The 144,179-nt window shown below is 40.3% G+C and overlaps 4 protein-coding genes and 1 long non-coding RNA gene across 5 annotated transcripts; 3 read left to right on the plus strand and 2 right to left on the minus strand.

The window, feature by feature from the left end:
• Positions 1 to 15,256: 15,256 nt before the first annotated feature.
• LOC145448879 (P-selectin-like) lies at positions 15,257 to 25,738 on the plus strand. Its single transcript, XM_080327324.1, has 17 exons — positions 15,257 to 15,527; positions 17,474 to 17,582; positions 20,936 to 21,056; positions 21,853 to 22,033; positions 22,088 to 22,161; positions 22,247 to 22,423; positions 22,491 to 22,617; positions 22,683 to 22,765; positions 22,836 to 23,012; positions 23,071 to 23,256; positions 23,312 to 23,488; positions 23,549 to 23,773; positions 23,832 to 24,032; positions 24,099 to 24,275; positions 24,334 to 24,433; positions 24,502 to 24,587; positions 24,643 to 25,738. The coding sequence occupies exons 1-17, from the start codon at positions 15,265 to 15,267 to the stop codon at positions 24,810 to 24,812; spliced, it is 2,634 nt and encodes an 877-aa protein (XP_080183450.1). The 5' UTR covers positions 15,257 to 15,264; the 3' UTR covers positions 24,813 to 25,738.
• An 11,959-nt stretch (positions 25,739 to 37,697) lies between these two features.
• On the minus strand, positions 37,698 to 79,304 carry LOC145448125 (regulator of G-protein signaling 22-like). Its single transcript, XM_080326450.1, has 38 exons — positions 79,234 to 79,304; positions 78,751 to 78,869; positions 72,222 to 72,250; positions 72,094 to 72,156; positions 71,912 to 72,037; positions 71,205 to 71,276; positions 67,592 to 67,677; positions 66,628 to 66,721; positions 65,397 to 65,513; positions 64,181 to 64,348; positions 63,315 to 63,397; positions 62,240 to 62,328; positions 60,994 to 61,098; positions 59,168 to 59,385; positions 59,038 to 59,114; positions 58,027 to 58,129; positions 57,836 to 57,968; positions 56,981 to 57,101; positions 55,954 to 56,115; positions 54,660 to 54,843; positions 53,542 to 53,767; positions 52,643 to 52,709; positions 51,979 to 52,129; positions 49,259 to 49,324; positions 48,798 to 48,899; positions 48,538 to 48,732; positions 47,355 to 47,438; positions 46,468 to 46,631; positions 45,130 to 45,292; positions 44,123 to 44,263; positions 43,973 to 44,059; positions 43,671 to 43,832; positions 42,873 to 43,052; positions 42,245 to 42,409; positions 42,050 to 42,184; positions 41,192 to 41,309; positions 38,877 to 38,992; positions 37,698 to 37,984 (listed from the first exon to the last, which is right to left on the minus strand). The coding sequence occupies exons 2-38, from the start codon at positions 78,773 to 78,775 to the stop codon at positions 37,940 to 37,942; spliced, it is 4,422 nt and encodes a 1,473-aa protein (XP_080182576.1). The 5' UTR covers positions 78,776 to 78,869; positions 79,234 to 79,304; the 3' UTR covers positions 37,698 to 37,939.
• Positions 79,305 to 87,922: 8,618 nt separating this feature from the next.
• LOC145448656 (uncharacterized) lies at positions 87,923 to 89,873 on the minus strand. Its single transcript, XM_080327104.1, has one exon. The coding sequence runs from the start codon at positions 89,737 to 89,739 to the stop codon at positions 88,114 to 88,116; it is 1,626 nt and encodes a 541-aa protein (XP_080183230.1). The 5' UTR covers positions 89,740 to 89,873; the 3' UTR covers positions 87,923 to 88,113.
• Positions 89,874 to 104,238: 14,365 nt separating this feature from the next.
• Positions 104,239 to 104,818, plus strand: LOC145448867 (uncharacterized). The gene is made up of 2 exons (XR_013918046.1): positions 104,239 to 104,372; positions 104,437 to 104,818. It is a non-coding gene; the product is annotated as an uncharacterized LOC145448867 (long non-coding RNA).
• Positions 104,819 to 127,217: 22,399 nt separating this feature from the next.
• Positions 127,218 to 137,393, plus strand: LOC145448126 (uncharacterized). Its single transcript, XM_080326451.1, has 2 exons — positions 127,218 to 127,349; positions 127,597 to 137,393. Exon 2 carries the CDS (start codon positions 133,365 to 133,367, stop codon positions 137,358 to 137,360), a length of 3,996 nt encoding a protein of 1,331 aa, XP_080182577.1. The 5' UTR covers positions 127,218 to 127,349; positions 127,597 to 133,364; the 3' UTR covers positions 137,361 to 137,393.
• Positions 137,394 to 144,179: the final 6,786 nt, after the last annotated feature.

Here is a 144,179-nt window from a genome sequence, read left to right on the forward strand (position 1 = left end):
ATAGAGTGTATAGAGACAGATACCGGTCAGGGTCTACTATGAATAATTTTTAGTATCCCTCACAAACACAGATGCTGTAAGTTAAACCCTATTGCTCGCCTAGTGAAGCTTTTGTGAGATCAAACTAGAATTGTAAATCATTTTAACATCATACATAGTTTGTTGCTCAGTAGAGCAGTTTGGGATGTGTTAGAACTATGTAATTTTTAGCTGCCATGTGTATCACTAATCACTTTGCAATATATTCAAGAGTAGGCTATTGACGCACGCACACGCAACAACTCTTCAATCAGGCTGTGGCTGACTTAATCATCTCCTAATTTCCTCGCCACAGTGTGGTTCTGCACTATTGTTAACTTCACTTTTCTTACAACAAACTTTACTTACAATACTTTTCAACTCTAAGCAGATTCAATCTTCAATGGATCGATTTGGAACCAAAAATTCAACCATACAATCGAACAAATATCTACCAAGACCAACTGCCTTCATTTTTGTCAGCTTATGAAAATTACAGCTACTCTCCAACATCCCCACCCCACCCTAATGGTTACAATACAAATCGCATCGCCTAAGCAAATAAGCTGATTCTGATTCCAATGTTGATGTGATTTTCAACGAATAGCTGACAAAACTTTCAAGTGGATCCTTGATTGAAAAAACCTCTAATAGCACGAATGAGTTATGTTTTAGTTAGTAAGCCAAAAGTAGGCTACATTGCATCTTCACTGGACAAGTTCTGTATTTCAGAGTAAAAGATTGAAGGTAAGATTAAAGTAATTAATAATTCAAATAACATTTCACTCAAACTTTGGTATCAAATACCTCGTCGTTTTCATGTTACAGGATATCCTCTCCTGTGTCCAACAGGATATCCTCTCCTGTGTCCACTATATAAAAGTAGCTATAAATTCACAAGAAATCTACATTTCTTTGTGCTTGGCACCGGCACATAGTTGTACAAATGTACAAAGCAGGAATAAAACAACGCAAACCATACTATTGTGACTAGAAGTTGATGGCAAAAGAGAAGACATGCGAGCACGTGGACAGCTTGATATACAAGCAGTTTCCTCTAATCAATTTGGAGAATGGTCAGATCTATCAACTCAGTTAAATCTTGACTCAAAGCTATAGTGTAGACACTATGTACTTGTACATAATGTATGCCACTAACCTCATGGTGTTTTGAATGGATGGAAATATTATTAAAGGAGGGAATTAATCCATCAATCCATCATGATAAAGTATCTGCATCAACTCATATCAGGTGGCCATGGTTTACCTAGCAACTTCAGAAGACATTGTGTAGGAATCATCTAAATTTATGCAAGGTCTGGCAAGATACAGACATGGTTGCCATCCAAGATGACTCAAGGCCTGTCACAGACCCATCATTTCACTTAGAAAAATACCGCAGGAATGCTGCAAATACTGCCAATGGGAAATCAACAAGGAATATTCGCTTACAGCCAGTACATGATTGGTTTCTTCATTGTTCCAGCATAACATTTAAACACATTGAACCATGTAGGATAGTAAGGCTACCACTTAAATATACTGAAATCTTCGCAATATTTAAAATACACATGCAAGTTACAAACTTAGTTATCTTGAAGAAAGTTTTTCTTTGAACGGCGGCTTCTGATTATCTTTCTCCCAAATTAGGCCTATAGAAGATCTACAGCTTCAGAACAACATACCCAACATCAAATTTACTGTCACCTGTCACCAACTAACACAAAGAAATTGAGATTAATCATTGGAGATCGAGCATAATGCTATCTTTGAAACAAGGGAATCAGTGGTGCAATTTCTTGCGACAAGGTCTACAATATGACATTTCCATAGATAGAAATACTTCCACCTAAGCATCAAAACCGGAATCATCAACCGTTTTCAATCATTTTGATCTAAAGACTGCCTACCAAGCTAACAAATGCAAGCGTGCTGGATAGAAGTACTGCTGCCACTGCGAGTTGCTTACTGATTGCTAATGATTGTTTTCATACAATCACACAGACTCTGACAAAATAGCTGAATGGGAAGAGTAGTTAGCCCAGAATACAAACACTAGCAATACAATGATACTATAATTGTAATAACTAAAAGTTATTTCCCTATGCTCCTAGACAGAGAAACCCTGATGCCTTTTCGGAAAAGACGCATCCCAGGGCTATTGCACATGCAGCCATTGTTCAAATTTCAATGCAACTTTGTGGTAAGGGAAGTACAGGCATTTCAAAACTTGATAACATCTGTTCAAGATGCCTGATCGGTTCCAAGCTACAAGTTATTTCACAATGATATTGCATGGCATGTTGACTACATAGTAGCAATCGCCTTTGGAAATTATTAGCAGTTCTGAACAATTGTATCAACATAGCTGTAGTGCAAATATCGTCGCAGTGGAATCAAAGTATCTTATGTCCAGTTTTCAAATTTTGAAGCTCCCTTTTTTAAACTTGAAAAAAATCGACTTTTCGAAAATTTTTGTATTTCTTTCGGTCATATCTTAGCCATGGTTATGTCTGTCTCAGTGTATCAAAGTTAATCGGGGCCAATATATGGCTGAAAGAAGCTGAAAACTTCCCTCAAAGTTAATTTTCCCAAAATATGTAAAATGGACATAAGATACTTTGATTCCACTGCGACGATATGACATACATACAGACTCAATCACTGCCATACCAATAAAATATGGTAATGAGTCTAACAGACGTTGCAACTCAAAGTATGAGAAATTTCGACCAAAAACCATTGCTTGCAAACACTGATGTAGCTAAAAATTAGCTAGTTTCGAACTGATTGACATACAATGCTATAAAAATCTTCACAAAATTAGGCCACAAATCATTGAATAGGCTACTCACACTCATTGAGACTTTTGAATATGGCACAATTGATTTGGTACCAGAACGTAATATGTTACTAGTTGAATATCCCGCACCGTCTGACACCTAATTACCAGAGAGGTAATCAACGTAGCATGTAGTTTATATCTCCTGCTCTGTAATGGATATCTGAATCCTTTCAGAGGAATCCATTACTCTTGTACCCAGAACTCCAAATATATAATTTGACACAATTATGTTGATTAGAAGACCTGGTCACAAGATCAACCTAGTATGGGAAAATGCAATTTTACTAAATATATATCTCGCTAACACTATAGGAGGCCTAGTGATTCACTGATTCCCATGCTATTGAAAATCATACTCGAGGCCGTCAGCAATTATTATTATTGCATCCTGCGAGCTAAAGCTAGATGTTATATGTTAGGAATTCTTATGCACTAACTGGTAAATTTCACACGAATTGAATCGATCTGAAGCATCATTCTAGCATGGCAACAGCGAAAAAGAGAAGATTATAACAACGAAAGAACTTCTGACCAATATGAGCAATGATACATCCGAAACATCGTACGACATTGTAAACAACCGCTACCTGAAACAGTTGCTTTTTTATTGCATATTCTAGTGTCAGGGACCTAATCGGTCAACTACTGCCCAGAAATCGATTCCAAACTCTTAATGTTAAATCGACAATTCATATATATATATAGTTGTCACTTGTCATACTCAGATTTGTAAAGAAATGCAACTATATTTCAGGACGATTTCATGAGGAAGGCCTACAAATTACGAGTGAATTTCACAGAATAACTTCAAGGTTCAACATACAAAGGCAGACATATCAAATTACTCATCACTAAGGCGATTCTTTCTGACCTAAAAAACGGGAGATTTTGACCTAAAAAATCAAAATTTTGAATTTCTTCCACCTTAAAAATCTTAATTTTGACCAAATTTGACCTAACCTATGCAAATTAGGTGTTTTCCCACATAATGTTAGAACTGTACTACCGTAAACCGGGGTAACTTTGGACTTTAGGGTAACTTTGGACACTAAGCAGTAAAAGATTTAAATGATTATTAATGGAGAAGAGTTGCCGCTTGATGTCCAATTCTTTTTCATGAGGTAAAAGTATCACAAGTAGTCTCAATAAAAGGTGGATTGATTTCACTACCAGATAAACTTGACCCAGCTCCCAGCATTGGTCAATTATTGGCGGGGGTCAATTTCATCAAAATTGATGGCCATTAAAACTCTTACAACCAAACATAGATAGCATGTGATTCATAGATTCAAAATTTGGCAGCAGATACTTCTAAGTAGTACTCATCTGCATTTCTGGTTTTAACTGTGTGTCCTTACGAAGTAGTTTGGCCTGAAAATAACTTTTTTGGCTCAAAGACTGACAAATTTTTACATAAAAAAAAGAACTTCATTTTAACAAAATCTGGCCATATGACGAATTCCAGTAGTTATGTATGGTAGAAATAATTAAAAAAATTTGTAGTACAACGAAAGATACTTTCCTACATTCTCGGGTAGAAACTGTCTGTCTGTACTAAGTAGCTTGCCAGGAATGGAGAAAGAACGTTCAACAGCAGCAGTTGTTGGCTGACAACACTGAAGTTGTTGGTACGCTGCTGGTGACAAACAGTAATGCTTCATTCTGCCAATGGTGTCTACATCACAATTTTTTATCATAGGCCTATACTTCTTGATATAAGGACCATGCAATGCCCACCCAGTCTTGCTTCAGTTGGGTATTGCGGTACATTGAGCATGACACCATGTCAACCTATTTGTTTCATTTGAATGTTTGATTCACAATGAGCAGACGATGTGCCTTTTACAATGGTAGGCCTATAAAGTAGGCTACACGTTGTAGCATGTCAAATGATGATAAGTTCACCGACAGTGCAGAATCTACGATACAAACGAAATGCAGGCTGCAAAAAAGTTTCCACTTAGTAAACAATTTAGACATTTTTTGACCTAACGCTACAATATCAACTCAATTTTGACTTTTTTTGACAAAAAAAATCGCCCTACTCATCACAGTATTATAATTATACACAGTAGGTGTCGAAAGGTACGGGATTCAGATTGCCATGAAGGCAATTTTTGCTTATAGAGGCGCGTTATTATTATTAAGTTTATTAGTCAAGGGATTTATATATTTTGTGGATGTAAGACAGCCTACACACAAAATTATAATGTGCACCGGAATTACAGTGTCAAGGACAAGTTGTTTGGATGCTGTTGCAAGTTTAGACATTTTACAATGGCAATAGCAGGCCTAGCCATGAGTAGTTATAATCGGCTTCAGTTTTTTTCAAATCTATCGATATAGCCTGTGATTTCAAGTAGCAACGGGCAAGCAGCCAAGAGTAAATACCTTATTTGTGACTGTCAGAACTTCTAAATACGTCACATCAATATGAGAGACGACATGATTGGATTTTCAAGGCATTGAGGTCGTCTTCAAAGGTTGAAGCTGTATTCAAGGGACTGAGCAATTAAGAGTAATGTAAAACAAGTATTTACTTAAAGACATCATTGTTGTTAAAACACCATAAGTACACATTCAAAACTTTTGATATCTGAGATTTTAGGTGTGAAATGTCTATTTCCCTGGCCAAGATTGATAGGGCATGATAGGCCTGCCGGTTTCATAAAATTCCACAATCAAATTGAGCCTTCAGAACTGTATTGGTTTTAACATAAACATACCGTGTTGGCTATAGGCTATCATGACATTATAGTCAAGTCAACTACCGTACAAAGGGATGACTTCAATGCGGCAATGCCGACACGAGATCAGTTTTTAGGGTTTATATGCGAGATATCACTACAGCATTTAAATATCTGGAAGGTCTATATGTAGCCTATATATCACAGCAGTATTTCTTTCAAATTCACTTCTCCAGCAAAGCAAGTAGCAACCATATCACGTTTCACCTTCACGTACTGTACCAGCTTCCATAGCCTACCGTACTTTGAGAACTTAAAATCGATGATATGATATTTCAAGCACAGGCACAACCTCATTCTATGCTTGCAAACCACACAACACAACCTGTCCAGTACCGGGAAATCACTCTAATGACTTCGGAAGAAATACAACTCACAAGTGGATTTTGAAAAAATAAGATGCAGATGTGCTGCAGCTGCGATAACAAAACAAATACACACAGGCGTATTTTCAACTTTATAGACTGCACGGTATCAATTAACAGTAGCAAGATTATATGAGTTAGCCGGTTAGTCCGCCATACAGTTGAGAACTCAAATCCAAATGAACGAATCTACCCCAACATACCCAGCTTAAGACGGCGACGGCAGGAAATTCCAGTCAGGAAATACCAGTGGGCGGCAGTGCAAATTTGGAACTATTTCCAGGTACAGCACAACAATGCACGCACGTATCAAATGAATCATCTCATCCTGATGAAATATTATGATTTTCCCCGGTTCAAAAATCAAAGCCCCACAAGTTTGTGATAGTGTGAAAGGATTGGAAGAAGTGGGAACGACATGGCAATAGCCTTTCAATCAAAAGACGGGGGAATTGGCGTAGTGGGGACGATAAGCCTCGAAATCCCAATTGCTGACCGTAAATCTAAAAAAAGACTAACCGCTGGTCAGCCCATTTCCAACGCGAAAATGCCAAATTTATAGACTCGAACATGACCTGGAAGAATCACATTCAGTCCCTGGACACAAAATTATCACCGGAATGTGAACTATTCTACAGCCTTAGACGCTTCATGCAAGTCTTGGTTCTTTTGATACTCTTTAAATCCAACCGAAGTTACAATATGGCATCCTCTGTTGGGGAGTTGCCAGTAAAACTGCACTCGAGCCACTGCAAAAACTACAACATAAGGTACTCCGCATTATAGCTGGGGCCCCAAAGGGGCCTGGTTGTTCAATGCCCATTCAACAAGTCGCTGCTAAAGAGATTCGGTGTCCTAAACAAAAAAGACATACGTAAATTAGAAATCGCCGAGTTTATGTATCAGTTCCACTGCGCTCATTGCCCCGAATATTTCAATGACTTCTTTACCTTGGAATCAAAAGTGCATGAGTACTAGGGTTACCATATTTTGGAATAGGGATAGGAGGACACTTTGTCGAAATTTTCAAACTTAGAATACCGGAGGAAAATCCTGGCCCGCAAAGAGTTTTTACCATGAAAGTGAAATTCAATAATGAAAGTAGCCTACTGACAAATTTTATGCGTCACAGAATAAATCCAAGTTTGCCAACCTGAGAAAGATGGAAATGAAACTACTTCAAGTACAAGACGAGCTAATAGACAATTTGACTCGGTTCGAGTCGAGTCGAGTCATTATTTACGACCCTGGTGCAACCAATTACGCTGATAGGTATTAATGCGGACTCTTCTCTGGTGTTTATTTTTACGACAGGCCGATAAATATGACCGACGGAGAATTTGGTGAATCTGGTAATCCCAATTTGAACAGGTGATGGAGCTTGAAGCATAGGGTTAATTTAATTATTTATTTTGAACTAGTGTTACAGTTTTTGTTTTTTTCTACTACCATTGTTTTGCGTTTGCGTTTTGTTGATTAATCTTTTTTTGAAGTGTTACTATGACCGACAGTTGCATAATATAAATGTACTATCGTTACGCCTTGACTACAGCTGACTTGAAGACTACTCACATCTTGATGTGGTCGTATCGCTGTGTTTGTCTTTTTTACATATTTGTGTGAATTCTCATCGTACGAATAAAGAATCTGTCTGTCTGTCTGTTCATGCCACACCGATAATATTATTTATCAGCCTATTGCCGGTGATCACTGCACCACTGAGCTATATAAACACCGCACATCCGGTGGTTTCCAACCTTTTATGGCCGTGACTCTATTTCCAATTTGAAAATGTTCCGTGGCCCAGCTCAAAATTTAATAAGCTGATTACTAATTAAAGGTCGGCACATTTTCCCAAACTTACCCACTGCCTATTTTGGAAGCTGATTACGTTCAACATTTTCGCGAACCCCAGAATAAACGCAAACTACCCCCAGGTTTAGAACCACTATCTTTGAACAAAGCATCCAAACGGCCTAAACCGATTGTATAAATGTATCATTATCTTGTAATTGCGATTACAATTAGACTTATTTCTGTAAATGAATGTTTTTTTTATTCATTTTTGATCGCAGATTTTGCGAGGGTGATATTCTCCATATTAAAAGCAATATATGGAATACGAAATCGCACGCAGCGCGAAGAAAAATCTCATGTATCATAAATCTGCCCAAAAAATAATATTGTTTATGTTGATTTCGGAAAAAATTATTAGCTTACTTCAAAACTCCGGACATTTAGACATATTTTAGAAATTCCTCCCGGACGCAGTTTTAACAGTGAAATTCCGAGCATGTCTCGGAAATTCCGGACGTATGGCAACCCTATTGTAGCAGTGTGGGGATGACTCGAGTCAACTTTTTCATAGGACTTGACTTCACTTTGCAAAAAATCACTTAACTTGACTTTTCAGAAGTGTGGCTTGACTCGTGACTCGTCAGAACAAAATCTACGAGTCAATTTCAAGTCATCAAGTAATCGATGTCGACTACATTGCTTGTATATGTTTGAATTGTTCGCGATACGTTGGTGTGAGCTGTGAATGCAACGAGTCATTCAATGATTGTGCATTTAACCAAGTATCCATTGCTATATCACAAATAAATTGACCACGAACGAGCTTATCAAGACTCTTAGGAATGTATCTCTGCTCTATATAGACTGGTCTCAGGCAGGACAGTAACTGCCGAACCCCAAACCCCCAATTGGGGGGGGGGGGAGCTCGAAAGGGGCCCAAAATTATTGCGTGAATTAGCAGAAATTATAGAAACGAAATAACATCGTGTTACGGAGTCATACCAACGGGCCCTACAGTTTTTTGACACCTCACTCAGCTCTACCGGTAAATCTGATTACGTGAGCAGTGAGGACAAGAATTTGATAGCAATAGGCCTATATAAGCAATTCCCGATCTTATTGACTGATTTTATCATGAATTATCGAAAATTTTCGCGCCTCGCGCTGGCTCACTGAACAGTACGAATAATTTCGTTGCAAAAGAAAACAACGGGATTCGGATAGTAGGTTTATCACTCTATGGGAGCCCAAGACCCAATTTATTTTAGGGGGCCTGACGAAGTGCTGTTTTGTTCCTGCCAACGCGTATTCGCCCGAAGATGTCTAATTATTATTGAGGGGTCCTACGTTTTCAAATACACCTCACTCAGCTCTACTGATTTTATCATGAATTATCGAAAATTTTCACGCCTCTCGCTGGCTCACTGAACAGTACGAATAATTTCGTTGCAAAAGAAAACAACGGGATTCGGAGTAGGTTTATCACTCTATGAGAGCCCAAGACCCAATTTATTTTAGGGGGCCTGACGAAGTGCTGTTTTGTTCCTGCCAACGCGTATTCGCCCGAAGATGTCTAATTATTATTGAGGGGTCCTACGTTTTCAAATACACCTCACTCAGCTCTACCTGTAAATCTGATTACGTGAGCAGAGAGAGGATAAAAATTGATAGCAATATATACATGCAATCCCCGATCATATTGACCGATTCAATCATAAATTATATAATTTTTTCGCGCTTCGCGCGTTTAGTCGCGAAAAGCTAACTCAGTTAATGGCCCCAATGTTGATGATCAGTAGCGGTAAATAGCGTATAGCCTGAGGGGGGTCTGGGGGCCAAGCCCCCCAGAAGTTCGGATTATTATCATATGGGGAGGCCCAAGATCAACGTTTGGGGGAGGGGCTGATGAAGTGCTGTTACGGCCCTGGTCACAGGGGCCAGTGTCACTGCGATTTGTAAAATGTGTCCTCTTTTCCTGGTTTCAAAATATGGTAACCCGAAGGTGTATGGGCAATTAGGCATGCAACATATCAATTTGTTTCAACTCTCTGAGGTTTCGTATTCGATCCTCCATTTGTTAATTATAGACCGAGGCTATGTACAGCTGGTTATGTAATTTAGCAGTTTAACGATCGAGATGGTGTAATGGTGATGCGTCCGGCCTCTCGATAGATGGGTCGTGGGTTCGATTCCCGGCTGGGTCAGACCAAGGACTCGAAAACTGTTATCAACAGCCATCTTGCTAGGCGCTCAGCATCCACGGATAGCTTTGAGGACGAAAAAACATCGGTGCATACCTTACGGTCGTATCGCATCATTACGTGCAGGCGAAAAATAATATCATATCTCTATCCCGCATGCGTAAGCGATGCACCACCTTTTTGCATGTAGGCTACCTCCATCGAGAGTATCAAGTATCAGTATTTCGAACTGTTGATTTCCACAGCCCATTGAAAGAAAGATTGTATTTAAAACAAGTGGTGCTTTAAAATACTTTGTTTTGAAACAGTGTTTTGCATGCTTTTTTAAAATTTGTATATTTATACCAGAATTGTCTAAATCAGTGATTCCCAAGTGCGGCCCTGAGGGCCGCATGCGGCCCCCAGATGGCCTTCTTGCGGCCCCAAAAATATATTAGGAAATCGATTAATGACAAAAATAAAATATATATTTAGAAAATACTCTTGCTTGACTTGACCTCTGTGGTTTTTAATAATAGAATTGCAGGAAAGTTATGAGTATAGACTGCTAACGTTATGTCACTGCTGTTTCAATGCAATGTGCCCTAACTTTCCAGTTGAACGAGCAGTAGCTATAGATATAAATAGGTAGTGATAACTTTCAAAACCGGAGGAAAATCTCTTCCTCGTGGTCGCTTGACTAAAAAAGAAAAAGAGGCTCAACTCCCGGAAAATACAGTTTTTCTTTCACATTAACAGGTGGTTGACTGAAAAAAACTTCCCGGTCCAGCTCCGAAATAGCCGCCGTAGCGTTCCTACAGTGCTGACTTAATGTATATCAGTCGAATTTGGCCCTATATGTAACCAAAATCCTCAAAAAAGAAGACAAAATCTCAAGAAAGAAGACATTTGGGCGTCCTCCGAGGACACTTTAAAAACAATCAAAAAAGAGGACAAATCATCTTAAAAGAGGACTTATAGTAACCCTATGATAACTAGATGTGCATCACGTGACTCACGGTTGAATACGCCGAGCTGCATACTGCTTAGTCGGCTAAAAGCAGCATAATTGGTAGTCCCATATTCAGGGCCGTAACTGCCGCACCCCAAACCCCCCCCAATTGAGGGGGCCGAGCTCGAAGGGGGCCCAAAATTATTTCGTGAATTGGCATAAATTATAGTATATTTTTTGAAAATTTATGCAACTTCTTAAAAAATTTTTCGCGCGGGGCGCGATTTCAATTCACCGCATATCTTGATTATTGGGTACTCTCCCCCAGGAGAAAATACGCAATATTTATAGAAATGGGCATATCAGCGTTGGCCATGACCGCACCAGAACGCACCAAGACATATAAAGTTTTAGGCCATGTAACATGTGACTCCAAGAAGTGTGAACGATCGGCAGCAAGAAAGCCTTGGCCGTAAAGGACTGCTTTTATGCTGACCATAAACTTCGAAATACCAAAAACTTCGTTATATATACAAAATACATATAGGTTTATTTTTCCATACAGGCGCCTAAATGACTGGCGCCGAATGTTCTTGTCCTGGCAATCTGAACCTCACAAGACAAATACCATCCTGCAGGAAAGAAAATGATAAGCCAGTGAAGAAATACCAATCTGAAATCGTGTGATCTTCCAGTTTAGTAGGTTTGGGCAATTCTACATTTTTTGATATAGCAGACACCAGGATGTCACGAAATAACATCATGTGAAGAAGTCATACCTAGGGGTCTGCCCGCCCGAAGATGTTTAATTTTACGGGGTCTGCAGTTTCAAGACACTTCTCACTCAGCTCTACCGATAAATCGGATTACGTGGGCAAAGAGGACAACCATACAATTCCCGATCTTATACTCACCGATTTTATCATGAATTATCGAAATATTCGGGCGTCGCGCTGTCTCAATACACAGTACAACTTTAATTTCGTGGCAAAAGCGAACAACGTCATGTGGGGTCAGTTTATCACCCTATGGGAGCCCGGGGTCCTGACGAAGTGCCGTTACGTTCCTGCCAACGGGTATAGCCTACCCCCGGATATGTTTAATTCCTTTTGAGGGGGCCTATACCTTTACAAACACCCCTCACACAGCTCTACCGGTAAATCAGATTACGTGAACAGAGACAAGATGAAAATTGATAGCAATACATGCAATTCCCGATCATATTGACCGATTCAGTCATGAAACTAAAGAAATTTCGCGCGTTTCGCGCGTTTAGACGAGAAAAGCTGATTCACTCAACGGACACCCAATGCAGCAGACAAGTAGCGGTAAACGGTGTACAGTTTTGAAATCCCGTCAGGGCAATAAAGCTACTCTGAAATAGCCATGATGACTGTTTGGGTCCGTTTCATAGCCGTAGTATTCGTGCGGCCCCGACCGTACTCTGAAATTCTAAATCTGGCCCTCACACCGAAAAAGTTTGGGAACCACTGGTCTAAATAGTTTCGAAAAAAACGTGCAGTATATGAGACTACGGACGACTTGCCCAAAATATAGTCGATATGTAATGGCTGAAAATCTCGGAATAGTCGTCGGCTCAACAGTTATAGCCCGTAGTTATATTTCATTGGTATGTAGCGGATGTTCTGATGATAATGAACGCCGGCCGTAAGAATGCTACGTAATGAGGTAGTCCTGGCCGGAAACCAATTTCCCTAAATATTAGCTATATTGTTCGTATGTTGTCAATTATGACTTTCAATTTCAATACAATGTGACGTCACAATTGAAGAGACACAACGTCATGGCTTCAAAAACATTTCAAAACATGTTTTAAACATGCTTGTTTTAAATGCAACCTCACCTCACCAATTCTGCAGTGAAAGAGATCGATTCTTTCATGATGGTGGTTCGCGATACATAAGACGCTGCCGCAGTGTCTATCGTAGTCAACTGAATATAATTGTCTCTTTTGCGGAAATAAAGACCATGTTATCCTGGATTTGTACGGGTTTTAACAGATTACCATTCACCGACTGAATGTCGTTCACGACAATGATGCGTGATAATATTTGGTATACCATCGATGTGGCGAGAGATGTACATAATTTCACAAGGTAGTATTTAAGCTCTCAGCGGACTGCTTGTGTCAAAATGTTACGACCGTAGACGGCTGGAATTATTCCCTTGTTTTCGAATATGCGGATGAACGTCCGACAATTATTGCGACAAAACAAATTAGCGCCTGCAGGTAAAGGTTCAGACTCGACAAGTAATTTGACCTTTAGAACACTAACGAATCTCCCAAAATCGACTTTGAAATGCAGATGTTTAATTTTTTGCAAACACAGGGCGTCGTTGTTGCAGTCTCTGAAAATAGCGATTCAGCCTTCGACCGATGGTTCAACATATGGGAAATTCGAGCGTGTAGAAGTGCTTTGATTCAAACGCATGAACAAACTGAATACGATTTTTCGAAGTCCTGGTCCTGCAATTACGCAACAGGGCGAGAAAATATTATACCGGGTATAGGGGCGAGCCCGAAATGGCTAATATGTGCAGACGATTGAAGGTTGAAATATAGTTTCGGAGGCTTCGGAATGTTTTGACGGCAAAATATTGGAGGCTTCCGAAATTTACTCGTTGAGATTTCAATCGAAGTTGTTTCGTTCTCGTTTACATCACAATGCCATGGATGATGATTTGCTGATTGCCAACTTTCAAATATTTTTGCGGTTCGCGAGAAGCGTGCCTTGGATCCACCGTAAGAAAAAATCGGGAAAAAAACATAGAAACAACTGAAAGATATTTGTGCATGAGGTCGTTTTTCTTGCTCTTTGAATGTGGAGATTTTGAAATATATTCTCGATTCTTCGAACTCGACACAAAATAATAATTGGTACAAACAAGTCTTACATCGACGGTGACAGAGTTATTTCGGCCTACCCTTCATTTACATAGAAAATGTGACGTTGCAACGACGACCAACATGAATGGGAATCTCAACAGCTCGACGGATATGACGCTATTATAATAGTGACATCACGAATTATGATCAAAGTCGAAATGCTTAGTTCCGAGTTTACAGTGCTTCGTGACGCGCCAGCGTCCGGAAAAATCGCCGAAAGATATCTACGGCAACGTTAGGCTACTTGCTGGCTCGGCACGGCCCGAAGCGCAAAGTCATCTATTGGCCGGTGCACACCGAAGTTAGCGACGCTGTTGAGTGTGGATTTGAGATAATCGGTATGTCTTATGCACACCAACATCGTCGATTCTCGGCCGCAGTACGGTTCGAATTGTCGGAGATCAATTAATCTGGGCTACTCCGTCGCTGTTCCGCTGTTCTTACGGCGTCTTTACAATTATACCCGGTGAAGGACGAATACGAAAAAGCGAATGAAAAGACATACGAAAAGCGTCTTAAAATGGCAGCCGAAAGATCAAGATCGATCACTGCTGCATCGGGCATTAGGCCGAGGTGAATTGAGAGGCAGCACGTGATCGTTTCAACACCCTTCTATCTGTTCAAATACATCATCGCAGCATTGTGTTTTGTGTATCGCATTGTATATTTTGCGTCTTTACCGGATAAAAATAATGGAATGCCGATTATGCGATTATATTATATACAATTCCAATCATAAATGTGATGCAAATCTATTTATACACACAGTGAAAATGGTGTGTCTGCAGCGGATTAGAATGAATAGAACCGCTGATTATGATTGTTATCAATTGCGAGCGGGATTCTCTCATTCCGAAAAAAATTGTTTCAGCATCTCGTCGTTAGAAACTTTCGTTCCTTATCAGAAGGTGTTTGACGAGATACTCGAGTTGGAAGTTCGTTGAGCTATAGTTTTCGCCGAAAATAGGATTTATAAACATCACATCACTATGGAGATATATATACACAGCAAAGTTTCTCAACGCGGGGTCCATGAAGCCCCTCGGAGGTCCGCGGACAAGTTTTTAGGGTTCAAGAATGACCAGTGATGAAACTATAACCACAAAACTGCATGAACCTTTTTGACATATGTATGTCCCTATTTTGTGGTATTTACCGATAACAAGCGTAACCGATGGCATTTTTTAGTCAACAGGTAGCTTTTCAGGCAATCAATAGACCAGATGGCAATATGAGGCGCCATGATTACGACCAGGCGGAAGTTAAAACCTTCATTTAGTCATTAGTTTCTCAAATGTCGTGGTTATTGGATTCAGCACGCAACCACTCAAAACGTTTGGGGGTCCGCGCTAGATAGAAGGTTTAGAAGCACCGATCTTGATTCTATAGGGCGAAGCGTAATTCTTTCCTGCACCGAGTGTCGCCTGAATGCCGATACACACGATATTCATAATGTGGTGTTGTTTTGGAAAAAAAATCAAAGGTCGATCTGTTTACATTTCAGCTCTATTTTTGACTTCATTGCTAACAATGGATCCCAGTCGGGTGTTGCGAACTATTTTATTTATTTCTACCTTCTTCGTTTTGAGTGGTATGGCGTGCGCCCAATCAAAAGAACGGCGGTATCGCAGCGGCGGAGGAGTGAATATTTTATTCGTTCGCGCGACTTCGGTCCGGGTTGGCTTCGTCTACGTGCAAGGAGTGACGAAATATTAGTGAGTTGTCCTTAGCGATAGCGACCGGTAGCGATTTTGTCCTCCGCGCGTCGGTAGCGATTTTGTGCTGAAAAACCCGCTAACTGATCCAGATGTGATCAGTGACGAAATCCACCTTATCGGTTCACATCTTTCGCAAGCGGTTATGTTTATAGACTATAGTACCACTTCTATTTAGCAGTAGGACTGTGTAAAAATTGAGTACCCGAGGTAATTTGGTATTTTTCGACAATGTCGATTTCATCGCACTAGGTCACGATGCTGTAGGTTGATGACGATTTTCAAGGTTTCCTCAGTCGAAAAAAGTATTGACACCGTAATTCTCGTCGATACATTTACTCGGTGACACTACGGAGCGAATAAGAGTCGAATACTTACTTATTAGACTTTGAATTTTGTAAAAGAATAAAGCAAGTTTTGATGTTTCTGCACCGTTTTTATGAGCGGAATTGTCATAACAACTGGGCAAAATAGCCCATATGTCCCATAGATTTTCAAATATTGCGTCCGTGTATCGTGTCATTAATTATTTTGCATTAGTCCCGTATTTTGAATGTGTCCACCTGTGATTTACATCTGTTAAAGGTTTGCCCCCCCACACAATTTACTTTGTGAAACTACTTACTAGATTACATTTCGGGCGTTCATTTTCTACTTCCGCTTGTTTTAAAAATCGCACTTGAAGTTGAGCATGACATTTTTTTAGTTCTAAAATTGAGTACTAACGATGACTACATTGATCATCTCTGAAATGATCATACGATTCAACGGGATCAAGATAATTTAGGCCACGAGTGTCAATGTCAACTTGGGTCGCGGGCTGGATTCAAACCTTTTGTTCACTCGCGGGCCTGATCAGTCAAATGATTCCAAAATTCACCTCTAAATTAATACCGGTGTTTTACACATGAATGCTTTATTATAGAATGTAATGTGTTTACATTCTATAGCTTTATTATCAACTTGTATGCCAGATTAATAGTAACCGGGAGACAACGGTTTCGCATAGGCGTTTTTCACCTCTGTGATTAACCACTTTTTGGTCGATTTGTCCTGAAAACTCTGATTGTACGCGTTATTAAAGATCTCAGCAATAGTTAGAAATGTGTTGGATAATACAAGCATTTATCACAATCCATCAATGGTCTGGCGGGCAGGATGCGGACCGCGGGCAGTATGTTTCACACCCCCGATTTAGGCGAAACCCCTTGATTTTATTATAATCCACGTATTCTATTTTGTCCCACACATATGTCGTGGAATATTTATTTGAAATTGCACCAAATGTTGACCCACTGCATTCATCATCAAAGCGTTTTAGTTACATAATAAAAACGGATTTTGCTGTTGATTTTATAAGTTTCAAATGGAGTTCAATGTCGATAGTCTCTTGAAATGTATCAAACCGAAACCACGTGCACTTTCGGTCAATGGCCTCTGTGCGAACTTGGCAGAAAGACACTCAAATTGTTTTCAAGTTACGGCGATAAGTTGCGAAACATTACGCAGGCGTGATAAGAAGTAAAGTATAAAATGACGGTAAATGCAAGGTGTATAGTAAAGATCAACATTCGATTCACTCGAATTCCGCCGCACTTTATGACGACTTTGCATGAACTCACATTCAATTCGTCTGGTGCCTTCTAATCAATGATTATAACGACGCGAGACCACGGCTTCCTTGGGGCTAACTTGGCGGGTTGTGCAAGATTCAGTTTATTTTGGTTTGAAATAATGAACATTTGGTAACGTCGTAATCGAGGTGGTCGTTGCCATCGCGTGACCCGTGTAGTCACGAACAGTGCGAAATTTATAATCGAGTTTATTTATATCCGAGTAGCCCACAGTATGCGACGGAACGACTCTAAACAAGCAGAAACGACGGCATGATCTATGACGTCGTGAACTCAAAGCTTCGAAGTCAGAACTATGCGGTTCCATTTCAGTGTGAACGCAAGAGAATGGGTGGGAGGACGCAAAGTCGGCAATGAAGCTTTCGGGATTTGGCTGAACAGCCGGAAAAGATCTACGACCTTACACAATCTCAACCCAGGAGTGCGTTTGTAAAGCTCTAACTTTTCCGATCACGAGCGTGTGTCTGAACCCTCGTAGACAGTTCCACCTAAAATGATAGTGATACTGTAACTCAGGGGTTCTCAACTTCCCTTGTATGACGCGCCGCATTTTAGCAGCAAAAAACGCTGCGGGCCGCAGAACATTATTACTATGTAGGCCTATTTATGGGATACTAATATTATTTATAGGATATGCTACTACTGTAGCCTATTTACCTGTCGTATACTATACATGCATTTAGTACATTTTTATGAATTCTAAGGCAGCAATGGACAGCGTTCGTAAATTTGCGGTTGCTGTTTATTGTGAGAATGTATGTTTCTTCCAACGGCACAAGTAATGAAGCGTGCAATGCATTCGTTGCCAATTCGGTACATGCACCTCCAAACCAACCCTTCCACCATATAACCGAACTGTATTTTTCAATGCGTGAGCGTGAAAGTTTAAAATTACGGTAACTTTTTCGTGACAGAGGCCCTTATAACTTTGAGCTCTCAATGATATGAGAAGTCAGGCGTTCGGGGTCATTTCTGAGCAAACCAATCAACCATTCCCCTTTCCTTTCATGGCTGGAGCCCTGCACCAATACTTACAGAAGTCAGCTTGGTCAAATTGATGATTTACGCTGGTTCCCTCCCCACGTTTGCCTTGCACGCATTTTCTCTGCAAATATATCCACTGTGATAAAATGCACCCAGATAATTAGCTGTGTAGTGTCTGTGGATTCGTTGGATTTGTCCAATGCTAGGTGGCTAAAGTGAGTCTATACGCAACAACGTGTTTCAGAACATGTGATAAAAGGTCGACTGACATTGTTGTTAATCTTCTGATCACGGTTGAATCAGATAACTGTAGCTTCGAAATTTATCAATTGATGTTGTCCTTGCTGCTAAGATTCGGAAACAGTGAGTTTTATTGAAATAACACCTTCTTTAGCATATTTCTTGGGTTTCGCGATATACCAAGCAATTTTGAACGATGCGTCTGTAACGTCGTCGTTAATTTAAACAACGCCTCTAAATATGGATTTCCGGCTTGACAGCTAGCTGGTAACGTTTTCTAAGATCAGGCGATATGCATAAAGATACAGAAGAAACTGTCGTGGTATCATTTTAAGCTTCTACTCTACGTTACAACAACTGTTCTTCGACAAATAAGACATATCGGTTTTCCATTTATATCTAAGAAAGCAAATTCCTTTTGCCACGCAGAGTTACATAGTTACATTATAAACTCAGTTTTCGCTGTTTATTTTCCCGCTCCTTGTTCTTTCTTCTGTTCAAACCATTCGCGGCGAGTGAAACACTCTTTAAAAGTGTACTACACTATAGGGCAGGCCTGGGCAAAGTGCGGCCCGCCGAGCGATTCTGTGCGGCCCGCGAAAGGTTGCTTAAAATTTATAACATCAAACCTACTTTTTAATGTTGCTGCGTGGACTAAAACCATAGGATGTATAAACTGAACCGGAAATTCGTTTACTATCAAGCCTGTTCATTTACATAACGTGATTACGCAGCCTATACCTATTACCTACCTCACATGCCTAATCCAGATTCAAAGTAAAGTCAATGTAGCAAATTATGCAGTTAGATTTAAAGTCACAAGAAGTCACCAAACCTTCTTTGTTGCCATTGTCACATTACGCATTACACGATCTGTGTGCGTTTCAAATTGTTACGTGTGTGTTTCCAAATCCATAATTCGTGAAACAATTGAATCAGTGCCCATGATTTATATGAATATATCGCCACCCATAAATGATGTCAAAAAAAGAAAGCCAAAAGTTGAAATTCAAAGATGGTTAATAACTGCAACCTTGGCTAAACAACGAGGCCATTTCGGCAAGCTGCACACTTCTCGGAAACGAGCTACCAAGACAATAAGCTATATATTATCCTCAGGACTGCAACTCCCGCACCCCAAACCCCCCAATTGGGTGGCGAGCTCGACGGGGGCCCAAAATTATTTCGTGAATGAAAATAAATTAGAGAGTATTTTTCTGAAAATTTATGCAACTTCATTCAAATTTTTCTCGCGCTCCGCGCGATTTACAGATCGGTGGTTTTTAGAATTGGGCATTTCGGTGTTAGCCATTACCGCGCCACGACGCGCCAAGATAAATGAACTTTATGCCAACACGGGATTGCGAGAAGGCACTGTAATTGCAACTGCTGATCAAATTAACTAAGTAAAGGGAAAAAAGCTTGACAGCGAGAAAACCTTGGCCGAAAAGGACTGCCCTTATGTTGACTGAAAACCACGAAGACCAATTGTCCGTAGGCAATATTTGCCAGTGAAGAAATACCAATCGGGAATCGGGTGCGTCTTTTTAGTTTGGTACGCTTTGCCAATTTCAATATCTTTTCACATAACAGACGGGAGGTCACGAAATAACAAACGAAGTAATTATACCAACGGGTCCTCCCGAATATTTCCAAGACAGTAGGCCTACCTCACCCAGCTCTAGCGGTGAAACTGAGTAGGCCACTAATACGTGGGCAGAGAGAGGTTAAAAAATATAGCAATATATTTGCAATTACCTATATTACTGACCGATTGAATCATGAATAATGAAAAAATTCCGCGCTTCGCGCGATTACGGCATAAACGTTGCCAATTAGTGTATACAAGACATCTCGTGCATCTCGATGGCGGCTAGTCTGGGAGCGAAGCCCCCAGGTGCTTGGTTTAGAACTCTATGGGGGCGCCCAAGACCAACGTTTGGGGGGATGACGACGGGTTGTTTCGGCCATTCCAAATACATTTTAATTTAAAGACAGAAAAACGCGGATAGGGGTTTACTGAAAATAAATAATTTTTGGGGTAATCAACCGTCACTTTGTCATTTCCCAATATCAATACATCCACTGAGCACCAATTCGTGTAATTCACTACTTCCAATTTAGAAATAAAATCAATACGCTGGATATTCTAAAATTTCTTACTCGGCCCGCCAACATATTTCTGCTTCTCATTTGGCCAGCGGGAAAAAATAGTTGCCCACCCCTGCTATAGGGGGATTCTCTTGGAACAAGTGCCCTGCTGAATGCCGATTTAAAACAATAACAATCAACTCGAGCATATATCAAGAACCTAGAACACAACGAAGAATGAGTAGTCAATTACAATAGCAAATTCAATTAATATGTAACAATACAGTGCCAGCAGTAATTGCGTTCATAATGAAAGACGTCCCGGGTCGCATGCTGCCCGCCCGCCGCGAGTTGAGAACCCCTGCTGTAACTGATCGGCGTGTATCCTATTTGCTTGGTTTTCAATTCTAGTTATTGTATTTCGATGCAAAATGGAAATATGTTTTCGTATTTTCAAAGAGAGAATACCTTATACGGGTGCAAGCGCACGCTAAGAATCGTCCGATAGGATCACTTCCTCAAAAAGTGGTCCGCACTTCGCAACAATGCTACACATGCAACGCAATGCCAGACAATGAAAGTAAGTCTGAGATGAGTCGATATGATCTGATTCTATGCCTGTGGCCTGCGTTTCCATTAATTGGGTTGTTTATATTTGACATCGATTGGAAACCAGTCTTTATCCTTACAAAACTGATAGCGTAACCGACTGACAGCTTCGAAATTCTGAAAATAACAACAAATAATTATAGTCAGATTATATTTGCATCTTAACAAGACACACGCTATGTACAATGTGATAGGACACAATGCGATGTAATGAACATACAGCAGGATGCTGAACGATCAGTTGCAGTTGCGGTCTCTTAAACTGGCATCCACTTCGACCTAGTGATGCCAATGTCACAGTTCCTTTTTTTGATGTTAGTCTCTATTCAGCGGCAACAAAGGATCATTTCGCTTGAAGCCAGAATTAGAAAGGCCGTAATGTGTAGGCTTGGAGTCATATTTAATTTCTATTTGCCGGTTGTAATTATACGAATACTGGAAATGGGGTCGGTCGATTACTCGGCATACGGGCAACCTAAACCACTGCTTAGGACATATAACTGATAGTGACTAAAGTTGAATGAATGACTTGGAAAGCTTGACTATGTGACTGCGAGTACATGACTACAAAACGCCAGTTACTTTGCATTGAAGATAAATTGGTAATTTTCGACCATGCGCGATTGCGCGAATAGTTCTAGTAGGCCTATCTGGAAATATACTACTAATTGCCTACAATCTTTACTATTTACACTCGACTCGATTATTGTGCCCAGTGCCAAGTCTCACTAAAATGCAGACGTCTCAATAACGTCGTCGATTTTCAGTGTGTAAAGTACCAGGCAAGGAGTTCGATTGTCCGCATGACAAAGACGCATGTCTGAACGAGGTCAGATACTCAAAAGGCGTTCCGACAATTACTAAACGTTGTGCGCAATGGCGCCCGGAACTAGGCAAACAGATCCAAAACGGGCGTGACGTAACAATGGCTTGTTCTGGACGAGAGAAGTGAGTGACTGTTGCGTTCGTTGTTGTTCCGTTCGAAACAATCATTTCGTTCAGTATCAAAGACGTCACGTGTAAATGTATGTGCAAAAGCAACTTATGCAATAAAGTCGAGGTTCCTTGCTTGGACGGTCAGTGAATGGAAAATGATTACATGATTTCTAATAAAGACAACTCACCAGCTTAAAGAAGCATGTTTCTGTCATTTCTCCACAGAATGCTTCACAGAGCTGCCAACTCCAGACAACAGCTATATCAAATGTACGGAAAGTTTAAGGGTTGGATCAGTATGCACGTGGGTCTGCCTCCCCGGGTATAGAATCAAAGGGACATCAAGATCCGTTTGCAGGAGAGATCGCACTTGGAGTGTGCTAAACCCGCCTGTTTGCGTCGGTGAGAGCCATTGGTTTTACATCGGATACAAAATTTCCTCAACTCTGAAAATCATTTTGTTCCTCAGGGAAGTACTATAAACCCTCAGTTCTGCAGCCTCATCGGTGCCCGGATCTGGAACCTCCTGAAAAGGCTTTCATGGAATGCACGAACGGAAACAATCTCGGCTCTGTTTGCACGTTCAAATGCTTTTCGTGGGTGTCGTGATCTCTGATCACTGTTGTTTGGATTAATATTGAATCATGATTTGCATTTTTAGAAACAACATACTTCGAGGTAGCAGCAATATGGTTAGCGACGGCTACCCCGGCAAATGGACCGGAACCCCCGCTTCGTGCGAAGGTTTGAACTCGGATCATATATGATTTTCCATGCAAATGTAAAAAACGTCGATTTTGAAATTATTTTCTAGAGCTCACTTGCAGTACGATAGAAGAGTGGAATGGATTAACTAAGGAATGCACGAACGGTGAAGCGGTTGGGTCAGTCTGTGAGTTCTCCTGTCCGGAAAACAAAAAGCTCATGGGAAGTCGCAGGTTGATATGTCAACCGACAGGTCATTGGTCGTCTATCATTCCGAAATGTATAGGTCAGGGATCATCCCTACCCATCCCTGAAAACTCTCTTACAGACATTTCTCGTCACAGAACACGACTGCTCTATTTTGCCAATGCTGTTCGACAACGTTCTCATGGAGTGTTATCGCATCCCATATCGCCAGTCTGTCAAGATGTGCTCGTTCTCTTGCAAAGGAGCCTATGAAATCGTTGGGCCGTCACGCTCATTTTGTTACGAAGGAAACAGCTGGACGAATAATCCGCCGACATGCCAACGTGAGTAGCATTGGACTTCGTTAAACACCAAATGCCTTCACCAGTCTGGTTCAAGGCATCAGATGTCAACCGTCAGTGTTGGCACCAAGGAAGGGATTTGTGCGATGCTCCAAACGTGACTTCTACGATTCAGTGTGTACATTCTCATGCGATTACGGGTACAGCATGCGCGGGCCGCAGAAAAGAACCTGCGGAATCAGAGGCTGGTCTGAAGAGTCCCCGATCTGCAAACGTGCGGACAACTGACATAATTAAATTCGTAAACACTCGTGACGATTCACTTTATATCCAGCGATCAGATGTCCAGCAATCCGTCTTATCAACGGCCTTTATTGGTGCCACCAGGGACAAAACCTTGGCAGCATTTGTCGCTTATCATGCTTTCGTGGGTTTGGCTTGGAGGAGGGGTGGGTCAATAATAGGCTGCGATGCGTGGGAAAGTCTGAGGAGGAGATTTCATCCGGGTCGGAATGGGCCATGCTTGGTCGATGGAGTTCACGAGTTCCGCGTTGCGTCGGTGAGTTCCAGATCAAATCGGTCCTGATATCAGATATTTTACAAGTTCCTCCGTTCAGTGATCGTGTGCCCACAACTTGGCGCAGTGCCGGATAATGCCGACAGAAAATGCTCTTCTGATTCAAACACAGTTGACACTGTATGCATATACGAGTGCAACAGCGGGTACACGATGACGGGGTCCTCTCGTACGACTTGTGTGGCGACCTCTTACGGCGGTGCAAAAGGGGAATGGAGTCATCAACAGCCGTTCTGTCAGAGTGAGGAATTGAAAATAGTTTGGCAGAAATCCCAGTTTTGAATGACACCTTGCGATCTTTCTGTAGGCAACACCTGCAAATACGCAGGGGTCATTGTAAACGGTACCGTGAACTGCACGGATGATGATTTTGCCGGCTCTGTGTGCACTGCTGTTTGCAACTATGGATACGAGCTACAAGGACAAAATCCTGTTCGATGCTCATCCGACGGTGTATGGTCCCACCGACTTCCTCGCTGCACAAGTGAGTTTGTGAATTCGAGCGTAACAATGATAAGCATTAGTGATTTCTCGTATGCTAGTTGCAACGTGCACCGGTATCCCTACTTTGATAAACGGTCGGTATGTTTGCGGGAGAGACTTGAAATTCGACTTCGACCACGAGTGTGAAGCAAAATGCGAGTGAGTTCTGCAGAGATTATCATATTCCTCACTTTTTCCATTCGAGATCAATTACGTTTTTATTCCAGCGCTGGATTCGAGCTTTCCATGCCCGGGAAGGCCGTTTGTGATGTAGATGGACGCTGGTTAACGTCGGAAGAAGTTCGATGCCAAGGTAGGTCCGTCTGCGGTTCAGTGTTTCAAAACAAACTGTACTTTGTCTCTGTCAGATGTGAACGAGTGCGAATCGCGGAACCAGAAAGGCACACGAACAAATGGATTCTGTGAACAGATTTGCATCAACACAGTCGGATCCTATTACTGCGATTGCGAAGACGATTATATACTGAATGAGGACGGCAGTAACTGCACGAGTTCTTTTTATCGTGTCAAAGCGTGAACCCTTGGGTCGTTCTTGGCCATTTGGACGGGTCCTGCCCAGGTTTTGTGCAACATTACTTTCACATAAAACAAATTCATCAAAACTTCAAGTTTATCGTTTATCACCCGAACAACTGCGCACACTCTTATCAATGGTGAGCAATCCGATGGCAACGAGAGCCTCAACAACATACATGGCGATCACGCAGGCAAACGCAATTACAACGTCAAAAGCATCGAATATCTTCATCCTGTAGGAGTCAGCACTCAGCCGTGACAGAATGACCAATTGGAAAATGGAGTAGGAATAATGGATTAATCCAGTGGTTCCGATACTTTTTGACTTATCGGAGTTATCGTCCACTTGAAAAGTTCAACATATCTTTATCGCTCCCCTAAAGACTGGACGTCCTCAGTAACCTCATCTTTTTACTTTTCGTAGGATTCTAGTAGGTTGTATCAACTGGCTCAAGTAACTTTTCATTTATTCTACTTCAACAGTTTTGTTTTCGATCCCGCCTCTCGAAACCGCCCACTTTGAGGGGGGCACTGGGTTGATCAGCTGTATATAACTGTTTATATCGTGTTAGCTATAGGTTTATAGTATTTAGATATATCAGTTGTATAGGTCCCATGTTAAAGACGTACTATCTATATCAACCATTACCTGATATTTTACACCGTAGTCATATCCCACTCAACTCTTACTGTTGAAGAAGGATGGTGCGAAGAGATTTAAATATTTTTAGAGAGAGAGAGAGATCGTCGTATGATGAATTTTTATATTTCATTAGATGATTACATTCCAATTCCTATTGGTATTATAATAATGTCATGAATGTCGGTGAGGTAAATCTGTTAGGATATGCTTGGATCGTGTATTCACTGTTCATAGTTGCAACTTTACATGCGATTTACCGTATGCATGACGTTTTCGTCATTACTTATTACAGACTGAATACTGCACGAACTTGGGTACGCTTTGAACACTACTGAAAACGATGAGTACCCTAACGTTATTCATGTCCTATCAAAATTACGCGTTCAAAATGTATGGATGTATAGTATATTACAAGGGTCGGGAACCTTTTTCGCCGGAATAGCCATATTGACCCTATATTTCCATTGTAAGTCCCGAAGTACCGCACATGTCAGACAGCTGTTACATCACAATCGAAAATTCGTGACGTCATGGTAGCAATAAATCGAAAATAAAACGCAAAAGGAGCAGTATCCATTTAGTTAGTTGATGGACAACTACCTAACGATTTTTTGAGTAGTTCTAGTTCTAGTTACGGATTTTTAAAATTGAGTAGATGTAGTTGTAGTTCTGGTTGCGGATTTTGAATATTGAGTAGCCTAGTTCTAGTTCTAGTTGCAGATTTTAAAAATTCAGTAGTTACAGTTCTGGTTGCACATTTAAAAATATTAGTTGCTGAACAAATAAAAAGCACGTTTGCATGCGGTAATGTTGTATAATATTGAATACAACCACGTGCAATGTGCATTGTACATACACCGAGCACATAGTTTGTCGCATCCAGGGATCACTCTAGATATCATTGATGATAGTCATGATATGCTAGTATTATGGATGATTCCGATATGACTCAACATTAGGGCTGATCGAAATTGAATACCTGAGGTATATTCGATTCTGAATCGAGTATTATGCTTCTAGTCAAGTATTCGAGTATCACACTCTAGGGATGGTGGGAACCCCTGGAAGGTTCATGTTCGTGTGAACGCGAACGTTTTTGAAAGGTTCTGTGTGAACGCGAACCTATGACGTCACATGACGTCATATTTCTAATTCCGACCCTACCTTTCATTGCAGTGATATATTAATGTACAATTGCACATGATACCTAGCAACAAACCATGCTACATTATCTCACAATGCTTAAGTAGGGGAAATGTCGGACCAAAAATGCATGAAAAATTCTCTGTGATAATCCCATGATTACAACAAAGTGTACTCAAAGGTGATGTGGACACAGAAAGAATTCTCTCGTTCACGCTTCACTTGGGTAGTCAAGATTGTTATATTCGATCCGTTTTCAGTACTGATTCAGTGCAAAAGTCGGTATTGATATATGTCAATTTTGACGATGTTTCATATTGATATGGGTGACAAGATTTCGCATGGTATATCTGGATGATGTGATCTAATACTGTACCAAGTTTCAAGGCCCTCACTTCATGATTAGGGCAGTAATTGCGTTACCGAAGTCAAGTATGCTATTATCGATACGTCTGAAACAGTGATTTAACGCAAACGTAGGTATCGGTATGTGTTGATTTTGACGATGTTTCATACCGGGATGGGTCACATGATTTGGTATGTTATATCTTAACGATATCATCGAACATTGAACCAAGTTTCAAGTTTGTCACTCAACGATTAATGTAGTAATTGCCTTATATTCAAATCGACTATGTATAGGTGTGCGCGAACTACGCAATACGCATAGCCGATTTTACGCAAAACTCGCTATTGATATGTTTTGATATCAAATTTTAAACTGATGCAGAGCTTCGTGAAGTAAGATTTGGCCCGGAAACGTGTTCGATTTGACTTCAAGTTCATGCTGTCTCCGGTGACAACATGCGACTCGCTGAGCTGACCCGCCAAGTACGAGCTGACTTGCTAAACCACGCAATTAGTACAATCATTCGTTTTCCATTAATTAATTTTGTGGATAGCCTGGCATCGATGCTGTCAGGTGATTGCGTGCGGCGCATTGTAGTCGTAGTAGGCTACGTCCGCAAGTGGTGGGAAATTAGAAAGATAGCTTGACCATAGGTGCTTGGTCTTACTCCAAAACGCTTCATCTTTGGATATTGTCGAAGAAAAGAATATTATTCGAGTTGACGTGGTCGGTTTATCCATGTCATCGGCGCGACATTAGCATATATTTATCTGGGAAAGTTAATTTTACCTCGACTCACACTCAGCAGACACTACCGTAAAATCATAACCATCATAAACATATTTAATTACGAATAAAACCCTCAAAATGTCACTCTCTAGCACAGGGGTTGCCAACCTGCGGCCGTAGAAGGAAATTTTGCGGCCGTGAAGGCGTAATTTAATTGGTATGTGTTGGCAGCCGTCGACATCAAAATTGAATTTACAAATTAACTCCCGAATTTTTAAGATATTTATTTAATCTTGAAATTTTCTTCGTGCTATGTGCGATTTAATACGACTTCATTTTTCTAATTTAATGTAGTCGTAGCGCACTTTGCAATCTGAGCCCCACAGTACAAATGCGAACAGCGGAGGAAAATGATGCACCCGATATTGAAGTACCAACTTGAAATCGTGTGCTCCTCACGAAAGAAATTTGTTTCTGGTACGTTTAGGAGATTTCAATATCTTACGCCACTATATCGACAACCCTGATGGGAGGTCAAGAAACAACAACATACGCCACAAAGTGAGTATTAACAATTGCCCCGCCCGAAGATGCATAATCATTCATAACTTGCCCTAAATTTTTGACCCCCCCATCAACTCTACCGACGAATCTGATCGCTTTGACTGAGAAAGATAAATATTTGATAGTAATATTTGAAACTATGAATATTATTGAAGAAATTTATTCGTGAACCTGAAAAAAATTTCGTGCTTTGCGTGAACATAACCGATCCAAGTAATTATTCATAACATGATCACTACGTAGCGATTTCGATGCGTATAGTAAGACGATATGAAAAGTTAGATTAGTCCGGAGTTATCCAAAAATAGACATGGACACTGGACAGTTTAACATGGCTATTTGGTGTCCAGTTGATTCTTTGCAACTATGTCCTGGAATGCGACCGTAGGCCATATGCGTAAGCGAAATGCGGCCGTCAAGCAAAAAGGTTGGCCACCCCTGCTCTACCTGCAGAAAAACGGCTGCATATATTACATTTTGGGTTGATATCAATTTTGAGGGTCCACCGGTCCGCCAAATATCTTTTGAAATTTTACCGGTCCGCGAGGTTGAGAACCACTGTTCTATCGACCCATCTCGGTATAAAACATCGTCAAAATCAACACATACCGATACCTACGTTTGCGTTAAATCACTTTTTCAGACGGATCGACAATAGCATACTTGACTTTCGGTAACGCAATGACTGTCCTGATCATGAAATGCAAGCTCGGAAATAACATTGCGCGACAATTCAAGAATACGAGTGTATCAAGCAAACAAGAATGAATACACAAAATTGATGATTAGAAATTGGAAAACGTGCTTTCAATCACTAATTGCCCTCTTTATTGAGCACCAGGGCAGGGCTCGGACACCGCATTGACCAGCTCGCATCGCGGCAATAGTAGGCTATGATGACTATAGTAGGGATCTGGGCTGCTTGTATACATTTCTCAAATTGGTGCTGGAGTAAACGATCGTGCGCTTGAATGAATTTCAATTCATAGGCAAAAACGATAACACACTATCCAATTTGGCGCTACGATTAAAAAACGATCAACTAAGAACGTGAATTTGCTCGTACAATCCTGAAAGTAGACAATGTTTCTCGGCGTGCGGCATGCATGCCTCTAAATCAACATGTGCAGCAAGGTCATAGTTATATCCTATGGCGTCGCTTATATATTCGTCTCATTACTAATTAGGTATAGGTTGTTGCTCATCTCACATATAGTCATCAATCCCGTTACGTGACATGCATGGTTTTCATTATTTTTCGAACCACACAATTGCCCATCGGTGTTGTGCTGATTACGAAATTGAGGATATATACCTATAATACAGTAATTACGGAGTAAGCGCGGCAAATCCAGGCTTGGCGCCTACGTATAAACAGGGTTACTGGTTAGTTATAAAAGGTGGTGCCAACGAAGCAACTATTCCTAATTTTTTGAACGATTATTGTAAAATTATGTGAATTCCGCCATCAGTAAAAGCATAGCATCTTATGAAATGCATCAGAGCCGGAGCTACTGTTCATAGAATCGGCTCCAGCTCCTCCTGAATTTTTTGTAGGGCTTTGGATCCGCTGAAAATGCACGGCTCCGGCTCCAAAGCCCTGCGTATATGAAGTACGTAACTCACAACTGTGGTGGCTGAAGTCGGAGTCGTGGTAAAAATACTGATTGGAGTAATTCTCGAAATTAGATTTAACATCAGGTAAAATTGCAAGGCCAACCAAAATTTCATTAGAGCACAACTATAATAAATAAACAAAGAATCGGTCACCGTAAATACTATTTTCTTCAAATCCAAATTTTTTCGATGGCAATAACCCCGCTTCCACTGGTTGGAAATGAACCAAATTTGGTGAGCATCGTGCCTATAGACAGCCTAACACTTTCATGGGGTGAACAGAAAATTTTCAAATTTTTTATTACTTATTTTTATTTAATAAATAGAAACTTTCTTCTCCTGTAGCAAAGCGGTTACGGGCTGGAATTGAACCAAATTTTGTGTGTAGTAGGGATGATGCGAACCTCTGAAAGGTTCAGGTTCGTGTGAACGTGAACCTTTTTGAAAGGTTCTGTGTGAACGAGAACGTGAACCTCATGACGTCACGTGACGTCATATTTTTAATTCCAGCCATATCTTTCAATGAAGTGATAGCCTATATTATTGTGCACGATACCCAGCGCCGACTCGGGCCACATAATGCCACAATGCTGAAGTACATATTGGCGTTTTAGGTCGCTAAATGTATCAACCTATAGGCAATCAGATGATACAATACTCCCATAAAATCACTATCATCCGTCGCTTTGCCAACGATTTCGACGAGAAGTTATCAAGGGAATATAAGCTTACGTCTTAACAGTGTTGGGATCAAGTCACTACCTTCGAGTCACGAGTCATCTCGAGTCATTGCAGATTTTGACTCGAGTCAAGTCAAGTCAATCGATTTTCAAAGGTGACTCGAGTCAAGTCAAGTCACTCGTTTTTTGGAGGTGACTCGAGTCAAGTCGAGTCAAGTCAAGTCAAGTCACGAGTCAAGTCACAATTCAAGTCAAATTGAATTTTCGAAGTATGAGTGATGATTCAAAGTCATTACATTTTGCTAGCTGTGTGAAAGACAGATTAAATAATCATTTATCTTAATCAAATAACGAATATCTCGTTAAATATGCATGCAAAAAGACGGTATATCGCTCACGCACACGTAGAACTGCTAATAATGTACGTGAGTAACTGTACAGCTCCATACTACAGTCAGTTCTTATCAGCCAAAATATAGGACCTAATACGAAGCTTCGAGAAGTTGAAACAAATTGATATGGTACAATAGCCTACACTACTTATCTACACTTCCATGAGAATATAAACGCACCCAATATATTCGTTCGATTAATATCACACAAGAGGATTGGTAAATGTGAGCACTGCATGGGCAACGTAAGCATTGAGCCGTCTAAGAAATAGAGACACATTGATATTTAGATTAATTTTCTACATTGCGGTCAATTTATTTGTGATCGAACAATGGAGGAACCTTGTAACGTACAATTAGTGAATGACTGGTTGTTCTCACAAGTGACACCAGGGTATCTCGAACAATCCGAACATCCACAAGATACAGTGATTTATTCGACACCGCTTACTTAATGACTTGAAATTGACTCGTAAATTTTGCTCCGAGTCACGAGTCAATGCACATTTTTGAAGCTCCGAGTCAAGTCAAGTCAAGTCATTTTTCCAAAGTGACTCGAGTCAAGTCAAGTCATACGAAAAAGTTGACTCGAGTCTGACTCGAGTCAAGTCATGACTCGAGTCATCCCAACACTGCGTCTTAACCGTCTTGGCCGTACCGGACAATGTATTCGGCGTCTGAGTGTTGCTGCATTGATATTGAGCAGAGTGTAAAACAGGGTTCTATACTTGCTACCGATATTAGGCTACCCCACAAGTTATACAACTGTAGCCAATACCTCAATCGCACGGATTTGGTTTTAATGATACAGTTAACATATGAAGTCAAGATTGATACCATAAGGTTTGTTACATCAAAAAACGATATCAATCTCATTGATTACTTGAATAAGCATCATTCGCTGACTACATGTAGTGTATTTTTGTCGTGATGTTGTGTGATTGCGGGTTAAGTTCACAGCAGAGTCACTAAATTTTCACAAACGGAAAGCTGGATATTCTGAGCAAACTTTTGTAACTAAGCAAGTAAAATTTTTAGGATTGTCAAGGTGCATGCTCGTATTGTGTTGATTTTTCTATACATAGAGTGACCCGCGGTTAAAATGCAATAAGTTTGAACCAAAGATGTCATAATGAAGTGAAAATTGTAATATATGAAAAAGGTTCACAGTGCAGAACCTACCAAGGTTCTGTTGTGAACGCGAACCTCCAAATTTCCGAGGTTCACACCATCCCTAGTGTGTAGGCTTAAATTAGGTAACCTAACAATTTTATCAAGTAGCCAGTACGATTTGAGAAAAAAAGTCATTTTTGAAGATCCCTAATGACCATTAAGTAGAATATTCTGTAGCAGAATTATTTGACTTGCAATTTTTCTTCGCACTTCGCATGATTTATTGTCACATTTCCTGCTTTAGTATTGGAAACCATCCTAGAAATTATAAATAAGCGTAATTTACAGAATTGAGTCCAACTATACTCGCAATCTCACAAATAGGGGAGATAACGTGTCGTCCAGCACAGTACTTAACAATATATAATTTTTGTAAATAAAAAATAGGGTGCGAGGTGTGGGCCGGGGGTGATGAGGTATGAGCCGATGCCTGTATTGAATCAATAAATGCTATTCATTATCCTAAAAACCTCAACTCTTGTCACAGTTACCAACAATTTGGATAAACTGATATAAAGTTGGTCTGGAAGGCACTGGCGTAGCAGCATCTGTTGCCGCCCCTGGCTCTCGATTAAAATGCCGCCCCCTAAGTAGACCGCAGCAAATTTCGACATAGATTCCTGTTCAAGCAATCTAGTCAATAAAGATAATTACAAATAATACGCCGCGTTTCAGCGTCACCGTCTCAACGTTAATAAGGCAAAAAATAATAAAGACAAGAAATAACGAACGAATGTATTGTGCACATAGGGAAGGCGACGAGTGACGCAGTGTGTAAATCAACTGCGCTGCGGCACAAATTGTGGTTAGTCCGAACCCATGTTCAAGCTAGTTTCTATGTGTCGGAGGTTCGGAGGCTCTTCATCGCTGATCCGACTGTACTAACAGTGCTGTCTTGAAAAGACACAGAAACACAATAAGCCACGCTGCACAAAGTCGGCATGCGAGACCAGAAGTTGAATGCATGGGGGAGTGAAATGAAGAGTGAATAGTGAAATGAAAGTGAACGATCGCGAAGCGCTTGAAGAAAGACGCAAATATCAACGATACTTAAAAAGACAATGACACTGAACTGTATAATTTCCATGTCGTGATGCGCAAGGCCTAACAAGCGTCATTGAAGTGCCTTGAATTCATACTAATAATAATAATATTGTGCAGATAGAAAATCAATAGCCGCCTCAAAACATAACATTTCGGGCTTTCGCCGAAACAAAATCAGCGATAATATCCTCAAATTCAAGTTTTTGAACGTAGTCTCTTTCAATAGACAGATTGGATAGAGCTGATAGGCGATCATTATTCATGGCAGAACGTAAATACGACCTAATCAGCTTGAGCTTTGAGAAGCTCCTCTCACAGCTCGCAATTGAAACATCAATGGCCAGATAAAGTTACAGACACGAGCATAAATACGGAGTCGAATCAAGTAGCTTTGCATTAACTAACCACTGTAAAACATCAAACGCTGTTGCACTATACGATCAAACGTGGTTTCACTGCTCCGCACCAACGTCTTAAATCTGTCAATTTCCGCAGCTAACTCCAATAAGTCCACCTCGTCGTCATGAGTGCTTTTAAAAGCGCTGGTGAATCAATTGGGACTTTCGCTTTGCAGCAGCGCCTGGGGATAAAAAATCCAAACATATCATTTAAGTGGTGTATGCCGGTAAACCTAGTTTCAGCTTCAAGTTGAAATCTGCTTCTGTATTTCTGCTTGTCTTGCTTTCTTCTTCTTTCTAAAGAAAGCTCCACTCTCTTGACACGTTTTAATTTCGAGTCTTAAACACTTGTATAAATTTAAGCACAATCTGTCAATCTGACATTTATTCCCAACTTAAGCAATTCCTAGGACTGGTTTACCTTCACAGCAATCTCGGTCTGCTGTACCAAATCCTAACTCAGAGTATAGACCACTAACGTACGAATAGATGCGCAACTTAGTTCTCACACTTGAATACGCCAGTGTTGGGATGACTCGAGTCATGACTTGACTCGAGTCAGACTCGAGTCAACTTTTTCGTATGACTTGACTTGACTCGGGTCACTTTGGAAAAATGACTTGATTTGACTTGACTCGGAGCTTCAAAAATGTGCATTGACTCGTGACTCGGAGCAAAATTTACGAGTCAATTTCAAGTCATTAAGTAAGCGGTGTCGAATAAATCCCTGTATCTTGTGTATGTTCGGATTGTTCGAGATACGCCGGTGTCACTTGTGAGAACAGCCAGTCATTCAGTGATTGTACGATACAAGGTTCCTTCATTGTTAGATCACAAATAAATTGACCGCAAAGTAAAAATTTAATGTAAATAGCAATGTGTCTCTGTTTCTTAGACGGCTCAATGCTTACGCCCAGTGCTCACATTTACCAAACCTCTTGTGTGATTTAAATCGAACGAATATATATCGTGCGTTTATATTCTCACGGATGTGTAGATGGGTAGTGTAGGCTATTGTACCATATCAATTTGTTGTAACTTCTCGAAGCTTCATATTAGGTGCTATATTTTGGCTGATAAGAACTGACTGTAGTAGGTATAGCTGTGCAGTTACTCACATACTTTATTAGCAGTTCTACGTGTGCGTGAAGGATACGCCGTCTTTTTGCGTGTATATTTAACTAGATATTCGTTATTTGATCTAGACAAATGATCATTTAATCTGTCTTTCACACAGCTAGCAAAATGTAATGAATCATCACTCATACTTTGAAAATTCAATTTGACTTGAATTGTGACTTGACTCGTGACTTGACTTGACTCGACTCGACTTGACTCGAGTCACCTCCAAAAAACGAGTGACTTGACTTGACTCGAGTCACCTTTGAAAATCTATTGACTTGACTTGACTCGAGTCAAAATCTGCAATGACTCGAGATGACTCGTGAGTCGTGACTCGAAGTTAGTGACTTGATCCCAACACTGGAATACGCAGACAAGCCTACTGCTGAGCCAGCTAAAAGCAGCATAATTGGTCTTAGTCATCCTATAGTTGGCAAGGCCCTCCGAGTGCTCAAATTTAACAATACTGATCTTCATCGAAAGCTATTGGTGGCCTGATTCCGAAAATACAATTTAAATGCTAGTCTGAAAATCGGCGTAGTTCCGAATAATCGCTCGATATAATTTCCATTATCATGGCCAATTGGTCATTGTGTTGCGATTGTTAAGAACAACCGGCCATGACGGCTATTTCGGAGTGGTTCCATTGTCATGTTAACATATTAATTCGTGTTTACGGAATCAGCGCAACACTAGCTTTCGATTGAGACCAGTTTGATTAAATTCAACTCGCGGGACGCCAGCTATAGGACTACCAATAACGCTGCTTTTAGCCGGCATGTGCAGCATCGTTTTGCCGCCCCCTTCGAGCCTGCCGCAGAGCCAGAACCGCCAGGTGGCTGCTACGCCAGTGCTGGAAGGGGAAATTTCATTCATTTCAATTCCTGTTTTGATCATAAGTCATAACGAAAACAGGTAACTGAAAATATGTAACATGAAAATCACTATCAAATTATGCTTCCTTCGCCTAACTACCACATCAAATCCAAATGTCACAGATCTATCGCTTGTTAAAGTGGGAGTGACGAACCATAATCCATCTTGGACCATATGATGACATATGCCTGCCTGCTGTGCTAACAAACTTTTCGCCTCGTCTTCATTAAAGACAGATTGGCAAACGATTTTGAAAACTTTTTCGCGCTAGATTCATCCAATTTTTTCCAGATACATGTTAAATGTAGCTCTACCAATTTTGTTTCTCTCTTTGATACCTCCCATGCTTTAACTTTTCGTGTTGCCAAGCTCAGATCTGATTCTGAAATCTGGCCTTTTTTGTCAGCCTCATGATTTATACTTTCAAGTTATTGTATATTAGGCTTACCATATTTTGGAAATGTAAAAAGAGGACACTTTTTCAAAAATTTCAGACATGCAAAACTGGAGAAGAATTCTCAAAAACCGGTAAATTTTTCCCAATTCGTGATCGGTTGACTAAAAAAAAAAAGGTCATCACTTCCGCTCAGAGCTCAAAATAACGTTTTTCTCTCCACATTGCCAGGGGGATGACTAAAAAAAAGGTATTCTTTTCGCTCAGAGCTAAAATCTCCGCTTTTCCCTCCGAAATACCCGCCGGAGCTTCACTTCTGCGCTAGTTTGCGGCATACCACTCGCAATTTCCTCTAAATCTGACCTAAATTTTCAAAAAAGAGGACAAAATCTCAAAAAAGAGGACAAAAGGGCGTCCTCCGAGGACACTTTCAAAAATGTCAAAAAAGAGGACAAATCCTCTTAAAAGAGGACGTATGGTAAGTCTATTGTATATGGTAGGGTTACCATATTTTGGAAATCTAAAAAGAGGACACTTTTTCAGAAATTGGAGACTTGCAAAACCAGAGAAGAATTCTCAAAAATCGGTGAATTTTTCCCACTTTGTGATCGGTTGATCAGTCGCATTTTGCTATAAATTTGACCTAAATTCTCGACAAAGAGGACAAAAGGGCGTCCTCCGAGGACACTTTCAAAAAAGAGGACGAATCCTCTTAAAAGAGGACGTATGGTAACCCTAGTATATGGGAGGGATAAGACTAACGGCTTCTGTATTGTAGTGTTAAATATATTTAATAGGATCAATCAAATATTGATTTCAGGTGCATGCTATGCTGTCCCCAACCAGCTGAAAGGCCAACACCTTACACACTCTTGGTGATTCTTACCATAATTTAGATTTCCGAGTGATTGACAAAGCATTAAAACTATTCTCAATAGATAGCATAGTTCTATAGCTTTCACACCATAAATAAGTCTAATCCAAACATGCACATACGTAGACTCAAACCTAAATTCCATATTTTCAGAAAAAATTACTATAGACTGCAACAATTATATATCTCTAGCTGAGTCAAAAACTTTGCTGGCCACATGACTGTGAGTAACATGGGTGAGTCTGGAGTGTTTTTCTTAAAATCACAGAACTTTATAAGTATGTATATGTGATGTCACAGTCGCCTGGCAGTGGCCCATACTTACACACTCCCCCCTACTACATTGTGCAGTAACGCAAAATTTAACATTACGACTTTTGTATAAATCAATATTTGGTCAAAGTTAAGATTATTATTGATTGTCAATGAAAGTAAAAATTTACAATTTTACAAATTTACAATTCATTCATTTTAGGTTAAAAATAACCACCTTACTGACTAGCCTACTAAAAAAAGATCAATGCATCTTCACCCGGATTTAGGAATCAGGTTACCATGTATGGAATCGGTGTCCTGTGCTCACACTATGTTTTATTTTTTTATTAAATTACTTCAACTTGGAAAATCGCCACTGCTCACATGTTATATTAAGCAAAACGTACCGAGATTTCAGTAGGGTAGATTACTAAAATTCCTTAGGTTGAAACCCCTGTTTCAGCGTGTCAGGTTGTCCGGTTAAAGGCTTTGCTTTCCAGCATTCCTTTAACTTGAGTAACTATGCTAACTACATAGACAACCTCTGCTAGTAGTTACCTTTATTATAAGAGAAAATGCCTGCATATCAATTGATTTATCGCCTGCAACACATTATTGAGGATATACAAAATGGCATATGAAGAGTCGGCTAGTATATTTGATAATCTCTGTCGCATTAATAGCAAACACATATATATATATATATATATATAAACAATAATACTTACATCCATCGACGAATATTGATGGTAAGTGCGGTTAAGATCAAGAAATACTACGGTAGCAGACACTAATAAATTACGGCATGTTGTATCAAACGATAGAGTATCCGACACATTTATGGACGCAATCGAGTAGTCTGTCATGATATGGGTTCATGTTGATTTCGTATCTCCACTCCCAATGCTGCCAACTTTCCTCTGTAAAAGTTACTTGTTTCTACATTCGATTCGTAGTCTGCCAGCAGACTAAATGTTATCTGCCACAGGGAAACAGCTTATCTACAAAGTGATGCATATCTTTAAACATTTTTTTGATCAAGCAACTACCTTCGAGTCGCTGCAAAATTTGGCTCGAGTCACGTCACGGTAATTTTTAAATTGATTTCAGTCAAGTGAAGTTATATAAAATTTTCCGATTTCGGTTCTTATTCAGTCATTAAATATTTTCGTTTAAATTTAATGTATGGATGCATATCTGCAATTGGGCTTAATCACGACGAACTAGTCAAACTTGGTACTATGTCATTTTTAACCTATTAAAACAATAGAGTCACTGCTTGTATTCATGTACATTGAAAAGAAATGTTGCTGGTATGATCCATCCAAAGATGTAGTATGACGCACGGAGTATAACTACACATTAGTGTGTTTATTTACTGAAGTGTTGGATGAAGACTAAAAGGCAGCACCAGTCTCGTATTTGTGTTGACGAAAAATAACATATGAGCACGTAGGAGAGCTTTGTTACCAAATTTTGATGAAATCTCCAAGAATGAACACTCTATAGTTTTTATACACCTTACTTAATATATCCTTGCACGGTTTTCAAGATCATTATGATGGCGGCTAACGGCATGTCAAGGCTGTTTTGTCTGTGATTTCGCTTATTATGGATTTAATCACACCGAAAATCCAGTATATAAAGGATTAGTAATGATAATGCTATTGCTCTACTTTTGATGTATAGCATTTGATGAATGTAAAATAGACTCGAAATGTGTCTCCAAGTAACGATTCTTCTATATTTTTCGTACGCTGAGTCCGAGTCAATTCAACACAACACAGACAGTAAAATTGAAGCTGACCGCACCTTTTTTTTCTTATTCGTGTTTTTCGCTGTCTGGGACGAAGATGACGCAGCGTATGACGACACAGAACTACCAGTGTCCGATATGTTTGCAACTCCCTCTTCATCAGATGAGACATCTGCAACAGAAGTATTGAGTAACGCAGGGGTGTCCAAACATTTTTGGAATATTTACACTTCAGGTAGAAAGTAGTTTTGCTATAAGTTTGCATTACCGTAATGAATGAAATTGTCATAAGAAACCTGTACCATTGCATATTTTCGAAGATAGTGCGCATTTGTAGCGTAATTAATTAGTCAGTTTTTCCTAGTGGCTAAGATGAATATTGCACCTCCGACAAACTGCAAAAAGTATGTGACTCCTCGATAAATCTGTTTATTCACAGTACCGTACTCACTTGTGTAGTTATCAGATTGTTAATTTTCTACTTCCATATCAAGTAGTTTCGACATATTTTGGACGTTGCTAGTACTCTTTGTCATTGAGTACAAAATCGAGTCATTACTTCCGCTTCAACATGAGTAGCAATGCTGCCTTCTTTGACCTTTGCTGTTACTCTACTTTACATCAACTAACTACTTCACATAAAAGCACTGATCCTTTGACCCCATTTGAAAAACACAGTGGGCACTTTAGCTGGTGCTCTATAGTACGGTAGTTGGAATAAAATTTTAGACCATCATTCCATTTCGTGAATAGCCTAGCACTGTTGCACAGTAGGGTTGTCCAAAATTTGGAAAATCTCAAAATATATGCGTATCCATGTCTCATTCTGTAGATTATTGATAAAAAATGTCAATGAACCTGCAATAAGCTTACAGGAAAGTCGTTAACATTTGTCTAAATGCGTTTGAAAGTAGCTGCCATAGAGTGGGCGGGTTAGCGACCATAGAACGGCGAAAAGACTAGTAATCACGAAATCACGTCTCTTGATTGGTTAATCAGCTATGCTTCAATGATCACGACCACGGCGGCTTGCTGATTATGTGCTTCTACTAGTTCAAGAAGTACGCTAACGGCAATTATGATTCTGTAAGCGCATTGTACGTTGGTGATTAAATACTAAAATGAGACACTTGGTCATTGAATTTTTAGTGTTAAAACTAGATAACGATAGGTTCAGAACAACAATACCCTCTTGCAGGCATGACAGAGGTGAAACAGCGAATGCATGTGAAATTATAGATCCCAGAAATACCTATCTGATGTGATCGAGATTACGCCAAGTTGTCCTGCTTTTCTGGGTGCAGTGCAGGTAAAGTATATTAGTTATCGCCAAACTGGTGCAGCACACCATGCGAGATGGATTCTGGACACAATCCTGTATGCTCAGAAGATATGTGGGCCGACCAGGTAGCTTGCATTGGGACTCTAAAGAAATGTAACTATATACCGTACCGCTTCAATAGGCTACATTCTTTTTTATGTCCATGTCTGGTTTGATTCAAGCATTAGTCGTGATGCAGCCGGTAATGATCTAAGATTCATTATGGACATGCTAAACAATGCAAGCGAACAGTCTTTTTACTGGCCCTACCAGCATAGTCTATGCTTGCCTTTAGACTTTCTTCCGGGGCATCATTGTGGACTTAGACAGCTTTTAAGACTTCAATTATATAGACTCCCACGAGAAAATAAGATCAGACACAGTAGTGTCAATGTCAAGTTTTATATTTCTATTCAATCATGGAACATCCCCTCTGAAACTAGAAGTTCGTTCACCACTTGCATAAGCGCCTTTGCAAAATTTCTTCTCGTGTTTTTGTGCTTTCCCTCGATGAAAACAAGGCATACAGGCTACAACGGTTGCCTTTACAATAAGCCATCAAGTCATGTATGTGAAGTTTTTGTGAAGCAGCTGTTCTTTGTTCATCATGTATTTCGTCACTCGACGTGTTCAGAATTAATCTTGAATCATTATCTGCGGACCAACCTACAATGCGCTTACAGAATCACCGCCGTTAGCCGAATCCTCGACCAGCTGATCAGCAAGCCGCCACCGTCGTGATCATTGAAGCATAGCAGATTAGCCAATCAAGCGCCGTGATTTTGTGATTACTAGTCTGCTTGTCGTTCTATGGTCGCTGACACGCCCACTCTACGGCAGCTACTTTCAAACGCATTTAGACAAATGTTAACGACTTTCCTGTGAGATTATTTCAGGTTCATTGATGTTTTTTATCTATAATCTATAAAATGACACATGGATAGCGGATACGCATAAATTTTGAGATTTTCTAAATTATGGACAACCCTATTGCACAGTGCTATTGTTGTATTGAAATAGACGGTATAAAATGCAAACTGTGTAACATACCTTCGTCAACTTTGGGTAATCTTTCTATCGGAATCCGGCCTCTGAGTTCGTTTTCCATTGATAAAAGATTCTTTTCCCTGTCCAAGGCTTCGACGTACTTCCCATACGACCAATGGATCTACAAAAAAGCGTGCTATTCAATTATTATACAAAAAATGATGATTAAGTCAAACAAAAGCTGACTTATTAGTCGCATTCCATCCAATAACAACATTTACAAGGATATCTACAGAGACTGAATTCCCACTGAATTCCCACATTTGAAAAACTTCATCTGAACTGAATCAGAATCCAATAGCATACCAGACGATATTAGCAGGGCTGAGCAAACTCGAGTAACAGAGTATTTCGATTCCAAGTCGAACGCTAACGTTTGAGTCGAATATTCAAGTAACCCCCAATATGACCCCATAACAATAAAAATAGCATGAAGAGTTTAAAAAGTATCACTTTGTGATCAATCGAGGTGGTCAGTAATGAAGCGCTTCTACTTTTTCACAGTAAACAGAGATTTTTAATTGGCATACGGTTTGACGTTGTCATATTAAATATAGAGGTTGTTGTTATCGGTGAAGTAGTATTCAAGTCAGAACTTTGGCAAAAGTGCAATGAAATAGGTGAAGTTGAAAAAAGACCCAATCTTATATAATTTAATGTGGAACTGGCAATAATTTCTTTGTGGTTACATCATCAACACTCTAATAGTGTAATATCAAGTGATAGCAGAATACTCAAGTCGAAGCCTAGCACTCGATTCAATATCGAATCACTCATGTACTCAATTCACCCAGTCTTAGTTATCAGTTGTAGTTTGACCACCATTTGTTATCCATGTTAGTCACATTCAGATTAACGTACTTGATTGGAAGGTGAAGCTTGCTCTACGATAGCGATGCTGCCGCTATCATCGCTGCCGGCCGTCGAAAGGATATCGGCCAACGGATCTTGATTGGCCTCCTTTTCCATCATTTCCCTCTCGGCGGCAGCTTGCTCCTGACAGAATCATTCACATCGTTGCAATTACGCTTCTAAGAAATCTCAATCTTTCGTTACCTTAGCAAGCTGTTCGTTTTGTTGCCGAATCAATTCCTGCCTCGTCTTTTCCATCCTTCGGTTTCGCTGTCGCTCGAGCGTGGTCGTCAGTTTTTCGTCGGTGAGGTTCTTTCGGAAAGCGCAGAATCCGGACCAGTGGGGGAATAACACTCGTAGTACGGTTAACTGATAAAATGTTAGATATGATTAGAGTTTTGTGTGACAAACTGTATCATAGATCACTGCTTCCCAACCAGTGGGTTGCGTTTCAATTGGCAAGTTTCAAGCTATATCAAGTAGCAAGTGGGTGGTAACAGGAGTTCTTAATAAACTCCTAAGACTGTGTGTAAAATTGCAATACCATACCATATGTTCAAAAGAAATACCTTCTCACTCAACTTGTCAACAATTTGTACAAACCGAAATGTTCGGAAGTCTGCCGCAGTCTCACAGCCCTCTGCATCATGCTATGTTTTTGCCAAAATATGGGCACAAGTATTTCGAATTGAAAGAATGGCACGCCACTAATGGACTCGCACTGCTCAAATTATCGAACTACGTTCTAGGTAGCTGACAACAGGTAAGGAATAATCCCAAAGCAGTGAGCCCATCTACACGGTATCGTAACGAAAGGTGACATAAATCTCACTTGTGCCTCTCTGAAGATGTACGGTCCCAAATCCTTCTTCTTCTGCAAGATTCTTTCTGCGATTTCTGCCGGTATGTCGATTTGTATCGTTGGAGGTATTTGAGAGTCCAGAAAGCAGTGAATGATCGCAGCTATCTTGGCGTCGATCGCCGATTGTTCGTTGTGCGAATGACAAAGGTCCTGCGAGAAAGACACACAGGATGCACTCGGCCGCAGAACCAAGGAGAGAAAGCGGTAGTCCACCATTATTTTTCCCTTGGATATTGTCATGTCACAGTGAATCCACAACATCACATTGATAAAAAAATTATCCGCAGCTGCTACTGAATTTTAATCCTGGCTACACCTATGATTGCAGTCAGTGGTGGCCAGCAACGGAGAACATTTAGATATTCATAGTAGTCCAGTAGGTTTCACCTAATTGAAATATTTGCTTAGTGGTACTGTTTTCAGACTAGTTACACTTTTGCTTGAACAGTTTTTTTAGCAACACTACCTACTTTGTTCAGTAATAACTTTTTCCAATATTTTGCGGCTATCAGCTAAAGTTGTTAGGTTGGCTAGAATAACGTTGCACACCAAATTTGTCTGGAATTTTAAAATTGCATCAAACTATATATCATCATAAACACGATACATCTACCAGTTTATACTATAAAAACGATGCAAATCTATAGCATATTCACCTCATTAATTTAGCCCTAAAAGCACACCCTACAACACTGCTAAATATATGGGCCGGAGAAGAAATTAGCTCCACGAATATTATTACATTCAATCGGTAAAACCGTATTTTACCTTGTACTTTTGCACTTCTAGCCAAAACAGAACATCATTCTCGAGATATTCCCCCTTCAGCGATACGTAGCGTCGGAATTGCGATGCCGTTATCGGGTTTGCTAGCGCGTGTCTGAACTCCACCAAGTCCCTGGTCGAACTCTGCCATTTGGTGTCCATTATCTGTAAAATTCTATGTAATGTCACAAATTCACATAGGGGATTTCCAAAGGTGGTCATTGAGATATTTGCTTAAATTCTTATCTTTTTCTCCTGCCAACTATTTCACCCAACCCCAGTACAAGAATTCTAGAACTCATCACCCTCCAAGGTTCCCCTCGAGTCTTTGACTTTTGCAGGATGATATCTTCCGCCACATCTGACATTTGAGAAGCCGGTCTTTGCCGATCCTGGCAATTTCAGAAACGTAAAGCCAATTCTCTTTATAACAGTCATCAGAATGAAGCACTTACCGCAAATTGAGGGGTGCAGAGAAATCTGGGCAGCCATCGGTTTGATAAGCGGTTGAAGGCATACTTTTGCACTTCGATGATCAGTTCGTTGGGCGGACGATCTTTTAACGTGACGCCCCAACCTCCTGACATTTCCACTATCTGTGAAATTGAAGGTAAGACAGGCTTAAAAATTTGATTTCACAGTATAGCATTGATCGGTTCAACCACTATCGCTAACATTACTGGATCAAGGACAAAAATATACAACGTCCAATCCTATCCTATGGTTGTAGTCTGAAAAACAAACAGTAGGAAGTTTCTGCAGGGTGAAGTCCTGTTACGACCACTAATTTTATTTGTATTGCTGGGCTTCTTTTGAACAAAAATCAAAAGCGCACAAGTACAACACACGCGCGTCCACGTCGTCCAAATATCATATGATCGACCGAAAAGATCATCGCTCTATCAAATATGCCGGACCTGATGTGTGGAACAGTATCCCGCCGGCCATCCGGCAGTCGACGAGCATGTCCACATTCAAGTCGAAATACAAGCAATTACTACTAAGTAGATACAGTCCATCCTCAAGATTACCGGACCACGACTGACCTATCAATCTCGCTTCCCATGACATGCCGCCCTATTTCTTGTCGCTTCCTTTTTCTATACTATCTTCTTTACTTTCATTCAGTGTGCATGCCTCCTCTTAACATCGCCTAGGCCAAGGTGGGTGTCCGATTCCATAGACAACTCCTAGTCGCTTCTACATCTTCCTTTCTTTTCATTGTATCGCATTTTTTGTGATGTATTGAACTGATAAAATTGCTAATAAACCAATGATGATGATGATGATGAACATCTATGATTTCGTTTTTGCTATCCTCTATTATACTGCCAAACATTGCTACATTGCACTGTCGAATGATCTTTAAAACGCCTGCAGTGTTCGTTTATCACTTGCAACAGAGCTCAAAATATCTAGATGAAATCAATCAGTAGCAAACTTGCAATGACGAACTTCATACCTTGCTTTGCTGTTCCCTGGTCGCCGGGCTGCTCGTGCCGAAAAAGTATTTCTTGTGAAGGTACTTTGTTTTGATATCTTTCGCCTTCTCATCTCGTTTTTCAGTCGCTTCGTGAGGGACGCGTTTGAAGCTTTCGATATCCAGCCAACAAAGCAAATCAGTTCTGCAGTGAAAACGAAGAAAAGTTTACGCTTATGTACAGTGTTACTGGGGAACGGAACCCAAGCATAATTAGAGCAGGGTTGTAATGAGTCATTTTTTCAAATGCGTAAAATTACTCGACTCACCTTGAGTCAATTTTTGTATTAACTCGACTTGTACTCGAGTCATTGCGCATGACTCGAACCAATTCATAAGACTCGAACCTAGGACGGCCAAGACAGACATTTCATTGAAACTTCACAGAATAGTAAAGCCAGCACATTATAGGTATTTCGTCTATCAGTTCTGATACTGGGGAAATAGGGCCAGAAAGTGATAACACCGAGGAATATTACTATATTCTGAATGCGTGCCATTATATGTCACTCGAGCACAGTTGAAAAAAGTGAGTTGAGTAGGATTGAACTGAAAACTGAACAGTGAGCATAATGACTCGGACTTGACCCTCTACTAGCTGACTTGGACTCGAACTTGACTCGGAGGTGAATTGAAAATGACTCGACTTGACTCAGGTCAAAACTCTAAAAGTGAGATTGACTTATGACTCGGAACCATGTGGCTTGTTTACAACCAGGAATTGGAGCGCAACAGATTATCGCTTCACCAATAATACAGACTCAATATTAAACTTTGAGAAAATATCGGTTCTGGCCATTGAAGCTAAAAATATCTGCAATTTTCGCGACGTCACAGTACTGTATCGTAGTGAGGAAATACAATCTGTGACAAAAAATACATTATTTCTTATAACCTACACGTGTCCATATGCAGCCTTTCAAGTTTATTTCATGTCCAAGTATAGCAATGTGTGTAAATGAATGCTTTATTAGAAATGCGCCTTAACCAAGATGCAATATCTTTTGAATAGCGGCCAAATATATCGGTGTTATCGGTGAAGGCGGTACTTATAGGTTTTACCAGTAAGGGCTCAAAAATCCAATACCGGTCGTGCTCTAATCATAATCTGTTTGGTGCTGTATACTGAAACAACAGCCACCTTTTCCGCATAGAACCTAATTTATCGTCATTATCTCATGTCGTCATGAATAATCTCTTACCAACAAAATGATAATCATCCCTTCTAATACTTTCATCCGCTCAAAAAAGATGTCAACAGACAACTACAGCACCAGCCAAGCGATGTCTTCAGAAATAACGTAAGTATACGTGGCATACTTGGCATAGTTGTCTTCCAAGAATTTCCGAAAGTGTTCCAGCTCCAATCGGTTTCGGATCAAGTCGTTGAACGAGAAGTCGCGAAACTCTTCCGGGATCTTTTCTCGGAGATTCTCTTCGTACTTTTCATCTCCTTTGGTGGCCACTGCGGAGGCCTTTTGCTTCTTGAAACAAATTCAAAGTCACATGCACGGTATCATGGGGTAGTGCTATCTGCTGTTCGCACAGAAAATTTGTTCGGCCGTCAAAATGTGTTTCTAATATAGTTTGATTTGTCATGCTTCAGGTGAGCCGAAGTGGGATATGAGAAAGGACAAAATATCACTGAAATATGCATATGCAATATACATACTTTGACAAAAATTATTCTCTTGCTACATGCTCGATGCTATATGTCATATCTAGTAAAATCAATAAAATATTGACGAAATCACAAATACATCACAAATTTGACAACAAACTTGCAATAATACTTGTCCCATGAAAATGCGACAAAACTTGATGCTAGCTGTCTACAGAATTATCTATTCATACTGGATATTCGAGGCTGATGAAAATGTAGGTAAATGCTTAGGATTTGAGTTTGTTTCCAATGTTACCATGATGAAAATTTTAAAACAAATGTCATCGGTCTTATGTTGCAAACATTATTCAATTATGGTTCTGAACTGACTTTCATCGAGAGTGACCATCAGTAAATACAAAGATTTCAGTTGTAGATTTAAAAATTAGTTATTCCCTAAAATATTTGGCTTTGGAATCTCTGGGTGGTCCTTTTTACCACATGGTAAGTCGAATTAATAATTTCTCCATAAGACAGATTAAATAACCACCATCATGAAAATATTGAGCCTTCATTAGCATATCTCAATACAAATGTTCATTACTTTGTCTTCCAAATCTCTCATCTGCAGTACTCTTGCATACTTCGTGGCGACACGTACGTTCCTTTCTTGTTCTATCAGTTCAACCTGGAAAACACAATATTCCTCTTACTTACACCTATAACATTTCAATGGACTTGATTGAATATCCAATGATCTGTTACCTATTGCAAAGTGGCTACCATCTGATCACAGACCCATGGCAATTGGTAAACTAAATATCCCGAATGACAAAAAGCAATAAAGCTGATTCTAAAAATAATGGTCAAGACCTTTGAAAAGTTAAATATCGGCACATTAACACTGGCATTAATAATTCAGAGAGGTATCCATATAATTTCAATGAGCTACTTCGATTACTCTGAATATAACAAAAGTGTTGCGGAATTTGTCAGCCAGTCAAAACAATATGTCTCTGTAGTAAAATAGGAGACTGCAGTCAGAATGTCTAGAGGCCCACTATAGTCTACTTTTGATAGTTTACTAAGATGTAATGTAGGCTACTGTATTTGGTGAAGAGAAAAACCTGCCATGCTTAATAAATTCATCTATTAAGATCAAATTATCCGACGCCAATTTTTTAACTATAAAGGGGTCAAAATTAGGCAAATATTTTTGTAAATTAATTTCAATCAATTCTTGTTACACAAGGTAGCCAAGATAAATTTTAGTATACTTGTCCGAGTCACAGTGGAAATAGGCAAAGTATCTACATGTACAGTGTACACTGTGCACAAGGCATGCAGTTCAGGTAAATTTTCATAGCAGCCAGCCCTTATCAAACTGTGCTACCATTGATGTCAATCAAATAATGACATTCTAGCATACCGGTATGCGTTGTTGAAGATTTCAATTGTAAACAGCAACACGTAAATGTCATAGATAATAGTAAATCAATGAGAAGTGAAACAGGAACAAGGTGGTCAATTATTTGTTGATTATGGAATCAGTATCAGTTTATTAAAATACATATGCTGATTATTATTATAGAATATAAATGATTCCATTAGCTCCTTCTGATGAACTACAACAGAATGATGTGTACTTATTCCTCTGCATGACAGTAAGATAGCAAGCAGTTATGCGAATGCCATGATATTGCGACTTTGCACTAACTACCAGGTCTAAATCAAGGTAAAGGGTCATCTACGTAAGTGTCTTGCTATTATATTAGTGTTTGACATACCTTTTTGTATTTATCTTTATCGGCTGCTAGCATCTGATTCCACGGAACGATGAGCAGTCTCAGTATCAACTCTTCGGCGGTATCAAATAATTCATCAAACGCCGGCTCCAGCGATTTGGATATCTTATTGCGTTGTTGATTGGTCAGACCTATCTGCTCGGGAGCTTCCGCTACGATGTAGTTTGAATATATTGCCTGAATCGAAGATTTTCATAAGGAAAAATATAGCACCACCCTTTGATTATGCAGTGTGATTCTACCTGTGCCTTGCGTTGCACAACATATATGTTGACGGCATTTTTGTAGAAGAGAGAATGAAATTCTTGCGCATCAAACCAAAAATGAATAGCGCTGCTCCATTCCTGCAAATACAAACGACCGTATATACACAGTTGGTCAAAGCATGAGTGGACAGGACAAAGTCAAAATAAATACACTTGACTAGATTGCGTAACCAGGCCAACCTATCAGGGTGCTCTGATATATTAAATCTCTGCAGATATATTACAGATTCGGGTCATCGCGTATTCGTGACTGTATAAGTTTTGTATAAATGTTAGAAGTGTATACCATTCCGAAAAAGGTTGACAAGCACTGTATTAGAGGCAGCATGAAGTATTTATGAAAATGTGACACTAACACTGTGCAAAGTTGTAAACAAAGTTATATTCCGATTTACGGAAAATGTACGATGGAGTTATCTGTAAAAATCCAATCTCACCTTATTTCCCGATTGCTCACAGAATCTTGTGAAGAACAGGCCAGCTCTCGTGTCATGGTATAAAGCCTGAAATTGAACATATATTCAAAAGATAGGTTGGAAAACCGAATTATAAAATCATGCAGACTGCATCTATCACTGAATTGTGTGACAAACTCTGCAAACGTCTATAACAACTATAAACTATAAACTATGACTATAGCTATAAACTATAAACTATTAAAACAAAAACGGGGACGCAGGCTAGATGACCTCATGGCCGTATCACAACTCCATCGTCAAAGCATCTCGATGGTGCAGGCGAAAAAGAATATCATCTCTCTCTATATATATATATATATATATGTATGCTTGTTTGTTAGCAACCAATTGGAAAACTTTCTTAAAGAATTTGTTTTTATGACACAGACTGCTGAATCGCAACCATCATCATCATCACTATACCGGATACATGATTGGTATTGCCTAGTGCAGTGGTTGTCAACGTTTTTGTCTTCACGGACCCCTTTCAGACTGTCACGGACCCCAGCGGACCCCACGAAGTATTAGTTCAAATTTAGCTCAATGTCGTGCAATCGTCATCTGTCTTGTGCAAATGATAACTGTAGGCTTAGTGAAAAACAGCAACAAATGACTTTTCTTGAAAATAAGATCATACTAATCATGCGTAGAAATTGGGTTGATTTCTAATATTTCAAAGCGAATTCTGCAACTGCATTTCTTGAAATACGTGGTCGTGTCTTGAAGATCCACGCCTTCGATTTGATCTGAACGAGTGCCGGAAATCCATTTTCACAAATATAGGTGGTGGCGAATGTAATGATCATGCGTAACGCTTCCGACGATACATTTGGCTATGATTGGAGCAACTATGACACCAAAATTGACAAAAAATTTTTTTAATGAACATATATAACGTCAAGCATGGTCATTTCTATCTATAGCAGCTTATCTTGAAGTTATGCTGGTAAAATAGTTGTGCAAATGGATTTTTGTAAACATTTCGAAGTCACCGTGATTGACCTTCCTCATCCAACTTTTTCCACAATCCCAACAAAACATCTTTAAACCAGTGTTGGGATGAATCGAGTCATGACTTCACTCGAGTCAGCTTCTTCGTATGACTTGACTTGACTCGGCGCTTCACAAATGTGGACCGACTCGTGACGTTTAGCAAAATTGACGAGTCAATTTCAAGTCATCAAGTAAACAGTGTCGATTAAATCACCGTATCTTGTGTATGTTCGAATTGTTCGCGATACGCCGGTGTCACTTGTGAGAGCAACCAGTCATACACATATTGTACGTGTCACTGGTGTTCCATTGATACATCACATCGACCGCAAACGAAATGATAACAGCTTACGTTTTGTCGTATTAGTAGTAGATCAATCCAATAGCAACGGATCTCAGTTTCTTGGACGACTCAGTGCTTATGCATTGGTCTCCTTTACCAACTCTCTTGTATAATGTAAATCGAACGAATATAGTTTTTGAGATCACATTCTTATGGATGTGTAGATGAGTCGTGGATTGTACCATATCAATTTGTATCAACTTCTTGAGGCTTCGTATTCGATCCTCTATGATAACAGACTGTAGCATGTAGCTACACTCATGCATTTTTAACAGTTCTATGTGTGCACTTTATATTCATTATTTGGTTCAAGATAAATGGCCAATTAAAGTGTCTTTCCCATAGTTAGCAAAATATAATGACTTTGAATCATCACTCATACTTTGAAAACTTGATGTGACTTGAACTAACTTGACTCGAGTCACCTTCGGAAATCGATTGACTTGACTTGACTCGAGTCAAAATGTGCGATGACTCGAGATGACTCGTGACTCGAAGGTAGTGACTTGATCCCAACACTGCTCTAAACAACAAACTGTTTCATCTCAGATGGTCATTCTGTTGATGTGAGCTCTGGAGTTTTGCCAGCAATGAAGCGAAATTGCCTCGTGATTTTCCGAATTTAAAAAATACAAATTAGTTATCAACTATTTTGGGGCTTCGCGGACCCCCTGAGAATGCTTCGCGGACCTCCGGTTGAGAACCACTGGCCTAGTGCCTACTAAATATCCATGTTCAAGTTTGAATGCAATAAATTATGCGGTCCGTAACAAAGTGTTTTACTTTTTCGGATCACTCAAGTAGGTTTTATCTACCGCCATGACCCAAGTGGTTATGTTTTAGACAACTTCCACTTCTACTCTACAGTTTTTCAGGCAAAACTACTTAGTAAATTTAACTGCTTTGTGTTTTGTCAAGTGGAAAGAGTTTTGGAATAAGTCTACATCGCTTTGACAAATAAAATTGTAGTAGTAACAAGGCAAAATAGCTTATGTATCACGGTAGCCGAATGCTGTTGATAAAATTGCACATATTTGAAGTGTGGTGAGATATTACGTGTTGGTCCATTCGATGCAATATTGAAAGCAGTCACCTCCGAATGTGATGCCAAAAGAATGTGACGTCTTGACCAAATCTACATTTTGAAACACCTTACTTGAGATAGATTTCATACCTCTCATATTTCAGTAGTATCGGAATGTTTTGTATATCCTCATACCTACTTGTCGTGAATAATAATCATCTCAATCAGCAAATTTAGCCATGAATTACCAGGTATTGCCAAGGACTATCTGGTCAAAATTTATCAAATAACACAATGAATTCGCTTTGCATTAAAATGCACTGTAGTGAGAACTCTCACCTGTAACATGCTTTCCATTGGTTCACTTCCCAAGATAGTTGAGACAGATGAGCCTGATTGGAGACTACTTTGCGAAGAAATTGATGACTTTCTTTGCTTCGGTGGTGAGATTTTCATAGCAGTATGATGTCCCATAGGGAAAGATGTCGATCTGAACAAATACATTGCATCAATGAGTCAGTTGTTGAGCAATGAGGGCAGTAGCGTGCAATGAGTATTTCAGAGGCAGGTTTCAGATTGGATTACACAATTTGATCAAAGTGATACCAAAGCAAGAATGATAGATGAATCCTTGATAAATTGAGTGAATGTTCAAGAAAAATATAAATATCAGTCAAATCCGATACATATCTCATTTCGATTAGTCACTTGATAATCTTATTTTCTCAGAAAGACTTTTCGCAAAATCATTTCGAACTATGAGTGAGACCAATCTCATGTTTTAATGCTACGTTATGCTACGGGGCCAGTAGATATGCAGTTAACAGAACTGAATGGTTAAACTGTGGTAATATGTGATGGTTCTGTGACTTTGGCATAACTTAGTACTTTGATGTATTGTGATGCAACCTATCCTGTTCAATAATCACAAAAGATCCCTTGGAGCAAGCAAGAACCCTGGAGCAAGCACGATTATATTTGCTTTAAATATTCCATTCCTCACCCGATCCTTGCAGATTTCGACCTGGCTTTTCGTTCGGTGATTGCCAGAGTTCCCATTGTTGGCGGTTCTAAAGACAGACAGTACTAAAATACATAGATTTTCATCATTTACTGCTAATCAGGTGGAACACATTCTAAAGTACTAGTGCTGGCAAAAGGAAACTTCACAAGTAAAATCTGCAAAATTTCTTGGCTCCCGAGAAAAGCATTGTCACAAAAACGCTTGTAGTTACATAATAAGCTACTGTCGGGCGAAACATCACGCAAAGTCATTTTGGCGGCAAAATATTTTTGTGATTTTCTCAAAGTTTCGAGGTCTTACAAAATTTATGGGTCAAAAGGAGATGCAAACGGATGAAATATACTTTACTGGTACCGTTTACTTTGTTCGATAAGGAACATTCTGTGATCGATGTAGCCAGATATATTGGGGTACCGATTTATCAATGTGTAGATTATTTGGCATGCACTATTTGGGACTTGGTACAGTTGGATAATTAACATTACTCGAATCGCAATGGACTATCTTGAATGATTTGACTCCAAATTGATTATTAGATTTAGAATAGACTACTATTATTATATTACCACTCAGTGTGATGTCAGAACAGTATGGATGACAAGTATATAACTTTTATGCGACCAAAATAAAATAATGACAGACACGCTGCATTGCAGATAATTTGGCATTTCTGAGCATATCTCTTTGAAGCAATACCTCTTGTTGCTGAAATAACTCGCAGTGACAAGGTGTGTGGGGGGGGGTAATTTCAGTACACGAAACAATTGTCTCTTGCTACTAGACTTTAATACTTACAATAAATACATGATTCGAATGTGAGTACGCAAATCCTGGTGCCCACTACTACTTGTTATATTTCTTATAAACATGCACTCTACCTGCTGATAAAGGTCTAAACTGGGTCTTGCGTTGGGCTACCAGATTCCTTGGTGAATTCTCCATGCTAGGTGGAAATAGAGTCTTTGGCTCTCTGGTTTCAAATTTGTACGGTTTGAATTTTAGCGCGTGGTACATCGGTTGCTGGTACTTTGGATGGTAACCCAACTTGTGATACATTCCCATTTCGTGATATTGCTTTTCTTTGGGTGAAACTTGCTTCTTCTCCTGTTCAAGTTCATTGGATTTGAATTAAGCTTGTACTGTTGAAATTGTGATATGCATACTTAGTATTGGAATGCGGTAGTTGGTGAAATTTTATATATAACAGTATAAATAACAAACAGCCCACAATCCCAAACACCACCTACATCAGAGAGAGTGACCTTTCTAGTAACAACCAAGATTGAAGACATGACTGTAACAGTCATTACAGCAGGGTTGTAATGACTCCATTACGGTGGCTTCCCGAAAAAAATGGCTGCGACCAGAAATTTTTTTCGATCTGCACTTCAATTTGAGACCATATCATTTTTAGAGCGTAGTGCCCCTTTAAAGAAATGGTTCTCAATGCTCAGCAGTTCATGGCATGTCTGTTGCTCGGAAATTAATTGCTAAAAACAATGTCGACACATCTTTCGAAAATTCAATTAATGCTGAAAATTGCACTGATCGTCATTGCCAGAAATTTGTTATTTGGACATGGCTATCAACGTCGATACATAATAATTACAAAAAGGGTCCTAACTGCGTAGGATTTACCCTATCAGTCTCTGAGCGAGCGACAGACCACATCTGAGAATATTAGAAAACACATGAGAGATGAGCGTACCGTAGATTTAGATTTGGATATGAAAAAAACAACGAGGAGTAGATTTCAACAGTATTCGAATCGCATTTTGATTCACAATATTTGAACTTAGACTTTCTAATAACTTCTATACTATCGGGTGTGGAATTGGATTTGGACATGATATGAAATAAAATCTGACTTTGAATATCAAATCAGGAATAGGTTTTGTATCTGGAAATATTAAAACACCCTCATCGCTGATATACTTGGACAATTGGAAATATTTCGATAAAACGTCGCAAACCAATCAGCCGTTCATTTTCGCACCTTCAACTTTGGCAAACAAGACTTTGGACGGAGTGGTTTTATGATAGCAGTTTTCTTGGACGGGTAGCTTTGAGTTGACAATGGACGCTGTTCACGGTGCAGAAGCCTCTGTTGGCTTGAGAAGGCTGGCGCTTTGATTGAAATCGCGGGCAACGTTGTGAGATGAATCATAAATCTGGGCGTCCTGCGTATAAATACAAATTTCATTGCTTCAAGATTTATTTTTTAATCCCAATCCAAATCTAAGAAGTATAAGATGGTTCACCATTGTTGTGGTAAATATGGTGACATCAATTAATCTGGTGACTATGTGTCAATTCCCTTTTATTGATCACAAATCTGACCAACTTGACTCAACTTCCCAAGCGATGTCTTGTGGTTGCAGTATTGGAATGGAAGGATGGGATTTCTCTCAATCGAAATTGGCAACACATTATTCATTACAGTGAGGTGATCAGAAACGAATTACTACTACTATTCCAGAGTACCCAGGTAGATCTTGCCTACATCCACTTCAGTTTTCCAAGTTATCAGTTTTTTAGGCAAAACCATGTTTAGAATACTTCCCTTTGACAAAATTGGAAGCTGCTACTGCCACTTGTACTTGAGAAAAAATTTGTGATGTTACTTCCATTTAATAGAATATTCTTATTGAAATGAAGCCGGATATTTTTAAATGATACTCGTCAAGGGTAATCGTCAGCAACTAGTAAATAATTGGAAAGACCATTGTAGGCCTATATTAACAATCTTATCACAAATATGATGTCACCAGCATGGAATTTTGAATAATCAGAGTGCTGGTGACAGCATATTTTGTAAATTTCGCTTTCAATTCTCCAGTGTATTCGCCTATATAGAAAATACCAACCATAGACCGCTAAATAACAAGATGTATCTTTGTGACTAACAAAAAATGAATGTTGACACCATAAATAGGTACAACATTAAAAGATATATTCAGGTACAATGGCTGTTTCACATGGTTCTTATGAAAATTTCAGTCATGAAAGCGGCGCAAAGTCATCACAAAACTACTTTATACTTCTCGAAATCCAAAGTGTAAAAAGTTGCTACTTCTATGGAATTAAATAGTATATTCATATTGAAATGAACCCGAATATTTTCGGCTGACACTCGTCAGGGGTGGTTCATTTCAATATGAATATACTATTTAATTGTATATTGAAGTTCTGTACCTCCAAGAAGCTCTTCTATGGAATTACTTCTACTTCTACTCGGGTAGCAATTCTGACCCCCTTCGCTTAAAAGTCAAGTGATTCCAATTACTAACCAGTACAGAAGCAATGATTCAACGATTCTGCGTTGGCTATTTTTCAATTTCGCTCCATTCCAAAACGATGCGTGTTCCAAACTCCAATTTTTCAGAAGTTCTTTCGAAATATGGTGCGAACTGGTCACGGAGAGGTATTTTTGCCTCGCTTTTGTTAGAAATCTGAAAAGGATCAACAGCTCAAAATATTTATGTGACCGATTTTTTTCACAATGTAGGTAGGCCTGCACAACCGTATTCTTTGCTGCCATATGTTTAAAAGAAGATCAGGTAAATCAGGGATGTCAAGCATACAGTCACCAGAAGATTTCATCCAGACTGATGCAATGCTCAGTAAATGATAAAATGCCTGTTTTATTCAGCATATTACAATCAAAACTTTTCAATGGGCAAAACATTCAAGTTACTAATCAATTAATATGGCAAATTCGAACATGTTGAAACGCCACACTCTGTCATTCAATGATGTTGCATATTGACTCTAGTCGCCTTTAGCAACCAGAGTGAACCAGTATGTTACATAGACACCGAATTCCGAGAAGAGCAAACGCCAAGGCTAAACCGTTTAGGCACGGTACGAAGCTCAAAGCATCTACTACAAATATCTATGGTCATGCTGCCATATAACTTCTGACATAATAGTCCCAGCGTTACAAAGTCTTTTGGTCTAATTCTATTAATTAAATAAGAACATAAAAAGTATTTCAGCTGCGGCGAAAAGATGTTTTCACATCTGTGATCAGCTGGTTCAGGTCGGGGTTCCTTAACATTTTTTTACCCTGGCCCATATGAGGGGACGATTACTGGATTCGGACTTGTCTCGAGACGAAATAGATTCAGTCAGATCTTGTCTTAATCCGCGGGTTAGATTTTTTTTAATCGATTGATCAATTCAAGAAATTGCAACCACCATTATATTTGGAATTCCACTGGATTTTTTTACGGCATAACTTTTCCTATCTCTATGAGACACTGAGTAACATTTGGAAGACTTGAAATTCCATTCAAATTACAACAGCTTCCATACTGCGGATAGTCTTCGGCCTTCAGTGAGAATCGCAACTTGTCAATATCCATCCACAGAAGCATAATGTTCTCTCCCATTGTCCCTTTTATGAACTGCTTGAACTTGGCAAACCCGTTGTAGTCTGGAAAGAGACGGAACAGTTTGGAAAAAATCATGCCAAGAATGTTTACTTAACATGGACATGAGAATTTCCAGAAAAACAAAACAAAATTTTAGCAGCAACATTGACAATCAAAAGATTTGCTAGCATCTGGTAACTACTAAGGCTGGGAAATCGACTATCTGAATTATTTGATTTCGAATTGAGTATTAGGCTTTGAGTCGTGTATTCGAGTACGTCTAATTTGACTGACATAATGAAAGCATAGAGCGGGCTTTCTTTTAAATATTAACAGTGATCTTACCACTATGCAAAAGTATACAAACTTTTCACAGAGCAGTATCGCACTCCTCGCGGACCGGCACTGGCATAGATGACTCGAGAAAGGTCAAATATGTACCTTTTACCTGACTACAAAAGATATTGCCAGGTACACCAAGGCAAAGAGAATGTTGTCTCAAATTAAAGTTGATAGTGTGGAAATATTTTTGGCAACAGCCATTTTCCTCAGAAACTCACCATATTCCAACTGCAGTTAAAAGATTTTCATGAGTGCTGCTATTACACCTGATCAATCTCTATGGTGTCAAGATATCTTATCATGAAAACTTGACCCACTCCACAAAAATAGTTTCTCACTACTCATTTCGGATCATTAGAATTAATACTTGATTAGGATTCGGGTTTTCGAATTCTTGTGCAATACACGTCCAATTTGTGCCTAAACAATCTGTGTTTCGTAGTGTAATACCAACCCATTATTTCAAATCTTGGAGATTTTTTTCTTGATATCTGATCCACATCGTCTGACTGCTCTGAGAATATCGAGTCGTATCCGTCCGAGTCGGAAGACTGCGACAAAGTGGTGTTGCTTTCAAAGTCGCCAGTCTGCAAAATTGAAAATGCTATTTTGTGGCTAACCTCGCAACTTATCACACGTCCGTACCTCTTCGTTGAATTGAATCTTTTTCCTCGGAAGTTGCAGCAAATCCAGAATGTCGTCAGACTTCCCGATGCTTGACGTGTCAGTTTTTGTTGATTTCCCAAAGCTTTAATGCGGTAACGTTGATTAAAACACGCACCTATCACTTTCCAATTCTCCATGTAAAGTGTGCAAGTTGCATGTCAGAGCTAAGGGCACTACGAGTGGTATATAACAGGAGATTTACTATACTTTTTCAGGATATTTACGAGAATAATAAAAATTTTATGTAAACTCATCGGTCATGTGGATATATTTTTCTAAGAGCTGGACACAACGATTAGAGTAGTACGATAATATCCGCCTTCACGCCAAACTGTAATAATTTGACTACTTGAATTTCAACACTTTATTTCCACTTTGGTTTGCCGTATCTCAACATAGAAAAACATGTAGCACAAGGCTGCGGATATTCATGGAACTATGTTTCCACAGTAGTGGTCTACCCTCCAATGGCCACAAAGTGCAACAAAATATTTATGGTCTAGTTAGATTCCGGTATTTCGCATTATGTGTAGCTGCGATCATTTTCCTGGTGGGCCCCAAAAAGATACATATTTGAACTTTTTAAATCATCATCATTCAATTTTGCACATCCCCAGTATTTGTACAAAAGTAGGATTTGTTGTTTTCATATATAATAGGATATTAACAATTAGTAGTAAAAGCTAGTAGCAAAATGCGGGAAAGTAAACATATTCGATTACATTTATTAACAGCAGTCTCTCAGTTTCAATTGCACATTGTATTCCACGCCACATATTCACGAACGCTAGAACACGTGAGTATTTCCATTCCATCTCACTCACCAACAAAAGGTCAATTTTTTGTAATCAGTTTATATAAAAATTCTCACCTAGCTAATATCAAGATGGAGCATAGTAATTTACGGCGATCAAGATAGATAAAGATAATATGTCATGTTTGTAACATTTGCAGTGTAATATAAATTCAACAATGAAGTTATAGACCAACCTTCGGGAAGCTCTCGATAAGCTACCTGTCTCTTTAAGAACTCGGTTATCTTGAGACACAATAGCCGCAGCAAATACCTGTAAAGATCGTTATTACAGACACAATCCCGGTGAAAATAGGACAGCGTTACTTTTTCATCCAGTCTACTGATTGGCAGAGGCTTCTTTGAAAAACGCAATCCCAACATGAAGTCTTTGGGCTTTGGAATCAATTGTTCGAACACACTCATATTGTCAAGCTCATCATCCATGATGGCAGGTCTCAACGCGACCACTGCCCTTTTCATGCAGAGTGCGACCAAGGTGGAGGAATAATCGTCAATGTCGTGCAGCTCCAGCTCTGAGTCATCTGAGAAATATTCACATTCCTTTTCTTACATATTCAAAGTTAGTCTGTAACAAAGTAGCCGTCCACTACTTTGGAAAAACTAAAGAAGGTCTTGCCAACTTCCACTATTTTCGTACTCAAATTGCTATGCTTCGACTGTTTTTGATTTCTAAGAGCAGAAAGAAATTTTGTGATAAGTTTGCATAACTAGTCTCTATTCATTGTCATTAGAACTCTGTGAAATGACCTGTGTACCACAAAACTGAATATGATCCTATTTGCAGCCAACTCCGATTAGTTGCTAAAAGCATCGGACTCGTTGAAGAAAGGAAACCCTAGGAAACCTCTCGAGTAGTTTTCAAACTTTTCATTTTCTACTGCCACATGTCTTGGACATTGCTGCTTCTACATCAGGGCCGGCCAACCCGTGGCCCGCGAGACGGTTTTTAGTGGCCCGCGACGTAATTTCTGAAATTAGTAATATTATCAAAAATGGATTGCACAGATTGTGAACTTGCAAGGCCAACCAAAAATTTGATTAGTCTGGCCGCAACACTTGAGATGTGATGACTAAAATATCAGTTCCGACGCATTGGCAGATCCATATGAGCCAGTCACATTTTGGCAGAAACTCGTACACTACAATAAAGCAGAATAATTTGCGATAGATTTATCAAGAGTAATAATTTTCTACACGCTTCGCGCAGCATGTTGTCACTCGATTTCTTGCTTTTAATATTGTTACCCCTTTGTGAAAATGAAAGAACGCCTAATGCATCAGTTTGAGTCCTTCTATATTCGCGATTACGAGACAAGGTGTCGTTCAACATATGCGACCTCGCAGAAAGGCCGTCGACTATGAAACCTAGGCACAAAATGATTGACACATGTTGGTCGTAGCTTTCGATATCGATATGTCCAGGCGCCGAATAGTTCATTCCTTGCAAACTGAGCCCAGCGATATACAACAGGCCGGTAATATAGTCAAGTGACAATATTATTGACCTATGAACTTCGAAAAATTTTCGCGCCTGGCGCGGCTAGTGGCCCACGCAATAGTTTGTCAATCAAATGTGGCCCTTTGGCTAAAAAGGTTGGCCACCCCTGTTCTACATGATTGAGTAATTGAGTAGAAATTCACAGCGTTACTTCTAATTCTACATCAGCAGTAACACTGACAACTTGGCTCACCTCTGATATATGTGTTTTGATGGAAACATTACATATATTGGTACGATTGGAACAAAATTCGCCGAAGGCAAGTAATTTTAGTTGCAAACCAACATCTGCTTGGGAGAATTTGGAAGAAGTTGAATAGTGGCAATAGGAGTGCATTTTGGCTACAATCATGGTTTCAGCAGAACTACAAGTTCACATACGAAACCATTGTATTAGTGGATCAAGTATTTGTAAAGGGGGATGTAGTATTGGTTTGCCGATTCTCAAACCAGTTTTGGTTGAGCAGACAGGATTCGAAGCTTGGAAAATCGGCACTCATTGACACTGGAGTGCCGCGTCAAAACATAGGACTAGGTAGTGCAAGTGGACAAAACATACTTTGTTACTTCCTACTTCTGATAAGAAATATCTCGAGTATTGTTAGAAAATCGAATGTACCAGCACCGGTACCTTCATTGCTGTAGTTGGATTCCATGAGATCTTCTTCAATCGAGCTCATACTTCCCATTCCTAGGTCCGAATCGTCATCCGAAAATTCGGGCTCCATCCGTGCTACTGTAAAACAAGATCACAACAAGATACTCTAGGGTAGTAATTCTTAACCTGTGGCTAATTGGCCCATAGGAGTAACTTGACATTTTGTAAACTGACAAGATTCGACCGAATTCATTCAATATCCTGATAAATAATTCATACTCAAGCAAGTGCACACTGGTTCTTCATGAGGGTTACAGTCAAGCTACAGAAAACCAAATAGAATGCTTGATTATTTGAAATACTATTTCACTGAATAGTTTGGTGTCTTCAACAATTGAAATGCCCGAGTTAAATAAATGTGCGGCCCGCAGTGCCACCCAACTAACAATGTTGGTCCGCTTGTGATAAAGATTCCTCACCCTTTAAAACAAAAAAGCTATTCCTAAATTTGGTTAAAGAAGTAAGTTAAAAACCGCTATGTGGTATCTGCTATATAGTACTGACGCAGGAATATATGAAACCGAACGAAAAGAAATCAAAATCGCAAGGGAAGATATTGCAGTAATCTTCATAATATGGCTGTTAAATGTGGGATTATCGACAATTATACTTTAATCAGTTATAGGATTGCTAATTATGATATCATAATTTTGTATATATATTATTTGCTAGTTATCATTTGAAATGGTACTAATTGAAGTCCATATTGATCTTATCAGAGGTAATGGTATGAAAAAGATTAATAAATACTGGTCTAGTGGGCGGGCCAACAACATGCTTATTCTTTAGGCATGTAGGAGTTGGAACTGCATCAAAACTCGATATTTGGAACCATTTCCACAAATTGTTGGTATCAACAATTTTATCGCTAAAAGGCATTACCGTATTTGAAGATTTTGTCAGGGAGAGATTTGTTGCTTTGTGAGCCGGAACATCAACAACAAGCGATTTGAATATGATAAAATAACCAACATTGAACGATGAGACAGTTATATTTCAGAACTATGCCACCGAACCATTGCTCATAATTTGAGCACGATATAGAAAGCACAGTCTCTCGCTCTCTCATACGTGTGGCCAATTCTTTTGATACACAAATTATGCTAAACTGCTTCAATGAATGTTGGTACTGAAATTGAGTGCCAAATTCGAAAGTACATCTGTGCTAAATTAGGACACTAACTAGAAATATATTCCAAAAACAATAAATACTGGGTACCTTGATTGAAAGTTACTTCCGCAATTTCTTCGGCCGCTACATCAGCTTTTTCCGGGTCTTCAAAACTCTTTCTCGCAGCTTTATCATTCCTGAATATGAAAGGCATATTGGTAGTATTGAGAAGTATTTGCCAATTACATGTACGACAGAAGATAGACAGAAAGAAAGATCGAGTGAGCGAGAGAGAGAGAGAGAGAGCAATCTTGAAATTTGGTGACAATGCTTGGTCGTTTGATTTGACAAGTATTAATTAGTGCCTGACCGAAATCACTCGCATATAAATATCAAAATCGACAACTCTGGTTGATATTTATCTGAACGTCAATCATTCCTACCAATGATCTGGACTGTTGGATTGATTTGCATGGACCATAAGGGTTCACTTCTTGGTGGAAACGGTGAAAAGTTGTGTTTCCCAAACTACAATACTCACATGTTGGACCGTGAGTACTAGTTTCTTATTCAGCTGAAGTTTGACCGTAAATAAACTTTCATGTGATCAACGGTTATGTGGGATATAAGTTTCAAATTACTGCCATTAATTAAAGTTCTAATTGAAATATGTCACATCTCGATACCGCAAAACATATCCCTAGTATAACATTGTCGGTAGAGCGGATCCGGGTTAATGAAAATAATTTCCAGCGGCAACACATATTCATACCATCGTGTTTTCAACTCATAGTGCTAACATCAGAACATCCAAGTAAGGAGACATGACCACATTTTCCACGAGTATGAGATCATTTTATCTTTCAGGCTTATAGAATTATGATTTTATGTTATGTATTTGGTCTGAAAGTATCCGATGTTTTTTCCTGTGTATATAGATTTTTTATCAATACCGGTAAGACAAATATAATCAGCTGAAAAAACACCACCAGATTGTGATGCAGTGATAAAGTAGGAGTTGAAACGACTTGGAACATCCTTCGACCAAACATTCACCTTGGCCCAAAGATATCAATAATAGTCATGCATGTTGAGGAAAATACAGGAAGATAAGATGAGTAAGCTGCAAGAGACAATTGTGAAGTGGCATCAATCAAGTAATTCACATATAGTATATCAGTACCAAGTCTTCTTCGGAACATAATCCAACTCGGAATCTTGTTCAAAACGAACCGATCTTTTAGCAGTCTTCTTTTTTCCTGGAAGCTATTAAAATATATACGTAGCAAGTTATCAAGATAGTTCAAATATGATAGGCCATTAAAAAGCAAAGATATTCCTCAAAGACTGTGTTAAGGTAACTCACGAAAGATTCGACGGTATGACTCGGCCTATGTATTCAATATAATTGTTATCCACAATAAATCTGAATTCACAAAAGCCATGGTTTGTTTGTAAGGATTCTCTACTTACAGACTACTTGCGACAATAGAATGGCGCTTTGTTGAGTAAATTCACGTGCCATACAATGCCTGTTTATATAAACATATATGTAATATCCCAATCACTTTGAATGTGTTGTGCGCACGTGTTGAGATAGGGGGTGCTCAATGCTGCTTTAGTAATTGAACACCACTGAACAATTACTAATGCTGGCTAAAGTAACGTGAAAGCAGCCAATACTCATTTTTTGTGACATCTATTTTCTACAGCGTCTTTTGAATAGATATTGAAGCCATCACGCCATTTTTGTGTTGTTATATGCTGTGGAACAAAACAGACCCTATTTTGATTGATTATACACAGATAGGCTACTATATGTAAGATTTAATGATACCACTGCCACTGAAAAGTGCTGCGTTTAGAATTAAAGCATGGCTGCACTAACAACCTCATGCTTTATTGAATCACTTCAAATCATCATCCTATTTAAAAGCTGCTAAATACCAAAAAATACAATGAGGCTGGTTGGTTAAATGTGTTACGGCATCTGGGTAAAATAGCGATTGTTAAAGCACTGTAGCCTACTACTGATTTTATGTGTCACACCTCAACACTTGAGCCAAGAAGGTACATGGACCCGTCCTCCGCCACATCGAGTCGATTGCTGTCAACACTAGTCGGACGGGATGAGCTTTTGGGCCTGGCCCATGGTCCACCTGTCACTGTGACATTACTACGCCTTGACGAAACCAGCTTAGTTGAATCTTCCTGCACCTGGAAACAACATCGATTTAGAAGGGTTTAAGGCAGGGGTGAGCAATTATTTTCAAGGGCCAAATGAGTAGCAGAAAATATTGTGGCAGACTGAGCCAAAAATCAATAGTTTCTAGGCGTAATTGATTCATTTCCGAATTGAAATCAGTGAATGACATTGCTTGCACAGGCTACCAACCAAGTGGTGGTGTTAATATTACGGTATGTAATGCCATCAGAGAATGAGGGTATATACTCACAGTTATTGATATCACTGAAAGAGTAATTCGTAATGTAACAATTTGTCAACAAACAAGGTTTGAGCCATACTATATAAAGTACAGTAATGCTGAAGCGATAAATTCGGAATCAGCTTATAAACAAGTTGACTAATCATAGTTTATGTATAAGAAAAATAATTGCTGTCTTAACTTGCAAATCTCACATTAAAGCTGTGTTTTTATGTTTGTATATGTCGTATTCAACTTCAGCGTTACTGTTTTCATTCATGTCTTGTTTGTTGCCATAGCTACATTACGAATTACATTGTCTGTGATCTTGATTTTCACGACATACTTGGCTAGATTGGTTTATTTTGAGTCTGAATATCCAAAATCCGGTAAGCAGGTAATGTGTACAACACGGTACAGGATACACAAATAAACATGCTTCAAAGCAAATGTATTTCTAGTCTAGTTCATAAACATCCTATAGTTTTAAACCACGCATAAACACTCAAAGGAGGTTTTACTTTCTAAATTGCAAACAACTTTTCGGTGCCCGATCAGATTTGAGTTCTAGGCCATAACATACCCAGCTCAGGTCTAAGCTAATCTGAGCTGAGTTTAGAATAAGGTTTGCTATTTCTTAACACTGATAAAATGTTCAAATATTCGACATCTATTACAAGTTGTGATTGAAAACGTATTAAGCAAAATACATTATGGAAAATATCATTTCGAATTTAGGTATAAAGTTTTGTGTTGTGGATGGTATGATGAATTCTGAGAACAGTATGCATTGTTGTGGGCAAATGACATCACCAGCGTTATAATATTCGGAATCGAACCTGCTTTGCTTCGGTGTACCATTCTTTTGTTTGTGACGTATTAGTGGCTCCCAACGTGACGTACATCTTCTTAATCATTTCTTCTGTCTCGTCAACAACTACTGGAGGCTCAGGAATCTGAAATGATCAATATTACGGAAAAAAGATGATATTACGGGCAAGATTCAAGTAGTCAGTAATCAAGACTAATCTGAACCACCTCCAGTTTAAATTGATCGCCTTAATCACAGTGAATCATGGTTACGGAATATCATTCGTGAGAATAATCTGCATAAGACAGCAATGCATGGTAGGCTATCTATCTGAATTCTGAATTAGTAGTCAATCGTAAATAGCTAAGACTATCCAAATTCAGCATCTAACCAAAAATGATGAGAGATACTGCAGATATGCTGACCATTGACAATATTATATTCAGTTACAGGGTTGTAATGACTCGACTTATGACTCGACTCAAGTCACGATTTTTTGGCGACTCGAGTTGACTCGAGTCATTTTTCAAGATTCTTGAAATGACTCGACTCGAATCATCTTATGTATTGACTCGACTTGTACTCGAGTCATTGTGTATGACTCGAACCAAGTCATATGACTCGAGACTAGGATGGCCAAGAGAGACATTTAATTGTAACTTCGAAGAATTAGTAAAGTCACCACATCATTGTTATTTGGTCTATCAGTCCTGGTACTTGGAAAATAGGGCCATAAACTAGTAAGACTGGGGAGAATTACGATATTATAAATGTGAGCCATTATATATCACTCGAACAATGACACACACAATGACTTGGACTCGGAACACGACCCTCTACTTATCGACTTGGACTCGGACTTGACCAGGCAGTGTCTTGAAAATGACTCGAATTGACTCGAGTCAAAATTATAAAAGAAATATTGACTCGTGACTCGGAACCTTGTGACTTGCTCACAACCCTGTTCCGTTAATGCGCTATCGAGACTATGTTACACGGTGGTTAAGACAATTTTACTCATATAAATGATGCAAACTACTTCGTACTTTTCAAAATCCAGAGGTTTGAAAGGTAAGTAGTTTCACCTCATGCACTGTTAAGTAGAAGTGGAAGTAGCCTAAAAACGTAACCACTGCGTTGCAAGTAAGCAAAACTTACTAGACTAGCCTGCTCCAAAAAAAGTAGTACTTCATCACTGACCACCTCTGATATTCACTAAACACAATATGTTCTTTTTGCAATGCAAATATTCTACCTACCACTTTTGGTTTGTACCATCTTCGATAATCAGGATCAATTGTAAGCTTCATACCGCCTGGGCTTGTTTCCACTTGAGATAGAAGCTTCGCCAACCTGTCATCATAGAATAGTAACATCTTATTTCAAGAAATTTTGGAATCAATATCTTAGACGCAATGGCATCAGTTTAAATTTTGTGCCCACTTTCTGTTAAAAATCTTGTTTCGTGACATGTGAAATTGCCATTACTTCTGAAGGCCATACGAAATGTTGAAAAATATTTTGTTCCCAGAGTGTAAGACTCGGGTTTAGTAGGTAAATGAACACAACAAAACAGAAGCTCGTCTGAGATGAGCGAAATTATGATGCATTTCAACTGATCGATTTTGGCAGTATGGTAGCCTACATAAGCACTGATCACTGAGCAGAGATGTATATTTTCATGAGTAAAATACTCCCGAACACCAGTGCAGTACACACCAAGTTCCTACATTATTACCACCATTTAATATTGGAACTTCACCTCCATTCGGAGCACCATTAGGGGCACTGATTGGATCGGAGGCATTTTGAGATTTAATTTTTTTCAATGGCAACAGTCAAATAAGTGCATTGCAAAGTGAATTTTGCGCCAATCATTAATACTCGATTTTGCCACCTTGGTGTTATGGCATTTCGTGAAGGTAATTCTTGTTTACATAGGTCATTAACAGTGATCAGTAACAGTTAAATTCTATTCTACATGAATACGCAGCTGATTAGCTTTATTTACAGCACTCATTTGAACTTCTACTGGGAATCTTTGCACAAGATATCTAGTTGTCTCAAGAGATGCATCTGGATTTTGATCTACCTGTATTAGTGAGCAAATATGTCTTCACATGCATTGCACATAGTTACTGGTGCAAAGAAAACATATAAAGAGTTTGGCAAGAGAGTTGTTGATAAATTTTGGACCCTTGGACTGAATGAGTCATTAATCACCTGTATTCAGAGTACAATTCGCTGTGTAGAAATGATGGCAGACGCTCTTCCTTGATCCATTGGATACCTTGTTCTTTGTCCAAGCACTAAAAAGGTGGAAGTAATGGTTAGATTTCGTAAATATGCTTCAAATCTTGGCTATACTTCAACATTTAATATCAACTCAGGGTTACATGAAACATGTCTGATCATGATTACTGATATTATTTATCTAATTTCCAGCACTTTTACAAGTCTATAAACACTAAACAGCAATACCCAGCACATTTCACTGATTTTATCAAAATATATTTCGATATTTATCGCCTTTAGTCATGCATGGATGTCTGTCCCTTCTAGCAATCATGCAATCTTGTAATAAAGTTGGATGCATTTCATGTATATATGCAAAGGGGGTTCCAATTATAAATCCAAAGTCTGTGTCTTTTTGCACACAGCATTTTTATATTGTATGATACTGCTTGCAATTCCATAGTTGCTAGTGACTGTTCTCTTACCGACAAGATAGCGTAATGGTTAAGCGTCCTGCTTCTTGATCGGTAGGTCGTGGGTTCGATTCCCGGCCGGGGTCAGACCAAAGACCTGATTAGTAACACTGGTATCCATGGCTTCCCTGCTTGGCGCTCATGCATTACTGGGATAGCATGGAGGGGTGGTGCATGACTTAGAAAGCTGTAAAGGTGGTGGTGCACTTCCTTGTCCAGTAGGGCTCTTCAAAAATGTCTTTTTCTCTCAAATCGTACTGGCTACTTGATAAAATTGTTAGGTTACCTAATTTAAGCCTATGCACAAAATTTGGTTCAATTCCAACCAGTAACCGCTTTGCTACAGGAGAAGAAAGTTTCTATTTATTATATAAAAATAAATAATAAAAAATTTGAAAATTTTCTGTTCACCCCATGAAAGTGTTAGGCTGTCTATAGAAACGATCCTCACCAAATTTGGTTCAATTCCAACCAGTGGAAGCGGAGTTATTGCCGTCGAAAAATTTTGATTCTAATAAAATAGTATTTACGGTGAGCACAACTATAATAAATAAACAAGGAATCGGTCACCGTAAATACTATTTTAATAAAATCCAAATTTTTCGACGGCAATAACTCCGCTTCCACTGGTTGGAATTGAATCAAATTTGGTGAGGATCGTTTCTATAGATAGCCTAACACTTCCATGGGGTGAACAGAAAATTTTCAAATTTTTTATTATTTATTTATATATAAGAAATAGAAATTTTCTTGTCCTGTAGCAACGCGGTTACTGGCTGGAGTTGAACCAAATTTTGTGTGTAGGCTTAAATTAGGAAACCTAACAATTTTATCAAGTAGCCAGTACGATTTGAGAAAAAAAGTCATTTTTGAAGAGCCCTATTGTCCAGCGGCATATGCACATCATGCACTCATGGTATGCATATGCGCAGATCGCGTGTATGTGTATCATGAGTCGGTGTATATGCCGCAAAAACATCAAGGACAAAAATAAACTACGTCCTTACTGGTTGGAAGGTCCTGCAATCTACTATCATAAAGATGCAAAAGCCGATTCCCTGTCTCCAAAAGGAGATTCCCTGTCTTTACACATTTGGAATGTTTCACAAATGTTCTTATTTCACAAATGCACTTATGTTATGTTGTGTAACGTTGTCATCGCATTACACCGTCAACTGGTTGTTTGTTTTCGTTAATATTGCGATGCACAGACAACATAGTTCCTATATTTCGAATTAGATTCCCCTTGTTACTGGCGTTCGCTGATGAGAGTCAGCTAAAATGCTTTCATTGTAGAAATTAATAATATGGAGATCTTATCCCTTATAATTCTAAAGTTCGATATCCCAATTCGCTATTTAAACTTATTTTAGCATCAAAGCAGGTTTGTCAGCTGTGTGTATTCTGGGGTGCGGGCTTCTGATTCATTTGTTCCCCCCTTCACATAGCAATTCGGCAAATTGTGTAGAATAGTAGTCAGTGTGCTTTAAACAAAGAAGCTATTTTCTTTCTTGAAATATTTCACGACCGCGCTGTTTCGCAATCAAAGCTACTACAGACAGCTTGTCTTGCGGATGTGGCGGGCGTGGTAATATGATTTGCAAGTGCCACGTGATACAATGTAGGTGGGAACTACTACGGAACGGAATGTTCGCCATAATTTTATCAGGATGAATATGGTTCTGATGACATTATTCGTGGCGATAAGAAAAATAGCTGCGATTATCTGAACGCTAGCATTGTAGCAGCAAACAATTTCAGCTGTGAATTACATTTCTACAGACGAGATCGGTTGATGGCGAAGTTAAAGGTTCGTGATCGACTGATCGTACGTAGGCCTACGCCTGACGCGACGGCTGCGACGTGCGAATGCAGAAATTTCAATATCTGGTTCTTCGAATCTATTGCTAGGCCACGGATGTGCGACCACTGTGTATGTGAATCTTGATGATTTACTGTGGCACGAAGTGCGCCTGGCGCCTTCAAATACGATCTTGTCGGTATCGTTCTAATTTTAGCGTGTCTGCGTGTGTACCGCCGAAGCAGGTCGGTGCCGTGAAAATGGGATTGTCTCGGGCGGCACAGCAGGTGACAATGACATCCACACGCAATCATGAAAAACACGATTGATCTGCGACTACATAACGAAGTTGTTTTGCGAGAAAACCGCAGAGGTAGTGCGCTTGTCTAACTAATACATCTTAACCGGATTGCGTGCATGCTCACTGCTCAGTTTGCTCACGATCACTAGCTCTGTATAAGTGCGGGAAAACGTGCGAGCTTTCAAAATCAGCCCTGCACGCGTGAATTTGCAATGATTCTTATCCACTGCATCCTCTAGCGTGGCCGTATCATAAAATCTAATACATGTGGTAAAAGGGATGCGCAATTGCGGATATTCACATAACACAATTAATTAGAAGCAGAGGTAAATCCCGGGCGCTGTCGCAATGCTTCGTGTCACGGACTCGCAGAGTATTTACGGTATAGTCACATACGAATTCAATTCTGACCGAATTCAATTGGCATTATCTTATTTGCGGTCATATAAAGGTGCAAATTCCATTCCATTACATATTTTACACTTTTGCTATGTGCAACACGTGATAAGGAAGGATACTCAAATCTGACTCGACTAGGAGCCTAATATTCGACTTGAAATCGAACCACTCGGGTCGTCGATTTTGCCCAGTTCTAGCAGGGATTGCCTTGGGTGCTTCAGGCTCAAAGAATTGTAATCTGCACCGTCACAATCAACATCCAAGAGCGCCAGTACCCGTCCACCAGATGAGTTTCGTACTGTGATAGTAGTGCTACGTTACGCAATACGACCACACGGGGAGTATCTGCGTGCGTGTTTTTGCTGAAAAGGCTATCGGAAGCTTACGGAGCAAACACATTTAACATAGTCAAGACTAAAATTACATTTTTCGCGAAATTTTGATATGTGAACATCCCTAAAACGAGGATATAATATGCGAACTTTGCCATAAGCAGTAAGCACACACGCAGAAGAAAGCTGCGTGCTAACCAGTCGATCATTGCCACACAGGGACTGACTGACCTAAGCCGCGCGAATGGCCTGTTGACGCCATTGTCGTGCTTAATCGCAAATCCACAGAATTTACCTTGACGCTAAAGCTGGTTTTAATTTCTTCCCGCTCTTCTTTATCCATCGAATGATATCGGGCCGCCGCAGTCTGCCGGAATATAAATCTCAGTTAACATACTTTAGCAAGACTATCGATGGCCTCGTGCAGGAGGTGGCAAATAACGGAATACTTCCTCTTTTTTACAGTACTCAAATATATGTGTTGTCTACTGCACTACTTACACAAGGAGCTGTGTTTCATACAATTTCCACATCCGCTTCACAAATTTAGGCAAAAGTACTTACTTTTGATTTTGATTCTGAAAGGCAGTATTAGTTTCGGGATAAGTTTGCAACAATATGCAACAAGTGATATCGTCATAACAACCGCGCAAAATTGCACCTGTGTCACTATAACTGAATACATTTTCCAAATTTCCACCTATATTTGTAGTAGTGTCATTTTGCGTCAGTTGCGAAGTGTGAAAGACACATATCGCAGTTCCCAAAGTAATCACCTGATCACCAGCTAAAAGTATGTGGTCCCTCGAATAAACCTATACTTGAAACTACTGACTAGGGGCACTTTTCAGTCCCAACATTTTTTCCGTCCACTTGAAGTAGTTTTCACATATCTTTGAAATTGTTAGCTCCACTTGTAATTGAGCAGAAATGTACGGCCTTACTTCTACTTCAGTTGCAAAGTCACTCCTTTTACAGCCTCTGACGAACAAAGCCTCGTACCTGAGGACGCGGAGTCGAGCGTGCCTTTACGGCCGCCTTGATTTTATCGGCAATCTCATACTTGGCGCTGGTCAAGACCTCGAATCCGCCGGTTTCCGTGTTAAATCTCAGAGGCTCCGGGAAGCTCTAAAATGCATGCGGAGTGAGAACGTCGCGCGTACGGACATTGGGTCGATACCAACCGGCAGTCCTAAAAACGTGTTGAAGAAGTCCACAAATATCTCGTCGGTGACCAGGTAATCTTCCTGAAAATCAAAGCTTATCGTGAAACACGGGCGATTCTGAAGTGAAAAGGAGATCGGTCACTTACGAAATCGTCCTGGTCGATGAGAGGCGGGTCTGTAAAAGTGCAAATGTTATCGTGATATGTATGTAATATGTCTTTAGTTACGCGATCATTGAGCATGCGACACTTAAGCAATCGGGCACATGATCAATTGATCATGCGACACTTGGGGATGTAGTACGATAACGACGTAAGCTTATGAAACCATTTCCATTTCATTTTTTTTCTGCTTTAATACCCGTTCCAATGGGTGAAAACGAATCAAATACACCGATTAGGCTATTGATGAAATATACCCAAGGGCAGACCTGAGCATTGTACGGCCCACGGGTCAAATGCGGCCAGCGACGCGATTCTGACCGGTTCCGTACTGTTACCGAGAATGCTATTACCGATATGGACAGACAGACAGACAGACAGACAGACGGACAGACATTTATTGCTTCGTCAAACATAAAAAGTTTACTGGAGGTGACGATATGGCCTATAAGGGAATGCTATTACCGAGAATGGACATTGCCAAGAACGGACATTACCGAGAATGGACATTACCGAAAATGGCCAATGCCAAAAATCTAGCTTACTGTAACGGTCTAACGGACGTTGTCGAGAAATTTATACCTGAGAATTGATACCGAATGTGGCAACGACGTGATGCATACACACGACCTGTTCATTAGGGTTCTTCAAAAATGACTTTTTTTTCTCAAATCGTACTGGCTACTTGATAAAATTGTTAGGTTACCTAATTTAAGCCTACACACCAAATTTGGTTCAATTTCAACCAGTAGCCGCATTGCTACAGTAGAAGAAAGTTATTTATTATATAAAAATAAACAAAAAATTTGAAAATTTTCTGTTCACCCCATGAAAGTGTTAGGTTGTCTATTGAAACGATCATCACCAAATTTGGTTTGATTCCAAACAGTGGAAGCGGAGTTATTGCCGTAGAAAAATTTGGATTTGAATAAAATACGGTAGTATTTACGGTGGGCACCACTATAATAAATAATTAAAGAATTGGTCACCGTAAATACTATTTTATTCATAATTCAAATTTTTCCACGGCAATAACTCCGCTTCCGCTGGTTGAAATTGAACCAAATTTGGCGAGCATCGTTTCTATAGACAACCTAACACTTTCATGGGGTGAACAGAGAATTTTCAAATTTTTTGTTATCTATTTTTATATAATAAATAGAAGCCTCCTTCTCCTGTAGCAATGCGGCTACTGGTTGAAATTGAACCAAATTTTGTGTGTAGGCTTAAATTAGGAACCTAACAATTTTATTAAGTAGCCAGTACGATTTGAGAAAAATAAGTCATTTTTGAAGAGCCCTACTGTTCATATGCATAACATGCCTGCATTGCATATATTGTATTCTCGGTAATGTCCATTCTCGGTGGTGTCCATTCTCGGTGGTGTCCATTCTCGATAATGCCCATTTCCGGTATTGTACATTCTCGGTCATGTTCATTCTCGGTATCGTCCTTCTCGGTAATAGCATTCTCGGTATTGACCGGACACCATTCTGACCGGCCCGCGGAAAGTTTTAGACCATCAATTAAATTTATTAATGTTAATGCGTGGACCAAAACTATGGGCTGTATAAACTGAAACGGAAATACATTTACTCTTAATTCTAGTTTATTTATGTGCTGTAATTACGTAGCTTACTTACATTGTATGAGTACGGTAATCCATTTTCAAAATAAAGCGAATATAGCAAAGTGTGCCGCAACAATTAAAGTCACAAGTCGCTCTTTCCATGTTCAAGTTCAAATATTGTTTGTGGCCATTGTTACATTAGGAATTACAAGGTCTGTGCAGTAAAATACTACTTCATACGTTTCCAACCCCTATAATTCGTAAAATAATGCGATCAGTACACGTGATTAGTGGTCATCCTCAGTCATAAACGATAGTAGGCTATGTCAAGCAATGAAAGATGCGGCTGAAGACTGACGTTTCAATAAAGCAGCAAAGCTAATTCACTGCTCTCGTTTTAAAAATGAAACTGAAAGCCGCAGATCTTAGTATAAACCATGGATGTCAAACATACGGCCCAACAGACCGTTTCATCCGCCCGCGAAGCAATTGTGAGTAGATTAGGAAATTCTTAAATTTTCCAGCACATTTGTAACAAATGTTGAGATTTTTTGCAGGAAATACTTCCATGTTCATTGCCCATAGGCCCCATTATAACTACCCAACTACGGCGTTGTGGTTTCACTCTATAGTTACCACTATAGTAACAAGTCGGTGAAAGAGACTGAAAATTTCAAGAAGGCAAAGAGTGCAGACTAAGTTCAGAGCTTTATCGAAATAAATAGACCAAAAAGTAGTTAGTCACAGAAGCGAAAACGCCAATGCGGGACCGTTCAATGTATTTAACATGAAAAATATATAATTGAAATATGTATGGTCGCACTATACTGTGTCACTTTCGACCCAATAGATCACCAGACATAAGAGAAACCCGACTCGCGGTTTAATAATCCCAACGTCCGGGTTGCCAATTCAATATTTTGTATTCCTCACAACGCATATGCAAGGCTATCGCCACAATACTACTAAATCAAAGTGAGCATATAGAATATGCCAACCAGGCGCGTATCCAGAGCGAGAAAAAGGGGGGGGTTCTGCGTTACGAAATTGGCTATTGTGACGTCATCATTACGATCACTCGTCTCCATGCCGTGCGAATATTTATAGTTTATTAGTAAACAGATATTTGCGGTGAGTGGGAGATGTACGAATACGATACAGACATTGCCTGAAAATCGCGTTTCTTTTACGGTATGATTGAAAGAAATTCGTAAATGCTCACATTTAGTCATGAGCCGGCAAACGCCGCCCGTCTTCAAGCGCCTAGTTCCGGCCAGAGATGCGCGATTTTGTTGGGTTTTGACGATATTATGCGCACGGTCGGTAGTATCGCAACGGACGAACAAGCGCGGAATAAGGCGGTAGCATAAACGAGGGCGATCGCGATCGCCACAGAGAGGTGTGGTGTGAACATTGTACGTCGTACACGAATGTGTGCTTTTCGATGGCTTTACTAGCCATACGGCTGAGCGTATAGTACGCGCGAAGATAATTAGACTTTAATTGCAAGCACGCAAGTCAGTCAATTAATACAGAGTACACACTGGGATAATAACTAGATCGACAAAGAAACTTGTCAGCCGATATAATTAGGTTAACTTTACTACTAGGCCTACTCAATTCTCCCGTTCAGCGACAACATAGGCCTGTATTTGGACGACAGCAAGCCACCTAACAATCGAGAACGTGGATTGCCAGGCTTGTATTTTGAAATGTGAATGTCAATCGTAGGCCATTTCTCGCCAATAATCGCGAATACAATGTGGATTTGAGAATAGCATTGTCGTACTGGTGCCGTCGTGTCTGCGTCTCGCTGATCAATCAACACGCCGTGCAATTCTTAATTAGGATTTCAAGGCGAGCAGGTACAGCGAATTCGCGAGCGATGTTGATTGCCGACAACTTCGTCTTTGCAATTATGTATCGTGTCGGCCAATTAGATTAGATTTTCCTAAAATGCATCTCTCGTTTTAGCAAGGCGAGAGAGAAATCGAGGGAAGAAAGTTTAGAACGTCAGCTGAAATGTAGCTGACCAAGCGCAGAATTCGTATGGAATTAGCGAATTATAATGACCTATTTTATCCTTTCGACTAACTCGGCGCATAATTCCAATATTCTGTAGGGGTGTTAGTCCCCTTAAATAACATTAAGACGCCATATTCGCCTTCTCATACGTAAAAACGAATATGTTAAACTGATAAATTAGCAAATATTAGAGGCTATATTTGACATTAATTTTTAGGATTTTGAAAAGGGGGGGTTCCGACCCCCTAAACCCCCCCCCCTGGATACGCCACTGATGCCAACTTATATCGTGGTAAACGCCACTGTTTTAGCGGTTCCTAACTGTATTCAATCGGACAATTGTCGTATTCATGCCAATTCCATTGTTCGCTAATAATGGTGTTGAGACTTGCTACTTTACAAACTCTAGGATCCGTGTATCGTCTATATTTGCTTTTAAGGTTTTCAAGTGAAAAGCAAGAGCACGAGGTAACATTTTGGAATCAGTTGACTGGTCCGGACCTCGAGCGATTTCAAGGTTTGAATGCGGCCCGCCAACGTATTTTCTGTTGGACATTTTGCCCGCCGGGAAAATAATTGCCCAATGTCCACCCTGAGTCCCTGACCGAGGGTGTAGTGGGTTCTCAAAGGAGGCCACGGAGTAAAAAAGGTTGGGTACCCCTGGTATAGCTCGCATAGAGAGTTAGGGAAAGGTCCAGGAGTTCTTGTGCTGCCGAAACTCAATGTTATCACCGAATAGCGCATACACTTTTCACTGAAAATTGTTGCCCTCCCAAACGTCGGTAGCTGTAACGCGTCAATATTGTAAGAATTTAACGTAAATGCGACAACGGAATTAAGAATTTCGCAAGAACTTGGAGCAAATTTTGTAGTAATGTTGAGCATGGGCGAATAATAATTCCAAACTTGTACAATGTACGTACAAGATGTACAACATACAAGTCAAATCTCTTTTGATCAAAATTTTATAGTCCAGATGTAGCATTACGTTGGTTAGTGTAAAGCACGCAGTTGGGGGAGTATTAAATGAGTATTTGTCGGTCTTAGTTTAGAAGTGTCACTGTGTATTTCATAGAAAAACTATAGCAGGGGTGGCCAACCTTTTCAGCTAAAGGGCCACATTCGATTGACGAACTATTGCGCGGGCCACTAGCCGCTCCAAGCGCGAAAATTTTTCTAAGTTCATAGGTCAATAATATTGTCACTTGACTATATTGCGGGCCTGCTGTATATCGCCGGGCTCAGTTAACAAGGTCAAGCTAGACTATTCGGCGCCTGAACATATCGATATCGAAAGCTTCGACCAACATGCGTCAATCATTTTGTGCCTAGGTTTCATAGTCGACGGTCTTTCTACGAGCGCAAACGCAAGTTCGTATATGCTGAACGACACTTTGTCTCCTATTCGCTCAATCTGATACATTAGGACTTAGGAGTATGGCTGGGCAAAATCGAGTACCTGAGTGATTCGATTCTGAATCACGTATTATGCTTCGAGTCGAGTCGAGTATTCGAGTATCACACATTATGACGTCATGACAGAATGTAATATGTCAAAGTTCAAATATGTACCTTTTATGCCACAGCAAAGAATATAATGCCTGTTATCCATCACATTAAAGATCCTTTGATATTTTTTCGACCACACCGATTTCATTGCACTTCGTGACAAGGTTATGGGATGATTATGACTTCGAAAATGTGTTATTTCACGTAAGCGTTGTAGCTTTGTACTATGTTTCGTATGCTTCAATGCAGCCAGTCAGTGTTTTAAGCCTTCCACATTGGAAACTAGCATCAAAACTATAATTGTCGTTAATAAATTAACTTTCAGTAGCGAGGAGCTTGTAATTTCAGTACTCGAAAATATCGTATTTTACTACTCGACTCGAATCATTAAAATTAATACTCGATTCAGATTCTAGTACTCGAATCATTGTATTGTGCCCAGCCCTACTTAGGAGTTCATTCATTTTCACATAGGGGTAACAATATTAAAAGCAAGAAATCAAGTGAAAACATGTTGCGCGAAGCGTGTAGAAAATTTTTACTTTTGATAAATCTATCGCAAATTATTCTGCTTTATTGTAGTGTACGAAGATCTACCAAAATGTGACTGGCTCATGGATCTGCCAATGCGTCGGAACTGATGTTTTAGTCATCACATCTCAAGTGTTGCGGCCAGACTAATCAAATTGCAAGTTCACCATCTGTGCAATCCATTTTTGATAATATTACTAATTTCGGAAATTGCCTCGCGGGCCACTCAAAACCTTCTCGGGCCACGGGTTGGCCGGCCCCGAACTGTAGAGTAAAACCATAATTCAATTGATTGCGTAGTTTATTGAATTATGGTATGACTAATCTTTGCAGTTCTCTGCGATCTGCTTATATCAGGCAACTGAGGTGATTATTATCGACGAAACCTAGACAGGCGCTGGGCAGTAGCTTGGAGTTTGTTTGCTTCAACTTCAAGTAAATATGTTTATTCGCCGACTGACGATTCCATGATCGTTTGATAAATTTTCATCACCGATGACGCGATATAAGATTAAGTATTGACAGTCAATAGAATTGGATTTCCGCAACCACCTTCCAGCTGAGCGATCATCATCAAGCCTGACTATTTGACCAATTTATAGTTTTTGATGAAACATCAATCAAGAAATTGATTGACACCACACGGCGTGGTACAATACGATATTTTACGCAAAGTACGATGGTAAATTACCGTAACTTACTACAACTTATTATTGAGAACCTTGATATCGTCCTGAAAAACAACGCGGGTCTAGCTCACGCAATCGTCACCCGAAATTATCCGATTCATGAGCAGAACAGATCAAATCAAGGTCCATATGAGTCTGGGCCATGTTACAATTCAGACGACGCAATAGCGATCCTACTCAATGAACTCACCAGTAGTTATAGTTTTCTGCGACATGATTTCCCGATATCACATATTCCGGTTTCCAAGGGTTGTAATCCACATTTGAACTTACTCAGACTTGAGAGTTGTAGCCTAACCTAAATATATTCTGTAATATACCAACATTATCGTGCGCCTTGTAAGAACGAGTGCTTCTATAAATCCTTATCGCCTTGACTACATCAGTCACGCGTAAAGTTTGTTCAAACATTATAAAAGCTGTCGATTCCTAACTTACCGAATCACATTGTGCTTAGACGTGAATGTCGTGAATATAACCGAGTATTTAACATAGCAAGATTGTGCGAGAGGCCTGTAAAATACCCTGGACGACCCTCAACATAAGGATTCCTCAAAGCCCTTCACCATCAATGTCGTCTTGCACATGTTACAAGCGATTACTATCAGTCAGCCCAACTAAATAAGCCGCCTTCGTTTAACCTTAGAATAGATGAGTTAAATTTCGTACTTACCCTTCAGCTGACTACGCCTGTTCGACAATATCGCCGTTCCTATTGTCTGCGGTTACCAGCTACTAGTCGAAATGGAAGACAATCATACTCAAAAGGCTCTTGACACAAAAGAAGGCAGAGATACATGACTATTCAGTGAAAACACATTAACTTGTTACATAAAGAAACCGATCTGACATCCATAATAATCATGCTGACACACGGCGATGTCGTTATTGCTGGCTTTCCCTGGCCTGGTTATCTGATCTAGTAAATGAAGATGTTTCTAACTCGATTGATTGTTATCTCGCAACAACATAAACGCACAACTAACTTACGGTGTGGTTTGGCCGAGGGTGCATGTCCTGCCAACTGTAACCCGACCGCTATTTTATCGTGTGCTCAGACAACTTAGCCGCCAAACGAAGCGCTCCTGTATTTAACATTCATGTTCTGCATAAAACTAACGACGACATTGTACGCAGTGAATGGGCACTTTATGCGAATTAGAAATGGTAAGGTCGTGCCATTAACGCAACAATCTGTAGTTACCGAAGTGCCTGTGCCAAGCCGCCAACCGAAGACTGTAGGACAGGGGTCGCCAACTCAAAATGGGTCGCGGGCCACTTTTCAAAATTCTTAGAGGCCGCGGGCCGCATGACTGCAATATTGAGATTAACATAGCCAACGCAGCGTATGGTAACTCTGCGTAAGTACAATGCTGTGCTCTGTTACATGGGCGATGGGCATAGTAACCACAAAAGGAATTATATTTTATTGGAAAAACACAAATACAACAAAAAATATCATGCTCATCAATTTCATTATATTTTGAACTATGAGCTGGGCACGATACCTAACAACACTCAGTAGCAACTAAAACAGGGGTGGCCATGGCCAACCTTTTTGCTATTCACGGCCGCATTTCGATTACTCATGTAGCCCGCGGCCGCATTCCGGTGCATAGTGGTAATTAACAAACCGGTGCCAAATATCTACGTTAAACTCACCATGTCAATTGCTGGTACACTCCGGACAAATCTATTTACTCATATCGGCTTACTATGGGCACTGAGATCGTAAATATAGTCATGTTGTGAAAAGCGACCGGGATTCGTACTGCAGTCGCGCGAAGCACGAAAATTTTTTCAAGTTCATAAGTGAATTTCGTCATTTAATATTAATATAGTTTCACATATTACTATCAAATATTCATCCTTTCTCGGCCCATGTGACAAGATTCGCCGGTAGAGTTTATGCAGGGGGTATCTTCAAAAACTTGGAGAAGTTATTAATGCTGTGGTGCATCTTCGGGTGAGCCAATCCTCATTAGTCCCCTATGTTCTATGAAGTTAGTTCTTGACCTCCCATTACAATTGTCGTTATAGTGGAAATATATTGGATTCGTCCAAACGCAGGCCTACCAGAAAAAAAATAATTCGGAATGAGGAGAACACGATTAAGAATTGGTATTTCTTTATGGGGCGTATCATTTTTATCTGCTGTTCGCATCTGTATTGTGGGACTCAGATTACAAAGGACACTGCTTTATTAAAATCCAAAATCAGCTCGCATTGAAGCGCGCGTAGCGCAAAGAATGTTTCAAGAATAATTCAAACCTTTCATTAATTAGGGAGTCAATTCGTAAATTCAATTTGCATAATATTGACAGCCGCCAACACATCCTAATTGAATTGAGTGTCGACGGCCGCATAATTTTTATTCCTCCATAGAATGATATTACCACGCCGAACCGAAGGAAAAGTGATATTGGATACAGTAGAATGGCTTACTTTGAACAACAACAACAATATGTTTAAACTGAAATCAATTTCGGCATTTCGAAATGGTCTACTGAGCGTTCTTCCAACATTTCTCCAAATCAGGCTGCGGGGCGCGTGTTGGTGACCCCTGCAGTAGGACCTACCCCTACACTCAGGGATATCTAGATATCCCTGCCTACACTCAAGGTATAAGTCAACATCTTTTCGAACTAGATGCATAAGAAACACTTCCTGCAATCAGGAATTCGTATGGTTGGCACGATAAAATTTATCCCAATTCTTACCACGAAACGTAAAGCAAAATTATACGGTAAGGCAACATTATCGTAACGTAATCTCGTAATGTGTACTATTTGCGTTGGCCCGATTGCCCACGAGGAAGTACCAGGGACTGATATCCTGACGGATATTAACGCTTCCGGCGCATCAACCAGACTGTAATAGCCTGATTACGATTTGTAGCTGTAGTTCGCAGTGAGGCCAGCGCCGCTTGAGGAGGTGACGATACATAAGACGGCGCTATAGTAGCCAGTTGAGTGATCATAGTGGCGCTGGGATAGAAGGTGGCGCCGAGAGCAAACGTGGGCGGTATGGACTATGGCAGTGGTCGGGAACCTTTTTTTGTCGGAAGAGCCATATTGGCCTCATTTTATTTTCGTTTCACCTCCCAAACAGCCATACATGTCATTCAGCTGTTACGTCACAATTGAAAATTCCTGACTTCTTGATAGGACTACAGAGTGCTATAATTCGAACTCACTATGCATGGGATTCGTCGTATGCGACACATTTTCACTGTAAAAACTCGAACTAATCATGCTGGCTGCCTTACTTGAGCATGCGAAATTTGAGTTACGAGAACGTAGGTTCGCCATGTTACTCCTTTGAAATACGAGGACCCATGATCAGGATCACTTGCGTAGATGAAGCCAAACATGGTCACTGCAGCGATCTATATAGGCCTATAACCGCTCTAAGCTGTTAACGAACATTTTGAATCCTTCAACTATTATCGGTATTTTCTATTGATGTTCATGAATGACTAGATTTTGAATATTTTTCTCCCGAATTCCCCCAATTTTCATTTTATTGTTCGAAAATAAAGCGTGAAACGATAGGTAGGCACAGACGGACCAAGCCTCACCATTGATAACGCAATTCATTGTAAATAGCTAAGAATTAATTATAACTGGTATTATTCCAATGTAACCGTCGCACTGATTCCGAAAATCTAAATACTAATCGACTTCTCAATTCTCAAAGTATTCGGCGGTAACATATAATAACACGCCTATTTTATCGCAGGTAGAACTACTCGCCAATCAAGAACGTGGATAGCTGTGGCGTTGTTTATAATTCGAATTCGTAATTGTGAATGTTACGTCCCCGACAGTTCATTCCGGGCTGTAGATCAGGAAGAAAATGTGTATTTGAAAACTGCGTTGTCATATTGGTGTCGCGATGTCTGCTCTTCTCTTTGACCAATCAACGTGTCGCGCTATCCAAGATTTCGATTGATGCTATGTGATTGCGGGTGAAGCTCACAGCAGAGAGTTGCCACATATTTATAAACGGAAGGCTGGATATTTCGAGAAAACTTTTGCAACAAAGCAAGTACAATTTTTAGGATGGGCAAGGTGCATGCTCGATTGCTCGTATAGTGTTGGTTTGTTATGCTACCAGCGCCATCATGCAGAGAGTGGCCCGAAGTTGAAATGCAAAGAATTTCAACCAAACATGTTGTAATGACGTGAGAATTGTAATATATGAAAAAAGTTCACAGTGCAGAAGCTGTACCAAGGTTCGTTTGTGAACGTGAACCTCTGAATCTATTTCCTACATTCTCGGGAAGAAAGTGTCTTGCTTATACTAACTATAGCTTGCCAAGAATGGAGAAAAAACGTTCAACAGCTGCAGTTGTTAGCTGGCAACACTAAAGTTGTGCGCTCACTGCTGGTGCTACACCGTGTTGATTCATTCTGACAATGCTGTCCACATCACAATTTTTCATTAAGCGCTTCTTGATATAAGAACCAATGCCCCATAGCTCACGTAGTCTTCCTTCAGTTAGGATATTTCGATACGTTGAGCATAACACCATGTCAACCTATTTGTTTCCTTTGACCGTTTCCGATTCACTATGAACAGACAATGGGCCGTCTACAACAGTAGGCCTATAAAGCAGGTTAGATGCTGTAAACCAGTGGTTCCCAACCTTTTTCGACTCATCGCCCCCTTTCCAAGCTCAAGGCCGATCATCGCCCCCCAGATTTTGTGAACCGAAACAACTGGTATACAATCTGCAGTCATCGGCGGGTTGACTAAAAAAAAAAAAAAAAGGTCAACCTTGCGGATCGTTGTCGAATTCTACACTTTTGCAACCAAATTTCCGTGGGTTGACCAAAAAAAAAAGTCATTTCTCCGAATTGACTCCAAAATAGCCGTTTTAACGCGTCATCGCCCCCCTATCGCCCCCTTCGCTATTTTCGCCCCCTTTGTCCATTTTCGCCCCCCTATCGCCCCCTTCGTCATTTTCGCCCCCCCTAGGCCGCCACATCGCCCCCTGGGGGGCGATATCGCCCACGTTGGGAACCACTGCTGTAAACTGTCAAATTCTTGGTTCACCGACAGTGCATATATCTACGATACAAACGAAATGCAGGTTGCAAAATAATTTGACTTTGTAAACAATTTTGACAAAATTTTTGACCTAACGCTACAATTTTGACAATATTTTAACATATATTGACATGTACAAAAAAAATCGGCCTACTGATTACTAAAAAAGGAAGAAAGGTCAGCAGTTTTCTCCCAGACCTGCTCACGGCCTATTGCGGAAGATGATTACTAAATATGTCAGCATCTTCGCGACCGCAAAGTTTGTAAATCGCTGCTCTATAATATAGATTCGACGAACATTCTTTTGATAAGACACTTTGAAGGAATTATCCTCGTTGTCTGCAAGTATAGAAAATTAAACAATGGCGTAGTCAGTCAAGTACTGTGCGTTTTTGTTTGTTTGTTATTGTCTCTTTCACGATTGATGAGATGTCATGATAAATAAGTTCATTGTGTTGTAAGGGCTCGGCAAAATGATTCAAGTACTCGAATGTGAATCGAGTATTCATTATATTGATTCAAGTCGAGTAGTAAAAGACAATTTTTTCGAGTATTGAAATTATACGCTCCTCGCCACTTGAAGTAAATTTATCAATGGGAATTATGATTTCGATAGTAAGTTCCAGTGTGGAAGCGTTGAAACCATGACTGGCGGTATCGCAGCGTACGAAACATGTAGTACAAAGCTATGAAGTTACTAGAAATAACCAGAGGTGGTCAGTAACGAAGTACTTCTACTTTTTGAAGTACTTGAAGTAGATTTTTCCCACTAACACTACTTTTTAAGTAGTTTTGATTTTAGACTACTTCTACTTGACAGTTTTCAGTTTTGTAGGCAAAAATAAGCGTAGAATACTTACTTACTTACTTGTGAACCACCACTCCTACTTCTACTTGAGTAGAAATTCCGGCGTTACTTCTACTTCTACTTGAGTAGCGACGGAGACTACTTTGACCACCTCTGGAAATAACACATTTCCGCAGATCATCCCGCAAAATAGGCATCCTGCTCTTTGCAGTGGCAGATTTTGCTATGATGTCATAACTAGGGCTGGGCACAATGATTCGAGTACTCGAATCTGAATCGAGTAATAATTTTAATGATTCGAGTCGAGTAGTAAAAGACGATTTTTTCGAGTACTGAACATACGAAACATATACTACAAAGCTACGAAGGTTACCGGACGTAGCACATTTCCGACGTCATGATTATCCACAACATTGTCACCAAGTCGAATGAAATCGGTATGGTTGAAAAAATACCAAATTATCGTTTATGAGATGGATAACAGCCATCATATTCTTTTTGGTGGCATAAACGGTACATATTTGAACTTTGACGTATTACATTCTGTTATGACGTCATAATGAGTGATACTCGATTACTCGACTCGACTCGAAGCATATTGCGTGATTCAGAATCGAATCACTCAAGTACTCGATTTTGCCCAGCCCTAGTCATAACGAGCGATACTCGAATACTCGACTCGAAGCATAATACGCGTTTCAGAATCGAATCACTCAGGTACTCGATTTTGCCCAGCCCTCAACATCCGCTGGTAATAGATTAGCATAAACATTAGTAGTATTCACGAAGCCTACGAAAATGATAAGTATCGGTATTCACAGTATCAATAGTGAAAGCTACACATTCGATGCCATCTTTGGACTCGTGTTACACTGTCAAGATAGTAGCATAACAAGTCGTAACGCAGTAGATGACATTATTGCTAAGGTAATCAACAACTACATAGGACTAGGACAGAGATCTCAAACATGTATGCCGTATGCGGCCCGCGAGATCGTTTTGTGCGACCCGCGCTGTCGTTTTGGATTTTGAAGTATAGGCTTTTCGAAGTACAGAATTCCAATATTGCAGCAAACAATACGTTCATATTGTTAAATTTATTCCACTGGAAGCTTTTCGACTGACTCTCTTCAGCAGTGAACGCCAGTAAATGTTCGAAATATAGGAAGAATTTTGTCGTTGTGACGTAATAATGGCAAGTACACAAGTCGCGAACGGCAGTAAACAGCGCACGGTTACGGTACAGCACACACAAAATCAGCTGTAAAACAGCCGAATGACAAAACAACACTAATGGAAGATTCCCAGCGTGTAGAGATGTTCCTTCTGGCGGCATAGGATCGGCTTTTGCAGCTTTATAATGGTTGATTAAGGACCTTTAAATGAAAAAGAGAACGACCACGAGCAACTATGGAAAACTGACGTAGGTTAGTTATCTATACTAACGTAGGTTAGTTATCTATAGTTTACTGCCGTTCGCGACTTGTGTACTTGTCATTATTACGTCACAACGACCAAAATCTTCCTATATTTCGAACTTGGTTAACCTCATTTACTGGCGTTCACTGCTGAAGAGAGCCAGTCGAAAAGCTTCCAGTGAAATAAATTTAACAGTATGAACGTATTGTTTGCTGCAATTTTGAAGTATTTGACAATATTCAACTGCCACATGTATTTTTTGTAGATTTGAGAACTTGAAATTCGCATTAAAACTACTTTAAAAATATGAAACTACTCTTCAAATTTCACTACCATATCACCATAGCAATTTACAACGTAGCTACGTTGTAAATTGCTATGATATCACTTTCAGAAGTTACCATGCGGGGAAAGATCAGCTATTACGTCGCATTACCTGTTCATGATCGTAAAACATGATCCGTTGATGATTCGTGATTGCAAATTGTGATTTGGACTTGGCCGCGACCTTTTGTAGAATTACCCGAACTCAGACAGAATAGGTGATAAAATATAAATGACTCGAGTTTAGACGGGTCAAACTTTACAATCAGAGAATGACTTGGGATTCAGAACGCCGTGATTCAGTACAACCACGGACTATTATCAGACTGTTATGGAGAATAATATATCAAAAGGTCGTATAGCTTGCGTTGCGTAGCGTGTTTAGTTATCTAAGCAGGTCGGGATGACAATGGTAACCATTTACATTATGTTGCCCCCTTGATCCTGCGTCATATTGGGTCTGTTTATCCATGTTATAATCGCCGATTAAAGGTGGCGAGTGAGGTAGTGGTGCGGTCCACCGCTGTAACAATATTGGATTGCTCGGCTATTGTATCGTTTTGTACTATGGCACATTAATCATTATATTCAAGTTGTTGTTGATCAGTTCCTGCATTCGAAGGTAAATTCAACTTATATGCATGCACGCTATGGTGCATGCGTGATGCATTTGTACCATGGTGTCTACAACTAATTATTTTGACAAACTATGCCAAGTACAACAAAAAAAAATCATCGTGCCAGGCTTGCGAACTCACAATAGTAAATCACATTTTCACGATGCTTATGGAATGCCAGTCTGCAAGGTCCCGTCAAATAAGGCCTACTTGGAAATACATTGAATACCCTTGTATTTGATGCCGCGGCCCGCGGAGCAATAAAAAAAAACAGGATATGGGCCCGCGAGCATATATGAGTTTTAGACCTCTGGACCAGGGCAAAATCGAGAAGCTGGGTGATTCGATTATGAATCGAATAATAGACTTCGTGTCGAGTTTTCGAGTATCACTGATAGAGAAGTCACAACAGTATGGAAGACGCGGAAAGTTGAAATATGTACGCCTACCACAAAAAAAGATAATGCCAGTAGTACATCACATTAAATATAATTTGGTTTTATTTCGACAATGGCTATTCTATTTCATGGACTCGGTGACAATGTTGTGGGTTGATCACGACTACACTTTCATTACCGCGCGTAACTTACAAATCTTTGTACTACATGTTCCGATATGACCAATGGCCACTTGGCCAGTCGAGGTTTCATGGCTTCCACAGTGGAAAATACTATCGAAATCTGAAATATAACTTCCGTTGTTTCAGCTCTTTGTGACGTATAATTTTGTGCGTATAATTTCAGTACACCAAAAATCATCTCTCGCTACTCAACTCAGCTCGAATCGGATACGAAGACTCCAATCATTGTGCCAAGCAGTAATTTTGCTGATCGATATTTCCAAGCCAACCTGGTCAATATTTCCAAGTATACTATGCGAAAACTTATATTTTCGCCCCGTACCGTATGTCGCACCCGGCAAATATATATCGCTATGTATGCCTACGTTTCACCCAAACCCTATCGTACGACACCTTTCCCATTTTTTGCTCCAAATAGAAACAGACGATCACGATATAATTATAGCGCCCGCTTTGAACCTGGATTTCAGGAGGATAGTTATGGTAGGCTACCACGAAACCGCAATTTTTGCGTAACACAGCCATCTCATAACGCCAAAAAGACTCGCATAACATCAAATTATCTGAAATACAAATTTTATATTTAGTAACTGGCACAATGGCAAAAGTAATGAAATAAAATTTCAAGATTATATGGCATTTTTATCGTGCAGATTTCGAAACAAACATTGAAATAAGACATGAAGAACCAAGTCCACTTGGAAAGTAAAGAAACTGCTAATCGATGTTAGATGCTTGGGAGATCTATGCTTACTGTGGTGGTAGTGGTCGAGTTCTTGACGCACTGGTTGCGGTCTCTTTGTCGCTGGGCTGTTCGTACCTGCGATGACTACTAATCCTTTTACTGCGGGCCTCACGGACCAACACCGTTAGAAGAGCGTTGTTCGACGCCCTAATTACGCCCACTGATGGCGTGACTTTCGCAACAGCAGACTCAACAGTCGCCATCTCCAACTGTATTTGGGTCGAGTGAAATTGCGCCACTTGACTCATCACCTCCGAACGCATTTCCAGCGCCATCCTGTGCACATCATGGTCACTGCTGTTGTACATTATAGCGTTCTGAAACATCAGCATCAAATCCCGCTGGAACTCACCCGTAGAGCGCACCATACCGGTTTCAATGTCGCGCTTGATGGTTGTTAAATCCATCGCGCGATACACAGTCGAAGAGTAGTTGGGTGCTATGTCGTCAGTGACGGGATGCATGAATAAGCTTGAATATCGATGACTTGCTATCTGCTTCCACAGAATGATTATAGACTTCCTCCATGCTTTGAAACTAGCAGTCTCGACTTCGATTTCGGCTTTTATTTGCCTACCCGAGGTCGCAATTGATCTCGCATTGCACTCTGCTGTAACTGGGGGAATGGAGCCATCGGTAATTGCAGCTTTGACAGCGTCATGTAATACAGCGACGTGTTCGACATTAGTCTGTTTGGGAATTTCATCGCTTTTACTGCACATAACCCTAGCGGTCAATTGCTTATCAACATAGGCGGCAATGTGTAGTTTCGTCGAACTTTCAGCTTCCCGTATATCTTCGTCAAGTGTTTGAAGATTAACATCTTCAACGGAAGCACTACCGATTTTATCACTGCTCTTCAAAGCTGAATCGCACTGATCAGAGGAGTACGCCGTCTCATCAACGCACTCTGTACCGACAATTTCTGGTTCAATTGGAGTATCAGTTGCATTTTTGGAATTGGACTTCTGCGGTTCTTGCTCACCGTCACACATAGCAACAGCAGTATTCGTTGTTGTGGTTGTTACAGGATCCTTTTCATCGCGGCCAGGGCATGTAGCAGGCTCTACTCTTTGCGTCGTTGCCGATGGGATTTCCGGATAAGAGCTCTCTGTTACGTGGTTTTGAATGCTTGGTGTGATTGCCTCTGGTTCAGCCAACGTATGAAGATTTTCATTCACCGTATGATCGGCTTGAACTGTCGCAGACTTGTCCAGGGTTTCTTTTACCGCTCTAGTAGTTGGACAACCATTTTGTTCCAGTAGCTCATCTAGTTTGTCGTCCGCTGAACCAGATTCGATGGATTGTAGTTCGACAGCCAATTCTTTGTAATGGCTGCTTTCTTTCCATATCAAGTCTTCAAGTTCTTGAATGCGTAGTAACGTCAGACTGCTTATTGCTTCGTCGTGGGCTGATGTAGACTCCTGACTTTCACTGCCAGTTGGATTATCTTTCATTAGTTGTTTGAAGTAATGCGCACACGACGTTGCTGCGAGCCAATTCGCGGGCCGACCTACTTCGCAAAACGGTTCTAAGAACTTCTCGGCATCTATCCATTCATTTTCTCCGACCCTCTTAGCGAATGAAAGAATAGCTAGCTTCTCTCGCGTTGACCATACGATCGATTCCATATCAGCTCATACCATACTCCCAGTCTCCCACAGACACTAGTAAAAGCGCTTTACCGACAGGTCGATTGGACTGCACTGATGAAAGGAGAAGTCAATCAGATCAGCTTTTGCAACTCCCGCCGCCATAATTAATTATCCACACTGCTATTACCTCACGTTGGTCTCGTTCGCACCGATGCGTTGCATGCGTATTTCCCCTTATTTTAAAACGAGCTAACTGTGACACAAACACCATCCACGAATCAGTCAGTGAACATTGGACATACTATTACTGTCTTAGGAATAACCAATCTAAATTAGGGGTTACCATACGTATCCTCCTTTAGGATTTGACCTCCTTTTTCAGGTCTTTGAAGATATCCTACGAGGACGCCTAAATGTCCTCCTTTTTGGGAATTCGTCCTACTCCTTTACAGCTTTTAGAGCTAAGAAATGGGCATAAATGACGCTAAATAGGAAATTCGTGGTTTGAACGGAAGTGAAGACCTTTTTTCTTAGTCAACCAACCACAAAGTCTGGAAAAATTTACCAATTTTTCCAAATTTTGCTCCACAATTCTAAGTCTGAAAATTTTGAAAAAGTATCCTCCTTTCCTGATCCAAAAATATGGTAACCCTATCAAAATAGCCTGACAATTCTTGCACTTAAGTCACCAATCACCATATAGCCCACATACGAAAATTAAAGATTCATCATATTTCTACTTGTAATGTTTGGATTCCTGCCGTTACTCTTATATGTCGGATCATTCGCCAACATTGCTACAGTATAATGCTAGATCCGTTATACAACGACTCAGGGCTGAATATCGCACAGTATAGTTCAATGGATTAATCCGATCAATACACACCACAGGATCGCGATACAATAAAACATAGGACAGTGTCCAAACGACTTGGAGTAGTCTTTGAAATCAGACACCCAGCTGGGTCTAGGCCAGGGGTGGGCAATTATTTTCAGCCGCCGGCCAAATTCACCCTCACTTAGCCTATTGTCTGTCTTCGTGTTTTTTGTCATACTACTATAGCGCGCAGGACCGTAACAGCACATCGTCAGGAACCCCAAAAACGTTGGCCTCGGGCGCCCATAGGGTGATAAACCAGACCCCCTCAGCCTATACGCTGACTCTCTTACTGGAGGCTTACCCGGATGATGTCGGAGTGAGAGTCGGGCCCTGGTGGACACACACGGTAAACGAGCTAGGAGAAGCCAGGTGGCCAAGAGAGAGAGAGAGAGAGAGAGAGAGAGAGAGAGAGTCTTTATTTTCATCGAACCAAAATACATAACAAACGGCAGTGATGGTGGTACAGAAAACATGCGTGCACAGTATTCGGTATTAGATAGGAATGATCGATAAGACCGTGAAGGTCATCTAGTCTGATCACACCAGCATCAAACAGGTACACTTGACTCTGAACAGTCTGGCTGTAAAGAAATGTTTAGTTAAAGGAAAATAGAATAAATAAAACAATGGTGGCAAATGATCAATGAAGCAATGTCTGGGCGAGGTAGGGCAACAGTGTTAGTGTAACGACAAGAGGTGATCAAGTAGGGCTTTTTTGAATCTATTATAAGGCAATTCACGGATATGTCGTGGTAATGCATTCCAGATGATAGGTCCCGAGTAGTCGATAGATCTCTTAGTTAGGTTGCTATTGGGTGGGGGTAAGTAGATGTTTCCTTTAGACGAGGATCTTGTGTAATGGGAATGGACATGTTTAGCAGGTATGAAAAAGTCATCAAACACAGTAGGCAGACTATTGGAAAAATATTTGTGAACAACTTTTGATACTTCGAAGCGACATAGTTCATCAACTCGCAAAATTCGATGCTTACGGTAGTAAGGCGATAAATTGGTACGTAAAGGTACAGATGAGATCAGCCGTATCGCACGGTTTTGCAGGGTTCGAATTCTGCACAAAAATGTTGTGCATGCATTTCCCCATACTACGATTCCATATTGCAGATGAGAGTGGAAAAGAGAGAAGTAGATGGTTCGTAGCACTGATCTGGAAACCAAAGATTGGAGACGGGTCATTATTCCCACACACCGAGCTAGTTTTGATATTGTGCATTCAATATGCTGCTTCCAAGACAATTTGGAATCAATGGTGACGCCGAGATATTTTGCTGAGTCACATATTGAGATTTGTTTATGATTGATGTTCACAGTGAAATTATGACTGGCATTATTTAAAACGAGCATCTCGGTCTTATCTGCATTCAAACTTGGTTTGTTTGCTTGGAGCCATCTCGACACTTTTGGGAGTTCCATATTCACAGATGCATGCAAACCATCGACAGTGTTGGAGGTTAGGAAGAGGTGAGTATCATCAGCAAATAGCGTCGTGCGGAATAAAGATGCATTAACAATGTCGTTAATATAAATGAGGAAAAAAGTCGGTCCAAGGACTGAGCCTTGTGGCACTCTACAAGTTATATCTCTGGTAGTCGTTCTTCATGACCCCAGTTTAACAAATTGTTTGCGGTTTGCCAGGTAGCTTTCAGGTAGAGTTGCTGCAATACCCCTGATTCCATAGTGTTCTAGCTTGTATCTTAAGATTCTGTGGTTAACTGTGTCGAAAGCTTTGCGGAGATCGATAAAAATGCTGCAGCCACTTTCTTTTTGCTTGATGGTTTTGTTAAAGTCCGTTACAATTGATAGTATTGCATGGTTGGTGTTGTGGTTGGATCTGAATCCATGCTGAGTCGGAGACAGTACTGCATTCAATTCAAAAAAGTTCTTTAGTCCAGTCATGGCCCCCTAGGATGTGGGCCGATGCGCTGGGGGAGGGAGGAACCACTAATCTGGGTCCGGTCGAGGAGACCTTAAAAACCCTCGACGCTCGCGTGAGGCTGACACCCTCTTGCTGAGCCAAGACTATTATTGTTACGGATTCTATAAACTTGAATGAGGGAGATGCCGCAGCGTCTCTCCCCAATAGGATCGTTGAGCCGCCCGTGGGCTCTGTCGCTTGTCCAGAATGTGGAGGGTATTTCAAAACCGAGGGTTGCAAGTGCATAGACGGTCTAAACATCCAACCGCATACTATGCGGGCATGGTTCCTACCGCTAGGACCAGAACCCACTGGGATCACGAGCAGCTCGTCCTGCTGGCACGCGATGAGATACGACTCGAGGGTGAGAAGGTCAGGTTTATTAGCCAGGCCCTCGCTGATCTACACCCGGACCGTACGATCGAAAGCGTAAAGTGGCAACGTAATAATAACAAAGCGTAGCGAGACCGGCTATAAGGGCAGAAGCCCTGGACCCGGTGCAAGTATCTCAACCCCTGAGAAACCTTCCGATAGTCGGTCCCATGGAGCACGAGTGGTCTAGCAAACTCTTAGGCGAGATGGGGGATCATGCTTTTGCAGTGGTCCGTCCAGCAGCCATGAACACCGAGGACTGTACGGAAACCCAACGGCTCGTGGACCTGGAGTACCAAGAGGTATTCGGAAGGCCCACAGGAGCCCGTCAAGTGGTACGAAAACATCGTTCACCACCCTCCCGTCCGCGGGAAAGGAAACGGTGGGATTTCTGGCCAGGGAAATCTAGAATTAGAAATCCCTGTTTCTGCCATGGCAAGAAGAAGTACGTCAAGAATCGGAGTGAATGTGCTCGCTGAATTCTGTCTGGTGATAATAGGGCATCATACCCCATGTCGCTCAAACCCGAAAGTGCCAAAAGGTTCTGGAGGGCTATCTTCGAAACAGCCTCTAAGGAAATATCGATCGGCTGAGGTGACAGAATGGATTCGAACGCGCACCCGGGTGGATACCGTGGTTAATGGCGCCATCGTGTTGAATTGAAGAGGGTCATGGGATGTCGCAAGCGCAGAGGACCTTATCAGAACAACAGATTCGGGGATTGGTGACCTCCGCAAAAGTCTCCGCACTCGTGTGCAAAGGCGGATACCATACGTGGACGATGTGGAATCGATCAACGTATAGGATTGGAAGGAGACAGAGATTATGAATCACCTGAAAGACTGGTGACGAAGCGCCATGAGCGACTCGACGGAACTCTCGCATAAGCGTATGCGGCAGGTGCCACCTGCAGATTAAGCGAATGACTTGGTGTACTGTTTATAGTGATGAGTAATTACATATTTCGCCTAAACGCGCTAAGCGCGCAAAATTCATATAAAATGATTGAATCGGTCAATATGAACGGGAATTGCATATATATTGCTATCAATTCTTTATCCTCTCTCTGCTCACAGAATCAGATTTACCGGTATAGCTGAATGAGGTGGGTTGGAAAAGATAGCACCCATAAATAATATTTAAACATCTTCAGGCGGACCCGTTGGTATATTGACTTCGTTACATGATGCTATATCGTGACCTCCTATATCTGTTATGTCAATACGTACTAAACACGATTTCAAATTTGTATTACTTTTTACTGGCGAATAATTTTTCCCTGCGGGATGGCATTTGTACTGTGGGGTCGCCAGGACAGGAACATTCGGCGACAACCATTTAGGTGCCTATGGACATTTAAACATATATCTATAGGCCTACTGTATATATGTACATATGGTAGGCCTACATATGATACATTGTATATATATCGAAGTTTTCGGTCAGCACAAGGGCATTTCATTTCGGCGAAAGTCTTCTCGCTGCTTGTCGTTCTGGTTCTGGCACACCTCTCGGAGTCGCATGTTACATGGCCCATAACTTCATATGTCTTGGTGCGACGTGGCGCTGTAATGGCCGACGCCGAAGTGCCCATTATTTCTATAAATCATGCGTATTTTAGTTGGGGAAAGCTACCCAATAATCAAGAAATTTGGCAACATTAAATCGAGTCTAGCGCGAATTTTTTTTGGAAAAAGTTGCAAACATTTCCAAAATAATACTCTGTAATTCATGTTAATTCACGAAATAATTTTGGGGCCCCTTCGAGCTCGACCCCCATTTGGGGGGTTTGGGGTGCGGCAGTTACGATCCTGATGACGCACTATGGCAAGCTGTCTAAGTCAAAGACTACGTCGCGTTCCCTCTATAGGGTCCTCAACAGTGAGTCGGCGAAGACGTTGACTTGCACTTTATTGAGCAACAGAAAACATCAGGAGCATTTAGATGAAAGCAGCGGATAAAAACGGCATTGATCGCACGGCACCTAGTAGTCAGATAGAAGAAGGCACGTTGATGGGTCGCTAAAACAAAAGCACGTCAGTAGATTTTCCGATAAAATATGGCACGTTGGTTGCTCAGCATCAGGTAAAAGTAAAAGGTAAGGTAAAAGTATATTTAATTCTATATTCGGTCCTCGATATATAATATAGGCCTACGGCGAGTGCAATGACTTATTAATCATACCTCGTATACTCCAAAAAGACAACTTGACTTGAATTGCGACTTGACTCGTGACTTTTGACCTGACTCGACTTAACTCGAGTCACCTTCAAAAATCGATTGACTTGACTTGACTCGAGTCAAAATTTGCAATGACTTGTGAGTGTGACTAGAAGGTATATAGTGACTTGATCCCAGCACTGACTGCAGACAATATATGAATAATGCTGTAACTTTACTATTATTCGAAGTTAAAAGGAAATGCATGTCTTGGCCGTCCGAGTATCGAGTTATATGACTGGTCGAGTTGAGCGCAATGACTCGAGTACAAGCGGAGTCAATGCACAATTTGACCCAAGTCGATTTGAGCCATTTTCCATATTTAAAAAAAGATTCGAGTCAAGTTGAGTCTCCGAAATTTGGGAATCCGAATCCTTACGGCTCCGGCTGGCAATTCGAAATTCACATAAGTCCGAAAAAAGAAGGCTGGTGAATTTCACTTCACAGTCCGAAATAATCCTGCTAAACTAAAGCCGATTAGTCATATTTAAGTGGAAAAATCATAATAAAATTCGACTTTCATCATCAATCAAGCATGCCGGACCCCAATTGTGGAACAGCATCTCGCCGGCTATCCGACAGTCGTCGAGCACGTCAGTAGTTAATATGATCGGTCGCGAGCGGCCATTGGTTCTTATGGGCGGGGTGGCATGCGGCTGGAAAACCGGGGGTGGCATGCGGCTCTTATTTCTTATGGCGGGGGTGGCGAGCGGCTATTACGTCTTATGGCGGGGGTGGCATGCGGCTCTTATTTCTTATGGCGGGGGTCGCAAGCGGCTGAGAAACCCGGGGTGGCATGCGGCTGTTTTGTCTTATGGCGGGGGTGGCATGCGGCTCTTATGTATTATGGGTGGGGTCGCAAGCGGCTGAGAAACCTGGGGTGGCATGCGGCTATTGTGTCTTATGGCGGGGGTGACAAGCGGCTCTTGTGTATTATGGGTGGGGTCGCTCGCACATCGTACTTTCAAGTATAGGCTGCGGCGGTGACTCGTATTGAAAACTCGTGTTGGCATATCGTACTTTCGGGTGTAGGCATCTCTCGCACATCGTACTTTCGCATGTCGTACTTTCGCGTATAGGCTGTGTTGGTGATTCGCTATGTGTTCTTATGGTTGCGTCGGCATATCGTACTTTCGGGTGTAGGCATCTCTCGCACATCGTACTTTCTCATGCCGTACTTTCGCGTATAGATTGTGTTGGTGATTCGCCATGTGTTCTTATGGGTGCGGTCGTGATTCGTACTTTCAGGCATCTCTCGCGCGGTGTTGAATAGTCACCAACAATAACCGCACAAACGGAAACGTGGCTTGCAAGAGGATTAAGCAGTGCGTGCGACCTATATTTCGAATGACCTGCGTGCGGAATTGTTTCACGACCAACCGCGCACTATCGTATCGATTATTACACTAATCCAGTCAGCACTATTACATTCAGGAGTATTCAGTATTCAGCAGTGACACAAAAAGCAACCAGCAAATAACCACACTCGTAAATTAACACTTCAAAAAGTGTAAAATAGATTGCAAATCCCGCGATCGCTAACAAGATAATGTCTCGGGCATAACCATTTTAGTGACTTGGTGTTAAAGACATACCGATCGCTCACAAGGTAATATTTCGGTACTTAGTTTGTCACAGAGCCGTCGCAGACGGTGATTCGAAAACCAACAATTTGACACTTTCTGGTGGTCGCTATATGTTTTTGACACTTCGAACAGTGGCTGACTTTAGTTGCGGTGGCAAGCGGCTGTTATTTCTTATGGCGGCGGTGGCAAGTGGCTGAGAAACCCGGGGTGGCAAGCGGCTATTTTGTCTTATGACGGGGGTGGCAAGCGGCTATTGTGGTCGCACGGTAACCCTTTTCAGCATAGGGATCGGTCGCACGCGGCTTCGTTGTTGGCATGTCGTACTTCGTGTTGAATATGTATCAAGTAAATAGTCATGTGAATGAACCTTTGTTAATGTGTATATCGTCGTGTATTATTACACGGTCTCTACTGATTCACCGTGTGTTCTTATGGGCGCGGTCGTGATTCGCACTTTCGGCCATCTCTCGCGTGGTGTTGAATATGTACGAGTCACCAACAATAACCGCACAAACGGAAACGTGGCTTGTTGTGAGGATTAAGCAGTGCGACCTATATTTCGAACGATCTGCGCGCTGAATTGTTTCACGGCCAACCGCGTGCTACTATCGAATATTACACTATTCCATTCAGTGTGAAATAGTTTGCTAAATCTAGGAATCACTTCCAAGGTAATATTTTGGTAATTAGTTTACCGCAGAGCCGGCGTAGTCGGCGATTCGAATATCAACAATAACCGCGTTCACAAACTAACACTTCAAAAATGTGTGAAATAGTTTGCAAAACCCCGCGATCTCTGACAAGATAATGACTCGGGTGACATGATAACGTTACAGGTATAGGCTGAGGTGGTGATTCGCCATGTGTTCTTATGGGTGCGCTCGCACGTCGTACTTTCAAGTATAGGTATCTCTCGCATGTCGTATTGGAAACTCGTGTTGGCTCGCTCACGCGGTGAAATTTTAGTAATCAGTTTGTCGCAGAACTTGATTTCACTCATAAGATTTAATAAGTAACGAATAACAGACCGCCAGTGTCGGTAACTTGAATAGCGACAAATTGTCACTTATTTCCGCTCTAAGCCTAATCCTTTGTGAAGTGAACGCTTATTCAAAAGGTTGTGATATAATTTTAAAATCCAACGACCACTCACCGGATAATGCTGCAGACATAGCACTCTCTCATGCCCGCTCACAAGGTAATATTTCGGTAATTAGTTTGTCACAGAACCCTCGCAGACGGTGATTCAAAACCAGCAATTTGTCACTTGCCCGCGATCGCTATATGTTTTGACACTTCAGAAGAGTGGTTGACTTTAGTTGCGTGATACAAATCATGAGAATATTCAATCAATGCGTCAATTTGTCAACTCGAAATGAAACTCACTACACAGTTCAAGTTGATTCGTATCTGAATGTGTTAATTCGGTACCATTCTAATTATTTTGAGAAATCTTTTCGTGATCTTTTGATTCGACTGCAACCTGAATATTACTGACACCGACTTTCAGCCACATCGAATTATTCGCACACTCCGCGCCGTCGTTTTCATAGCTATAGAATCAATACCAACTATAACTCTACAACAGTGGTTCTTAACCTTTTTTCTTCCAGCGCCCCTTTCAAAAATTATCGTGCTCCAGCGCCCCCCCCAACTTCATATTGTAAGGAATGTAATAAAGACAATGAGTAAGAGGGAGGGCCGTAACAGCACTTCGTTAACCCCCCTAAAAACGATTGCCTTGCGCACCCATAGCGTGATAAACCGAACTTCTGAGGGCTTCGCCCCCACGAACCCCATATCGTGATTTTGATGGTCAGCAAAGTTTGTGTGGCCTGGTCGCCCTAAGTACCAAAATTTTCCATAATGCATGAATGAATAGGTGGTAATTACATATATAAGTCGCTATATAAACTTTTTATCCTCTCAGCCCACGTAATCAGATTTACCAGTAGCACTGAGTGAGCTGTTGTATAGGAAAATAAAGGGCACGTAATTATTAATTAAACATATTCGGGCGTGCCCGCAAGTACAATTATTCGTTACCAGGGCCGTAACAGCACTTCGTCAGCCCCCCCCAAACTAAAAACGTTGGTCCTGGGCCCCATCGGGTGATAAACCAAACTTCCGGGGGACTTCACTCCCAGACCCCCATTAAGCTGTCCGCTATTTGCTGATAGCCTATTAGGTATCTACATTGGGTGTCCATTTACTGAGGCAGCTATTCTCGTCTATTCGCGCGAAGTGCGAAAAAATTCACTAATTGATGATTGAATTGGTCAATATCACCGGGAATTGCATGTAAATTGAGATCAATTTTTATCCTCTCTCTGCTCACGTAAACGCATTTACCGGTAGAGCTGAGTGAGGTACAATGTTCCCTCTAAGCTGCGCACGTGCGCAGTACTGACACGGTCTCTGCACACAAAAAATCTACGTTGCGCACAACAAATCCGGAGTTATTACCATTTTTAAGTCGTTACGCACTGTTGTCCAAGGGTCAGCGCAGTGAGTCGTTGAGTGTGCGCAGACTAATCAAAACTTAAAGCGAACATTGTGAGGTTTCTTGGAAACTGTAGGGCCCGTAACTAATAATTAAACATATTCGGGCGGGCGAACCCGTTCGTATGACTTCGTTGCATAATGTTATTTCCTGACCCCCTGTCTGCAATATCAAAAAATATAGAATCGCTCAACGGGGATATCGCCCAGCAGGAATATCCCTGTCGCCCAATCGTACTAAACTAAAAGACGCACACGATTTCAGGTTGATATTTCTTTACTGACATATAATTTTTCCCTGCCAGATGGAATTCGTCTTCTGGGGTTCTGATTGCCAAGACAGGAACATTCGGTGTCAGTCATTTAGGCGCCCATGGACAATTAAACCTATATGTATTTTGAAGGCTATATGTAACGACGTTTTCGGTGTTAATTTGCTCTGAATACTCATTAAGGATATGTCCTATCACCACATCATCTACTGCGAAGCCATTTTTCTCCAGCGCCCCCCATACCGCCCCCCTGAGCCCAACGCCCCCCATATCGCCCACTGAGCGTTTCCGCCCCCCTTCAAGATCGCCAGCGCCCCCTGGGGGGCGCTGGTGGCAAGGTTAAGAACCACTGCTCTACAAGAATCAAGAATCACAAGTATGTGCATTATACAGGTATTGTCTTTATCAACACGAAATCAAACTCTTAACAAAAACACGCAACTAATCATTTGGCAACTCTAGCATTACCAAAAAATTCCAGTATTGTTGATTGAAAATCCTTGAGTCATTATTATCAAAAATGTTATAGTACCGCATCGGAATCCATTCGCGGGATGTACTAAAGGTAAATCCAGATAATCGAAAATGAAATATTTGGACTTTGACAAACATGACTACCAACTTTGATCCAGTCACATTTCAAGATCATACTTTGAAACAATCATTGAAACTTACAACTCTATTCACGACTGAGTTTTCCGTTTATCAAATAGAGTTTCAGTAAATACTATCGCGATATTTTAATGTGTTACTACACACAATAGAATCAATCAATGAAATAGTACCTGTTGTAAATATTTCTAACTTGACAACCACTTGTGCATACCGCGATCGACTTGTGACGCGATGAGTTAAATCGTAAATCGGAATATTTCAATCTATTTGTCGAAACCTTGAACAAACTATCAGGTTATTTTTTGTTGTAATCGAGTGAACGGAAATAGTATTACGTCTCAACATTTTACCATCTCCCCATACACAAAAGAGTAAAATACAAAAAACCTTGTCAAGTCAATCCGTTTCTAACTCACCCAACCAAAACAAAAAGTATCCGCATGAAAAGTAGACAAGACTACGCCAGTAATCACTACAATCCAAAATCCGTAACAAGCTCGGTTGTATTCATATCCCTACGACGCGTCTTTTGTTTTTCAACTGTAAAAGTCGTTACTATTTTGCAAGACAATAAAGTAATTACTACTTGATATATTTTATAAACCAAAGTAAATACTACTCGGTGTGTGGTTTGAGATTGACATATTACATTTGAGTATACCAGATTTGAATGCCTGACCAACGTAGTTGAGAATTCATTTCTTACAATCAAACGCTGGTTTTACATTGAAAGGTATCATACTGTAAACATAAGGATTGACACATTGATTTGATATATGAGATTTTGTAATGCTCGACCACGACTTGATTATTAAATTATTCACGATAATTAGACCCGATGTTGTGGTAAAGGTTATTAGAAAATATCACTTTTGGCATCGAGTACCAGTCGAAGTGGGTGAACAATAACACCGAAAATGATAAATGCGTTTCGTGCTACTATTGATACAAGTTCATTTCTATCAGGGGAAATAAACGCCATCACAAAACTCAGAGCATGCAAAGGTCTTGATTGATATGAATTTCGATTTGTGTCTTATGATACCAGCAAGCATTTTAGAAATATTATGATTCGTTACACCAAAGTCGTATGTCCGATTATTAATTGATTGGAAACTTGATCACGTACCTCGATCATTACAGAAGATTATAACGCCATTGTCCGACAATCTTTTACAAAAGGATCGAAACCAAGTAACCCAAAGTCGTTGCCGTCGCATAAACAATTTGTACGACGTTTGATAAATGTACCCTATACTTTGGTGTACTAGAAATATTTGTAAAACACACCCTGGTAAAGAAATCGAAAAGATATCCTACACCTAAATCTGATAAAACCATTTTCCACTTTTTGTTCGTTAGTAGTATCCATTTGAATTTTTCCATTTCCTCTCGTCAAAGTAGATGTAATCATAGTCGCTAAAGAACTTACTTAGATGTGTTTGAATTCTAGACATAGTTATGATTTACTCAACGCAAGACCCATAAGAACAACCGTAGTTAACAACCGTGCACACATATCCAAAATATCGCACACTCCGCTATTCCTAAAGTACAAACACCCGATACAAAATATTACTTGTTGTGTTGTTGCGGCATCATCTTCACAATATCACCATTTTGTTCGTGTCAATTAGTTACTTTGTATGTTACCCCACAACTCTTACAAAAGAACGAAGGATATTAACATCGCACTAAGTAATTAACTTTACTCGATATTCTCGCATTACAAAACGAAAGAATGGTTGGTTAGACTCTACAAACTGTTTCGATATCACAAGACCTTTATTGTCTGAATGGGTGTTCATGTATCTTAATAATCAAATAGTTCAACACAGAACTAGTACTAACAGAAACATCAGAGAGTTGTTTACACAAAAGTTTGTATATGTGCACAGTATGCGAATACCATGTGTAAGTCTAGCACAATTGCGGTATCCATCCGAGTTTAGTTAACACAAATTTATTACAACGGAGTCACGTAAACTTTCGTGAAAGAAAAGCATACTCACTCCTAGAGGGTTATGTCAATACCATAGCAGTTCCCCAACAGCAAAGTACATATGTTTTCTAGTCACGGTCCTTACATCTTTCACATAGATCAATCTACTTTGCTAACGAAAAGTGCTGAGTCATCACATGATCGCTCTCACAACAAAACAGCTAGTAGATATTATCATTCAAAATATTCCTAACCCTTTACACACCAGTCACAAATCATACAACGAATATGTTTTGTGGGTTGAATTGCTGTTCAGTGTCAAGTCTACCTGTTGAAACGTACATTAAAAACAACACAGTCACAATCAAATTAAAACCACGAATCTATTTTCATTTCCTCGCAAACTGTCACATACAGAAAAATAAATTTAATTTCCCAAAACATACTTGTAACCAATCGCTTTCATTAAACATACAACACCATAATAGTATTTACTTTCTACAACATAGACATTCCGGTGTAGTCAAGAAATATTTTTAATAATCAAAATCATCGACTTCTGTTTACGGTGTTAGTGTGTGCATGTCATGCATGTGGGCCCGTATTAAAATGGACACGACACGACTGACTGTAAGGAGATAGAAGTCTATCGCATAGATTTACATGTGGTCTTCGCTACGGTTTCAAAAAACGAATCATCTCTTTTGCATTGATCTAGACCGAGCAAGTTAGTTAATGGCCATGATTGTGTTTGTCATATGCGAATGATAGGGTTACTGTCAAATCTATATACAACAATCTTCTGACGATCACAATAGCAATTTCATTTTCCACCCCTTCATAATTGTACAACTCGGTAACTACGTTTAACAAGACCAATCACACTACCAGCGTTGAACACAAGATACCTACCAAAGTAAAAATATCATTCTGGTTTGGACAACTGACGTTTACCTGTGTAAAATTATCATTTTCACTTGGAGGTCCACCGTTACCTAACTAAAATACCATTGTCTTTTGGGATTTATCGTTTACCCAGTGTAACAATCCCCTTTTCACTTGGAAATATATTTTTGGCCTGAATAACAAACCCCTTTTCACTTGGAAATATATTTTTTCTCTGGGTAACAAACCTTTTTCACTTGGAAATATATTTTTTCTCTGGGTAACAAACCTTTTTCACTTGGAAATATATTTTTTCTCTTGGTAACAAACCTTTTTCACTTGGAAATATATTTTTTCTCTCGGTAATAAACCTTTTTCACTTGGAAATATATTTTTTCTCTTGGTAATAAACCTTTTTCACTTGGAAATATATTTTTTCTCTTGGTAATAAACCTTTTTCACTTGGAAATATATTTTTTCTCCGAGTAACAAACCTTTTTCACTTGGGAATATATTTTTTCCCTGAGCAACAAACCATTTTCACTTGGTGGGTCGTCGTTGACCTTAGTAAAAATATCATTTTCCTTTGGAGATCCGGCGTTTACCAGCGTAACAATACATTTTCTCTTGGTCATCTAACTTTTCCTAGAGTAACAAAAACCATTTTCATTTTGAAATCTGACAAACACACCTGACAATTTGGTATTTGTTGTATTGACGATAGTTTGAAATAGATTACAACGAGCAGTGACGGAAATATACACGGACCACCGGTTTCAGAGTATACCTCCATCAGTCGTATCACATCAATATCATCGGTTAACCACATACAACATCCTCTTGTACACAGAAATGCATGTTTCGGAAAATTGGACAATAGACTTCGATAGTTCTGTGATGTCCAGGTTCACGCTTTGGATTTTCCAGAGTCAAAATGTCTGAATAAAACACCTCCTCGACGATGGTTGGTATGTGGATAACGGTATTCGGAAAACGGTTGGATTTATGTCACCCATCGCGATAACAACTCCAGGTCGAGTTATCCTCCGCGTGTTTACTATATTGTGTCTTTATTGGTCAATGTATGTCTCGACATTCAGTTTGAAATCGGAAACCCTGATAAAGTATGTAACCGGATCCGGATATCAATTCTGAATCGATAAACCAATGAACAATATTCAAAGTAAACATGTTACACCCCGTGTTTCCACGAAAAAATACCATCCAGACATACGTCGCGCTTGTTTGCCCACATCAGTATACGCGTAAATGGAGGTGTGTGACATTGTATGCAATGTGTTGGTATCACTGAGCTATATAAACACTGGAGTGCGCAACTTACCGTGACGGCGGAGAAAATTGAAAAACAGCTCTGGCTACCTACTTGCGCTCTGGTGCTTATGGTGAACTACTGGGATTTTCCGTGTTTTTACGCTTTTCGAGGGGTTTTCGTCTGGAATAAGTATGTTTTATCACAAAACTAACACAGACCATATTAATGAACTATAGTATACCCTTTCTAATAGGTATGTCAGCCTGGAATGACGCCATGGATTGCATTTGCGACTTCCGTATCCATAGATGGATCTAAAACGGCGAAGACTCGTGTGTAACTTCAAGGGATACTGCATTGCGACGACATTCCGACGCGAATATTTCAACGATTAGCTTCTGACTACATCAAACTCAACGTGAAGCAGTCTTGAGTAGCAGTGATGTTAATCGCCTTTGGTGATGTTTGCTTGCGAGTGCAGGAACACATCAAGTTTGCTCTCGATGTCTCAAAGAAGTTATCTAAACCTAAACTGCTTCTGCCCTGTCCATGATTTTGCCATGGTTATTAAACTGTAATTGCACTATGACTATACGGTTCTATGCACCAGAAATATATCAACGAGATCATTGTGATATACGGTATTTTTATTTTAGCGATCCACATAGTATAGAAAGAGTATGGTTCAACTGGGCAATTCATAAATAGTTTTCAACGTTGCCGGAAATATGCCAGTCTTTTGTGACACCGAAATAAAGAAGGATAATTAGTTTCTTGCTGATTGAGATGACCAAATAGGCTTGTCATTGAATACGGTACACTGTAAAACCAAAATATCAGAAACAGAACAACAAAACTAATTCATGTAATTGCTTGAGTGTCAGGAATGCTGAACACTTGCATGTAAAACAGAACTAGCCAAGAAAGAAACATGTTGACATTGATGCCACTGAAATAATTCCTGGTGGAGTTGATATAGTTGCCGATTGTCAACATTGAAATCTTTTGGGTGAAATCTGGCTTTAGGGTTGTATCGGAAGACACACTGGGTATACGAGGTTTTAAGATTTTTATGGTAGAACTGTTAAAATATATGGAACTAGTTCTGTACAATAGTATTTTCTTTTGGCGATTTTTAGCTAGATGTATGTATGTATAATTATTAGGGCTGACCAAATTGAAACTTGACCAAATTTTGACCTAACGTATGCAAATTAGGTGTTTTCCCACATAATGTTAAAATTGTACCACTCAATCTTCATTTCCGGCTGGAACTGACTGTCCTAACGACGCAGTTTGGCCTGAAAAAAACGTTTTTGGCTTAGAAACAGGCAACTTTTTACATGAAAAGAAACAATATTTTAACGAAATCTGGCCCTATGAAGAATTCCTGTGGTTACAATATGTATTGTGGTAGAAATAATTAAAAGATGTTGTAGTACAACGAGAGATACTTCCCTACATTCTTGGGTAGAAAGTGCATGTCCTTACTAAGAAGCTTGCCAAAGACGTTTAACAGCAGCAGTTGTTGGCTGACAACACTCAAGTTGTGCGTACACTGCTGGTGACTCACAGTGTTGCTTTATTCTGACAATGTTGTCTACATCACAATTTTTCATCGTGCGCTTCTTAATGTAAGAATGATGCAATGTCCAAGAAGTCTTTCTTCAGTTAGGATATTGCGGTACGTTGACCATAACACCATGTCTACCTATTTGTTTTATTTGACCGTTTACGATTCACAATGAGCAGACAATTAGACGTTTACAACGGTAGGCCTATAAAATAGGCTACAAGCTGTAAAATATCAAATGATAAGTACACCGACAGTGCAAAATCTACGATACAAACGAAATGCAGACGTCGAAAAAATTTTGACTTGAAAAATTTTGACAAATTTTGACCTAACGCTACAATTTTGACATGTAAAAAAAACGCCCTAATAATTATACATAAATGATTTCCGTAGAAATTCCACCCCCTATTTAAGTGAGGGTCTCGAGACGATTTCATTGGGTCTGTGACAGCTTTTCGACCAAATTGCTACTAAGCACGGAAAAGTCAGGCCGCTGGTGAGAATAAATCAAAAATCGTCAGATTATATTTTCATCTGAACAAGACACACACAGATAGGAGCATGCCGAACGACCAGTTGCGGTTTCTCAAACTGGCATCCACCTTGGCCTAGTGCTCGTCTGCTCGATGTCACAGTTCCTTTCGGTGTTAGTCTCTATTCCACGGCTCTTTCTTGCTCATTCCATTGTTTCAGAGCTCTTTCCATTCTTTGGACTTTGGAGTAGATCCTTTAATATTTTGAGGGCTTCCAATTTTCTCTCTTGATGTCTCTAATCCATTCGTTCTTTAGAGCATCATTGCTTCCAAGGGAAACTGAACACATACCATAGTAATAATCAGGTGTTCTTAAGCATTCCTTCAGCTGCAAACTAATGCATAATACAATCGTCTGTTCATGTATCTGTAAATATAAAATTTTTCAAAGTGTCAAGCTGGCTTCAAGCAAAGTGTTAGATGAAAAATTTTCTCCCTTATAAATGCTAAAATTTCACTGATAAAAAGTAAGTGGATATCGCCGCTTACACTGCATTTCCTCATCCTCGCTATAACTCCTCACAAACTCGATACTGCCTTCAAACGTTTTGTACAGCCATAGGCTTATAACTTATAAGCACAGCACACCTGACCGACTGACCCCCCCCCCCCCCCCCATCGACATTATCTTGGAATCACCTGTACATGGATGTGAAAATGCATATGGATGAAAAATTTAAAAGGATCACCCAGTGATCAGTGATATTAGTTCAGAGTTGTGAATCTTACTTCTATAGCTAACTACTGTTCTGCCATCTGAGTTATCTCCTGTTTCTATCGTACTTCTTATTCTATTCCCAGAATTCCCGATGTTATAATCTGTAAGTTATAGTAATAAATGGTTTAGTATAAACGCAATATCAAAAGATGGACGGCTGATAACTAACAGTACCTGATTATAAGTCCGTTTTATGAAGGTACAATGCGTAAACCCATAAGCGCCCAGGTAAAATTTCCGACGACTAGGTAGCCAAGGAGACAAAATGGCTACGCTTCAATTGTCTCCGCTGGAGACAACATTGGGAATACGAGATGCGCACCGCTTGGTTGGTATACAAACATCGGGGAGTAAGCCTTCGATCCACTGACATTATCATAGCCGGTAGTTTTGATGTAGATCGAATGTCATCACACCCGATAACAATGTCATACCAATAAGCCACATTGCAATGACTCTGAGTCAATCTGAAGCGTGACATACAGACACACAAACATCGAACCGTAACATGGGTTATTCGCACGATGGTGAAAGTGAGCTATACAGCGTATACAAATAGAGCGTTCACAGTCGAATATGCGAACCACGCACAATCACATACCCTGGTTTTTGTTGGATATGTACGAAACCAATAAATCGATACATTTCTATTCCTTCTACGTCAATAATACAAGCGTCATTCCAATGCATCACTCGAATGTAAGGTTCGTCGGGTGTAAAATCCATGTCAAATAACACCAAAGTGTGCTTTCCGTGTTTTATTATTTCCACCGACGCTTCTTGTCTGTGTCGTAACACTATGGTGCGTGGAGTTGAAAAACGGTGGATTGTGAAACGGATTGACATGACCAACAGAATCGACGTCAATAGACTTGTGACGATGTCGTTTCAAAATGATACCGATCTCTTGTGGCGATGACCGTTTCGAAATGTTACCGGATGAACTGGACCCTTACGATGATGTGTTTTATGATTGCGTGTGAAATCACGAGCTAGTGTTCTATTGTGGTGTACGATTGCAGTCTTCATTCCACAGAAACACAACTTATTGGATCACAGTATCAGTCCGAGATTTGCAGAATCACTGTTCACGATATTTATCTGGAGTCGTTATGTGGGAGTACCGGCTATGATAATGTCAGTGGATCGAAGGCTTACTCCCCGATGTTTGTATACCAACACATTGCATACAATGTCACACACCTCCATTTACGCGTATACTGATGTGGGCAAACAAGCGCGACGTATGTCTGGATGGTATTTTTTCGTGGAAACACGGGGTGTAACATGTTTACTTTGAATATTGTTCATTGGTTTATCGATTCAGAATTGATATCCGGATCCGGTTACATACTTTATCAGGGTTTCCGATTTCAAACTGAATGTCGAGACATACATTGACCAATAAAGACACAATATAGTAAACACGCGGAGGAAAACTCGACCTGGAGTTGTTATCGCGATGGGTGACATAAATCCAACCGTTTTCCGAATACCGTTATCCACATACCAACCATCGTCGAGGAGGTGTTTTATTCAGACATTTTGACTCTGGAAAATCCAAAGCGTGAACCTGGACATCACAGAACTATCGAAGTCTATTGTCCAATTTTCCGAAACATGCATTTCTGTGTACAAGAGGATGTTGTATGTGGTTAACCGATGATATTGATGTGATACGACTGATGGAGGTATACTCTGAAACCGGTGGTCCGTGTATATTTCCGTCACTGCTCGTTGTAATCTATTTCAAACTATCGTCAATACAACAAATACCAAGTTGTCAGGTGTGTTTGTCAGATTTCAAAATGAAAATGGTTTTTGTTACTCTAGGAAAAGTTAGATGACCAAGAGAAAATGTATTGTTACACTGGTAAACGCCGGATCTCCAAAGGAAAATGATATTTTTACTAAGGTCAACGACGACCCACCAAGTGAAAATGGTTTGTTGCTCAGGGAAAAAATATATTCCCAAGTGAAAAAGGTTTGTTACCCAGAGAAAAAATATATTCCCAAGTGAAAAAGGTTTGTTACCGAGAGAAAAAATATATTTCCAAGTGAAAAAGGTTTATTACCAAGAGAAAAAATATATTTACAAGTGAAAAAGGTTTATCACCAAGAGAAAAAATATATTTCCAAGTGAAAAAGGTTTATTACCGAGAGAAAAAATATATTTCCAAGTGAAAAAGGTTTGTTATCCAGGGCAAAAATATATTTCCAAGTGAAAAGGGGTTTGTTATTCAGGCCAAAAATATATTTCCAAGTGAAAAGGGGATTGTTACACTGGGTAAACGATAAATCCCCAATGGACAATGGTATTTTAGTTAGGTAACGGTGGACCTCCAAGTGAAAATGATAATTTTACACAGGTAAACGTCAGTTGTCCAAACCAGAATGATATTTTTACTTGGGTAGGTATCTTGTGTTCAACGCTGGCAGTGTGATTGGTCTTGTTAAACGTAGTTACCGAGTTGTACAATTATGAAGGGGTGGAAAATGAAATTGCTATTATGATCGTCAGAAGATTGTTGTATGTAGATTTGACAGTAACCCTATCATTCGCATATGACAAACACAATCATGGCCATTAACTAACTTGCTCGGTCTAGATCAATGCAAAAGAGATGATTCGTTTTTTGAAACCGTAGCGAAGACCACATGTAAATCTATGCGATAGACTTCTATCTCCTTACAGTCAGTCGTGTCGTGTCCATTTTAATACGGGTCCACATGTATGACATGCACACACTAACACCGTAAACAGAAGTCGATGATTTTGATTATTAAAAATATTTCTTGACTACACCGGAATGTCTATGTTGTAGAAAGTAAATACTATTATGGTGTTGTATGTTTAATGAAAGCGATTGGTTACAAGTATGTTTTGGGAAATTAAATTTATTTTTCTGTATGTGACAGTTTGCGAGGAAATGAAAATAGATTCGTGGTTTTAATTTGATTGTGACTGTGTTGTTTGTAATGTACGTTTCAACAGGTAGACTTGACACTGAACAGCAATTCAACCCACAAAACATATTCGTTGTATGATTTGTTACTGGTGTGTAAAGGGTTAGGAATATTTTGAATGATAATATCTACTAGCTGTTTTGTTGTGAGAGCGATCATGTGATGACTCAGCACTTTTCGTTAGCAAAGTAGATTGATCTATGTGAAAGATGTAAGGACCGTGACTAGAAAACATATGTACTTTGCTGTTGGGGAACTGCTATGGTATTGACATAACCCTCTAGGAGTGAGTATGCTTTTCTTTCACGAAAGTTTACGTGACTCCGTTGTAATAAATTTGTGTTAACTAAACTCGGATGGATACCGCAATTGTGCTGGACTTACACATGCTATTCGCATACTGTGCACATATACAAACTTTTGTGTAAACAACTCTCTGATGTTTCTGTTAGTCCTAGTTCTGTGTTGAACTATTTGATTATTAAGATACATGAACACCCATTCAGACAATAAAGGTCTTGTGATATCGAAACAGTTTGTAGAGTCTACCAACCATTCTTTAGTTTTGTAATGCGAGAATATCGAGTAAAGTTAATTACTTAGTGCGATGTTAATATCCTTCGTACTTTTGTAAGAGTTGTGGGGTAACATACAAAGTAACTAATTGACACAAAAAAATGGTGATATTGTGAAGATGATGCCGCAACAACACAACAAGTAATATTTTGTATCGGGTGTTTGTACTTTAGGAATAGCGGAGTGTGCGATATTTTGGATATGTGTGCACGGTTGTTAACTACGGTTGTTCTTGGGTCTTGCGTTGAGTAAATCATAACTATGTCTAGAATTCAAACACATCCAAGTAAGTTCTTTAGCGACTATGATTACATCTACTTTGACGAGAGGAAATGGAAAAATTCAAATGGATACTACTAACGAACAAAAAGTGCAAAATGGTTTTATCAGATTTAGGTGTAGGATATCTTTTCGATTTCTTTACCAGAGTGTGTTTTACAAATATTTCTAGTACACCAAAGTATAGGGTACATTTATCAAACGTCGTACAAATTGTTTAAGCGACGGCAACGACTTTGGGTTACTTGGTTTCGATCCTTTTGTAAAAGATTGTCGGACAATGGCGTTATAATCTTCTGTAATGATCGAGGTACGTGATCAAGTTTCCAATCAATTAATAATCGGACTTACGACTTTGGTTTAACGAATCATAATATTTCTAAAATGTTTGCTGGTATCATAAGACACAAATCGAAATTCATATCAATCAAGACCTTTGCATGCTCTGAGTTTTGTGATGGCGTTTATTTCACCTGATAGAAATGAACTTGTATCAATAGTAGCACGAAACGCATTTATCATTTTCGGTGTTATTGTTCACCCACTTCGACTGGTACTCGATGCCAAAAGTGATATTTTCTAATAACCTTTACCACAACATCGGGTCTAATTATCGTGAATAATTTAATAATCAAGTCGTGGTCGAGCATTACAAAATCTCATATATCAGATCAATGTGTCAATCCTTATGTTTACAGTATGATACCTTTCAATGTAAAACCGGCGTTTGATTGTAAGAAATGAATTCTCAACTACGTTGGTCAGGCATTCAAATCTGGTATACTCAAATGTAATATGTTAATCTCAAACCACACACCGAGTAGTATTTACTTTGGTTTATAAAATATATCAGGTAGTAATTACTTTGTCTTGCAAAATAGTAACGACTTTTACAGTTGAAAAACAAAAGACGCGTCGTAGGGATATGAATACAACCGAGCTTGTTACGGATTTTGGATTGTAGTGATTACTGGCGTAGTCTTGTCTACTTTTCATGCGGATACTTTTTGTTTTGGTTGGGTGAGTTAGAAACGGATTGACTTGACAAGGTTTTTTGTATTTTACTCTTTTGTGTATGGGGATATGGTAAAATGTTGAGACGTTATACTATTTCCGTTCACTCGATTACAACAAAAAATAACCTGATAGTTTGTTCAAGGTTTCGACAAATAGATTGAAATATTCCGATTTACGATTTAACTCATCGCGTCACAAGTCGATCGCGGTATGCACAAGTGGTTGTCAAGTTAGAAATATTTACAACAGGTGCTATTTCATTGATTGATTCAATTGTGTGTAGTAACACATTAAAATATCGCGATAGTATTTACTGAAACTCTATTTGATAAACGGAAAACTCAGTCGTGAATAGAGTTGTAAGTTTCAAGGATTGTTTCAACGTATGATCTTGAAATGTGACTGGATCAAAGTTGGTAGTCATGTTTGTCAAAGTCCAAATATTTCATTTTGGATTATCTGGATTTACCTTTAGTACATCCCGCGAATGGATTCCGATGCGGTACTATAACATTTTTGATAATAATGACTCAAGGATTTTCAATCAACAATACTGGAATTTTTTGGTAATGCTAGAGTTGCCAAATGATTAGTTGCGTGTTTTTGTTAAGTGTTTGATTTCAAGTTAATAAAGACAATAACTGTGTAATGCACATACTTGTGATTCTTGATTCTTGTAGAGTTATAGTTGGTATTGATTCTATAAGTGCGAAAACAGTGGCGCGGAATGTGCGAATAATTCGATGCGGCTGAAAGTCGGCGTCAGTAATATTCGGGTTACGTTCGATTCAACAAAAACGCGTTAAGGGATTTGTCAAAGGATAAGAGTTGTACCGATTTAAAACATTCAGATACGAATCGACTTGATTTGTGTAGTGAGTTTCGTTTCAAGTTGATAAACTAACACATTGATTGAATATTTTCATGGATCTTATCACGCAACTAAAGTCAGCCACTATTCTGGAGGTGTGAATAAACATATAGCGATCGCGGGCGAGTGACAAATTGTCGGTTTTCCAATCACCGCCTGCGACGGTTCTGTGACAAACTAATTACCGAAATATTACCTTGTGGGCGGGTATGAGGAATTGCTATGTCTGAAGTATTATCCGGTGAGTGGTCGTTGGATTTTAAAATTATATCACACCCTTTTGAATAAGCGTTCACTTCACAAAGGATTAGGGTTAGAGCGGAAATAAGTGACAATTTGTCGCTATTCAAGTTACCGCGGTCTGTTATTCGTTACTTGTTAAATCTTACCAGCGATATCAAGTTCTGTGACAAACTGATTACTAAAATTTCACCGCGTGAGCGATCGGTATGGTTATGACACCAAGTCGTGAAAGATGGTTATGACCGAGACATTATCTTGTCAGCGATCGCGGGGTTTTGCAAACTATTTCGCAGCTATTTGAAGTGTTAATTCGTGAGCGTTGTTATTGTTGATATTCGAGTCGCCGTCTACGCCGGCTCTGTGGTAAACTAAATACCAAAATATTACCTTGCAAGTGATTCCTAGACTTGGCAAACTATTTCACACCTTTTTTGCTGAAAGTACGACATGCCACCCGCAGTCTATACCGAAAGTACGAATCACGACCGCACCCATAAGAAATAAGACCCACCGCCGTAAGAAATAAGTGCCGCTCGCCACCCCGGGTTTCGTGTTAGCATCAATAGCCGCTCACCACCCCCGCTATAAGACGCAATAGCCGCATGCGACCGCGCCCATAAGAACACATGGCGAGTCACCGCAGATCCCGTAAGAATACACGACAGGCGAATCACCGTCACCACCTATAGTAAAAAAGGCGAGTCACGACCACCGCGGTTGGCCGTGAAACAATTCAGCGCGCAGGTCATTCGAAATATAGGTCGCACTGCTTAATCCTCACAACAAGCCACGTTTCCGTTTGTGCGGTTATTGTTGGTGACTATTCAACACCGCGCGAGAGATGCCTGAAAGTACGAATCACGACCGCACCCATAAGAACACATGGCGAATCACCAACACAATCTATACGCGAAAGTACGGCATGCGAAAGTACGATGTGTGAGAGATGCCTACACCCGAAAGTACGATATGCCGACGCAACCATAAGAACACATAGCGAATCACCAACACAGCCTATACGCGAAAGTACGACATGCGAAAGTACGATGTGCGAGAGATGCCTACACCCGAAAGTACGATATGCCAACACGAGTTTTCAATACGAGTCACCGCCGCAGCCTATACTTGAAAGTACGATGTGCGAGCGCACCCATAAGAACACATTACGATGTGCGAGCGATAGGGGGTCTGAAAGGGTGTGGTCGCCAACACGAGTTTCGCGGCAAGTCACGAGCGAGCCCTATATCGAAAAGGGTTACCGGTCGAGAGGGGCCATAAGACACAATAGCCGCTCGCCACCCCCGCCATAAGAAATAAGTGCCGCTCACCACCCCCGCCATAAGACACAATTGCAGCACGCCACCTCGGGTTTCTCGGCCGCTTGCGACCCCACCCATAATACATAAGAGCCGCATGCCACCCCCGCCATAAGACGAAATAGCCGCATGCCACCCCGGGTTTCTCAGCCGCTTGCGACCCCACCCATAATACATAAGAGCCGCATGCCACCCCCGCCATAAGACGAAATAGCCGCATGCCACCCCCGCCATAAGAAATAAGAGCCGCATGCCACCCCCGGTTTTCCAGCCGCATGCCACCCCGCCCATAAGAGCCCCATGGCCGCTCGCGACCGATCATACTAACTACTCACGTCCGCATTCAAGTCGAAATACAAGCAATTTCTTCCAAATGAATACTAGCCAGTCTTCAGGATTACCTGACCACGACCTAACATCGACCTCGCCCTCCGCCACATGCCACCTCATTTTGTCGCTTGCGTCTTGTATTCTCTGCATTACTTTTCATTCAGTGTGCATGCCTCTTATTTACTTCGCCTAGGCGAAGGTGGGTGTCTGATCTTAAAGGCTCTAGTCCAAGTTGCTTCGACACCTTCCTGCATTTTCATTGTATCGCAGTCTTGTGATCTTTTGAAACGATGAAAATATTTATAAACCTGATTGATTTCAAAACAAATTCCAAATCCGGATCCAGTCCGGCTACAGTAAAAAGAAAAAATCGACAAAATCCAGCTCCTACTCCGGCTCCTATGGAGCGGATCGTGGCCACTGGCCATCTCTGATCAGCTCAGGATGGAGTGTTAACACTTTCGCCATAGTGTCTTATATGGCGTGGATACAAGCAAATCTCACGGCTCAGTGAAATTGGTCTACACGTCACACTTTCCATTTGGCCAAAGGCAATTTGACGGTAATTTTTGACCGGCTTGCCGAGCGCGAAAGTTGATAAAACGGGTATCAAGCTACCGCGGTACTGATTGCGAAAATAGAAATTATATTCTGCTTGTGGCCCCGCGACCCCCCCAAAATCAGCCTTAAATTTTGCATTGTAACGGAGTTTGGTATTGTGACGCAACCATGCCGTCTCCACATCCACACTATGGAGGACAATGTGGCTATGCTTTCACAATGGGCTTAACCGATATTCCGCGGTAGCAGTTACAAACTGCTACTTTCTGAATCATAACTGTGATTTTTAACTGCTACTTTACCAGTTATTTTTAAAGTAAAAATTTCTAAGCTTTGTTAACCCATTTGATCACGAAAATGCTGCAAAAATTCAAATCTATCATTTTCATGACTTACTGATAACTCAACTTTTAACTCAACAAATGTTAAGAAGATGTGAGAACCAACTATAAATAATAATTTAAAAATACAATCATGCTGATTCGATCAGCCTTCAATCGACTTCTCCGATCAGATACGATCTGACCGCACTTCGAGAAAATTCTTTCGCTCGGAACAGAAGTAGCCATCATACACATTTGCTATTTTGCCATTGGGACAGATGTGGATTCACCAATTCCCGATTTCTCCAAAATAGCAGGGGTCACACGACAAACAATAGTATCATTCTTATATTGCTGCACTTCTACAATGGCTGACGATTGTGGTGTTCCTTTTCTGACGTAATTTGAGGTCCGTCGGTCAAATTCGCCTCAAAGTACATCGTCAAAATCAACAGAATTCTCATTATGTTGCGGAGCATCATTATCGGCAAGTGCAGCCTTACTCCTGCGACGAGTCCCTGATACGCCTGATCGTATGCATTTGTCGAACGAAGTCCATTGCGTTTAAATCGCGGATCCAATAGAGCAGCACGAGACAGAATTGGGTAACTTTCCATGTTTGCGAAACGAGCGTTAAGATTCTCAACCAACGATTGCACCAATTTCTTCGCCAACTCCGACTTCAGCGTTGAAGTTATACGATCACATGCTGATCGAAGTGCGTTCGCAAGCACAATGATCTTGGAGATAGTTACAGATTTCTCGGCAGAAACTTCCTTCGTTACATAGTCAAACGGCTGCAAAATCCTGCATAGTTCGGGTAGTGCTTCCCATCCCAAGGACGAAAGGTTTTTAAGGGATTGCGCAAAATTCCGAGGGTTGCCACAATGGGTTCCTAAAGAACTCTTGCTCTTTCGAGCATTTGGTACGTTGAACTCCATCGAGTAATCACATCATTTTTCAGTTTTAATACCGGTTTACCGTTATTAATTTGAGATTGAAGTGATGCAAATTTCGATGCCGCCACCGTGCTACGATGGAAATGATCAACAATCGTTTTTACCTTCATTGTAATTGATTTTATATTTTGAATAGCTTTCTGGACTACCCAATTCAACGTGTGAGCGAAGCATGGAAGGTGTTTGAAATTCGCACCTTTCACGGTATTTACAATATTTGAAGCATTGTCTGTAACAACTAACAACTAAAACTACTTTGTTCTCAATACCCCATTTTCTTGCGATGCTTAATAATTCATTTTTCAAATTTTCCTGAGTAATTATGGCAGTCAAGAAGACATGATTTCAAGTCGTAGGCCTACTTATCATTTACGAAATGAGCTGTAACAGCGATGTAGCTTTCTGTTGTGATGGAAGTCCAGCAATCGGTCGTTAGGCAAACTGATTCTGCAGACTCCCTCAAATTCTTAACCTTTTCGACAGTTTCATCGTACGCATTTATCAAAAGCTCCCGCGATAGACTCTGTGGGGTCGGCAATTGATATGATTGATCCAGTGCTGCTACGAAATCTCGAAATCCTGAATCTTCTACGATAGAGAATGGCTGCAGATCTTTAACTATCATCTTTAGCAGCATTTTATTGAGGCGCTTATGGCGAGAAAAAGAGACGGGCCGAAATACAAAGGAAGTGAGAGTGCCTTGTCAGGAGGATTATCTAGTGATTTACTTTCATGAGTCTGAGATATAGCGGTGGACGACATCTTCAAACTCTCCAACGGAATCTTACCGATTGTCGGATGTTTAGTTTCAGGATGCTTTCACAAGTTCGTCGTCGAGGTCTTGAAAGACAACTCGTGCGTGCATTGATCACCCGTTGCTTTATTACCGTCGCCCTCGGTGAAATGCATCCATCTGACTGCGCTTTCTTCTTTTTATGGCGGACCTCTTCTTTAACCTTCGTAATATGCAATCTTCTAATATTTTGATTGTACTTAATAGTGCTGATCAAAGAATGTAGAAGGACAAGAAGTGCGAGGTCATTGTGTCGTCACTTCATTGTTACGTAGGGCGTCCGCCATTTTGGTCCTGAAGTTGCAGCGATCTATCGTTGATTTGCCTATAGAGACGCTCTCGTCGGTTCTCCTAAAATTGACTTTTTGAATGATTTCCACCAGTTTATTCGTAAAGTCCCAGTATTAATTTTCAATTTATAACCTTACTAAGTATTTGAAACGAACACTAAGCCGAGAATATACATAATTCAAAAAGTAAGGCTTTTTATATAGGCCTACGCCCTACATGAAGAGGTACTCGGTAGCTAAGCCCTTCCTACTTTTGCGAAGTGCTTGAGTAGTTTTCCTCTAGTTGCAGTAGGCCTACTTAACCAAGTAAATCTCATTATCCTATACCTCGCTCAGCATCATATCATCTACAGGCCTTGAAATACGGAAATACGGGGGCGGGGCCATGTCACAGTTTATGAAAGAAGTCATCACTGGGGTGAAAAAGTATAGCAACACCACAGCAATTTACAGCGTAGCTACGCTGTAAATTGCTATGGCAACACTATTCTATAAAAATACATCGCGAATGGAATTGTCCACGAGTACCAATTTATAACTACTTTGGGCTGCTTCGAAAAGCACTTTATATTTCTACGTGTACTTGAGTCGAATTAGGCGGCGCTACTTTTACTTCTACTTGAGTAGGTTTCTTGATCACATTTGCCTATGAAGCAATTATAAAGATAAAACAGCCGACTATAATGATAGCTATCGCATCAACAGCAACACAGTACGGATGAAGGGACAATAAATATGAGAAACAACCATAGCCTACGCGTGATATTTAGAAATCCATGTATACAAGTAGCATATATTGCTATACTATATCGCGTCTACTTTGATAAGCATGAAGTTCAGTCGGCTGTCTTATTTGACGTAGGCTGCCAAACGAGCGAATTTATTCCGAAGTCGAATTCATCACCTTTGGGACACGTACGTCGTACATCCAAGAACACACTGTAGTTCCTGTCAAGAAATCTAGCTTGTCAGATGCCCACATCTTTGCAATCAAATCCAGGACCAAATGCTGTACCTGATTCCAGCGGCTAATTAACGTAGCCACCAGTTCACACAGCGCTCGATAAAACGGTATTTTCAGGTATTCATATCTAAAGATCGGTTAAAACTATTAAAGCTCGAAGACTAAAAATCTCTATACTGTGGTTCTACAAGGTTTCCAGGTGAAAACCTGGTTTTCGTTGATGGCATAATTGTGTCGATCGTCGCTCTATTTGTACCCACAGGCCAACTGTCTGTCCTTCCCGTTTCCCACCGTGGATCTGATCCTCTATCGTTAAAAAGCTTACTATCACCTATCACCCTGCATTCTTTTCGTCGTATCAGAGTTTACTTTCAACTACCCTGATTGAAAACGATCATAAACTGTATGCATTCGCCTATAATCACAACATTCGGATATATCATCGTCACACTTTATTAAACTTTTTATCGAATCAGTACACCACAAGATTACGATAGAATATAATGAAAAGACGGAAGGGTGCCGAAACGACTTGGAGTAATCTTTTAATCAGAAAACTACCTTGGCCTACATCATGTAAATAAGAGTCATGCACACTGGGTCTAAGAAGGGATAACATAAGAGGAATAAGCGACAAAAATGAATGCAGCATATGTCGGTAGACGAGGTCGATATGACAGGTTATAGGTTAGGTCAGGTAATCACCATGTGTTGTCGTGTATTTATCCCGCTGGCAATTTATCTTCCATATCCGCCTCCTCTTCATCCGCTGGAAATCGTTACAAAGCATTGCGAGATGCGCAATTTGGTGCAGCATAAAGTACTTGCTGTACGGTAGTCCGGGTATATTTGAAATAAGAACAACGTGTAGACAACGAAAGAATAATAACTGACCTTGGTTTCGTCGTGAAATATACAAGCAATTCAGCATAATTCTATATTCACTGTTTAAAGCGCCGAAAACTACAGCCGCACGCATATAGCTTCAGGTTGTTTGTTGTGGTTTTTGAGGACCAAAATGGATGCCGCTGCGCAACAATCGCATGACGCAACAATGACCTCGCACTTCTTGTCCTTCTATATTCTTTGGTGCTGATTAAAGCGTCTCAAGTTTCAGCTACAGTGGTTATGTCGTCATTGAGGGTGTGATTACCTTTTCGCTACTACGCAAGTGCGCAAACCAAAGTGACGTCACAGATAGAGACACGCGAGAGAACTTATGTGAGAAAAAAGCCTAAACTGGTAAGAGTGGTTACTATTCTCATAACTGTTGTTTGGCATAGCAGGTAACTGCTCCTGCTACCAGTCGTGGCCGTGGGTCACTCGGTCTTTCACGTCGTGACTGTCGACGATTATGCGTAGTCGCGTTCGTAGTTTTGCAGTTCTTATGAGTGACCGACCCGTCACTTAGTGAATGATAGGTGTACAGACTGTACACTGTACATATCGACAGGTGATAATCGTATGTAGACAGCAGACGACGATGAGCAGAATGTAGATACAAATACTACCATAGTACGGTATATTATTGGTTACCGATAGGTGTTCAACTATTCATTCAGGCTAAGCGAATAATACAGAATAATTCTATTATAATGATGGGAGTTCCAAACGATCTGGGAGACGCATTTTTGTATACGCGTGGATGACATCTGTTATCATGCTTCTGGTGGACGCATATGGACAAGGGTTGCTACTTTGCTAGTAAATTCAGCCGCTGGTAAATTCGGCCCTCGGTAAATTCGGCCTTTGATCTATTTTGCATTATAAATGCATTTAATACGAATTATTATTCTCAAATAGGGAAGTTTTACGTGCCGTTGGTGGGTAGGGGGTACATTAGGGTTGGAGGTGGGTTAGGGTCCATGTTGGGGTTAATGTATCCTAAGATTAGGGTTGGGGGTGATATCTATTTGGGTTGGAGATTAGGGTTAGGGCTAAGGTATCCCAAAATTAGGGTTGGGGGTGATGGGTGCTAGGGTTGGGGGAGGGGAGATATTAGGGTTAGGGTTAAGGCAGAGGTCTCAAACACGCGGCCCGCCAGAGCATTTTGTGCGGCCCACGACGACATTTTAGATTTTGGTTAATTTGACAATATATAAGTGTCACATATATCTTTTCAGGTTAAAAAGTGAAAATTCCCTCTTAAATCGATCCGAAAGCCTGAAACTATTCAGCAAACTTCACTATCGCATCAATTGCAAACGCTACCATATGCAGTGAAGGATTCACTATTTCGCCACATTTCCAATTCATGATGACAAAACCTGACCATTAGACGATGCGTGACTGAAATTTGTGAATTTGGACTTGGACGCGACCTTTCTTAGAATTACTCAGACTCGGGCTAATTCGGTGGCGAAATGAAAATGACTCGAGTGGATTCGGAGTGAATCATGGACGCAACAAACTAATCGCGTATCAGGGGAATAGTAATAGATTAGAAGGTGGCAGATTGGTATTTCGCTAACAAAGCATGTTATTAAGGTCACTTAAAGGTACCGAGTACCGTAGTGGTAGCCTACGCTCCAACGATGTAACAACAATGGGGTGTTGGGCGTTCCGACATTAAATATATTTATATTATATTTATATTTTTTTCTGCTCCTATATTTGAAGATATTTGGCCATGAGATCAATAGCCCACTTATCAGAAGTATACCCGAATCTTGGATTGAAATTACAGCTCAACCTAAAAATGTTTTGATATCAGATCAGTCTCTATTATATATCAGTTAGCCTATACAAAATATTCAATAGTAGCTGCAAAATTATAACCCGATAGCTTTTATGATGGCATGGCATCATACATTTGTCCGCCCATATGGTGTCTGTATCTTATGATTAATATAGGCCAGAGGTCACCAACCTGGTGCCCGCGGGCACCAGGTAGCCCGCGAGGACTAGATGAGTAGCCCGCGAGCCCATTCTAAAAATAGGTGGAATAGCTGCATTTACCAATATTCGTCAGATTACTACCAGTGAGCTTTTAATTCTATAGATTTATTTATTCAGCTCTTCTTGTTTAAAACACACTAACATGTAACTTACATATATAAACACTTGAAAATATCTTCAATTAGAATTAGTAATATATAGATGTAAACATGTGATAGAATCACCAGAAATTCAAGATACGGCGCATTGCCTATAAAGGCGACATGACGGAATGCCGTCCACAGTCTTCTTGAATTTGATGGGGGTTCCGTTATAATAGCTCGACGATCAGGACAATGCCAAATTAGTAAACAATATTACTATTCGAAGTCAGATAACCGTGAAGTACTAGCAGATTTTCAATATCTGTATACCCAATACGTATTGCATCTTTTGGCACAGCTTGTTTCTGTTACACTCAACGCAGTTTATTATATCATGTTTCTAACTTTCTGTAATCGTTGCTGCTGTCCGGTATAATGATATCTTGTCATTTCTGGATGCTGATCTGTTGGAGATTGAAATTGTAACACTGCAAAATGACCCCCACCTAAGTCTGCAGCAAACGATTGGTGCATTGTTGATACGGAAAAGTAGAGTGGTGTATGCGCAGCAGCTATGAAGGTTGCAAGCGTCTATGGTTCAACTTATCGTTGTGAATCAGCCTTTTCGGACATGAACTTCATCAAAAACAAACACAAAACACGATTAGGCCTAATTAATGCACATCTGGTACACTCACTCAGAATTGCAGTGTCAAGTTAAATACCAGAGTACAGCGCACTAGTTGATATCATACAATGCCAGGCTTCCCACTGACTGCTATAGAAACAGATAACATGATGTCCAGTCCTGCCCAGTGCTATGAATATCAAAGCGGAAATTCAGTGTGTTATGGGTAAACGGCGGGAGTAAATGGTAGCCCGCCGCTTCAATCATTACGCAAAAGTAGCCCTCGGCTGCAAAAAGGTTGGTGACCCCTGATATAGGCTATATCAAGTACAACAACAATTCTATTCAAATAGTTATAAATGTGATGATTCTTTTCGTGCCAGGCCTAAATTAATACAAGAGTAAATCGCATTTTGACGATGTGTGTTTACTGTCAGTCTGCTGGATCAGCTAACTTTCAATAGGACAATTCATTCCCGCCAACGATGGCCTACGTGGAAAGACATAGAATACCCCTAGAAATGCTGCGGCCCAGGGTTGTAACCAAGTCACATGGCTCCGAGTCACGAGTCAATCTTACTTTTGCGGTTTTGACTCGAGTCAAGTCGAGTCATTTTCCATTCATCACCGAGTCGAGTCCGAGTCCAAGTCACCGTTTAAAGCAGTGGTTCCCAACCTTTTTGGGTGTTGGGGCCAAATTTAGAATTTCAGAGTACGGTCGGGGCCGCACGAATACCAGGGCAATGAAGCGGCCTAAAATAGTCATCAAAATATGAAAATTGGCATTGTTCCGATCAATCGCTCGAAGCCATTGGTCATTGTGTTGCTGCGCTCCCATTGTTCAGAACAATCGACCTTTGGTGGCTATTTCGGAACAGTTTTATTGCCCTGGCGAGATTTCAATTCGTATTTTTGGAATCTGTACGACAGTAGCTTTCAAATTATTCGGACACTTGGGTCGTGAGCTGTAGGAACACCAATTATGATGCTTTCGGGGCCGTTTAGTGAGTTCGATTTTATTGCCTAAACGCGCGAAGCGCGAAAATTTTCTGTCATTCATAATTGAATCGGTCAATATGATCGGGAATCGCATATATATTGCTATCAATTTTTATTCTATCTCTGCTCACGTAATCAGTTTTACAGGGAGGGCCGAGGTAGGTGTGTTTGAAAAGCTATAGGACCCCTCAATAATAATTGAACATATCCGGGCGTATATCCGTTGGCAGGAACGAAAGAGCACTTTGTGAGCCCCCCTCCCCCCAAAAAAACTTTGGTCTTGGGCTTCCATAGGGTGAAAAACCTACCCGTATCAACTTGTTCGCTTTTTCTACGAAATTAGCTGTACCGTTAAGTGAGCCAGCGCAAAGCGCGAAATTTTCGATAATTTATGATAAAATCGGTCAATATTATTGGGAATTGAATATATATTGCTATCAATTTCTTGTCCTCGCTGCTCACGCAATCATATTTACCGGTAGAGTTAAGTGAGGTGTCTTGGACACTGTAGAACTCGTTGGTATGACCCTGTGACATAATGTTATTTCGTGACCTCCTGTCTGCTATATCAAAAAATATAGAATAGCCCAAACGTAGGCTACTAAACTAAAAGACGCACACTATTTTAAATTGGTATTTCTTCTCTGGAATATAATTTGTGTCTTGTGTCTGTGTATAATATGTGTCTTGTGAGGTTCAGATTGCCAAGACAGTATTTTGTACATATAACGAAGCTTGGTCAGCATAAGAGCAGACCTTTTCGGCCAAGGTTTTCTCGCTGCCAATCGTTCTGACACACTTCTTGGAGTCGCATGTTAGACGGCGTTAAACTTAATATGTCTTGGTTCGTCGTGGCGCGGTAATGGCAAATGCCGATATGCCCATTTCAATGAATATATATTTTTGGGGGATGAGTACCTAAAAGTCAAGATATTTAGCAGCATGAAATCACGCCTAGAGTAAAAAGATGCACGAATTTTCAAAAAATTCTCTATAATTTATGCTTATTCACGAAATAATTTAGAGCCCCCTTCGAGCTCGCCCCCCCCACCATTTGGTGGGTGTAGCGTGCCGCAGTTATGGTCGTGTCTATACCTATATCTATACCTACTGCTCGTTCAACTGGAAAGTTAGGGCACATTGCATTGCAACAGCAGCGACGTTACGTTAGCAGTCTACTCACGACTTTCCTACAATCCTAATTAGAAACTCCAGACTCCAAGCCATGTACGTGCATTTTATAAATATAAAATTGATTTTTTGTCAATACTCAATTTCCTAATATTTTGTGGGGGCCGCAAGAAGGCTATCTGCGGGCCGCGGTTGGGAATCACTGGTTTAAAGGGTCAAGTCCGAGTCATAGTGTTATGACTCGAGTCCGAGGCCAAGTCACAGTATTGAAGTCATGTTCAACTTATGTTTTCAATCATGCTTGGGTGATATCGAATTCCTTGCTTGCCAAACATGCATATTTTGTCTCTATCAGAGACTTGGCATATGTATATAAAGGCAGATAACCGACTGTTCCTGACCTCATTTACCGATGCTACAGATAGACGTGACAGGCCGCCAATATGATAACTTTGCTAATCTTAGAACTTTAAATCAAATATCTGTCTTGTCAGTCTGATACATCACAAATACAGGCATTCAGTTTTTATTACGAGCACATCGACGATAGCTCACAAATAGTTTATAGTAGGGTTATCATACGTCCTCTTAACCGTTTGGCGCCGGCGTGGGTATTTTTACCCATTGCCGGTACGAGGGAAGCGTACTGTAATAGAACCACTATATATCCCGTTCTAATCGTGCTAGGTCGCTGCTGTTCATTTCTGCGAATGGATATTGTTTGTGCAAGTTCATTGATACCATATTATTTGATATATATTATATCTAAGACGTCGAAATCGGATATCAAATACCTTAGATAAATATGTTGCAAAATACAATGTCTCGGCAACGCGCGTCATTGACCACTCTCACATAACGTACTGTATGTTTTGTTCTAGCCGTCTTAGAGCATAGTTGTTTCTTTCTGTGAAAAGCTAGTGTCCATACAAGTTCACACATATCTTCATATCTGATATTAGTTACATATAAGGTGTTCAAAATCTATGTGATAGGCCGCGTGACAAAGATATCCGCCGACCGCATCATTTCGCGGAAACGCGCGTTCCTGATACCCATCATATACCCTGTCGTACATTTGGTTGTATTCGTCATAGCCAGTTGTTGTAGTTTGTTTCTATGAATAGCGCTTGTCAGCTTCTGATTTTCTTGCTAAAACAACTATACTAGTTATGTCTGCATCGCCCAAGGTTGCATTTGAAAATCGGGAAGAGAATTCTCGCAGCCTACCGTACCAGCTTCAAGCAGATGGATGAATATACTGGTCACATAACGGGATATATATCGAGTTCTAATAGTGATATACCTTCATAGATTGTGTCTGTGAATAGTTGTTGCCTATACGATTCTAAATAATGGCTAATAGTCAAGTATATTTCGGAATAAATACAATATAACTCAGCTCATATACCTACGCAAAAGTGTGCATCAGGATATACAAAGAGCTGTCGTATAACGATATATATCTTACGTTGTAGTAATGAAAGACATTTACGGATTGTCTCTTTCAATAGAACTAGCCAATCTCCACCTTCAAGGTCAAAATAAACAACATTAGTTATGCCTAGGGCTGGGCAAAATCGAGTACCTGAGTGATTCGATTCTGAATCACGTTATATGCTTCGAGTCGAGTCGAGTATTCGAGGATCACTCATTATGACGTCACAGCAGGAATGAGACGTCAATTTTCAAATATGTACCTTTTATGCCACCACAAAGAATACAATGAGTGTTATCCATCGCAATCCCATTAAAGATGTTTGGTGTTTTTTGATCATACCGATTTCCCTGCACTTTGTGACAATGTTGTGGGATCATTGCGACTTCGAAAATGTGCTGCTATTTCCAGTAACGGTCGTAGCTTTGTACTATATGTTTCGTATGCTGCGATACGGCCAATCAAGATTTCAAGGCTTTCAGAGGGGATAATTGCATCGAAACTATAATTCCCGTTGATAATTTAACTTTCAGTAGCGAGGAGTGTAGCATTTCAGTACTCGAAAAAATCGTCTTTTACTACTCGACTCGAATCATTGAAATTACTGCTCGATTCAGATTCGAGTACTCGAATCATTGTGCCCAGCCCTAGTTATGCCTATGTCACCCCAAGGCCGCTTCTGAAAATCGTGAAGAGAATTCCTGCAGACTACCACACTAGTGTCAAACGCAGGGACGAATATCCGTAACATAATGTGTTATATCCAGAATTTTATCGGTAGTTGACATTCTTAGATTGTTTCTGTGGAGAGTACATGCCCATAAGATTATATCTACATCAGACTAACAGCTAATAGTGATGTATATATGGCAACAAGACCAATTCTATACGCAGTGTATTCCGCGCAAACGTGTGTATCATGTTTGTATGATGTGCTACCAACTAACGTCATAAACCTTACGCAGTAGTAAGATATGCGTTTGTAGTTTGTCCTTATGGTTAGGTCTTGACAATCTCCGTTTATCAATACTAAAGTGACCCATTTACGTGCTCTATAAGCTTTGTAAATGCCCTGGAAGGCTACGCTACCTAATAAATACATGCGCGTCACTCGCTCACTCGCCGATGACTCATTCACTCTGCGGCCTGGTGCGTGTTTATTGTGCAAACCGTCAGTACTGTATCTATTGGATAATGGCGATATTAGGGCGTATTATATCGACTGAGCCATCTCCATGATCATGATTTCCTTGCCGATATGATTCACAAGAAGCCCATGTCACCAGATATCCATGTTAAGGTTTATAAAGAGTGCAGTAAATGTAATACGTTTCTCATCAACGAATTCTCGGCTTGCTCTCGATATAAGCGGCCAGACACAGGGCTCGAAATGAAAGCGAGTGGCGCGATCGGATCCGCGTTGACTTTCTGATTCGAACGCTACCTTGGCTGCCGTGTTCCAATCCCATTAGGATACAGTTTTTCGTTTTTGAAAATTGAAGCAAAATTTTTCGAAAATTGCAGCCGGTGCCAATCGGTTGAGAGGATTTGTCCTCTTTTTTGACTTTTTTGAAAGTATTCTCGGAGGACGCCCTTTTGTCCTCTTTTTTGAGATTTTGTCCTCTTTTTTGAAAATTTAGGTCACATTTAGAGCAAAATGCGAGTGATATGCCGTAAATTAGCACAGAAGTGACGCTCCGGCGGGTATTTCGGGAGTGAAAATCGGTGATCTGAGCTCTGAGCGAAAAGTTGACCTTTTTTTTTAGTCAACCACCTAGCAATATGGAGAGGAAATCGGTATTTTGAGCTCTGAGCGGAAACTTGACCTTTTTTTTTAGTCAACCCAACACAGAGTGGGAAAAATTCACCGATTTTTGAGAATTCTTCTCCGGTTTTGCAAGTCTCAAATTTCTGAAGAAGTGTCCTCTTTTTAGATTTCCAAAATATGGTAAGCCTAGCTTATAGAGAACCAACGAATTCACGTTTACATACTATCTGATGGAGAACTACCGAATTCGCGTCTAGATACCAGCTGATGGAGTATCAACAGATGCATTTTTATGTAGAGGTTCAGTTATTCTTTCACATTATCAGGTGGTTGACTAAAAAAAGGTCAACTTTCTTGCTTAGCTCGCGAAATAGCCGCCGGAGCGTTACTTTAGTGCTGATTTACTGTATATATCCTAGTCGAATTTGCCCTACATTTACCGAAAATTCTCAAAAATAGGACAAAATCTCAAAAATGAGGCTACTTCTGGAAATTGTTAGATTGCCTAAAAGTACTTAAATTTGGCTCAATTCCAACTAGTAGAAAGCAATGCTATGAGAGAAGATTTTGGATAAATTACAAATAGAGACTTTCGGATTTTACCAGCTACCTCATGATATTGTTACATCGTGTAAAAATACGATTCGTAGCAAATTTGGTTCAATTCCAACTAGAAGAAGCGAAGGTATTAGAGTGGAATATTTTGGATATGAACAAATAGTCGGCTTACTACTAGTATGAAATTATATAATATGGAAGAATTTCTCACTGAAAATACTCCATTTATTTTCAAATCCAAAATTTTCTCCTCTCATATCATTGATTCTACTTTTTAAAATTAAGCCGGATTCAGTGTTCATTTTATGCAACACACCAATTTTATCAAGTTGCCACCCAGTAGAATAATAAAGAAGTTATTTTTGAACAGCCCTATTGTACAAACATCACACAACATTAGCCATTCATTATTACTCACGTGCACAACGCACATACCTAACAAACAGTCAAATGAATGGAGGGTATTGTATGTTTTCACAGACAGCAGATCAAATCAATGAGTTAGACTTAAAAAATACTAAATTGGAAATGAGATCCTCAGATATGTTAAAGCGGCATGGCATGGTGCACTAGATGCAGGAATTGACAAGCGTTTTTGAACCACACTGAAGAGCATTGGATACTCATTCTTTCTACTCGCCCAAACATGCAAAGAATCATCGCCTTCAAATCTACACATGAGCTTATCAGTCTCTTTCAAGTACTTGACCATATGAGTCATGTCATTGGCTCTAATTGAACTTTGCTTCGATTGTTTGCTTGTATAATTGAAAAGTCTTGAGTACTTTGATTGGGGAGGATCTTTACCTCTTCATCACTGGATGATTTTGTGCAATGCATTGCTACTATGTACCATTGTCTGTTGTTTTTCCGGCGGCATAGCTGATATTAGACGAGTGCAACGAAAGCAGTGGTGACAATAGCGATGTCGGCAGGATTTGTCAGATGCGTTGATCTAACCATTACGATTCGCAAATTTCTTCATCTTCAAGTCATATAGAATAAGCCGAGTCAATGACTTGAGTCGAGTCATGCGTAATGACTCGAGTACAAGTCGAGTCAATCCAAATATTGACTCGAGTCGAGTCAAGTCATTTTCCCATTTCAAGAAAATGACTCGAGTCAAGTCGAGTCGCAAAATAATCGTGACTCGAGTCATTACAACCCTGCTGCGGCCCGCGGCGTCGTCAAAACTGGAAAACTGGCCCGTGAGCACATTTGAGTTTGAGACCTCTGGGTTAAGGTGTTCCAAGAGTAGGGTTGGAGGTGATGGGTATTATGCTTGGGAGGGGGGAGATTAGGGTTAGAGTTACGGTTAAGGTATCTCAAGATTAGTGTTCGTGTTAGGGTCACCCTCCTCCAACCCTAATATTCCTCTACTGAACCCTAATACCCCTCTCCCAACCTACAGTACAATACCAATAACAGTTACAATAATATTACCGGACCCTAACCTTAACCCTAACCCCTAGCATCGTCTCGTCACGTGATCTAATCACGCCGTGACTGCGTGATTTACGCATGCTCTGACCTCCAAATCACTTGATACTAATATAATTATATAATTAATTTACATTAATAGTTGCTAATACATTTTTACACAAAATTCTCCGAGGGCCGAATTTACCGATTGAATTCTGCCCTCGGTAAATTCGGCCCAGTGAATACTCGCGTTATCTCCCGTGACTGCGTGATATACGCATACCCTGACCTCCAAATCACTTGATAATAATATAATTATGTAATTAATTCACATTAATAGTTAGTAATACATTTTTATACAAAATTCTCGGAGGGTCGAATTTACCGGGTAGATTACCAGACGAATTCGGCCCATTGAACTCGGCCCATGACGAAATCGGCCTATGGTGAACTCGAGCTTCGTTGAACTCGGCCTATAGTGAATTTGTTAATAAAAATTATTATAAACATTGGGAATTGTATCAATTATTATTAGTGAATTGGTGGTGGTGAACATGTCGTAAGGATTTTATTCCCACTGGGGGGCGGTATCGTATGTCGGACGTATAAAATGTTATATTAGGCATATGGAGCTGTGTAATGTTGATGAAGAGTGCAGAACCTCAAGGATCAGATTCTAAACGGAAAAACCTCATTGCAGATGGTGGAATCGGTGTATCCCAAGATTAGGGTTGGGGGATATGATCCCAACCTAAACCCTAATCCATATCCGACCCGAATATCCCCCTTTCCTCTCCCAACGCTAATATCCCTCTACCCCAATCCTAACATCTCTCTCCCCCAACCCTAATATCCCCCTCCAATCCTAACCCTCCCACAACCCAAATGTCCCACACCTCCAACCCTAATATATCCCCTAACCCTAATATTGCGATACCCTAACCCAACACTACAAAAAAAATCAGACAAATTTGGTCTCAAATGTAAGACATGAGTATGATTTGGTCTCATTTTCAGCAATTTCAGTCTTGCTGATGAAGTGAGGTCTCAAAATTGAGACCGATTCAGCTTTTTCAGACCATACAAAATTGTAACAATCATTCGGTCTTGAAAATCAGACCAGTAAAGCGCATCTTATAAGACATATTGTGCTTATTGACACAGTGTTTGATTCATCCAATTATTTGGTCTTGTTTTTATGACAGATTTCGCTGATCAAGAAACAACATGTTTTGTGGTCTTGAAAATGAGACCGGAAAGTTGACAGGGGCGAAGAGCATAAAATTAGACAAATTTGCTCTCAAATCGATTTTTTAGTAAAAGAAGTCTCAAAACGATTTTTTAGAAAAAGAAGTCTCAAAACCAATTAGTCTTACCAAGTACATTCTGTCTCAAATCGTTTATTTAGCAAAAAAATTCTTCAAGACCAATTGGTGTTACCAAGTACTTTACGTCTCGAAAGTAAGACCCAACTTGATCGATAATTGAAGCACTGCTTTGGGGGCATCCTTTTCAATGTTAGGTTCTGAGTGAAGGGGGAGAGTGAAAGAGACCATGGGACAATACTTTGCTAAGGACTTTACAGACACAGCTAGCTTATTGAGATAATTTTTGATGCTTCAGTTTTTTTGGTCTTGTTTTTGAGACGAATTGTGCAGTATTTTTGGTCTCATTTTACCCACTAACCTTAAATGCTATTTTCGACTCAGACAACCGTATAAATATTGATCTGAATAGTACATGTGAGTAGTAAGTGGCATGTACCTTGATAACTATATCTAGTGAATTTCTTGTAAACTCCTTAGTACAGCATTATCCTAACGCTGCAAATTCTGATCCCTCTCATGCTTCCCATTGGCTTAGACTAGTGGTTCTTAACCTTTTTTCCTCCAGCGCCCCCTTTCAAAAATTATCGTGCTCCAGCGCCCCCCAACCTCATTGTAAGGAATGTAATAAAGACAATGACTTAATGAAGATAATTAAAGCTATTCATATAAATCATATTGCCTATCAATAAAATTCAATATCACATGCCGACTCTCGTCTACCGAGACATTTGCACTTTCCCTGAAATTTCACACTGATTGAGAATGTGCCTGGTGTTTGTCACAAATACTGCCGCTTGAAGGTATTATGAACCTCGGATGACCAAGCAATCTGGCCGTACTATCAATTCAGCGACCACTTGTAGCTGAAAAGCACTAGTTCTTAACCTTTCATCCCCCAGCGCCCCCTTTCAGATATTTTTAATGGTTCGGCACCCCCCCATAATTGTAAATACTGTACTAAAGACGATGGAGTAAAACAGTAGAAGTCCAAGTCCAGTCAATATTTTCAGACTCTACTATTTGGAAATATTTCGCCCGTGAATCGCGCCTGATATCCATTCGACTAATTAAGAATTTAATATTTGTAATTTTGTAAGCACTATTTGTGTCCTGATATTCTGCATGTGGTTAACTGTGTCGAAAGCTCTGCGGAGGTCAATAAAAATGCCGCAGCCTATTTATTGTGCTTGGTAATAGTTTGTTACAATTGATAATATTGCATGGTTGGTGTTGTGGCGATCTGAATCCATGTTGCGTCAAAGGGAGAGCTGCGTTGAATTCAATCACCTTCTCAAAAAAATGTGTGAACTGTGAGAATGAACCGGACTATCTCCAGCCTATAACTCGGCATTGCAGGAGGAACATATAACCTGGTCAGACATGGCGTGATGATTACTTCATGAATGTAATTGATTGCGATTACGATTACTTCTGAATCTTGCGATTTCGATTACTATTGTGATACAAGTACGATTGGGATACAGCAAAATCAGGAAAATTATTTCGTAAATCATAAGTTAGGACACGTGCACGTCTCTGCGCACAGACAATTTCAGCTGCGCACGTAAAATCAACAAAAGCACCTACTTCTAAAAATGTGTAGCGAGCAGAAAAATGCCGAAGTGAACGTTATTCACCATAGTCCAAGGGACCGCGCAGTGAGTTGGTGAGTGCGCGCGGACTAGTGACAAATTATAGGGAGCATTGTCTTGGAGTCGACTTCTATCGAAATATATCATCCAAGGCTGTGTCAACAAAAAGGCGTTCGTGTACCATCTAAAAATAGTACATTGAACGCTCTCGTTTTCGAAGTTTCATGCTGATGAATCTACAAAGCGTATCTAGTAAAAATTTCACTGAAAAAAATTCACAACGAATTAGTTTGAAAAATCTTGAAGTTCAAAAAACGTCAACCATTTTCAACAAATTTTCATGAAATTTTGAAAATCCTAATTTCAGAAAGATTGGTTCAGTAGTTTCAAAGTTATGCGTGTATGACTGATTTCCAAATTCTGGGGGAAACCTAGATAATTGAGCGATTTCTGCGCCTCGAATATTCGAAATTACATGCAGCTGACGTCTTGTTTGGTGATGCGATTGTTTCTGCTCGGCACGCGAAGTGATTGGGTGGAGACTTCAGGTGCACAAGCCTGTCTAATCTAAACTTTATATCAACTCGTTGTATAAATAAAACACAGCCCTTTAATGCAAATTATTTAATATACAGGCACAAACGGAAGCACATAGGAAGGTAGGCACGTAGGCAAAAGTAGAATTTATAACACTGCCTTACGAGTTACGAGAGTCTTCCAATCCCAATTGTGTTTTCCGCAAAGAAACCCAAATCACTTAAGGCTATTTGCTATATATATATATATATCAATTCCAAATGATAATGATGTCAACAATTCTTGCTAAATTTGGTTACTAGTGGCCGAATCATTGTGCCACGCCTTAGTTCTCGTCGGATTCAGGTACAAAGTATAATGTTTAGCTCAATCCTGGAACTCTTCACGTTTATTTATGTTTTTTATGTTGCGTTTCCGTTACAGATTAGCATATAGTGGATAGTAGAATGGCAAATTACATGGCTTTGTAGTCTGTGGAATGCAATGGACATAAAAGATGAATATGTAGATGATGATGGCAGACTCTATGGAATACAAAGCATATATGAACAAGCAGTTTCCGCTTATTCAAAATCACAAACCCATGAGAAGATTCACACCACGGGTGAATGCGGCGCTCAAATGCGCGAACAGGAGTTGTATGCGGGAGAGGTCTTGGAAACTTCCAATCAAATGCTTGGTAACTTCAGGATTGGTGGAAAATCGTCCTCCTCATCTGGGAACATGAGATCCACGAAACCAATGGCTACTCGCGTCAAAAACTGTCCATGCATTTTATGCCAAAGTATGTTTCGCAGTACACGAAATGACGGTCTCATCTGTGAACAAGCAGTTCCTGCTTATTCAAGATCACAAACCCATGAGAAGATTGACACCACGGGTGAACACGGCACTCAGATGCGCGAACAGGAGTTGTATGCGGAAGAGATTTCGGAAACTTCCGAGCAAATGCTTGGTAACTTCGGGATTGGCGGAAAATCTTCCTCCTCATCTGGGAATATGAGATCCACGAAATCAATGGGTACTTGCGTCAAAAACTGTCCATGCATTTTATACAGTAGTATGTCTCGCAGTACTGGAAATGACAGTCTCATCTGTGAACAAGCAGTTCCCGCTTATTCAAGATCACAAACCCATGAGAAGATTGACACCACGGGTGAACACGGCACTCAGATGCGCGAACAGGAGTTGAATGCGGGAGAGATTTCGGAAACTTCCGAGCAAATGCTTGGTGACTTGAGGATTGGCGGAAAATCTTCCTCATCTGGGAGTATGAGATCCACGAAACCAATGGCTACTCGCGTCAAAAACTGTCCATGCATTTTATGCCAAAGTATGTTTCGCAGTACACGAAATGACGGTCTCATCTGTGAACAAGCAGTTCCTGCTTATTCAAGATCACAAACCCATGAGAAGATTGACACCACGGGTGAACGCGGCACTCAGATGCTCGAACATGAGATTTCGGAAGAGATTTCGGAAACTTCTGAGCAAATGCTTGGTGACTTGAGGATTGGCGGAAAATCTTCCTCATCTGGGAATATGAGATCCACGAAATCAATGGGTACTTGCGTCAAAAACTGTCCATGCATTTTATACAGTAGTATGTCTCGCAGTACTGGAAATGACAGTCTCATCTGTGAACAAGCAGTTCCCGCTTATTCAAGATCACAAACCCATGAGAAGATTGACACCACGGGTGAACACGGCACTCAGATGCGCGAACAGGAGTTGAATGCGGGAGAGATTTCGGAAACTTCCGAGCAAATGCTTGGTGACTTGAGGATTGGCGGAAAATCTTCCTCCTCATCTGGGAGTATGAGATCCACGAAACCAATGGCTACTCGCGTCAAAAACTGTCCATGCATTTTATGCCAAAGTATGTTTCGCAGTACACGAAATGACGGTCTCATCTGTGAACAAGCAGTTCCTGCTTATTCAAGATCACAAACCCATGAGAAGATTGACACCACGGGTGAACGCGGCACTCAGATGCGCGAACATGAGATTTCGGAAGAGATTTCGGAAACTTCCGAGCAAATGCTTGGTAACTTTGGGAATGGCGGAAAATCTTCCTCCTCATCTGGGAATATGAGATCCACGAAATCAATGGGTACTTGCGTCAAAAACTGTCCATGCATTTTATACAGTAGTATGTCTCGCAGTACTGGAAATGACAGTCTCATCTGTGAACAAGCAGTTCCCGCTTATTCAAGATCACAAACCCATGAGAAGATTGACACCACGGGTGAACACGGCACTCAGATGCGCGAACAGGAGTTGCATGCGGAAGAGATTTCGGAAACTTCCGAGCAAATGCTTGGTAACTTTGGGATTGGCGGAAAATCGTCCTCCTCATCTGGGAACATGAGATCCACGAAACCAATGGCTACTCGCGTCAAAAACTGTCCATGCATTTTATGCCAAAGTATGTTTCGCAGTACACGAAATGACGTTCTCATCTGTGAACAAGCAGTTCCTGCTGATTCAAGATCACAAACCCATGAGAAGATTGACACCACGGGTGAACACGGCACTCATATGCGCGAACAGGAATTGTATGCGGAAGAGATTTCGGAAACTTCCGAGCAAATGCTTGGTAACTTTGAGATTGGCGGAAAATCTTCCTCCTCATCTGGGAATATGAGATCCACGAAATCGATGGGTACTTGCGTCAAAAACTGTCCATGCATTTTATACAGTAGTATGTCTTGCAGTACTGGAAATGACAGTCTCATCTGTGAACAAGCAGTTCCCGCTTATTCAAGATCACAAACCCATGAGAAGATTGACACCACGGGTGAACACGGCACTCAGATGAGCGAACAGGAGTTGAATGCGGGAGAGATTTCGGAAACCTCCGATCAAATGCTTGGTAACTTTATGATTGACGGAAAATCTTCCTCCTCAGCTGGGAATACAATACCCACGAAATCAATGGGTACTCGCGTTGAACACTGTCCATGCGTTTTATGCCGTAGTATGTTTCGCAGTACACAAAATGATGGTCTCATCTGTGAGCAAGCAGTTCCCGCTTATTCAAGATCACAAACCGATGAGAAGATTCACACCACGGCTGAACACGGCACTCAAATGCATGAACAGGAGTTGTATGCGGGAGAGATTTCGGAAAGTTCCGAGCAAATGCTTGGTAACTTTGGGATTGGCGGAAAATCTTCCTCCTCCGCTAGGAGTATGACACCCACGATATCAAAGGGTACTCGCGTCAAACACTGTCCATGCGTTTTATGCCGTGGTATGTCTTGCAGTACACGAAATTCCTCATCTGGGAATATGAAACCAACGAAATCAATGGGTACTCGCATCGAACACTGTCCAAGCGTTTTATGCCATAGTATGTTTGGCAGCACAAGAAATTCCTCCTCGTCTAGGAATATGAGACCCACGAAATCAATGGATACTCGCGACAAACACTGTAGATGCGTTTCATGCCGTAGTATGTTTCGCAGTACACGAAATTTGAAGTTTAACGGACTAATCCATACAGACGTGAAAACATATAAATGCAATTTATGCCAGAAGGCGTTTTTTTCCAAAGGTACTTTGAAGACTCACCATATTCTTCTACATGGTGATGCCAAGAATCACGAATGTAAGGTCTGCGGAAAAATGTTCCCTAGTCTTTTTTATATGAAGAAGCACTCGAAACGCCATCTGGATGGTAAAAAATACGAACATGGCACATGCAAGAAAAGGGTCGCTACGCAACAATATTTGACTACGCATATTCAAACATACAGTGGAGTTGGAAATTATGATTGTGAAATCTGCAGAAAATCGTTCACTACGCCTGTCGATCTGACAAACCACTTAAAAATCGACACGTGCGGCATAAAATACGGATGTGAAATATGCCAGAACTGGTTTGCTACAAAAAAGGAGTTGATGGTTCATATGGCTCTGCACGCTGGTAGCAATAAATGTGACGTCTGTGGAAAATCGTTCACTTCATTCGGTTTTCTGATAAGGCACATGAAATGCCATTCTGACGGAAAGGAATGCGAGATTTGTGGGAGATTGTTCACTTCATTTGGCTTGAAAAACCACATGAATATGCACATGGGTGTCAGAGAATACGAATGCAAAGTATGCCGGAAAAAGTTTGCTGGAAAAAAATATTTGAATTTTCACATGCGTAGACAATCTCACAATCTGAAAGCCCTCATGAAGACCCATGCCGGGATCAAAGGTCACAAATGTGAATTATGCCAGAAGCAATTACCTAGTAAATGTAGTTTGAATGTACACATGATAGTGCATAGCGGAGTCAAGAATTATAAGTGCGAAATCTGCGGCAAATCCTTCACTACATTGGGTAATCTGAAAACTCACTTGAAGGCCGTGCATTGTCGCGTCAAAGAATTCAATTGTGCAAAATGCCCGAAAGTGTTCTCTACAGATGCGTATTTAAAAGGTCACTACTACCGAATGCACACCAAGCCGCACAACGCCAAGTAACTTGCAGAAATAAAAAAAATGTTGTAAACACTGTTGCCCGAACCTGTTTTGCTTATGGCTGGGATGTTTTGGCTCTGGGAGTCTAGGTTTATTCAAATTCCTGGTTGTTGTTTGTGGTATTCAGGGTGTTAGTCGACTACTATGGTCAATGGTCATTTACACCAGGCCGATATTCCTTATTTTTGATTCCGGGTCTGCCGACTTGTAGCACACGGCACTTGTAGGCTTTTCTTGTAAGACCGCTTACGCGGACGAGATGGCGAGGAGGAGCGTAGATAAACCTTCAACACTTAGGTAGGAATACTGGAGTCGACCTCGATCCCGCAACCAATTGGTGTTGTAGCTGTGGATTATACCACTGCGATATCTCGCCACCTCAAATTCCAGGTATTTTCAAACTCATTGTTTGAACGATTACCAGAGAACCCGTCCCTTGGAGAACCCGTCCCTACCAACTCGGCCCTCGGAGAACCCGGCCCTCGGGAAATTTTGCATATCAAGCACGCGTGGTCTACTTGTTGTGGTATTCACGGTGTTTTTCGACTACCCCGGACCTCGGTGAATGCGGCCCTCGAACAATTTTGAATTAAAATGCAATAAATGTGTACCCGGCCCTCGGTGAGTCCATGCTGGGGTGGACTGAAAAAGAACTATTTTTTTAATCGAAAAAAGCTGGTTCTTAAATCCTGACCAATGACCTAAAACTTCAACAAAAATTGACTTTAGGTAGGGTTACAATATTTTGAGATCCGAAAAAATAGACACTTCTCAAAAAAAAATGTCACCACTTTAATTCGACTCCAGAATCACCTACTTTTCCCGTTAATCTCAGGGTGTTGACTAAAAATGAGACCATCATTGTGATCGACTCCCGCATTTGACCACTTTTTTACCATTATGCCTATACCGATTATACGCGTTTAAGTCGACTTTTTGATGGAATTTTACGGCTTTTTCTAAAAACGACAAATTCCCAAAAAAGAGGACATTTAGGCGTTTTCCGAGGAGACTTCCAATTTTGTCAGAAAAGTGGACGTATGGTAAGATTGGTAACCCTACTTAAGGGGATTACCCCCATTCTGCAGCCGGCAACTTCCCAAGTTCGAGTCATTTTCAATTCACCACCGAGTCGATCCAAGTCAGCGAGCAGAGGTTCGAGTCCGAGTCATGGTATTATGACCTCAGTCCAAGTAATTGGGTTGACTGCTCAGTTTTCAGTTAAAGTCTTGTTAAAACCCACTTTTGGTACCTCTGTTAGGTGAGAACGAATGGTTTGCATTTATAATATACTAATTTTAACATTTTCGGGTGGCATTTTGAAGTAGCTTACCAGTGTCAACAGACGGAAACAAAATAGTATGGTTACATTTACTGTTGTTCCAAATTACGATGAATTGTCGGTCTTGGCCGCCAGAGTACACAGATTGACTCTAGTCAAATCATTTTCGCATTTTGAGACTCTCTCTCTCTCTCTCATCAGAAAATCGTGACTCGAGTCGAGTCATTCCTATACAATCCTGACGCGAGAGGTTCAAATCACCCATCTCTGCAACCACTGGTCGTAGAGTCATGATATATAGCTCAAAAGCTGTCAAAACATGTAAGAAGAAAGCTTTCTCTACACAATACAAGTTATAGCCAAAAAACAGTAAAACTTCGACCAAGGTAAACCGCAGGAGTAACTAAAGTTACATGTTAGTGTGATTTACACAAGCCTCACACATATTTGCTACTAAGGCAGCAGTCGAAGCACGACTGTGTTCTTCCACCTCACTCGAGGGTATCCGGCATCCCCTCAGCCATTCACAGCCACAATCTAATTCTAGATCAACCAATCAGCAGTCGCCAACCGGCACTCCCCGGCCCGCTCACGGATACCTACCAAGTAGCCTATCTATGTTGATCAAGGATCTTCTTATTGCAATTTTGTCTTCACCTCGGTTAAACGACTGGTAGCCTAACTCACGCCACCGGGATGGGCTCCCCGCAGCTCCAACACATCTGAGTATACCCGAGCAAAATTTTATTGTTTTGGCTACAACTCGTTGTGTGTTTCCAATAGAGAAAACATTATTCTTAAGACGGATAGAACAATGATGTTTTGGCATCTTTTGAGCCTTCATAACTCTACGACCAGTGGTTACCGAGATGGGTAATTTTACCCTCTCGCGCGCAGAAATTGAGTGGTTGCCTGCTGGAAAATGGGGGCAATCCCTTAAAGTAATTTTTTCTTGAAGTTTTAGGTCATTTGTCGGGATTTAAGGACCCTCTTTTTCGATTAAAGAAAAGCTTTTTTTTACTCCGCCCTAAACCGCGCTGGAGCTGCGAAATATAGATGAGACATTGTTGCATGCTGGTTGATTAGAGAATACCAGGGCTGTGGAGTCGGTAAATTTTACCACCGACTCCGGCTCCGACTCCACACATTTTCAATATACCGACTCCGACTCCTGAGTCTTTAAACGTACCGACTCCGACTCCGACTCCTGGGTCCTTAAACGTACGGACTCCGACTCCGACTCCCGACTCCGACTCCAGCATTATTACCAATTTACTTCGAAAATTATATGTCACATTGTCGGTCAAATGACTATCATACAACCATTAAAAATATGCAAACATATGATTAACGGTGGCAAGCTCAATTGTTTCATTTTGTGGCAGAGCTCGAATTATCCACAATGCAATTAACATGAAAGAAAAATTTGCCAAATATGCTTCCTTTTTCAAGTTTTTATAACATGGACTCTCTAGCAGAGTTGGATCAATTACATTATTTAAGTTCAATTACAATTACAATCACAATTACTTTCATGCATGTTTCAATTACATCACAATTACAATTACTCCATGCTAAAAATATCAAATTACAATTACAATTACTCCTTGCATGCTTCAATTACATTACAATTGCTGCTGTTGAACATGTAATTGAATAATGATAAATTCAACTGTGCTCCTTGACAACCGTAGCGTCGTAATTAACAACAATTCAAGTATTCATGTTTCATTCATGATACGCAAATACCCGGTAATTAATAAAAGAAAAACGTTTTCGAACTATTCCAGTATGCAGTATGTCGCTGAAAAAAGTATTATAATCATGCACGGGTTGGATTTGCGTATATAGTATATAATTAAAGAAATAATATTATTTTTATCGAGGGACGTAGGAATTAGGATGAGGGTGAAAACAAAACCGTGCTTTGTCAGATAAGACGTTATATAATATCCAGTGGTCTGATTAGTTAGCCAGACGAAGTAACGATGCAGCATCGTGATCTGAAATCGTATTGTAGATTGCCAACCCACGGATAGATGCGCAAGATGTGAGTATAACGGATGAATGCACCGACAAACGTACTGCAGAGCCGGCTAAGAGCAGCAAACTTTGTAGTCCTAGAGCTGGTGATTCAGGTGTCCAAATTTGATGCATCTGGTCTTTATCGTAAGCTATTGATGCACTAATTCCGAAAATACAAATTAAAATCTCGTCAGGGCAATGTAACTGCTCCAAAATAGCCGTTTAAAGCGGCCGACTGTTCTGAAAAGTGAGAGCGCCGCAGCAGCATGACCACAACAATGACCAATTACTCCCAGCGATTGTTCAGAGCAATGCCGATTCCCAGACTTTCACGACTATTTTGGGATGGTACCATTGCCTGGAAATATACTTTTATTGCGGAATCAGTGCGTCACTAGCTTTCGATTAGGACCATACATATCAAATTTCGACGCTTGGATCGTTAGCTATGGGACTATCAATTCTGCTGCTTTTATAGCCGGCTCAGCAGTTCGCTTCTCAGCGTATTCAATCGTGAGTCACGTGTTGCGAATCCATCCGTTGGTTAGTAATCTAATAATTGTATACAATGGCAGCCGAGGCCAGCATAGCGGTAAAAATAAAAAACTTCGCCCGCAAGGGCGCAGTCAAGGGCTTCCGCGAATGGATCCACCAAATTCCTTGTCGACATTTAAAGAGAATGCATTATAAGTCAATTATTTTATGTTGTGCTTGTCAGGTCTCAATAGCAATTTAATGTAATTGAAATTGTAATTGAGCAAAATTTTTGTCAAATTACAATTACAATTACAATTACACAAAATAAAAATGCTTCAATTACAATTACATTACAATTACATTGAAATATGTAATAATTACATTCAATTACATTACAAATTACAATTGATCCAACTCTGCTCTCTAGTATCCTGAAATGTATGAATCATTCAAATATGGCAGATATCCAATCCTGTATGATAAAAATGTAGATAAAAAATCCAAGTGTAGCTCTTGTGTATGAGTCAGCAACTAATAAAGAGATTGAACTTACTAATTTTGTCACTGCACACTATCCTGATTACAAGCACACACACTCATAATAGACATTGGTAATAAATGGAATTTAGTTAAGTAGTCAAGGACCACAGCCTATGTCTAGTCTACATTAGGGTTGCCATACGTCCGGAATTTCCCGGACATGTCCGGAATTTCACTGAAAAATCTGCGTCCGGGAGGAATTTCTAAAATATGCCTAAATGTCCGGAATTTTGAAGGCTTGAAGCAGGCTCAAAAGTTTTTCGTGAATCAACATAAACAATATTATTTTCAAGCAGATTTATCCTATACAAAATCGCTATTCGCGCCGCGCGAGAGTAAATGCAACGTATAATGATATTGGTATGGGCACCAGGCACCACCCTCTCGAAAAATACAATCAAAAGTAATATAAATAACCATCATTTACTGAAATACGTCTGATAGTAATCGCAATTATAAACTAACGGTTTATTACCAGAGTTGGTTAAGGCCGATTGGATGCTTTAATCACAGACAGTAGTTCCAAATCTTGGGGTCGTTCGCCTTCATCCGGGGATTGCGATGATGTTGGACGTAATCAACTTCCTAGGCCGTGAGTAAGTTTGGGCAAGCTGATTTTTTTTAGTATTCAGCTTATCAAGTTTTGAACTTTGCCACGGAACATTTTCAAGTGGGAAATGAGGTCACGACCACGGAAGGTTGGAAATCTCGGTGCATTTTATAGTAGCCTAATATATGGATGAAGAATCAATATTATTGACAGAATTCATACAAAAAATTTAATAGTCAAATGCATATAGTAAGTGCCAGTGATGAGCACCGGAGCGGAGTCGGAGTGAATTCGGAGCGGAGTTTTGCCGATTTTGTGACAGTTGGAGCGGAGTCAGAGTTTACTACAGATATTTTTTCGGAGAATTTCGGAGTATTTGTAACTTTCGGAGTATTGCAACTTTTTGTCTCCGATATCTTTGGATAGCTCTGACCAGAATACACTATTGATTATGATTACAAACCAAAACACGGACAGTTGACACCTTGTAAAGTTGTAATATGACGGGTAACATGCGAAAATGATTGCCAAGTGCATAAAAATCAGCGATCTGCATGTTCATGTACCATGCTTGTCACTGTTTCGGATACTTGAAGAGATTCTTCGGAGTATCTCGGAGTCTGGGATCGAGCTCTTCGGAGTCGGAGGGAGTTTTCCTCAGACACTAAAGTTGTTGGAGTCTCGAAAAGCGCTATCCGCCCATCACTGGTAAGTGCCCAACAAGTTACATCGACTACCCTATTGTGGGCCCAAGATCAGTGCTTTTTTGGGCGGAAGGGGGGGGGGGAGAATTTCGGACCTTGAAAACACATAAAACACATACAGTTAGTCCACCGACCTAACAGTATAGCAGGGCTGCCAAACACAATCCTGACAGGCCAGACACGGCCCACCAGATGATTTCATCCGGCCCGTGGAGGAATCTATTGCAGACCCATGCAAGTAGCAATCACCAGAGCTCACATTACAGATGGCCTAATTCATGACCATGATCCATTCCATTCCTGTATAATGTATACTGTCGATGGGCAATGCTTTGCTAGTGTGACGTCATGTTGACGGTCAATGAGTTACACCTCATTTTAAAATCCGCTAGTGGGCGCTAACGAGTGTCCGGAATTTGCTTCACAAAAATATGGTAACCCTAGTCTACATGCACTTTATCAAGTATTCAAGCATTGGGACTTGCAGTCTTTCTTAATCATTTGTTCGACCCAAACAGCTAAGCTACACTACAAATATTTTTAATTCTGTCAAGTGGGAAGCATCGTATGGTAAAATTTACATCATTTTTACAATTTTACAAAACCAGCCGAAGCATTTGCTCTGCCACAGTATCATGGTATAATTCCAAAAATTACATCAATTTTGACTGCATCGCGAAAACGCATATTGCGATTTTCTTCCCCTGTGCAACTGAATTGTAATTTGCAAGTAATGTCTAATTTTATTTATGTCAAGGGTGGGTAACTTTTTCGGTCAAAGGGACACATGATATTTACGAATCATTGCGCGGGCAACTGGAATGTTATGTGGATAAGCGAACCGAATTAGGTAACATTGCAAACAAGACTTATATTAATACGCTCTAAAATTGCTAACAATTTGTCATGCAACTGTGCAGTGCGCAAGCAGGCCCTGGTCCCGCGAAGCGCGAAATTTTTTTGCAAGATAATGACTGAATTATATCAATAAATATGTTGCTAGCATACATCGGGGGTCGCATCTGTATACCACTGGGCTCATTTGGCAAGAACAGGATTATTCGACGTTTAGACATAGCAAAATCGACGGTATCAGTGAACATGCCTCTATCATTTTGTGTAAATGTTTTGTCGACGATCTCGCTGCGAGTGCACAAGCGAGGCCGCATGTAGGACGACACGTTATCTCCTAATTGCGAATATAGTTAGACTCAATTCTGTGAATAATATGTATTTATAATTTT

This window comes from Botryllus schlosseri, chromosome 10 (genome assembly GCF_051294905.1).
Source record: "Botryllus schlosseri isolate E-star chromosome 10, Bs_hap1, whole genome shotgun sequence".
Classification (NCBI taxonomy): Eukaryota; Metazoa; Chordata; class Ascidiacea; order Stolidobranchia; family Styelidae; genus Botryllus; species Botryllus schlosseri.

Coding starts and splice junctions, on each gene's coding strand:
- LOC145448879 (XM_080327324.1), top strand. CDS start 15,265: ATGTGGTGTTGTTTTGGAAAAAAAATCAAAGGTCGATCTGTTTACATT. Junction 15,528..17,473: donor CAAGGAGTGACGAAATATTA/GTGAGTTGTCCT, acceptor GTTCCATTTCAG/TGTGAACGCAAGAGAATGGG. Junction 22,034..22,087: donor GCTTGTTCTGGACGAGAGAA/GTGAGTGACTGT, acceptor CATTTCGTTCAG/TATCAAAGACGTCACGTGTA.
- LOC145448125 (XM_080326450.1), bottom strand. CDS start 78,775: ATGTCGCAGAAAACTATAACTACTG. Junction 53,768..54,659: donor CTTGTTTGCCAAAGTTGAAG/GTGCGAAAATGA, acceptor GAACTTGAACAG/GAGAAGAAGCAAGTTTCACC. Junction 45,293..46,467: donor TTGGAAGACAACTATGCCAA/GTATGCCACGTA, acceptor TTTTCACTGCAG/AACTGATTTGCTTTGTTGGC.
- LOC145448656 (XM_080327104.1), bottom strand. CDS start 89,739: ATGGAATCGATCGTATGGTCAACGCGAGAGAAGCTAGCTATTCTTTCA.
- LOC145448126 (XM_080326451.1), top strand. CDS start 133,365: ATGGACATAAAAGATGAATATGTAGATGATGATGGCAGACTCTATGGA.